Here is a 144,179-nt window from a genome sequence, read left to right on the forward strand (position 1 = left end):
TGAAGTTTTAGTAGCATTAGAATCCAGTCTTTGCTTATGCGTTGATTAAATAAGTCATGCTTTGACACTGATGTGCTGTACTTAAATATGTAGATTGTGTGCAGTACCATTAACTCTTCTAGACTAGTGAATGAGTTTTGGTAAACTCCTAGGACAGTGTTGCTTGTCTAAAATCACACTGTGAGTCTGTGTGCATTTGGGTAAGGATTGTGAGAGAAGCATTTGGTAACATCGTGTATTTGCTGACAGATAACTGTTTTAAAACCGGTCATGTTGTCAAGTTTTAGTAGCATTAGAAGCCAGTCTTTGCTTATGCTTTGATTAAATGAGTCAGGCTTTGACACAAAAGTGCAGTCCTGAAATATGAAGATTGTGTGCAGTTCCCTTACCACTTCCACAGTAGTGAATGATTTTTGGTAAACTCCTAGGTATAGTGGTTGTTGTCTAGAATCACACTGTGAGTCTGTGTGCATTTGGGAACCACTGTGAGAGAAGCATTTGGTAACATTGTGTATTTTTTAGCAGATAACTCTTTTAAAACCTGTCATGTTGTCAAGTTTTAGTAGCATTAGAAGCTAGTCTTTGCTTATGCATTGATAAAATGAGTCAGGGTTTAACACTAAGGTGCAGTACCATGTACTATTCTCTTCACTGTAATCATTTAGTCAGTTAGCATGTAGAGTTTTAGTGAGGTAGGCTTTAGGGCATGAACTGCTTCAAAGTAGTATGCACTATGCATGTAGTGTTTTAACCATCGTCACACTTGTGGTTCAGGGCCATAGTTTCTTAGTCAGTATTTATATAAAATGTGTTTGTACAGTAATGGAATAGTATAATTTTGAAAGTTATTAATATACATTTATTTGTGATTCTTTTTTACAGATACAGAACAGGAGTGTTTCTCATCTGTTTGCACTCTTCTCGTGCAAGATTGTTTGGATGAAGGGTCCTTAGGTGTTTCATCATACTTGCTGTGCCGCATGAGTATTTTTTGTTAGGATCCCCTCGTAACAGAACTCTTTTGAAAATCTTGTGCATGAGAAAGGTGGTATTGGTCTTTGTTTGCCCCTCGAGAAAAGTAGAAAATGTCCACATCACTGAAGGAAAACATTGTGGGAGTGGTGCATCCTCCAAAAATTCAACTTTAGATTTGGTGAATATTTTATAGCGAAATCATTTACCGTTTTTGTAAGTTAAAGTTAAAAAAAATTGTTAGCTGTGTGCATTTTATATTTCTGTGATTTTTATTTTGAGAATGGCATGTTGGTTTTTTTTTAACAATCTTTGAGATTGTTTTTTTTTTGCCCACTGTTAAGTGATGAGTACGATTGAAATCACTATTTTTAGTGAAATGTAATATATTCTGAGAACAGCAAAAAAGGCAAAAAAATTACTTTGTGGAAATTATGCTGTGTTGTAAAAAATGTATTATTACATGTTACAATTTTTTTTCCTTTTCTTTCACAGATCCAAATTTTAAATTAAGCAATTTATATGAATTTATATTTGAATGAAAAACAGAAAAAAATGTATACCATTTTTTATTCCTATTACTGTGAAGGTAAGTTTAACTAAGTCTCAATATGCAGAATGAAGAGGCCTGCAAGAAGCTACAAAGTTAAAACACGTTTCTAAAAACACTCTGTTTATGTAGTTTTGAAATCTGACCATAATCAGATATCATGTGACCTGCAAAAAAAGAGATTTGAGGGGTTCATAATATTTCCCATTTTAGCTGTTGAAGGACCGCAATCATTTCAATCATTCTTCTTTGAACATCTTTGCAGACAAAACTCTGTGCTTACCTTCTATCATTCGCAAGGAAATTTAAAAATGGAAATATGTCACTTTTTGTAACATAGTTATTGTGCAAGATACTCTTTCATATTTACAAAGAGAGGAAAAGGCACTCTGTGCACTTTTTATACTCCATGTAAATATAACCTCATCATGCACACCACTTTGTGTTGAAAGGGTGTTCTATAAGTGTTGTTGTGCATGATTGCACTTAATACTCATAGAACAAGACACGTCTAGATTTATCAGAAATCATAAATCTCGATATGTGTGTGAATGCTGCACCATTCTAAAATTGGTGTAGGAAAGCACAACAAGGAGAATTGTTTTAATTTCTCTACATTTTTATATCTTCAATGCATGCTGAAATGTTCAGCATACATTGAAGAAGAAAAATGCATTTTCTCATTGTTTTTGTGCAGGAAGGTGTGTCTTCCTGCAGAAAAACAAACAGCACATGACACAGATATCTTTGCACTATGGTGCAAGGGTGCCTGTGTCAACACATGGCTGCAGTTTAAGCAGCCGTGCAGAGAGAAGCATAGATTTGCAACATATTTATCTACATATGTTGCATCCCTGTGCTTCGGAAGTACTACAGCACACTGCAGTTAAAGAGGTTACTGTGTGATGCTGCAGCACTTCCTCATAGTTCTGCACTTATACATTCACCATACGCTACTAATGCATTCATTCAGTCAATTACATACTACACATACATTCATCTAAACTAACACTAACAAAGAAATTTAGCTCTTTTTTTTAAACCAGGAAAGTTAGTTCTTACAAGAACTTTTTTTTTTCTTCTTTCTTCTTTTATAATTTTTTTTGGGTTTTCTGAACAATTTTTAAATTTTGGGGGTTTTTCTGCAAAAACAAAACAAAAAACAAAACAGGAGAAACCAAATAATGAACTTCAGGGAACAATAAAAAAATAAAAAAAACTAGCAAATGTGACTTTCTTGCCTGCGGCAGATCAGATCGATCGACTGTTCACCATAGCACAAATTCTTATTGCACTTAGTGCAGAGCACTTTTAAAAATTGAAATTGAGGACGGAAGTCCAAGGTTTGGGCTGATGGATGCACTCTTGATGTGCTCGGCTGCGATGAGGTGGATGGCGCAGGAGTGTTTCTCATCCGTCGGCACTTCTTGTGCAAGATTGTTCGGATGAAGGGTCCTCATGTGCTTCATCATACTTGCCGTGCCGCAAGAGTATTTCTTGTTAGGATCCCCTCTCAATAGGACTCTTTTGCAAATCTTGCACGTGACCAAGGTGGCATTGGTCTTATTCTGCCCCTCAGGAAAAGTAAAAAATGTCCACACTACTGAAGAAAAACGTTTTTTGTGTGGTGCCTCCGGCAAAAATTAATCCTCAGAAGTATGAGGTGATGCAGGTGATGCCTGCTGCCCTGAAGCCATTTTTGGTTGAAAAAAGTTAGAGCTAAGTGTAAACTTAGTCTAAAAAATCTTCTTCTCTCCAAAGAGATGGTGCTCTAAAGAAGGTCAAAGAAGAATGATTGAAATGGGTGGGGTCTTTCAATAGTTAGAAGAGGAAGTGTAATGAACCAATCAAATCTCTTTTTTTGCAGGTCACATGGGATCCGCGCACCCTGCGCATAAGCAGCACGTACCCAGCGCGCATCCGCGAAATTGAATTAAAAAGAAATATAGGATTAGATGTAAAAATATATTACTTTTAAGACTAGTTTAGAGTTTGTCTTCAATTAATATTCACATGAAATACATATATATATGTTTTTTTAAATGTTAAATATTTCGCGGGATCCGCGCACCTACCGCATCATAGACGCACATGACGCATCGCGGAAGCGCGTAAACGTCGAGTTACGTACATCGAACGTGTCGCGTATAGGCTGGGAGTCGCGTACCTGTCGCATTGCGATCGCGCACTAAACACGTACCCAACTCGTACCATGCGCGGATGCTATCGCGTAGGGATCGAGAACGGTGCGCATAGAGTGCGCGGATCCAAAAACATTGAAAAAATATATAAAATACAGTTTTGAACCTATAGTTAAAAAAATATTTTGAAAAATATAAAAAAAATGTTTGAAAAACCCATTAAGTTCAAATAACATTTTTTAATTTTTAAAAGAATTAATTGAAAAAATAAGTTTAAAAAATGGTGATAAAAAAGTATTTTAAAAAAAAGATAATTAATGAAATTGACACACTGAATTTGAAAAAGATAGAAATCCAATCAAAATCATTAAACATGATATCTTCAGAGATAAGTTATAGATAGGAATTAGCATTTAAAAAACCTTTGAAATTCACTGAAAAAACCATAGGTTTCATGCACGTTAAAGTTAGGAATTGGCATTTAAAAAACCTTTGAAATTCACTGAAAAAACCAAAGGTTTCAGGGGCGTTATAGTTAGGAATTGGCATTTAAAAAACCTTAGAAATTCACTAACAAACACACAGGTTTCAGGGGCGTTATAGTTAGCTGGACATTTCCCTCGTACAAAACCCTAGAAATTCCCCCGTTATAGTTAGTTCAGCTAACTATAACTCGCGCCCCCGCAATACACTGCTGATGATGTCACATATTACATCACTCATGACATGATCAGTGACATTACTGATGACATCACTGATGACATCTCAAATGACATCACTGATGACATCACTGATGACGTCATCCATGTGATAAATTAGTGTATCTCCTCACACCCTAATATAACCTTTGATACACCGACTCAAAAATTTCAGATCGCCATTTTAAAAACCATAGATTCTCCAATACCAATAACTACATACCCACTCATTGACTCTTAGGTCTACATACATCTACACTCACTCACCTGTACAGTCACTCATACTTACAGTCACTCCGTACAGGACTATCATATGCATTTATACACCTATATAGACACTCACACACCGCCAATTATCCGTTGAGGTACTGACACACCTAGTCAGACATGCAAATAATTAATCACAGTCCAATTTACTCACCTATACAGTTAAAAACACTCAAGTTCACTTACTCATAAAAATACTAACAAATTCTGACACTCCTATACAATTACTAATACAAGCACACACTCATCCATACAGGCACTCCCTCAATCACACACTCTCACATATAGATAGTTATATACCTTTACACACATATACACTGCGTTTCACATATGTAGTTACTGACACATGTACAATTGAGATATACATTCAATCACTAACACACTCATACATACACTCACCCAACCATACAGTCCATCACAGTTGCACTCTTAAAACCATGCACCATAGAATCACCCACTCACACATCTATGCACAGAGTCACACACACCTTACCCACACAAACACTCAGGCACCCATACAGATACTGAGACAACCAATCAATAACCCATATAGACACTCATATAGGTATTCACAAAACCATGCAGCCACTTATACACCAACACACAGACACATACAGACATTCACACAGTTTAGTCACTAGTCTGCAGTAAGATACATTTAATGACTCACTTATAGAGTCAGTTACGCACCTAGAAAATCATCCATTCACACACTTGTACACCCACTCATTCTTCAACAGGCCTTTCAATATACATATTAAACATATTAAAACTTTACAGAAACACAGACTCACTGGATGACGTCATCAGTGATGTCATCAGTGATGTCATTTGAGATGTCATCAGAGATGTCATCAGTGATGTCACTGACCATGTCATGAGTGATGTAATATGTGACGTCATCAGCAGTGCATTGCGGGGGCGCGAGTTATAGTTAGCTGAACTAACTATAACGGGGAAATTTCTAGGGTTTTGTACGATGGAAATGTCCAGCTAACTATGACGCCCCTGAAACCTATGTTTTCTTTAGTGAATATATAAATATTCACACATATATATATATATTACAATTGAGAAAGGGTTACTTCCGAGATCGAGCCCATCGTCAGGTGGTGCGCGGTGCCGGTGGAACCACAGCGGGACCTTGTATTCCGAAATTTGTTGAGAATAAAGCACACATTCGAAAGTCCTTTGCTTGTGCAAATTTAACCTTTTATTCCTCAGTCGCTACGCAGTTTGGCAAATGAATGCCTTGATCACACGCTGAGCCGATGAAACAAACAAGCATATATCAACAAAGAACATGGATAAAGGACTGTGTTTCTCACTACTAACAATTAGCAGTGGTATAGCGTGGGCCATTTTGTGATGGTTAGATTATAATGTAACGCTTATTGCAAGTGCAATTGATAGCATTGGTTTTGGCACAGGTGATCTTTTAGACGTGAAAAAAGTTTTCGGCAAAAGTAATAATACATCATAGATAATCTACATTGTATAAACACTGTATAACGCCTGATTGACAGTGCAAACAGGATTTTGTCTGACATCTTTAAACGTATACTGCCGTCAGAAAACCCAAGAGCATGCTTGAAGGTCATTGCAAGATTTAAAATAACCTTAGCAAAATGAAATTCAATTGAATAAATACATTCGTCTAGTGACTGAATCGTCATAACAGTGCAGACCAGGATTTTGAAACACCAAATTCAGTTGCGTAAATACACTCGAAACACCTAAGGATGACACAAGTAAGACAAACACCAGAGTCATCATGACATTCAATAGACACTCCCAAAAAGTACACAAAATACTGGCAGATAATTGGAATATCCTTAAAAAACAGCACAGCAGTATACATAACCATCACAAAATGGCCACCGCTATACTACTGCTAAATGTTAGTAGTGTGAAACACAGTCCTTTATCCATGTTCTTTGTTGATATATTCTCTTTTGTTTCATCGGCTCAGCATGTGATCAAGGCTTTCATTTGCCGAAATGCATAGCGACTGAGGAATAAAAGGTTTCATTCGCACAAGCAAAGGACTTTTGAGTGTGCGCTTTATCTTCACCAAATTTCGGAATATATATATATATATATATATATATATAGAAAGAGAGAGAGAGTCAGTCTCTGAGTGGATCTCTGAGTGGGTGTGTGTGTCTATGTGGGTCTCTGAGTGGGTGTATGAGTATGTAACTGGGTGTATAAGTGTCCGTCTGGGTCTGTGAATGGGTGTGTGAGTTGTTTTGTGGGTGTGGGAGTTTATATGCGGCTCTGTGAGTGGGTCTGTTAGTGTCTGCATAGCTTTGTGGGTGGGTGGGTGTGCGATTATATGTGTAGGCCTATAAGTAGGTATGGGAGTGCTTGTGTGGGTCTTTAAGTGAGTGAGTGTGTTAGTGATTGTGTGGGTCTGTAAGTGGGTGTGTGAGTGCGACCACCAGCAGGTAATATATATCTATCTATATTAGCAGTCCCCAGAAAGTAGTTATAGTTAGGACCTGAGGTAATTCAGTTTTAACTCCATTCTGTATTCTGTCGCCATTTTGTTGCCCTCACTCAGGCAGCTTGGTAAACCGAGTGTTTTTGCCCTTTGTACTGCCACGTGTCAAATAACCTTCCCTTGCTTGTTGTGAAGCCAATTCCAGGAACTAGCCAGACTGACTAAATCCCTGCCTATACTTACTAATCCTTGTCCCAACTATTTGTTGGCCTTCAGTATTCTTTCTCCGCATTATCCTATTTTGCAAGTTGTCCTTTGAAGCACACAAACATGTCCTGCCGTTACTGATTGACCTATAGGTGCTGTCATTGATTGACTTATGGGGTTGGGCAAAAACACGCCTCAAGGGGGACATTCTGGTTACATTATGCCTTGTTTTGAATGTTTTCCTATTGGCTAATATTTGGCAGATCTTGTATGTCCATATTGGCATTTTGCATGCTTGCATGAGCCAGGACTGCCCCTTTCTTTTATGCTGAGTATGTAACCCTCACATATATAAGGCCCCAGTGTTCTGCTCTCTTTGGACTGCCTCATTCAGTTGCTGCGGCTTCTGGGTGACGTAGTCACACTCATTTTGAGTTTAATAAAGATGTTCTTTTATATTTCAGTTTCTGTGCCAACTTCTTTTTTTTGTTAGTTTAACCCTGAGAAGGAGTTTTGAATTTCTTCAGACCTAATTCCCCTAGACGAAACATTTTTTATTTTGGAAATAACTTTGGCGCTGTTTGACGAGTCCTCTTGAAAATTTCAAAACTAGTTTGCCACTCACTTCAGCTGCTGTGTGGAAAGCTTAGGGGTGATTCTTAAAGCGGGGGCATAGAAAAAGAGGGTCCCAAATGTATTTTCCCCATGTATAGGGATTCTGAACTCGACTACAACCCGAAGTGCTGAACCGAATTGCACCAACTTTGGCAGAAAGCTAGATTTTGGTCCAGAAAGAGTGCTTTTTCCTAATTTGGTGCAACTCCATTCAGTAGTTTTGGAGTTATTATAGGGAACAGAAATATAGATATCTAAGGACGTAAACCCTCAGTGGATTTACTGTGGATTTTCCACGGATTCACGCATCAACAGCAATGCTGTGATTGGCTGGCCGCAACCTGACAGACAAGTGGCCATTTAATTGATCTGGGCATGGTCCTGAGGCTTAAAAATAAAAGTGTAAACTGATTGATGGGGTCAGGATAGAGATACTCTGATTCCATGGGACTGAAAGAGGGGTCCCTGGGGGACCCCTGAAGGGCAAGAAATTGCCCAAAAATGTTTTGTTTTCTGCTGTGTGAATCCATGGATCCTCCATGGCACTCACAGACCCACACAAGTACTCACACACTCATAGAACTATTCACACATCTATACACACACTCACATACCAACATACACAACCACACAGCTTCTCACACACCTATACAAACACTCATGCACCCATACAACCACTCATACATCTGCTCACACACCCATACAACCACTCACATACCTACACAACCACTCACACACCCATAGAACCTCTCACACAACCCATAGAACCCCTCACACATCCCCTCACACCCAAACAACCACTCACATGTCTGCACACATACCCATACCACTCACACACCCACTCACACCCAACAACTACTCACACACCCATTGGCACACTCAGTCACACACTAATCCAGTCTCTGATAGATCCACTCACAGATCCAGACAGTTACTCAAACACCCACTCACACACCCAGTCACACACTGACACACCCAGTTAGCGACCAATATTACCACCCAGTTAGTGACCCATATAGCCTCTTACACACCCACTCACACAACCTCACAACCACTTACACACCCACTTACAGACCCATACAGCTGCTCCCACACATGCATCCAATTACTTTTTGTTGAGGAAAACCTGTTGCTATTTTGTGTCGAATGTGTGCTTTTTGGTTTAGGATCCGCAATGGATCCTTGAACCTGACTGAGAGAATGAAAAAAACTGTTTAAAAAGGAAATAAACTAGTGTTTGAGAATAGTGTTGGCTCTGAAAAGTCATAGCGTTTAATGTGTTTAGATGATAACTAACATACAGAATGCAGTCTTTCAAGTTGTTGACGAACACCCTGTTGCCTTTGTCTGTAAAATGGACTTCATTCTTTTTTATATATTCTAGGCGCGGGCGGAAAACTCCTCTCCAACCGCGGAGTGTGCGGAGATTTGCCTACTCCGCGTTCCACGGAAAATGAGGGGTAGGCAAATATCCACGCACTCTGCAGCAGAGAGGAGTTGGCCAGCCCCAGCCTCCACCCCCTCTATTAACACTTAATTAGACGTTAATTAAAACTAAAACAAAAAACACTTACCTGTGCTGCGGCGTCCTCGGGCTGCCCTCCTCCTCTTCCTCGCCGTCTCGGGGTGATCATTGCGAAAACTGAGCATGTAAAGCAGAATTTAGTACGAAAGATGCAGGACAGTAAGAGAAAAAGGGCATTATTGAAGCAAAAACAACATATTGAGAGTGTAGTTGATAAAGCATTTGTCCTGAGGTGGAAAACTATTTATCTTAATACTGAACAGAATGAGAACACTGGATAAAACAGTGTTGTCTATGAAGAGAAAAAGCACAAAAAAGACTCATTAATAAAAGTACATTTTACAAACATTTTAAAGGAGAATGGAAGCATACGTCTAGTACTGAGCCTTTCTTTAATCAAGCAAGCTACTTCTAAGACAATGAATTAGTACATGCAGTTGAAACAACTGGCTGATGCTATGAGGTATAAGATGGTACCCCCATTACAAAAGAGGCAATGGTTCCTAGAAATGTAGAAGAGGAAATAGCTGAAGAGGTACAAGAATGGCATAGACATGCCCCTTTATATAAATGGTATTGCAGTAGTGTTTGTAGTGTTCACCACAAATCAATTGATGTATTAACCCCTTCGGTGCTCATGACGGAACGGTTCCGTCATGAGCCACGGTTGAGCTGTGCTCATGACGGAACCGTTCCGTCATGACCACGCCCGCGCAAGATTCCGTCAGCACAGCGGCGGAATTTGCGCAGCATGGAAGGGGTTAAGAATTGTATTACGTCAATTTCCAGATAGAAGTGTGAAGCACAAAATTGCAATATTGCAAGCATTAAATCCAAGCAAAGTGAGGAAATAAGGACACTTATTGGCATATATATCTAGGTAAGTGTGTACAAGCACCCTTCATCATTTTCAAATGTTGGCGGTTCATCATTCAAGAATGCGAAATTTAGTTAGAAGACATTACTTTGTAAAAAGCCCTGCATTCTGTTAAGGAGAAATGAACAAAGCACTTTTGTATGGTACAGTGTCAGAGGTTGAAAATCTTTGGGAAGATATTCAGTTACATTTCTTTGGTCCTGAAGAACAGTCTGGACAATGTGAGGAGTTGGTTTGTTCAGGTGTAGTGGAACAGAACACAGATATTAGTACTGATAGGTTTGTACGAGAAGTAGCAAAGTTTACTGCAGTTTCTACAGTGAAACCAAACTATGTTCTTATTTGTTGTCAGCGCACTCACTACATTTGTCAACATGCCAGATCATCTGCAAGTATTGCTATGATAAATTAAAGGGCAACCAAATGCCTGCCAGAGCAATACATAAGTTAGAGTTGGTTCAAATTCCAGAGGAACTTCGCCATTTAAATCTTTATGAAACAATACTGATACAATCTATACACCCTTTTCAAGCAATAGTTCGTATGGAACCAAAGACTGGGAAACTAACACCGACTGAGCTACCGAAAGGTCATAAAGGCAGAGTGGTGTACTTACCCTTAAGATTTTAAATGCAACATTGAAACTCTGGGTGTTATTTGGTAGAACCACTTGTGATTCTAGTAAATGGTGTACCCACAAAAACAAAATAATCTGACCAGAACTAGTGGCTGTGAATACGGTGAAGCTACTTTCTGAGAGAGAATAATGTGTACTACAAATATGCAGATGTTGTCGCAAATGGAAGTTGTATGGAGGAAGAAATGTTGCCTTCAAGTGGATACAAGGAGATCTAAAGAAATATTTGAGCACTACATTATCCATCCACTGCATTCAAAAGAGGCTATGGAGGATGCTAATGAATATATTCAGAGGACCATAGATTTCGACAAAGCATTCCAGATGTATTTTGTCTGTTATTTCAAAGTGAACTGTCTGGACTTTCATATGCTTTTAACCATATTCTCTAGACAGAAATGAATCTACAAAACATGTCTGCAAAAGACTTTGTTGACAAAAGTCATGGAAAAAAAGAGAAGCTGGAGTCAATTTGATAAATTTGATGGCATGCCAACATGGGACTAATGAGTATTGGTATCGTTGTCATGGTGAGCTGAAGTGCATGTTGCAAAATTTAGGTGCACCAACTTGGTTTATAAACCTGATTTGTGCAGAATATGCATGGGATGACTTTTTGAGACAAGCAAACTCTAATATTAAAAGTGTTGAACTGAAGACACCAGGGGAACTTTGCTCTTTGGATCCTGCAAATGTTTGTAGGTTTTTCAACCACAGATTTCAAGCCATGCTGGTGTTCATCTGCAACAAAAGAAATCCACCTCTTGGAGGAGTTACTGATTTCCTTTGGCGAAAAGAATACAAAGCTAGAGATACTCCTCATATTCACAGGCTGTTGTGAGTGAAAGAGGCACCTAAATTAGAAACAGACACTGATGAGTCTGTATTTCCTTTCACAGAGGAGTATGCTACTTGTAGTATTCCAAAGGATACAAGGGAAAAAGGCCTAAAGCAACAAGGACTATGTTTTCAATCACATAGATGTGGAAAGTACTGTTGGCGAAAGTACAAAGCAAAAAGAAACTTTTATACAAAATGTCGTTTTGGATTTTCAGGACCTGTTATACCGAAAGGAAGTGTAAACAGATTTATGTCTGCAGTGAGATGTACATTTACTCGGAAATCATCAAAAAACACGTACAACCTCAGGAAAACAGAGGCTTCTAAATATATTAATGACTATAACCCTGTGATTTTGAAAATATGGAATGCCAATATGGATATTACATTTGTGGCAGACAATTCTATAGCTATTGCTCATTACGTTACTCCATTCATAAAAGAAATAAGAGAAGACGGAGATTAATGATGTGTGGGAAGACATTTCTGCAAAAAAGTTTCTAACAAAAACATTGTACAGCTTCTGTTTGAAGATGCTTTCGCACAGGGAATTTGGTTCTTATGAATGCTGTGATCAGTTGAGTTCAGCTAATTTATATTCTTAACCAAAAGGAATTGTTTGAGTGAGTCTAGGCCTAGCATCAAGTCGAAACCATGTTTTAAAATCGTTACCAGAAATTGAATATCTTGCAGAGTTTGAGCCAGAGAGTAGAGACATTGTGAAATATGTACTATCCAAATTAGAGTGTACATCTATAAGATCTTTGTCTATATGAAGTACTCCAGGAAATGTTGCAGAAGCTGGTTGCAATGGGTGGTTAGTGCGACATGGCAAGGCCAGTCTAATTAACCATAGAAACCTGAGTTGCCAGAATGATGAAAAAATAGAATTTTTGTATTTTGCACTTTTGCAACTGTTTAAACCTTGGTGTTCTGAAACAGAATTACTGGGAAACTTTGACTGCTATGAAGACTGTTTCAATTATGCAAAGGATACCATTGAGTGATCGGTATTTCGAAACTACTTGCAAATGTTGAATGATGCAATTCAACAGGAAGACACAATTGCTGATGAGGTAGCTAAGGAGAGTTCACAAAGCAGCCATAGTTCAGGTCCACAAAGTCAAGATCCACTTGGAGAACCAGTCATTTAAAATAAGGCTGCTATTGCAATGAATGAGGTGGAGACTGCTATGGAGCAAGCAAGACAATGAACAATTGATTTATCACATTTAGTTGTACAACTAACTGATGAGCAAATGGACATATATATGGAAGTGAAAGCTTCAGTTGAGCATGGATTGCTTCATGACAAGAAAGAGTATGCATGTTCATCTTTAAAGCCCATTCTGTTGTAAGCTGTCAAGCGGGTAATGGTAAATGTTTTAATACAAGTTCTTATTGCTTTTGTACAGAAGACTACAGACCTTAATTTATCATGTGTGTTGCAGCACCTATTGGACTAGCAGAACACAACATCAAAGGTATTACTTTACATTGTCTTCTGATGCTGCCTGTGGAACATGACAACAAACTTACCAAATGTTATCCGGTGAAGCTTGTCATGAAGTGTAAAGAGTGTTAAAAAAGTTTAAACTTTAAATCATTGATGAGGTGAGCATGGTCTCAAATGTAATGCTTGTTTTATGCATTTGAGGATGCATGAGGTTTTGAGAATGAATTATGATGTGCCATTTGGAAGAAAACATCTGATTGTTTTTAGAGATCTACTGCAACTTACGCCTGTGAAGGGTCTACCTGTGTTTAAAAAAGTGCTACGTGATGAAAGTAGAAGTTGTTTGGGAAGCATTAGAAATGTGAATAGTTGGTTACGTTGCTAATACAGAGAATTCATTAGGTATATACTACAAGCATCTGACATGGAATCTGGAAATATTATGAAGGATATTAAAGTATGTGTTCTTTCAAAAGAGGGTAGGAGTCTTCTAAGAAGTTGTTCTTATTAAAAACTTTATCCAACAACAAATAAAGCAGCAGAACTAATGTTCAGTTTTATACAAGAAGGTAAACATATTGTGTGTCCAATGGCTACTCTGGTGAAATGTGCATCTTTCAACAATGAATTGCTGGAATTTGAGAAATAAGAACATTTGCAACAGAAGGCGGTAGATAAAATGGAACAACAGGGTGCTAAATGAAAAGTTACATGGAAAACTGGATTCATTAGAGAAATTTGCTTCATGGACTGCAGGATTGGAGAAATGTTTAAGCTTATGCAAAAGGTGTAGAGTGATTTGCCCGAAATTGAAATGTTGAAGAAGGTTTGGGAATTTGGTTCTTATGAATGCTGTGATCAGTTGAGTTCAGCTAATTTATATTCTTAACCAAAAGGAATTGTTTGAGTGAGTCTAGGCCTAGCATCAAGTCGAAACCATGTTTTAAAATCGTTACCAGAAATTGAATATCTTGCAGAGTTTGAGCCAGAGAGTAGAGACATTGTGAAATACGTACTATCCAAATTAGAGTGTACATCTATAAGATCTTTGTCTATATGAAGTACTCCAGGAAATTTTGCAGAAACTGGTTGCAATGGGTGGTTAGTGCGACATGGCAAGGCCAGTCTAATTAACCATAGAAACCTGAGCTGCCAGAATGATGAAAAAATAGAATTTTTGTATTTTGCACTTTTGCAACTGTTTAAACCTTGGTGTTCTGAAACAGAATTACTGGGAAACTTTGACTGCTATGAAGACTGTTTCAATTATGCAAAGGATACCATTGAGTGATCGGTATTTCGAAACTACTTGCAAATGTTGAATGATGCAATTCAACAGGAAGACACAATTGCTGATGAGGTAGCTAAGGAGAGTTCACAAAGCAGCCAAAGTTCAGGTCCACAAAGTCAAGATCCACTTGGAGAACCAGTCATTTAAAATAAGGCTGCTATTGCAATGAATGAGGTGGAGACTGCTATGGAGCAAGCAAGACAATGAACAATTGATTTATCACATTTAGTTGTACAACTAACTGATGAGCAAATGGACATATATGGACCATAGTAATGGTGCTATGGGTAAAGTTGTTGATTTTTTATACATTTTCCTAACAGGAATGAGGTGGAAGACCTTTTGATTACATTTTATCAGATTTACAACGCAAAGCAAATTGGACAATCTACTGCGCGTTTTTTGCTTGTGAAAGATTTATATGTTCGACTGAAACAGTTTCCGGTTTCTCTAATATATGCAGTTCATTCAGAAGTCACATGGTTTAAGTGTAGATGCTGAATTTATTAATATTGATTAATATTGGTACTACAGTGTTCAAGTAAGGTATGTCATATGTAGCCTTGGCTCGAATTAGGATATTGTCTGGTTTGTATCTGATTGGCTTTGATGATAGCAGAGTAAATGCAGATCCAAGTTGTGTAAAGGAATATAACTGATTAAAAAGTCTTTATGCCCCTCATTTAGGAAAATTTCCAGTTTACGAAAAACGCTTCATCTGTCCTAAGAGGAAACTTTCAAAGCAGAATAGTGATGTTGTTCCAAAAAAGGTAGTGAAAGAGAAGAAGGAAGTTGTTAAGAAACAAAAACATGATAATGAAGAAGACATTGTTGGTTACCAGCTGCTATGCCAATGTTGTGTTAAATGTGCTGTTTGCATTACCCCATGTTCTAGATGCAACTGAAGAGAAACAACAGAAGGCATAGTGTTCTGCACTATGGGGCTGATTACGATCCGCCCGTCATCATAGCGGTATTTGGGACCGCACGCCAGACATGCGGCGGTCCTACCACTGCGATTAGGATGCACCCACCAGTATGGGCTTTTAACATTGCGGGTGGTGCTGCTGGCTGCAGCACTGTACGCAATGTTAAAAGTGCTTGCACTGCATTTCCCTGCACTACGTGGCAGGCACCATGGGGTGCATGCCACTTGGTGCATGGAAATGCAGGGGGGTACCATGGGTACCCCCCAGTGGAGCGACATCCCCCCAAACAAGGAGGGCCAGCAACGGTCCCCAAACCCAATCCCTGCCAGCCTTTCCATGATGGCATCGCCACCATGGAAAGGCCTCTCCATACCCACATCCTAATTTGGTGGATGGTGCCACAACTTTAAGGGGCCCTGCACCGTCCGCCAGGCAATCGGTGCAATTGCCTTTGGCGGTGAAGCGGCAGGCGGACTTTGCATCTGCCGGGGTACCCACCGCCATCCTGATTTAGCGGTGATGGCGAAGGACCGCCACCGCCGGCCCGGCGGTGGCGGTCCTTCCGCCATCATAATGACCCCCTATATGGTTTGTTGCAACATCTGCATAGTACAAGAACTAAAACACATTGCGTGTCACATATTTGAGACCTTGTAGATATATGTAGTAGATCTATACAGTTTACTCCGATTGCTCAGGAGGATGCACAGAAGTTTTTAATAATGATGTTTGCTGTTTTAGAAGAAGAGGAAATACCTATTGATGACTTATTTGGACTTACTTATTCTTGGAGACATGAATGTGAATATTGCTCATACAGATCAACAACACAAATAGATTCAGAGTGTTTCATTTATTTAGCCGTACCAGACTGAAAAAGTGTGCGTTTTGACAGATTGGTGAGACAAGCTACACAAAACAATATATACCCAAATTGTGGAACAAATCTTGTGTCAATTGTACGTGTTACAAGAAGTGGCAAGTATGTTATTATAATGCTACAACGATGCAGAGGAGATGGAGCTAAATTAGGAACTGAGATTACTCACTTTAAAGCAGGACAAATATCTGTTCCTGGAAAACCATATAGTACTATTGCTATAATGTTTCATGAAGGAGTTACTATGAGATCTGGTCATTACACTGTCTATCTAAAAAGTAGAAGTGGATGGACAGATTGTAATGATTGGAACCTAAAATTCAGCAAAGATTACCTTCTAAGTTATTAAATTCATATCTGTTATTTCTGGAACCAAAGTTCTAAGGAGGATTGCAGTTGTAAAAGTAGAAGTCTCATTATTATAGGCCCTTTATAGGATCTATGACATTATGCGGCCACATGTGTGACGTCTTTATAAGGTTTCAGTATTCTTTTTTTTTTTTTTATTAGACCATGATGTCAGCGTTAGACATTAATTAATATCATTAACAATATGGCTTACACATAAAGCAGAATGCAATTAATTATTTACATACATACATACTTTTACATATTCATATTACTTATATAAAGACTAGAGAGCCCCCAACTGCTTTATTTTGTAAGCAGAGCAGTACACTAGTACAAAGAAAGAAAAAAAGAGGAAAAAAGAGAGAAGGAAGAAAAAAAGGGAAAGGTTATAACTGAGTAGATAGTACAATCAAAAGGAAGCAAGTGTGATAGATATACATATATTACTACCCAAACATCAAATGCATAAATCAATATTTTTCCCCTTTCTTCATTCACATAGTCCGCTACAGCTCCCCAAACCTTTAACCCCAAATTTCTTCTCCGAGAACTCTTAAGAGAATATAAATTGTGCTCTAAACTAAAATAGGCTAATAACCTCGCCTTCCACATTTCGAAAGAAGGTGATTCTTTCTGCAGCCATGCTGAAGTAATACAAAGCTGTGCTGCCGTCATAGCCATAATGATAATATATCCAACCTTTGGTGTGCCACTGCTAGCCATTGGTTCTTCTGCCAAGCCAAACAGCATGGATATCGGGGTTAGCTTGATTTCTACCCCAGTTACGGAGGTTAAGAAATTCTCTTTCTCCAAAAGAAGGGGGTTAATTTGGTAAATGTATAGAAAACATGAAGACTGCCAGCTGCATCGGCTCCACACAGGAAGCATTTACCATCATTAACACCACCCCACTTTAGCATCTTCAGGGGGGTATGATACAGATTAAAAATGGTTTTATAATGCTGGGACCTGAGACTTGATGAGATCAATATTTCCTCTACCATACTAATCGATCTCTGTATCAGACCCTCACCCTGCCCCAACCTCTAATTCCATTTCTAATCCTGCTCTTCCAGATCATCCCCTTACAGTTCAATCAAATTCCCATAGAGACATCCTATTTTCTGTCTAGTTTTAATAACTTCGATCATATCCTTTTTCTCTATATCAGCCGGCTGCATTTTCTTTTTATCTAAATAATCCCGTAGCTGAAGATACTTAAACAAATCTCTATTTGATAGCCCATACCTTTCCCTCAGCTGTGCAAAAGAGCAAAGGTTATCTTTGTCATAAAGATCTCCAATAATCGATATCCCATTTAATTTCCACCTACTCATAATCCTATCCCAGAAAATAGGAGGTAACAGCAGTGTCGCATTAGTAGGAGTATAAGAATTGATTTTCAAGATATTCAAGTACTTGCGAACCTGCTTCTAGATTTTAAAAGCTGCTCCTCATACCTTGAACCAAGTCTTTTTGTAATAGCTTGGCTTGATTACCCTTAGAAAACAGCTTTCAGCTTCAGCCCTTAACAACATATGAGATGGGGCATCAGCTGATTTGTTCCCCTTTTCTCCCATTATTATAATGTTCATGTGCTGAAGAAGGGAGGCATGGTAATATAACATAAAGTTAGGGACCGCCCACCATCCTCGAGATCGGGGAAGGATCATGTACTTCATCGCTCTCCGAGCTTGTTTCTGACCCCCATATAAGCCTCCCACAGATGGATTGTAAATTCTACAACTGTATTCTAGTAAGCTCTAACGGAACTGATCTAAAAAAGTACAGTACTTTAGGTAGAATATTCATCTTCAGTACATTGCAGCACCCTACGAGTGAGAGATGTAAACACTCTATTCTCCCAATTTTCTTTCTCAATTTCAGTTAGTAATGGGTTCCAGTTAGCAATGACTAAATCATCAAGTGATGATTTAATGTTGATACCTAAATAGACTGCCTCCTGGACAACTCTTGGGTCATTAAAAACAGCCTCATTTGTACATATAATCTGCGTTTTTCCGCTGTTCAATTTGTACCCTGACATTGCTCCAAATGAGGCTGCCAGCCTTTCTATCTCCGGCATGGCTCTAGCAGGTGTTGGGGTGACAATTGCTACATCGTCCGCATACGCAGGACTTTATACGTTTCATGCTGGATCTGTACAGGTTGTATAACCATATTCTGTTCTATTAAAACCAGTAAAGGATTAATATAAAGTAAAAATAATGAAGGTGAGCATGGACAGCCTTGCAGAGTTCCACGGGTTATAAGTACAGGTTCAGAATCCATTCCCATCACTAATATCCGAGTGACCGGGAGTCTGTACATCGTTTTAATAGCATTAATAAACCCACATCCAAACCCTAGACGGCCCATGACTGCCCATAAAAACTCCCAAGAGACAAGGTGAATCGCCTTCTCGGCATCAAGAAGTTTCAGTACAAGTGGAGACTGATGTACTTTTGCTATATCAAACAAAGTCACCACCCGACTGATATGATTGACCGTGCCTCTTCCTGGGATAAAGCCATGCTGGCGTATGGATACCAAAGGGGTTATTACCCGAGATAACCGAGCTGCAAGTACTTTGGCATAAATCTTGCCATCACAATTTAAAAGAGAGTTAGGCCTATAAGAGCCAGGAAGAGTTGATGGTTTGTCGTTCCTTTTTAAAAACAATAATGTTAGCAATATCCCATGATGCTGGGGCCTGTCCTTGTTGCACGGCTTTAAAGACTGTCAACATTTCTGTTTTAATTTCAGGGAAAAAGACCTTATATAATTCTAATGGCAGCACATCTGGGCCAGCTGTTTTGACCATTGCTAATGCATAAATTGCACTTTCAATCTCCTCCTGAGTTATAGGCATCTCTCATTCTGCTCTATCTTCCCCACTGAGTACCTGATTAAATCCATGTTGTGGTAAGCGTAGAGCTGCATTTCCTTCTGGTCTATCCTCCCCTGCATATAACTCTTGATAAAAAGATCTTATGGCCGCTACTATCTCTGTGGGACTGTTAACTAATTTCCCAGTTGGATCTTCTATTTCCACAATGCCACGTTCAATCTCCCTGTTTCTAATTCGTTTAGCTAGGCATCTCCCAGCCGTCTCCCCAAATTCATAGCATTCTCTCCTATAGGTTACATATTTAGCCTCGATGTCTTTGGACCACAATAGGTTAATCTTCGCCTTGCAGTGAGCTACATTGGCCACTGGGCTTACTATCTTATCAATTACACATTGTGTCAAACTATATTCGGCCTGTTTAAGCTCATCATAAAGGCCCTGAAATAGGATATTTTGCTGTTTTTGCTTATATATACAAAAGCTCAGTATTTCCCCCCTGAGGCTGGCTTTCAGTGTGTCCCACACTACCGCAGGTGAAGACGTATTCCTGTTTATCTCAAGAAAATTCCTAATCCAATCCCTGATAAGAAGTACAAAAATTTCATCTGCCAATAATTTCCGATCAAACGTGAAGCACCTCTGTGGCCGGAATAAGCTTTGTATTGATAAGTCCATCACCACCAGACTGTGATCTGATGTGAGTCTAGGAAATATTTGAATTCTAGCCGTGGCAGCCTGCCCTCTGGAAATAAATAAATAATTGAGTCCTACCCATTTATTATGGGGGCAGGAGAAATACGTAAATCCTGGATCAGGATATCTGTTTATAAACCATAAATCTTCTAGCCTGTGCTCTAATACTAACTGCTGTAAGGCCTTAATAACTTTAGGTTTCCTCCCCTGATAAACTGCATTATAAGTTTGTAGTTCTGGTCCGGCTAGGTGTATATTAAAAATCTCCACAAAGTATTATTGGAGTTGCCCATGATGCTAGCTCAATATTAAGCACTTCTAAAATCTGTGCCTCATCCATATTTGACCCATACACTGAGCAAATAACAAATTTCCATTCTCTTGCAAAACACACAGCTATAGCCCATCGGCCATATTTATCTGCCAGTACCCTTCCCACCAGCCGTATGTAAGATTTGGCCAATATAGCCACACCCCTAGTTGTAGTGCTATGTTGCATGCATGCTACTACCGTATATCCCAGCTCAGCCAGAGCTCTTCGGTTCTCCCATGGGATGCGTGTCTCCTGTAAGCATACTACATCAGGGGAGAAACAGCTCAATTCACGCGCTACTCGGTGTCTCTTACCCCTATTGTTTAAGCCTGACACATTAAATGTACAAACCCGTAACCTCCCTGTCATCATTCTACCCTCCATATTCTCACCATGTACTATTTCTGATTAAACACGTCCTTTGCTATTCTCAGTAAGCCTTGCTTCTCACGTCTCCACCATGGTCTCCTTTTACCTTTTCCCCCCAAACTCACCCACTCCCCCATCCTGCAATCCCCACTCTCCTCCACCCAACCCCAACCGCAAGACCCCCCACCCTTCAACTCCCCCATCCCCCACCCCCTCAAAAATAAGGCATAAGGACTCAGGGTCCCTAGTGATGGAGAGCTGAGAGGCCCGCCCCTCATTGCTACTCTCCCCCACCATTGTATCCAAGATCAGACTACATATCTACTAATATACACCAAAAGAATATATACCATGTTATTACATGCTCTGTCCTGATGTATCTGTATTCTGTATTCTATATTGAATTTAAATACTCTTTGGCAAGAATTTCAGAAGTGAAAAATGGTGTTTGCCCTTCACATCTTACTTTTTTCTGGCAGGATTAAGCAGATAAATCTGTGCTGCTTTGGCTTGAAACATTGGCATTAATTGCCGCAAGTGCCACCTCTTCTCTACTGTCGCTTGACAAAAATCAAGCCTAACAAAGAATTTGCTCCCCTTTCCACTCCTTTTTCTATCTTATCGTGCTACGTCATACATAGCTTCACGTTCCAAGAAATTATTCAAACTGATTAATATAGCTCTTGGTCTAGTTACAGATTGTCCAGTTCTGACTTGCTGCTTGAAAGGAAATCTGTGTGCCCTTTGCACCTCAGCGTTCCAGTTCCATTGTGTGAGCTCAGGGAATGCCTCTGTAAAAAGATCCACAACACATTTTCGCATGTCCGCTCCTTCTGCCCCCTCGGGAATATCTAGGACTCTCAAATTGTTCCTTCTTAGTCGATTTTCCATGTCCATTAATTTCGAGGCGATGTCATCTTTCTGTGATTTTAAGGAATCCGTAAGAGTTCTCTGAGAGATGAGTTCATCTTCCAGTGTGAAGATCCTGGTTTCTGCTTCCCCAATTCTTGTTGCGAATTCTGTGCACGATTTGGCCACTCTCCGAATACTATTGCTATAATGTTTCATGAAGGAGTTACTATGAGATCTGGTCATTACACTGTCTATCTAAAAAGTAGAAGTGGATAGACAGATTGTAATGATTGGAACCTATAATTCAGCAAAGATTACCTTCTAAATTACTAAATTCATATCTGTTATTTCTGGAACCAAAGTTCTAAGGAGGATTGCAGTTGTAAAAGTAGAATAGTCTCATTATTATAGGCCCATTATAGGATCTATGACATTATACGGCCACAAAGTGTGATGTCTTTATAAGATTTCTGTATTCTAGTGCGCTTTATATACATATTCTAGTACTTCTAATCAAAATGTCCTTCTGCTCAGCTTATCCTTGCTTGGATAAGTAGAGGAAGTATAGATGAAATGAGCATTTAAAAAAATATAGTAAGTGCAAAGTGCAGTGTTGATTGTTTGCACTGACATACTGAGCACTTTTTTTTTAATATAGTCTAAATGATCTTTTCCCCACTGTTCAAGGACGATTTCTCATACAGTGCATCATTTATAGTGTATAAGTGTAAAACAGTAAAAAAAGAAAATAATTTTTTTTTAAATTATAAAAGCATTATATGATGAGAAATGTGTTGTGATTTGTTCCTATTAGAAAGTTGTGCATTATTGAAATTTTGTAAGTTTAATTTATAATTTTATAAACTGTGGGCCTCATTTACAAGAAAGTGCAGCAGCGCAGCACCGCAAGTTACTTGGCTGTGCCATACTGCAGCACTTTCAAAGCACAGGGCTGCAATGATAATATATCGCATGCCTGTGCTTTCCCCTGCACTGGCGCACAATTGGCTGCCATGTGCCAATGCAGGCACCCTTGCACCATGGTGCTAGGATGCCTGCGTCATGGGGATGATTGTTTATGTGCAGGAAGGTGTTCCTTCCTGCACATAAACAATCTGAAATGCCGTTTGTCAGCTTCTATAAATTAAATTTTTTAAATGATTGTCTATGTGCAGGAAGGCACACCTTCCGGCACATAAACAATCATAAGAGGTGATTTCCTCATTTTATGCGTGCTGCAAATTGCAGCATGCATAGAAAGAGGAAAGAAAAATGAGATGACCCCACGCCTCCCCTGGGGAGGCGTAGCATTCAGATGCATTTCTAGGTTTACGATTTCTGGTAAATCTGGAAATGTGTCAGGTTCCATGGGTGTGCGTGGGAACACCCACAGCAACACCCATGGAACGCCCCTTTCACTCAAATTGATGTGTGTAAAGGGGCTGTATTTACAAGAAGAAACAGGATAAACCACTCAGGGTGGCTTTGCCTGTCCTTGTAAATAGGGGGCAGAAAAATACGTCGCAGGGGCGTCACAAAAAGTGATGCACCAGCGACACAAGGAGCTTGTAAATAAAAAAATTTATATACAGGTAAATAGCACTGTTTCTTGTAGTAATATGATTTACAATTTGTATTACTTTACATTATGAGGGTGTTCCAGAGTCCAAGTAAAAAAACACATACATCCATTTATGCAGTCAGACAACCACTTACACTGCTATACAGCCACTTAAAGACTCAATCACACACTGATATAGCCACTTACACACCCAGGCACATACTAATACAGACACTGGCACACCCAGCCCCAATCCGATGCAGCCATTCAGACACCCAGAAACATACCAATACAGCCACTCACACACTGATTTTTTTTTGTTAAAACATTTTTTATTATTTTCGTACCAACATCCCAATACAATTCTACAACAGCTCCAGCCCGCCACCGGAGAGTGATACACATGACATTGGAAATAATTGTGCAGAAGAAAAGTCACCCTTCCCGCCTGGGCTCCCTCCACCCTCTCCCTCCCTCAACCCATGTCAGTGTGCCCCCATCTACCTATCCTCCCCCTGATGTGACCCCCCCTTACTATGATTCGTGTATGGGTACTCAAACCTAACTCTGACAACTTGGGCCATCCCCCATGTCCAGCCGCGTCTCATGTGTTCACCCATCATCATGGCCCCCCTCCTACTCCCCACTTGTCGCTTCCTCCTGTCGATCGGGTATGCTCCCTTCTCCTCCCGTGTCAGACACCAGCCCCTGAAGTTCCACCACCAATGCCTCCCATGCACGGGCCGTCGCTAGTGCCTTTTCGTCATTCCTCCTATGCGCTAATTGCAACCGAAGTGTGCCCTCTGCGCCTGCCCATATCGCAAACGCCGTCCTCCACCTCAGAAAGCTAGGCCCCACCCATGATTTCCAATGCATGGTTAGCTCCCTCTTAGCCATAATCAATCCTAAGTCATAGAACTTACTGGTAACCTTCGTTCGGCGGGTGTGGGGGAACCAAAGCAACAGGCAGGCCCCCATTTCTGAAGCAATGGTGCGGTCTGTCACCTGATTAAGGCAGTCTATGACGTCTTCCCAGTAGTTACCCAACTCCGCGCATGACCAAAACATATGTCGAAAATCGGCCCCATCCCCCCCACAGCACGGGCACTGAGAGTGTGCACCCCCAAAATATTGCAATATCTTAACTGGCGTCAGGTGAGCCCTGTGTAGTGTAAAAAACTGAACCAGCTGAAACCGGGCATTACGCGTTCCCTTCCAGGCCCTCCGCACCAGCGTTGACCATGTCGACTCAGGGATGGGCTTCCCCAGGTCCGCTTCCCACAGATCCCTCAACTTGTCTAGGGGCAGCAAGCATGCCGTCGACAGCCTTCGATAGAGGCAGGTAATAGCCTTGGACGTCCCCGCCGCCATAACCACGTATTGGCAACCCGCGGCAACCGGCGGCTCCGAGAGCCCCACATTCAAATGCCTCTGGAGGCCCGCTACGAGGGCAGCGTGAAGTAAATAGTCTCCCCGTGGGAGCCCATAAGAGTCCTGCAGGTCCTGGAAGGGCAACAGCACCCCCTCCCTAAATAAATCGCCCACTACTTGTATGCCCAGCTCCTCCCAAACAGCTAGTCCCGACCAATCACCCCATGCGGGAGCGCCGTGCACATACCCAGGGGGATCTCCGGGGCATAAGGGTGGACTATGGCGGCCCTCTTCTGACACCGGTTCCAGCACAGCCTGAGTGAGCTGGGTGAGGTCCAGCCGTTGCTGGAGGACTATGAAAGCGAGCACATGACGGGAAATCAACCTGCCCTGTGGGCCCTCCGGGCCTCTATACTCCCTAGCCACCGCCTGTGTGAGCCATTGGAGTTGTGCTGCCAGATAGTACCACTCGAAGTCCGGGACCGCCAGGCCCCCCTCTGCTCTTGGCCGCCGCAGTGTGGTCAAAGCCGTCCCAAACCCCATATGAAGCCCGTAGACAGCGCACGAAGCCGCTCAAAGAACGATGCCGGTATCCATAAGGGCAATGTACAAAAAAAGTACAGGAGGCGTGGCAGTGCCACCATCTTCAGCAGCGCTACCCTCCCAGCACAGGAAAGTGGGAGCGTACTCCAAAAACCTATGCTGCCACACAGGCCCCCACTCACACTGATACAGACACTTACACAGCCGCTCACACACCGATATAGCCACTTACACACTGAGCCACACACCAATACAAGCACTCACACTAATACAGCCACTCACACACTGACTCACATATGATACAGCTACCTACACACCCACTCACTCACTGATACAGCCACTGACACACTGACAGCCACTCCCAGGCACACACTGATACAGTCATTGACACACCTAGCCACACACCGATACAGCCACTCACACACCCAGCCATACACTGTTACAGGCACTCACACACTGATACAACCACTTAGACACCCAATCACACACTGGTACAGCCCCTCACACAACCACTGACACACCTAGCCACAAGCCGATACAGCAACTCACACAGCAAGCCACACACAGATACAGACACTCACACACCCACTCACACACCAATAGAGCTACTCACACACTGACACAGCCACTCAAACACCCAGCCACACAACGATACAAGCACTCACACACGCATTCATACACTAATACAGCCACTTCTACACTGATACAGCCACTCACACACCCTTTTACATAACGATACAGATAGCTGCACATCCAGTCACACACCAATACAACCACTGACACACCTAGCCACACATTAATACAGGCACTCAAACACTGAGGTGCACACAAATACATCCATTCACACAGCCAGCAACACACTCAGACACTTATGCTGACAGAAGCCCTCAGACAACCATTAAGCCAATAATATACTCACTGACACATACATGCAGTCACTTGCATATTCATACCATTTTAGTATTATAGATGACATTGCAAAATATCTGCTACTGTCTTCTTTAATACTTTATAGGTTCATTACCCTTGGTGAATATTAAAGTAGTCATACTTACGATTATAATTTTGCTTATGTGGGGTGTAGCACATATACATATACAAAAACGAACAAACACTTAAACAGAGGAATATATAAAAAAGTAAAACAAGTAGTTAGCTCTTTCTTTGACCAGATGGAATGGTTCTGAAAAGAACCATTTTTTTGTAGAACTTTTTTATAACAGTTTTATATATTTTCTTTAAGAAAACAATAAACAAGTTAGTAAAAGGGGTACGGAAGGGAATTGGGAAGAAGCAACCAGCTTCAGTCTCTGAAAAACAGGAAGGTTTAACTTGGAGCAGAAAAGAAATGAACAACAATCATTCTTCACTGCATCGAGGTATGCAGCCACCAACGTCATTTTCAAACCCACGGGCATGTGGCATTTGTCACTGTGAGTAGTCATGTCATGTAAATTGTGACAGACAGCTAGAATTGTGATTACTTCAGCTGCTGATGATTGTGACAATGCTGATGGTTGTGGCACTGCTCCTAAAGATGTTGAAGGTCCTGCTTCACCTGCCTTCTCCCACATCATTCTGTAGTATTTGATTTAGTTGGTGGTCTTCAAGTGCTTCCATGTGCAACTCGTCCCATGGAATTTTTTTTTTTACAGTGACTCTGGATAGTTGTTTTCCACAGATGTTGCACTAGCCTTCTTATCCTCAGAAGGTAGGCTGAAGTGTTTCCACACATCACTTTCCTTTTTAGCAGGTCACATCTCTGCCTCCTCTTCAGCAACAGGTTCAGGATCATCTTGCTCGGTGGAAGAGATAGCTGCAGCCATCCTATGTTGTTTTTCAACAAAACAGGAAAACAATACAGCCCCTTTTCTTCTCTATCCTCTCTGTACATAGCTGAAAGAGAAATAGCTGATTTAGGGTGTGGTTTTCTTTCAACATCGATGGACCCCTAATGTACCCATCAGATGTTAAGGTTTTGGTGTAGCATGGAGCGAGTATGCAGATTCGGTCCATAGAGTTGTCGTGAAACTCTTAATAAAAGTAAGTATCTTTAAAAGCACACATAGGGTTGCATATATGTACAAATTAATATGTTCCCATTCATATCATTACTAAAATCTAAGGGACGTATATATGTTAATTTCATTTTTACAGGTTTTGTTGAATTTGCAAATCGGAGTTTGCAGATATGTTCTGATAACTTGTCTGTACTTAGAAAATATGGAGTACTTGCAGTTGATTCTTTTTTTTGAGTGGTACCACGGATGCACAGCGAAACCATAAAATATTTTTTTGTTTGTAAAGAAATTTGTTTTATTACATTTACAAAAAAACTGTAAATAATTCACATTAACTTGAATGCTGTTTCTTAATTTTACAATGTATATGGACTATATTTATAAATGAATTAAAAAAAATTAAAAATTGTGTTGCTAAATTAAACTTGTAAATGAAATTGTAGTACAATTTATTTTAAAAAAAACTAGAAATTCACTGAGTAAAACTCAAGGTTACAGGGACGTTATAGTTAGGTAATATAATTTAAAAAAGCATAGAAAGTCACTGAAAAAACAGAGGTTACAGGGACATTATAGTTAGGAAATAGAATTTTAAAAAAAACTAGAAATTAACTGAAAAAAACAAAGGTTACAGGGACTTAATAGTTTTACTCAGATTTCGCATGCACAAAACCATAGAAATTCAGCAGTTATAGTTACCTGAGCTAGCTATACCTTACGCCCCTGCAATGCACTGCTTATGACCTTACATATTACATCATTCATGACATGGTTAGTGACATCACTGACTATATCACTGATGACATTTAACAATTTCTTTTTGCCAAAATTCTTGCTAATTTGCAACGTTTTTACATTATCTTTCCTAAAACAAAAATTCTGTTTCAGTGTAAATCTATGGCCAAATAATATCATTCCTCTTTCTGCTGCAAGTAAATGTATTCAAATTCCAGGTGACAATACAAACAAATTGCTTACCTTTGCTCATCAGACTGCAACTGAATGTATGCAGCTATAGTTAATCACAAACAAAATAGGTCTTATATTTTTTTCATCTCTGAGCACAGTTGGTCAAACTTCCTCATTTGTATTGGTGGTTAGTTGTGTGAGTGTGTGTGAGAGAGGGAGAGAGAAAGAGAGAGAGAGAGGGAAAGCACGTGATTAAGTGTCTTTCTACATTCCAACTCCTCCTCTTCAAGAGAACGTTTTTCAGCAAATATTTTAATAAGTTTCTACAATGTTGCTTACTTTGAAAATATCCATCAAAATTATGATGCCGGGATATCTTTCAGGGTTGCTGTTCACGCTTTATAAATGGCTATTCACTGATTCATTCGAGCCCATACGCAAATGGATGAGAATCTAACATTACATGCGGTTATTGTTTATTCATTCATATAAGAGGATGCACAAACACAAATGGAGTTTGTAAATAACTTAGAATTATACATTTGCATTCAGGTGTCAGATGTTGTGTAAATGAGAGTTGTAACGAAGAACTGTAATGCTTACTTTCAGCTTGGTTTAAGCAATAAATACATGCAGTGTCGAAAATATGGAAAATTAGCGACTCCTATTGATCGGGTGATAAAAAAGCAACAAAAGGGTGCACTCCCGATAACAGTGGGTACTAAACTGGTGTATAATTTACTATCATACAAAAACAAATCAAACTTGTCTGCAGCACACAACAATGCTGTATAGACAGTATATCACTTAAAGTTCAGAAGTTACAAAATGTATTCGCAAACAATTTAAAAAATACAATAGACCACAGAAATGTGTGTACAATCCCCATATATAAAAATGAAGTCAAATATGCAATGCAGTTAGTTCAACAGCGAAAGAACAATATGCATTCCTATATGTAAACAGATCATCCTAAATATAATGGTCTTTCAAAGTCTTTGGTGTAGATTCAACTTTATCAAACAACAGTTTCTTAGGCATAGTAGGTACAACTATACAATACTGTTGTGTGCTCCAGACAAGTTTATTTTTTTCATATTGGGAATTGCCTTAGCAATTTCCCTATATATACTCTGTGGTAGCAGGAGTGCAGTCAGTTGTGGCAGTAGTCCTAACTTGACTTAATTCCAAAACTGACCATATTCATTTGGGGATTGTGTGAGAATCTGCTACCATTGAGATAGTCTTACTATCATACTTTGTTTATAGAGACAAACAACAAATAAAAAGATAATTGATAAAATCCTCAATGACAAACCGTCTTCATTATTCACATTAGTATTAGTACTACATAGTTACGCTCAAGCCATATGAGTTTTACAGTTACGTAATTCCCTTTCTAGCGGATCAAATATGACATCTCACTCTAAAAGAATTTTAGCATCTTCAGTTGGAGAATAAATGTCCATTGATCACACACACAAGTAGAACCACCAATACTTTCAGAGTGTGACGATTACATAAAATTACATACCCCCGACGTAAGTCTCAAAGCAGTTGCTCTTATAGAAATAATCCATCTAAAATTCCTAAGTGATTGTCCACTATTCAAAATGTTTACCGTAGTCATTCACCATTTCAAGATCCCCAAATATCTTCACAGTTGTTTGAAAAGTTGAATAATTCTTGTACGTCACATGGTATCAGATACTGGCTTCAAATATCCAGTCATAGTCACTTGTTATGTCAATAATGTTACACTGAAGGGCAAGTGAGGAACTTCGCCTGGTGCTGATATATTGCCATATTATCGCTGTAATCATGAAAAGTTGCATAAAAAACAATGAATTGCTTAGAGGAGTGCTGTTTTCCATTTTTAAAACAAATGCTAAATATAGGACTGCAATGAAATTCAGCTGAACAAGGGGGCAGAAGCAGAGCTCTTCCTGATAAAAGCATTTATGGAAATGCTGCCAAATATGGAGGAAGCAGTTCATTTTTTTTTTAAATATATTCAGAATTTTAACAACAACCTTAGTTTTTCCCCAGCTCCCCCCAAACCTCCACCTCCCCCCGGACAGACAGGAATACATACAGTTGTAAATCATAAATTTTGATCAACAAAGACAAGAAAAACAAAAATATATATATTAAGGTATCCACATCTGATTACCTGTTAAACCTACAATTCATTCCAGAAAGCCAAGAGTCTGTCGCCATAAAATTAAAGGGGACCACATTTTTAACCCTTTTTTACGTCGCCTATTGCCCTTACGTTTATAAATTGCAATTTCGGTGTTTGCGACGGCCAGAAATCTGGCCAACCATTGTAGGAAGGAGGGGGCAGAATTATCTCGCCACGCTGAGGCAATACATAGCCTGAAAACAGCCATGGAGATAAAGATAAGTTCGTGGCCTACCCTGGTGTTTCCGGGGTCTACTGCCCCCAGTAAAATAACCCCACTGGCTAGAACAGTAGTGTTATGCAAAATTGTAGATAAAAATTTCCCTATCTCTTGTTTGACAGATTTTAGTCCTACACAGGTAGAAAAGATATGTATACAGTCAGCCTTATATAGCATACATCTAGGGCAGCAAGAGCTCGGACCACTGCCCCATTTTGCAATTCTATCCGTTAAAAAATTGTGCTTGGAGTTTGGTTGACATTAAAGTTGTTTGTGACATTTCATAAGCGAATTAAACTCTTCGTTGGCAATTTCAGCCTTCTCTAACCATTTCTGTGCAACTTTCTCCATATCATCAGGAAACATAGCATTGATGTGAGAATAGATGCCCCCAATCGTGTTTCTTGTGTCAGATAACAATGTGTCTACTAGCTTACTTTTATATTTAACCACCCCCGCCGTCTGGCTTATTTTCTGTAACAAAAAGTCTCTAATTTGCAAGTACTTAAAAAAATTCCCGCCAATCGAAGCCAAATGTATTTTTTAATTCTTCAAAAGAGTATACCCCGGCAGAGGAGAAGAAGCAACCTAAATGGCTGAATCCTGTATTATGCCATTTGTGCATATATTTGTCATTAAAAATTTCGGGCAGATCTGGATTGTTTTTTATGGGTGTATAGAACGAGAGTCTTCCAATCCCGAGCAATTTCCTGACGGTCTTCAAAATCTTGAATCCACTAAGTAATGTTTTATGCTTAACTTTTTTGTGGTAGCTGTCGTGAAGATGTCTCCACCAGTACCCTTTGCTCTCGCTACCCAGTAGTAGTTGAAAAGTAGAAGGCGTATAGTCCTCCCCCACCCGACCTTCCGAGTCACTATGCAGTAATTCCTTACTATATAATAACACGGTTGCCCAGTAGTACGCCTGTAAGTTTGGGAGAGCTAACCCGCCACGATCCTTCTGGAGAGTAAGGAATTTATAGGCCCACCGTGGTTGTGAATAAGCCCATATAAAGCTAGAGAATATCCGTTCTATCGACTTAAGCCAAGGTATGGAAAATTCTAAGCAGATTGCTCTAAATAAATATAGAATTTTGGGGAATAATACCATTTTAATCACATTTACTCTACCAATGATAGAGAGATGTAGATTATCCAATGGTGGAGGAAGCAGTTCAAAAGAATTTGAATGATGTAAATGAAATCAGATGATAGTGGTCTTTAATATTGCCTTTGCTTTCTCGCTTTGTCGCACAAACAAATATTTGATGAAAAAAGTACCCATGGTGGCAAGTGATTTTAACATTGATTTATTGTGCCTTTCGGCATAAACATATTATAAAAAGTGAAAGCTTATTCAGCAACCACCAGGCCCAGTGGATCTGTCTTGGCACACCTACTATTCTACACCTCCTCCTTGGGTGCGTTATTTCTTCCTTCTGCTTCCCTCTCTATTTACTAACAACATCAAAATCTACTTCACTTACTATTCAACTGCAAGACCAAATCTCTAACTGTTGTAAATCCATCTGTCATTGGATCACCCTGCAAGCCCCTCATTTTTAATTCATTTGAAACAGAAATCCTCTACTTCCCAGCATCCCCAAGCCTCCCTCTCTCAACTTGACCCCTGGCCCCCTAGAGGCATCTTTACTCCCTCCTCCACAGCCAGAAACCTTGGGGAGCCTTTTAATTCCGGATTGAAGCTTAAATTGTTTGTGTCAACTACAGCAAGACCCGCACAGCAACCGCTTATCAACACACCTCATTCCATTCAATCCTGAAATACCCCTCAAAAAACATTTTTCATGATCAATTTGGTCAACTGCTTGCTCATGGAGCTCTCAAAGTATGCACTGCCACCAACGAAGTATAAACTTAACAACCCAAGTACTTGTCGGTCTCCAGCACCATGATCCCACTTCTTTCAACCACAATTTGCAGTCACTACTCAGCCAGCTGACAATCTCTGTTAAAAGCTCCTTAACCTAGTCTTCATAGCAATCAATGGACTGGCCATGCAGACCACATCTCAACCCCCTCCTGCAACATCTTCATCTGTAGCTCTATGATCCTCCAAGTTTCAACTGTTTTCCGCTTCGTCCACGTGGCCGTCTTCACCGGCTCATGCTCACCGTAACGCTCAGACTGTTGCTAACCTACTGCCCCTCAAATCACCTTAAAAATCACCTTATAAATCAGTAATCCAAACATCATGGCCAAATGGGCATAACTCCTTCACCCCTGTGCCCGCTCTTATCTCATGGCAAACCACAGTATAAATATTTTAGTTGTAAAAATGACCACCTTTCTTCATCATTCATCCTTCCAAACAGCGGTGCCCACAAGGGGTCCATATTTCAATCTCACAGCTATTGGTTTATTTTAACTACCAAGACAGATTACTGTCTCCTGTAGCAAAATTGTTCTTCTGTACAGTGTTTTGTGCAAAATACTATGACGCCTACATAAATAAATCAACAAATAAATATATAGATTACAGCCACAGGCCAAATCAAACAATATCACACCATGACAGCAATACTAACTCATGGAGGTTGAATCAGGCAGGCAGCAAAAGCAGCAACTCATAGTGGAATAACCACCTATCTCCCACCAGGCAGCAGCAATATCGATACACACACAGACCTCATCAAACACTATCATTCTCTGAAAGAAACAGTGACACTGACTAAGTTCATAATTATAAAACACGGAATAACAGCCCTGACAGGTCGATTCAAACACTAAAAAAACCACACTGGCAAAAATTGGTAATAGTGATAAACACAAAACTTCAAGTGCTGTCATACACTGACAACATGAATAATGGTACGTATTAGACAAATCAAATACTGTCAACAACAACAATGGCAACATCAAGGGCACACCCACAATAGAACTAACTGAAATTCCTAGTTAGCAAAAGTAACACGAAAATACTCAATCCGACAGTACTGCACACTGACAACTAAAATGAAACAAATAAGGTCAAGTCCACTTCTATCTCACTGACAACAACAATCTGAATTGAACCATGGGATGAGCCATCCAGTTACAATGTGGTAGAAGCCCCACGCGTCACATGCACCCCAGAGGGTAAATAAAGGGAACATGGACGTTTTAGGGCGATGTTCAGCAGTACTGCAAACTGTATAGGCCCCTTGCCATGGTCGCCAAATTGGTGAGGATGGGTCAATACAATAGCTCCCATACAGAAAGACACCTAGGCATGTGGTGCCAGAAACCCACTAGTGTTTTCTGGCGCCTCAGCATTACCAGAAGGCTGCCACCCCCACCATTCTCTGTTCCCAGAGACACCCACTTACCAGTAATGCTGTGTGCCCACCACTACCAACATGTAGCCACGGCACGTGAAAATATAGCTTGCCAGTCGTGGCATGCTTCATGAGTGAGACACCCACTAGATCAGTGAATAGGAAGTGTGCTGACCCACACCATTCTCATCCACCCCTGCGGTTTCTATTACCGGTTTGAGTGAAAGTACAACAGCACTACAAAGAGCATGGAAGCATTTCTATCCAACGGCAAGATGTATGAGTATGAGCATCACAGCCGCAACACCCTCTCACAGCTGTGGCAAGCCCAGTCTGAACTGAGCTCGACTGCAGAAGGTCTGGTCCTGAGGTGAATATTGGTTAGTGGTTCCTTAGACTCACCAATAAGAATAGAACTTCAATAGCCACCAAAGGCATTAAGAGAGTGCTGAGACCAGGCTTTGCGAGAGGCTGTGGTTCCCAGGATTGAACGGAATGGTTGAAGAAGCAATATTGAAATTCTCATGATGGTCGCTCACTAGTGGAGCTGAGTGACCTCCTCCAAACATCACAGAAGAACAATGCACCTCACCATGGATGAAGGCTAGCACAAATGTTGATGCATTCCCTGACAGAAGACAAGCAGTTGTCATTATTGAATCATGAACCAAGGGCCAGGTGTATCATTATTTGATGCAGCGCAACGCAGCAAGGTAGCTTGCTGCGCTGCGTAAAATGGGGAGAGCAGGAATGTGCCATATTTACTAACATATGCTGCATTCCAGCTCTCTGTCTGCACTGGAGTACTCAGTACAGCCTAGTGCCTACGCAGGCTACCTTGCGTTATGGTGCACCTTCCTGCACAAAAGCAATCCTTAGAGCCGTTGTCCTCTTTCTAAGTGTGCTGCAGAATGTAGTGGTAGAGTGGAGTACATTGTAGTGAGGTAGACTGTAGTGCAGTTGAGGGGGCAGATTGAACTAGGACAGAGTGGTGTAGAGTGGAGTGGGGTAGATTGGAGTAGAGTGGGGTCGGGTGAAGTGGACGGGTAGATTGGAGAGGTGGAGTGGTGTAGATTGGAGTGGGGTAGATTGGAGTGGAGTGTGGTAGATTGGGGTAGATTGCAATGGAGTATATTGGGGTAAAGTAGAGTGGAGGGGGTAGACTGGTATACATAAGGATACACTGTAGCGCAGTGAGGTAGATTGGGGTAGACTGGAGTTGGGTGGAGTGAAGTGGGGTAGATTTGGGTAGAGTGGGATAGAGTGGGGTAGATTGGGGTAGAATTGAGTGGGGTAGTTTGGACTAGAGTGGGATAGAATGGAGTGGGGTAGGTTGGGGTAAAGTGGAGTGGATGGTATTTGGGGTAGATTGTAGTGGAGTGCAGTGGGGTATATTGGAGTGGAGTATATTTGAGTTGAGTTGGGTAGACTGGGCTAGATTGGAATGGTTTGGGGTGGAGTGAGGTAAATTGGAGTGGGGTAGATTGGTATGGAATAGATTGGAGTGGGGTTTGGTAGATTGGAGTGGAGTGGGGTAGGCTGGAGTGCAATGAGGTAGGTTGGAGTGGGGAAGCCAGGGCTGGAGTGGAGACTGGTAGACTGGGGTGGAGTGGGGTAGAATGGAGTGGAGTGGCGTGGGGTAGGTTGGGGTATAGTGGGGTAGATTGGGGTGAAGTGAGGTAGACTCAAGTGGGGTAGATTGGAGTGCAGTGGGGTAGATGGGTGGAGTGAGGTCGGTTGGAGTAGGATAGATCAAAGTAGGTTGGAGTGGAGTGGGGTAGATTGGAGTGGGTGGGGTAGATTGGAGTGGTAAACTTGAGTGGGATAGAGTAGGGTGGGTTAGATTGGAGTGGGGTAGAGTGGCATGCGGTAGATTGGTGTGGGGTCAAGTGGGATGGCTTGTCCGGGAGTGATGTAGATTGGGGTAGAGTGGAATAGAATAGAGTGGAGTGAGGAAGACTGGAGTGGAGTGGGGTAGACTAGAGTGGAATGGAGGGGGTAGATTGGAGTGGAGCGGGGTATATTGGAGGAGAGCAGGGTAGATTGGAAGCGGGTAGATTGGGGTAGAGTGGATTAGGGTTGCATGTGGCATAGTGGAGTGGGGTAGATTGGTGTAGGTTGGGATAGTTGGGGTAGATTGGATTGGAGAATGGTAGCTTGGAATAGCGTGGCGTGGATTGGAGTGGGGTTGATTGGCATGGGGTAGATTGGAGTGGGGTAGATTGGACAGGGATAGATTGGCATGGGGTATATTGGAGTAGGGAAGATTGGATTAGGGTGTGGTAGATTGCGAATGGGTGGGGTAGATTGGAGAGGGGCAGAGTGGGGTACATTGGGGTATAGTGGGGTACACTGGAGCGGAGTGGGGTAGATTGGAGTGAAGTGGGGTAGATAGGAGTGGTAGACTGGAGTGGGGTAGGTAGAGTGGGGTGAGTTAGATTAGAGTGGGGTAGAGTGGGATGGGGTAGAGTGGCACGGGTTAGATTGAGGGGGTCGATTGGGGTGGTTTGGGCTGGAGTGGGGTAGATTGGGGTAGAGTGGAATAGAATGGAGTGTAGTGAGGTAGACTGTAGTGGAATGCAGGAGACAGATTGGAGTTGAGCATGGTAGATTGGAGCAAAGAGAAGTGGGGTAGAGTGTGGTAGAGTGTATTGGGGTTGCATGTGGCATAGTGGAGTGGGGTAGATTGGGATAGTTGGGGTGGAATGGATTGGAGGATGGTAGATTGGAATAGCGTGGCATGGATTGGAGTGGGGTAGATTGGCATGGGGTAGATTAGGCTTGGGCAGGTTAGACTGGGGTGGGGTAGATTGGAGAGGGACAGATTGGCATGGGTAGGTTGGAGTGGGGTGTGGTAGATTGCAATAGGGTGGGGTACATTGGAGTGGGGTAGATTGGAGCAGAGTGGAGTAGATTGGGGTGGAGTGGGGTAAATTCGGGTAAAGTGTGGTAGTTTGTGGTAGATCGAAATGGAGTGAGGTAGATTACAGAAGGGTAGATTGGGGTAGAATGGAGTAGATGATAGTTGGGGTAGATTGTAGTGGAGTGGAGTGGGCTAGATTGGAGTGGTGTGGTGTGGGGTGGAGTGAGGTAGATTGGAGTGATGTACATTGGAGTAGGGCAGATTGAAATTCGGAAGATTGGAGTGGGGTAGATTGAAGTGCAGTGTGTTAGATTGGAGTAAATTGGAGTGTAGTGGGTAGGTTGGGGTAGAGTTGTGCGGAGTTGGGCAGATTGGGGTGCATTAGAGTGGAGTGAGGTAGATTGGAGTGGAGTTGGGTAGATTGGAGTGCAGTTGGGTAGGTTGGAATGGAGTGGGGTAGACTGGAGTGGAGACGGGTAGACTGGGGTGGAGTGGGGTAGATTAGAGCAGAGTTGCATGGGGTAGATTTGGGTAGAGTGGGGTAGATTGAGGTGGAACAAGGTAGACTTGTGTGGGGTAGAATGGGGTAGATTGGGGTGCAGTGGAGTGGGTTAGATTGTAGTGAAGTGGAGAAGGGTAGATTGGGGACGAGTGGAGTGGGATAGATTGGAGTGGCGTGGGTTAAATCAGGGCAGAGTAGGATAGATTGGAGTGGGATAGACTGGAGTGGGGTAAAGTGGGGTGGGTTAGATTGGAGTGGGTAGAGTGGCACAGGATAGATTGGAGTGGGGTGGATTGGATTGGGGTAAAGTGGTATGAAGTGGGGTATATTGGGGATGAGTGGGGTAGATTGAGGTAGAGTGGAATATAATTGATTGTAGTGGGTTAGACTTGAGTGGAATGGAGCAGGATAGATTGAGTGGAGGGGATAGATTGGAGCAAAGTCGAGTAGGGTTTGCTTGGGTAGTGTGGAGTGGGGTAGATTTGAAAAGGGTGGAGTAGATTGTCATGTGGAAGATTGGAGTGTGGAAGGTTGAATTGGAATGGGGTAGATATGAGTAGATTGGGGCGGAGTGGGGTAGATTGGAGTGATGTGCAGTAGATTGGAATGGAGAGGGGTAGATTGAGGTGAAGTGGACTGTAGTAGATTAGAATAGGGAATAGGGTTGGGTAATTGGAATACGGTGTGGCAGATTGGCATGAGGTTGACTGCAGTGGGGCGGGGTAGACTAGAGAGGGTTAGTGTGGGTAGACGGGGTGATGTGGTAAATTGTGATAGAGTCTAACGGAGTGGAGTAGATTGGAATGGGGTGGAGAGGAGTGAAGTGGGGTAGATTGGAGTAGAGTGGGGTAGACTGGAGTGGAGTGCAGTGGGATAGAATGAGGTAGAGTGGAGTGAGGTGGATTGGAATGGAGTGAGATAGTTTGGGGTGGAGAGGGGTAAATGGGAATAGAATGAAGTGGGTTGGATTGTGGTAGACTGGACGGGATAGATTGGGGTAAATAGGAGTGGAGTGGGTAGATTGGAGTGGAATATTTTGGAGTTGAGGGGAGAGGAGTGTTATACATTGGAGCGGAATAGAGATTGGAGTGGAGTGAAGTGGTGTAGATTGGAGTGAAGTGGGATAGATTGGGGTGAAATGGGATAGCTTGGGTCAAGTTGTTCAACAGCGTACGGGTAACACCATTAGCGTCACTATGGCGATCTAACTGCCCCTGCAAAGGGTCAGCCCGAAATGCATTGGGTTTGTACAACTTGACCCATCGGGTTTGAACAACTTGATCCATCCATGTCTTTGATGACACTATTCTTTTTTAAAAATTGAATTTCATTTCTACTATGATGTAGAATAAGCACTATTTGACCTAAACCTATTGTTTATCTGTCGAATAACATTGGATCAATCTCCTTTGGCAGTTTGGCTGTGCAACCGGGGGACGTTAACCGGTGGGATAACGCTTCTTCGGTTCTTTTAGAGATAGCCCTGAAGTAGTGTTTTGTGCAAAGGCACAAACCCCAAATGTGGGCCACTTTTTTTTAGGGTACCCAGGCCAATTGTTCAGCCCAATCCAACCCTGTACAACTTTAATATACAGGCACAGACCATAGCAAATACTATCACCCAGGGCTTTAAGTGGGCCGGGTCTGTCCGGGTCTGAGCACCGGCAGTTTTTTTTTGGGGCCCTCGAATCGGGTCTCTATCGGGCTCTATTTTCGTGGCTACTAAAGGTAGTCCGTTCTTTATTTTTATTTTTTTCGGACACGTTTTGAGGGCCCAAAAAAAAACTGCTGGTGCTCAGACTCTGCCCACTGTTGCTGCACTGTTAGGCAGTGCTTTAAATGGAAAAAAGAGAAGTGCCGGTACTCACCAAATTGATAGGGGTGAGCCTGGGAGGTGCGTGTCTGGGGGCGTGGCTTCAAGGCAGCCTTGTACACTATCAGCATTCTCTTCTTCAATGTTCAAAGTGCCTTTGGCCAAGTTCTGCCCATAGCTGCAGGGTGTAATTAGCGTTTGTTGTAACTATATATAGCGTGAACTTAGCCCGAGGGCATTAACATGAGAAGCAGAAGTTTTACGCGAAAGCAGACTTTTTTTTTTTTTTCAAGGCACTCTGACAGGCAACGGATCTGCAAACTTTCCCAATAACTCACAGCGCGACAGTTCCAATGTCGAGACCTCTAGCTTGGAAAAACACAGGTGTCTTCCTGTCCTGTTGCGCTGTCAGGGTGTGAGCAGGGCCGGCCTGTTTTAACACCTCATTGTCCCTTTCTTCGCGCTCCTTTCACCGTCTCACCCCTGCTGATACACACACCAACAGACCCATCACCGTGAGGCAGCTAAACTATCGGTGATTTAGGTGAGTGTGAGAAGTTGGCCTGGTATATGATGCTCACTAGTTAAAGTGATCACCTTGTACCATGCCAAGCAACCCTTATGGTGTGGTTGTAAGTCAACCTTTTCGGACTAGCTGCTCTAGTGGTAGCGTAGGCTAAGCAGTCTTTGAGGCTAAACTCGTGAAGCGTGTTAAGCCAGCTGTTTTACCAAATGCAACCCCCTTTTATACCAATGAAAGGACACCACACAGATATATATTCAAAATATATATGTATTTATTTCTCAAAGTAACCCCTAGTCTCTTTATGAGCACAGGAGCACAAATCGTCAAACAAGATTACAGTAGAATACACAGAAGTTGCACTTTATATGGATAGGCCCTGGTGGCCGCTAGAACCATATACTAAAATAGTGGTATAAGTACCATGAACAGAAAAGGGAAAAGGCCTAGGGCCTCTAGAATCGCTGGGCCTACAAGGAGCTAACTTCAGTTAGTGACCAGGAGGTCCACGGGTGGCGTGTGCAGAGCAAATAGTCACACGCGTGCTCCCATAGGTTTCAATGGGTGCGTAAAAAGTACAAAGTTACTGCAAAGAGGATCTTCCGGATGGACTAGGAACTCAAGATTTGGAACACAGGCACTAGAGATGTAATACTACACTTGGGCACAGGAGTGCCAGCTTTACCTCACCCACAGGAAGCGGGTGCATAGGCCTCGAAGTGCGTCCTGTTTCTTCTATCTGTTCCGTGGAGCCTGAAGACAAAGATGCTGCAGGCGGCGGTCCGGGAGAGATGCGGTGGATCCAAGAGTGGTTCGGAGATGTTGAAGACCTGTAAGCAGAGGGGACAGTGTTCACAGTCACTAGCCAGGTGGGTACCAGGCAATGTCGGGTGCAAACAGGAAGAAAGGTGTAGCTTGTCTCTGCAGCCACGTGGTCCCTGGAGGTCGACGACGCCCAGGAGTCGGTTCACGAGCTGTCCCACGCAGGCTCTCGCTGTCGGCGGTGTCGGTGACTTGATCGAAGCAAACAAGCCTTGGCAAAAGCAATTGTTGTAGGAGATGAGATAAGCTGATGGCTCTGACCAGCAAGGCCAGAGGGACTGCTCCTTTGGAGGGGAGCAAGGGCCAGTCTGGAGCAATCAGACCAGCGGTGTAGTTCTTGAAGTTCGTCGCCAAGATGGCTACTTGCCAGCGGGCCAGCAACCGGTTAGGCGCGTCGAGCGGCAAAATGCAGAAGGGCCCCACGCAGATCGTGGAGATGCTGGAGGGCTCACCTTTGGTGCAGATGCTGCTCGAGGGTTGGGCTTCTCAGATCCCAAAGCACAACTTGGAGGGAGCCTCGGTTGTTGCACTTGCAGCTTGTCGTGGTCGTTTCAAGATGGCTGGCTCCACGTGTCTCGTTGCCTCCACGGGTCTCTCTTTTTCAGGGACTGTGGATCGGGCGGTGAGAGGTCTGGAGGTCCAGGTCTTGTCAGTCTCTGGGCTCGGGCTCCGGCGGGAGGCGGCGGCAAAGCAGACGTTGATTCGCTGGATGGTGCTTGCGTTAGCAAGGTGGTCACTCCCTGACCACAGGGGAGATTTCCTTCAGTCTTCTGTGCAGCAGAATGTCGAAGTTCCCGTCTTCTTCTTAGTTTCAAGTTGATTCCAGGATGTCTGAAGTCTTAGGACACAGCTCCTACCTTTAAGCGGATTCTAGGGGCCGGACTACCTGCTAGGTCCCTCCCTATGGGTGGGACCAGGAAGGGGGGTGGTTACACCCCCAATCCTTTGTCCAGCTCGCCCCAGGCCCGGGACTGGTGTGCCCCAGGACCGGTTTGAACTGGCATATGCACCGAGGCTCCTTGTGAGCCATAGGCACGTCTGGTTTCTTTCAAGCCCTACCTGACCAACACACAAAATCCTGTCTGGGGTGGTGCATGCACCTCCCCTGGCAGGAAACCCTTTGTCCACACCTCCCAAGCTGGAAGGACTCCCAGCAGCAGGAGGGCAGACTTGTGTCTGTGGTGGCAGCATCCATTTTGTGGAGCTGAGGCTATGTCTGATTTTACCCGGGTTTCAGGTACTGTACATGTCGTGCCCCTCTAGAAGGGTGGAATGCTAACCCCGTCGCCAGAATTGGCAAGGGGTTAGTATTCCAATTCGTATGACACCTTACTCGACATGTTTTGATAAAGCCAAACCAAAGATAGCATTTAACCGCGAGGTTCATAATGCACTTAAGAGTATATGGTATGACGATATCTGGAAACAGTAGAAGGAAGTTGTTCCGACCACTGCAGACAGGCTCAGCTCAGCTCATGCCAGAGCACCATCTCACATGGAACCAAGCACTCTGCCTTCAGGATTGTTAAGGCCTGCCATAGGAGTGACTTATAGGTTAACATGTGTCCCATTTAAGGTTAGGTATAGGTAGACTACACCTAAGTAAGAGGTGATTACACCAACTTACCCCAGCTGAGTGAACAGCCAGTTGTGTCAAATTGTTAGGCCAGGCCAGGGGTGGCACAATACATGCTTCAGCCCCTGGCAGGCCTTGGGTACACCAATGCCCTGGGTACCTAGTGTACACTGGTACAGGGGCTGACAGGGTGGTCCACTTCCAATTGGTTATGCACCTAGGGTGCATAGTTTTAATTTAGTAGAGAGAACAGCAGGCTGGGGGTCTGATTGGCAGGCCCACAGCCTCAATATGTCAAAAACCAGTGAAGCAAAAAGCAAAAATTTGGGGTGACCATAGGATAGCAGACCCTACTCTCCTACACAACCCCCCCCCCCCAAACGCTGGGACATTAAACTAGCCTTGACCAGTCTCGTCTTCATGTCCTAAGTGGAAGTACCTGGAGAGACCATCTGCATTCCCATGGTCAGTACCTGGCCGGTGCTCCACTGTAAAGTCCATACCCTGTAGGGAAATGGACCACCTAAGCAGTTTGGGGTTTTCACCCTTCATCTGATTTAGCCACAAGAGGGGCTTATGGTCGGTATGAATCTTGAAGTGAGTGCCAAACAAGTATGGCCTCAGCTTCTTCAGGGCCCACACCACAGCAAAGGCCTCCCTCTCAATAGCTGACCAATTCTTCTCTCTGGGGGTCAACCTTCTGCTAATAAAAGCAATGGGTTGGTCTTGACCATCTACTTTAAGTTGTGACAGCACAGCTCCCACACCCAACTCAGAAGCATCTGTTTGGACAATAAACTCTCTGGAGTAGTCAGGACTTTTCAGGATAGGTGCAGAGCACATGGCCTCCTTCAGGTCATCAAATGCCTTTTGACAGCTTACTGTCCACTGAACCTTTTTGGGCATCTTCTTGGATGTCAGATCATTAAGAGGAGTCACAATGGACCCATAGTTCTTAACAAACTTCCTGTAGTACCCAGTCAAGCCCAAGAAAGCTCGAACTTGAGTCTGGGTGGTTGGAGGAGACCAGTCCTTGATGGATTGTATCTTACTCTCCAGTGGTTGAACTTGGCCTCCACCTACAAGGTGGCCCAAATATACAACCTTACTCTGCCCTATCTGGCACTTAGTAGCCTTGATAGTGAGGCCTGCCCTTTGCAGAGCCTCAAGAGCCTTCTTCAGGTGGATCAGGTGATCCTCCCAGGTGGAGCTAAAGACAGCAATGTCATCAAGATATGCTGCGCAAAAGTCATCCAACCCAGTAAGGACTTGGTTCACCAGCCTTTGGAAGGTGGCAGGTGCATTCTTCAGACCAAAGGGCATCACCAAAAATTGATAATGCCCACCTGGGGTTGAGAATGCTGTTTTGGCCTTGGACTCCTCAGCTAACCTGATTTGCCAATAACCAGCTGTCAAGTCAAATGTGCTCAAAAACTTAGCAGAAGCTAGTTTATCTATGAGCTCATCTGCCCTTGGAATAGGATGTGCATCTGTCCTAGTGACAGCATTGAGTCCTCTGTAATCCACACAGAACCTCATCTCTCTCTTGCCATCTTTGGTGTGAGGTTTGGGGACCAGAACCACTGGGCTAGCCCAGGGGCTCTCTGAGGGTTCAATGACACCTAATTCCAGCATTTTATGTACCTCAGCCTTTATACAGTCCCTGACGTGGTCAGGTTGTCTGTAAAGCTTGTTCTTTACAGGCAGACTGTCACCAGTGTCCACCACATGGGTACACCAGTCAGTTTGACTAGGTATCAAGGAAAACATATGTGAAAATGATTGTAGAACTTGTCTACATTCAGTCTGCTGATGGGCAGTGAGGTTGCCTCCAAGGGTCACTCCTTCAACTGAGCCATCTTCAGGGTTCTGAGACAACAGGTCTGGGAGAGGGTCACTCTCTTCCTCCTGTCCCTCATCTGTAGCCATGAGCAAGCCCATGTCTGCCCTGTCAACATATGCTTTAAGCCTGTTAACATGGAGTACCCTGTGGGGACTCCTGGGAGTTCCTAGGTCTACCAAGTAGGTGACCTCTCCCTTCTTTTCCAGGATTGTATGGGGTCCAGACCATTTGTCTTGGAGTGCTGCTGGGGCCACTGGCTCCAACACCCATACCTTCTGTCCTGGCTGAAACTCAACCAAGACAGCCTTTTGGTCATGCCAAGCTTTCTGTAAGGCCTGGCTTGCCTCAAGGTTTTTGGATGCCTTCTCCATATACTCAGCCATCCTGGAGCGGAGACCAAGTACATAGTCCACTATGTCTTGCTTAGGCTTTTTGAGAGGTAACTCCCATCCTTCCTTCACCAAACACAGTGGGCCTCTTACAGGGTGCCCAAACAACAATTCAAAGGGGCTGTAGCCAACTCCTTTTTGTGGGACCTCTCTGTAAGCAAACAGAAGGCAGGGTAGAAGGATGTCCCATCTTCGCCTGAGCTTTTCAGGTAATCCTTTGATCATACCCTTTAGGGTCTTGTTGAATCTCTCAACAAGCCCATTGCATTGTGGGTGATAAGGAGTGGTGAACTTGTAGTTGACACCACATTCCTTCCACATAGCTGTCAAGTATCCTGACATGAAGTTGGTACCTCTGTCAGAAACTACCTCCTTAGGAAACCCCACTCTGGAGAATACTCCCAGCAGGGCCCTGGCCACAACAGGTGCTGTGGTGGTCCTAAGGGGAATTGCCTCTGGATACCTGGTGGCATGATCCACTACCACCAGTATAAATCTGTGCCCAGATGCAGTGGGAGGATCCATGGGACCCACTATATCTATTCCCACTCTTTCAAAGGGGACCCCCACCACAGGTAGTGGTATTAGGGGGGCCTTTGTTGTGCCACCTGATTTGCCACTGGCTTGGCAGGTCACACAGGAGCGACAAAACTCCTTTGTATCTTCATTCATGTGAGGCCAGTGAAAGTGAGGGACAAGCCTGTCCCAAGTCTTATTCTGGCCTAAGTGTCCTGCTAAAGGAATATCATGGGCCAAGGTAAGAAGGAAGCCCCTAAATTGCAGAGGTATAACCAACCTCCTGGCGGCACCAGGCTTGGGGTCTCTAGCCTCTGAATAAAGGAGCCCTTCATCCCAATACACTTTATGGGTACCATGAGCATTCCCAGCAGCCTCAGCAGCAGCCAGCTGTCTGAGGGGTTCAAGAGAGGGACAGGATAACTGAGCCTGCCTCAAGTCAGCCCTTGAAGGTCCCCCTGTCCCCAGAAACTCAACCTGAACAGGTTCAAGCTCTTCAGGGACAGTTCTTTCAGGGTCCTCTAGATCAGCTTCCTGGGAAGGCTGATCATCACTCTGAGGCAGGGGGGAAGGCACAGCCTTGACCCTCCTGTTCTTCTTCTTGGTAGGTGCTTGGTCCATTGTTCCAGGATCCAAGACCTGAGGTTCAGTGAGGCACTTTTTGGCCTGTGACCTGGTCACAGCAAGGACATGTGATGATATACCTAACATCTCTGCATGAGTCCTGTACTCCACTTCTGACCATAGAGAACTCTCTAGGTCATTGCCCAACAAACATTCTACTGGGAGGTCTGCACTAACCACAACCCTTTTGAGGCCAGTTACCCCTCCCCATGAGAAGTTAACAACTGCCACACTATGTGAAGTAGTGGCATTGCTGGCATTGGTCACCAGGTAGTTCTCACCTGGTATGTACTGTCCAGGGTCCACAAAGCCTGGTGTCACCATAGTGACACTGGCACATGTGTCCCTGTAGTCTTGAGCCACTTTTTCATTTATTAAAGGAGTCTGTCTGTACTTGCCCAGGTTACTGGGGCTCACAGTCAGGGACAAATCAATGTCCCCATCACAGATCAAGACTGCCTGTGTCAGGGTTCTGTCTAAGTCAGAATCTCCTTCAGTTCCCATAGTGATTCCCACTACACCCTTTGTCTGGGGACCAACACTGCTAACAGTAGTACTGGGAGCAGGTGCCTTAGGGGCAACAGTGTTGGGGGCTCCACCATTCTTACAATCACTAGTCCAGTGAGTTGTATTCTTGCAATGATTGCACCAGGGTTTCTTTTGACCTTCTTTCTTCTTTCCCTTGGATTGTTGTTGGGACCCACCCTCCTTAGCAGTAGTTTGGGGCCCTGTTGAAGACTTCTGGTCTTTAGATTTCTGATCTCCACCCTTTTGGTCTGTTTTCTTCTGATCACCCCCTTGGCCCTGGTTCTGGTTCTTTTGCTTAACCCTGGTTCTGACCCATTTGTCTGCCTTCTTTCCCAATTCTTGGGGAGAGGTCAGATCAGAGTCAACCAAGTGTTGATGCAGTTGCTGGTTTTGACAGTTATTTAAAATCTGTTCTCTCATCATCAAATTATACAATCCTGTAAAATCAGATACCTTACTTCCCAGCAACCAACCCTCCAAAGCCTTAGTGGCACATTCAGTGTATTCAGACCAGTCCTGAGTCTGTGTCTTTTGGGTGTCTCTGAACATTAACCTGTACTGTTCAGTGGTTAAGCCTAACCCATTAACTAGGACACTCTTCAGGACTCTGTAATTTCTGACATCCTCTTCTCTAACAGTGAGGAGTCTGTCTCTGCCTCTTCCTTCAAAGGAGAGCCAGAGGATTGCTGCCCACTGGTCTTCAGGAACCTGCTGTACTTTGCAGGCTCTCTCAAGAGCAGTTATCCATTTGTGGATATCATCCCCACTTTTGTAGGGGGGCACAACCTTAGACAGGTTCCTATTATCAAAGACCCTATCTTTGTCCTTAGGGACAATGCTGCCACCAGTGGGTATAGACCCACTCTCTCTAGGTTGCCTAGTCTTGTTCAGTTTCTCTTCCATCAGGGCTACTTCTAGCTCCTGTTTCCTGATCCTCAGCTGGGCTTCCTGCATTCTGGCCTCATGTTCCCTCCTCTGAGGGGTGGTCATCCTTTTCCTGGAGTGACCTTGAGAGCCTCTAGAGGCATGAGAAGCATTAGAGTCACCTGAGCGATTCCTTTGCCTCCCAAGCCCCTGGTTAAGTCCACTGGGGAGATCCAATGGGATGATCCCATTGTCAGTCCCCAATAGCCTTAGTTTAGCTGGGCCAAGTATAACACTTGGCACTGGGCTAGTTCTCCCTTCATCATCACTACTCTCTGTATCCTCTCCACTTTCCTCCTCTGTAGTATGGTTCTCATCTAAGGGATGGCTATTGGAAAGGGGTACTTCTGTAGCATCTTCAGAAGGGGGGCCTCCTGTTCCTGACCCTAAGGGGGCTAACTGGGAAGCTTTCTTGAGCTCTCTCTGATTTTCATCATTTTGCAAGAGTTCTCTGAGCTCAGCAGAGGTAGGGTTCTTGGGCTGTTTAAGGCCTCTAAGAGTTGCCAAATGCCTGAGCTCATTCTGGTTAAGGGTAGCAAAGATGGATGGTGCCCTCTGGGGGTCACTCTCAACAGAGATAGGTACAGTGGACCCCTCTGCCCCAGCCATTGCTCTTAAGTGTGGGTGGATGTGTTGCAATCTACCTACACTTGGGTTTACCTACTAAACCTATCTAGTAGTTGTAGTCAGGGTGTGCTACTCCCTTTGCTCTACAACAACTAAGTTCAGTAGAACTTATGTATATCTAATCTTGTTTTATATGTACCTACAGGTACCTATGTGATCTTTCAATTGGTAACCAAGAGATTACAATGGTAAAACACAGCAAGCTCAAATCCAACCGCTGCTCACCAATGTGAGAAGTTGGCCTGGTATATGATGCTCACTAGTTAAAGTGATCACCTTGTACCATGCCAAGCAACCCTTATGGTGTGGTTGTAAGTCAACCTTTTCGGACTAGCTGCCCTAGTGGTAGCGTAGGCTAAGCAGTCTTTGAGGCTAAACTCGTGAAGCGTGTTAAGCCAGCTGTTTTACCAAATGCAACCCCCTTTTATACCAATGAAAGGACACCACACAGATATATATTCAAAATATATATGTATTTATTTCTCAAAGTAACCCCTAGTCTCTTTATGAGCACAGGAGCACAAATCGTCAAACAAGATTACAGTAGAATACACAGAAGTTGCACTTTATATGGATAGGCCCTGGTGGCCGCTAGAACCATATACTAAAATAGTGGTATAAGTACCACGAACAGAAAAGGGAAAAGGCCTAGGGCCTCTAGAATCGCTGGGCCTACAAGGAGCTAACTTCAGTTAGTGACCAGGAGGTCCACGGGTGGCGTGTGCAGAGCAAATAGTCACACGCGTGCTCCCATAGGTTTCAATGGGTGCGTAAAAAGTACAAAGTTACTGCAAAGAGGATTTTTCGGATGGACTAGGAACTCAAGATTTGGAACACAGGCACTAGAGATGTAATACTACACTTGGGCACAGGAGTGCCAGCTTTACCTCACCCACAGGAAGCGGGTGCATAGGCCTCGAAGTGCGTCGGGTTTCTTCTATCTGTTCCGTGGAGCCTGAAGACAAAGATGCTACAGGCGGTCGGTCCGGGAGAGATGCGGTGGATCCAAGAGTGGATCGGAGATGTTGAAGACCTGTAAGCAGAGGGGACAGTGTTCACAGTCACTAGCCAGTGACCAGCGTGGCACCAGGTGGGTACCAGGCAATGTCGGGTGCAAACAGGAAGAAAGGTGTAGCTTGTCTCTGCAGCCACGTGGTCCCTGGAGGTCGACGACGCCCAGGAGTCGGTTCACCAGCTGTCCCACGCAGGCTCTCGCTGTCGGCGGTGTCGGCGACTTGATCAAAGCAAACAAGCCTTGGCAAAAGCAATTGTTGTAGGAGATGAGATAAGCTGATGGTTCTGACCAGCAAGGCCAGAGGGACTGCTCCTTTGGAGGGGAGCAAGGGCCAGTCTGGAGCAACCAGACCAGCGGTGTAGTTCTTGAAGTTCGTCGCCAAGATGGCTACTTGCCAGCGGGCCAGCAACCGGTTAGGCGCGTCGAGCGGCAAAATGCAGAAGGGCCCCACGCAGATCGTGGAGATGCTGGAGGGCTCACCTTTGGTGCAGATGCTGCTCGAGGGTTGGGCTTCTCAGATCCCAAAGCACAACTTGGAGGGAGCCTCGGTTGTTGCACTTGCAGCTTGTCGTGGTCGTTTCAAGATGGCTGGCTCCACGTGTCTCGTTGCCTCCACGGGTCTCTCTTTTTCAGGGACTGTGGATCGGGCGGTGAGAGGTCTGGAGGTCCAGGTCTTGTTAGTCTCTGGGCTCGGGCTCCGGCGGGAGGCGGCGGCAAAGCAGACGTTGATTCGCTGGATGGTGCTTGCGTTAGCAAGGTGGTCACTCACTGACCACAGGGGAGATTTCCTTCAGTCTTCTGTGCAGCAGAATGTCGAAGTTCCCGTCTTCTTCTTAGTTTCAAGTTGATTCCAGGATGTCTGAAGTCTTAGCACACAGCTCCTACCTTTAAGCGGATTCTAGGGGCCGGACTACCTGCTAGGTCCCTCCCTATGGGTGGGACCAGGAAGGGGGGTGGTTACACCCCCAATCCTTTGTCCAGCTCACCCCAGGCCCGGGACTGGTGTGCCCCAGGACCGGTTTGAACTGGCATATGCACCGAGGCTCCTTGTGAGCCACAGGCACGTCTGGTTTCTTTCAAGCCCTACCTGACCAATACACAAAATCCTGTCTGGGGTGGTGCATGCACCTTCCCTGGCAGGAAACCCTTTGTCCACACCTCCCAAGCTGGAAGGACTCCCAGCAGCAGGAGGGCAGACTTGTGTCTGTGGTGGCAGCATCCATTTTGTGGAGCTGAGGCTATGTCTGATTTTACCCGGGTTTCAGGTACTGTACATGTCGTGCCCCTCTAGAAGGGTGGAATGCTAACCCCGTCGCCAGAATTGGCGAGGGGTTAGTATTCCAATTCGTATGACACCTTACTCGACATGTTTTGAAAAAGCCAAACCAAAGATAGCATTTAACCGCGAGGTTCATAATGCACTTAAGAGTATATGGTATGACGATATCTGGAAACAGTAGAAGGAAGTTGTTCCGACCACTGCAGACAGGCTCAGCTCATGCCAGAGCACCATCTCACATGGAACCAAGCACTCTGCCTTCAGGATTGTTAAGGCCTGCCATAGGAGTGACTTATAGGTTAACATGTGTCCCATTTAAGGTTAGGTATAGGTAGACTACACCTAAGTAAGAGGTGATTACACCAACTTACCCCAGCTGAGTGAACAGCCAGTTGTGTCAAATTGTTAGGCCAGGCCAGGGGTGGCACAATACATGCTTCAGCCCCTGGCAGGCCTTGGGTACACCTATGCCCTGGGTACCTAGTGTACACTGGTACAGGGGCTGACAGGGTGGTCCACTTCCAATTGGTTATGCACCTAGGGTGCATAGTTTTAATTTAGTAGAGAGAACAGCAGGCTGGGGGTCTGATTGGCAGGCGCACAGCCTCAATATGTCAAAAACCAGTGAAGCAAAAAGCAAAAATTTGGGGTGACCATAGGATAGCAGACCCTACTCTCCTACAGTGAGCTGGGGAGGTCCCAAGGCGTTTGGGTTCAGGGGGCAGTCACTGCTTAGCTCAACTCAAAAAGGACCCCCTGCTGCCGCATTTCAGTCTCTATTAGCAAGGGCGCCAAATTTCTCTCCGCCTAAGGCGCTATCTTATCAAATGCCGGCTCGGAGTGTAGGGCTGCAGCCGCAACCTAGCGCCGGAATCCACTCGACATTAACTGTCAAGCACCCATAACCTAGAGACTGACCACAGCATGCCACTAGGAGTACCGGTACTCTCTTAACACAAGGAGAAGTCCCGGTACTCAATGGGAGAACACGGAGAAGTGCCGGTACTCATGATTTTCTTAAGCACACAGTGCTAGTTATTTTGATTTAGACCACGCCCCTACTCGGATATGCCACGCCCCTTCAAGACATTGCCACGCCCCTTTTAGAGCACCCCCAGTTTTTTTTCCCACTTAAAGCACTGCTATCACCTACTGAAAGCGATTGAGAATGGCACGCAATAATACACAGAGAGTGATTAAATCACATTCACATACAGGCTGCAACAGCAATACTAGATTTTGCAAAATCTACAACCACAGATGCATATTGCAGACAATGATGTCCATTCATTATTCCTTCCCTTAAGCACACACGCACGCTCACAGCGACACACACGCATGTTCTAAAACAAATAGGGCACAGACAAGGTTGGTGTATCTGTTAATGCAAAGGATGCTTTAAAGATTTTTTCTTTCATGCCTGGTGCCGCCATCTTGAGCTATTGTGCCTGCGTGCCGCCCCTTTGCCTCGTGCTTCCGTCTTACAGCGGGTGTTGCTAGGCTGCAGGCTCGGGGGCGATGCTGTGCGAGGAATGCATTGCTAAGACCACCGTTTCCACCTCCAGGTGCGCGTTCAGGATTCCTTTAATTAGGCCGCGCTTGTCCCGTTATCGATCGCTCTTTTACTGGTGGATTTAGTAGGGGAGTGGGGACTTACTCCCCACCTCGGAGACCTTTGATATATAGCGGATGTTACGCATGATTAGCCCTATAGATTGTTTACTCTCATCAGAAATAGTTTGAGCAATAATATGACAGGCCGCGCTGGCATTTATCAAAGCCCTCCGCTGCCCGTAATATCCCTCTTGGTAGGAGGAAATCTCTAGAGAAATCTTCGGATACTTCCCCCGCCCTCACACCCTCCCAGAATCCCCATTAAATTGATAAAAGGCCTGTCCCTGGCTCATTATTCAAGAGAGAAGTGGGGGAGACAAGGGCGCGAGGTGGGGGTGCAGAGAGCTCCGAAGCCGGGAAATGAGGAATAAGAGGGGTTTTGAAATAAATGTCAGACCGTGAAAGAGCGCTTCTTGGAATTTTACTTGTGTAAATGCAGAGTACATTACTCCATATTACAGTAACCTTTTTATATAGTGCTCAATGGTGCAATTCTGAGGGCTCATTGTGCTATAAGTAAAACACAATTCTATCGCCACCCCATCTATAGACAACAAAACGTCTCACTTGCCTCTAGAAAAGCAAATGTTCTTCTATAAAATTCCCAATTTTAGCCTTCTTTTTATCCATAATCTCCCCAAAATATTAAGTGAACCAAGAGGGCATCTACAAGGGCCTTCATTCTTAGGGGATCAATGATAGGTGGTCCCTCAGGAACAGATAGAGGGGGGTATACCTGGGTGCACGTGGCTACAGTTTGTCAAAGAGCAGAGTTCTCATTCCGTGTGGTGTAAGTCTCAGCATTCTGCTGCCCAACACCACACAACCACCCTTGGATTTATCTCACAAGATGATAGGGACCAGGAGCTCTCAGGAGTCAGAACCTGAAAAGGCTGGAAGCAGAGGTTGATCCATGACCTTAAAGAGGCCCCTTCCTGAAGCCACAGTATCCGTTCCAACAGTATCAAGGGTTAGAGATGGATAACCACTAAAGAAGGGGCCAATAGCACTGGTGGGAATTTGTCACATAAGTGAATATTTACAGCGAAGTGGTGGAGCGCGGCGTTAGCCTCCCTGGCTTAATGCCACTCTCCGCCACTTCAGAAACACATGGCTGCATCACATTTACGGTACAAAAGGGGGTGGTGATGGACGGAGCATCAGAACCAATCAAACACTCACATCAAGTCAACAGATCCGGGTTTGATCCATCACCGTTCTTTAGCCCACTCTGCCACCCCAGTTCAGACATGGCCATATGCAAATCAGTCTGACCCTGTGCCTCATGGGAACAGTCCAGCCCGAACTGCCAAGCCATGCCTTCCCTGGACCGGAAACAAGCTTCCTAGGACCGGTTTCTGGCATTTCAGCCGTCTTCAGCCAGGCTTGCTTGAATCCAGTGGCAAAGTGAGCAAGGGACTCACGTCTGAGAATACCCTGCCAACTTATGGCGAACAAAGCGGTATAAAAGGGGGTGGTGATGGACGGAGCATCAGAACCAATCAAACACTCACACACAGTCAACAGATCTGGGTTTGATCCATCACCGTTCTTTAGCCCACTCTGCCACCCCAGTTCAGACATGGCCATATGCAAATCAGTCTGACCCTGTGCCTCATGGGAACAGTCCAGCCCGAACTGCCAAGCCATGCCTTCCCTGGACCGGAAACAAGCTTCCTAGGACCGGTTTCTGGCCTTTCAGCCGTCTTCAGCCAGGCTTGCTTGAATCCAGTGGCAAAGTGAGCAAGGGACTCACGTCTGAGCATACCCTGCCAACTTATGGCGAACAAAGCGGTACAAAAGGGGGTGGTGATGGACGGAGCATCAGAACCAATCAAACACTCACACCCAGTCAACAGATCTGGGTTTGATCCATCATTGTTCTTTAGCCCACTCTGCCACGCCAGTTCAGACATGGCCATATGCAAATCAGTCTGACCCTGTGCCTCATGGGAACAGTCCAGCCCGAACTGCCAAGCCATGCCTTCACTGGACCGGAAACAAGCTTCCGAGGACCGGTTTCTGGCATTTCAGCCGTCTTCAGCCAGGCTTGCTTGAATCCAGTGGCAAAGTGAGCAAGGGACTCACGTCTGAGCATACCCTGTCAACTTACGGCGAACAAAGCGGTACAAAAGGGGGTGGTGATGGACGGAGCATCAGAACCAATCAAACACTCACACCCAGTCAACAGATCTGGGTTTGATCCATCACCGTTCTTTAGCCCACTCTGCCACCCCAGTTCAGACATGGCCATATGCAAATCAGTCTGACCCTGTGCCTCATGGGAACAGTCCAGCCCGAACTGCCAAGCCATGCCTTCACTGGACCGGAAACAAGCTTGGGAGGACCGGTTTCTGGCATTTCAGCCGTCTTCAGCCAGGCTTGCTTGAATCCAGTGGCAAAGTGAGCAAGGGACTCACGTCTGAGCATACCCTGCCAAACGTATGGCGAACAAAGCGGTACAAAAGGGGGTGGTGATGGACGGAGCATCAGAACCAATCAAACACTCACACCCAGTCAACAGATCTGGGTTTGATCCATCACCGTTCTTTAGCCCACTCTGCCACCCCAGTTCAGACATGGCCATATGCAAATCAGTCTGACCCTGTGCCTCATGGGAACAGTCCAGCCCGAACTGCCAAGCCATGCCTTCCCTGGACCGGAAACAAGCTTCCGAGGACCGGTTTCTGGCATTTCAGCCGTCTTCAGCCAGGCTTGCTTGAATCCAGTGGCAAAGTGAGCAAGGGACTCACGTCTGAGCATACCCTGCCAACTTATGGCGAACAAAGCGGTACAAAAGGGGGTGGTGATGGACGGAGCATCAGAACCAATCAAACACTCACACCCAGTCAACAGATCTGGGTTTGATCCATCACCGTTCTTTAGCCCACTCTGCCACCCTAGTTCAGACATGGCCATATGCAAATCAGTCTGACCCTGTGCCTCATGGGAACAGTCCAGCCCGAACTGCCAAGCCATGCCTTCCCTGGACCGGAAACAAGCTTCCTAGGACCGGTTTCTGGCATTTCAGCCGTCTTCAGCCAGGCTTGCTTGAATCCAGTGGCAAAGTGAGCAAGGGACTCACGTCTGAGCATACCCTGCCAACTTATGGCGAACAAAGCGGTACAAAAGGGGGTGGTGATGGATGGAGCATCAGAACCAATCAAACACTCACACCCAGTCAACAGATCTGGGTTTGATCCATCATTGTTCTTTAGCCCACTCTGCCACGCCAGTTCAGACATGGCCATATGCAAATCAGTCTGACCCTGTGCCTCATGGGAACAGTCCAGCCCGAACTGCCAAGCCATGCCTTCACTGGACCGGAAACAAGCTTCCGAGGACCGGTTTCTGGCATTTCAGCCGTCTTCAGCCAGGCTTGCTTGAATCCAGTGGCAAAGTGAGCAAGGGACTCACGTCTGAGCATACCCTGTCAACTTACGGCGAACAAAGCGGTACAAAAGGGGGTGGTGATGGACGGAGCATCAGAACCAATCAAACACTCACACCCAGTCAACAGATCTGGGTTTGATCCATCACCGTTCTTTAGCCCACTCTGCCACCCCAGTTCAGACATGGCCATATGCAAATCAGTCTGACCCTGTGCCTCATGGGAACAGTCCAGCCCGAACTGCCAAGCCATGCCTTCCCTGGACCGGAAACAAGCTTCCGAGGACCGGTTTCTGGCATTTCAGCCGTCTTCAGCCAGGCTTGCTTGAATCCAGTGGCAAAGTGAGCAAGGGACTCACGTCTGAGCATACCCTGCCAACTTATGGCGAACAAAGCGGTACAAAAGGGGGTGGTGATGGACGGAGCATCAGAACCAATCAAACACTCACACCCAGTCAACAGATCTGGGTTTGATCCATCACCGTTCTTTAGCCCACTCTGCCACCCTAGTTCAGACATGGCCATATGCAAATCAGTCTGACCCTGTGCCTCATGGGAACAGTCCAGCCCGAACTGCCAAGCCATGCCTTCCCTGGACCGGAAACAAGCTTCCGAGGACCGGTTTCTGGCATTTCAGCCGTCTTCAGCCAGGCTTGCTTGAATCCAGTGGCAAAGTGAGCAAGGGACTCACGTCTGAGCATACCCTGCCAACTTATGGCGAACAAAGCGGTACAAAAGGGGGTGGTGATGGACGGAGCATCAGAACCAATCAAACACTCACACCCAGTCAACAGATCTGGGTTTGATCCATCACCGTTCTTTAGCCCACTCTGCCACCCTAGTTCAGACATGGCCATATGCAAATCAGTCTGACCCTGTGCCTCATGGGAACAGTCCAGCCCGAACTGCCAAGCCATGCCTTCCCTGGACCGGAAACAAGCTTCCGAGGACCGGTTTCTGGCATTTCAGCTGTCTTCAGCCAGGCTTGCTTGAATCCAGTGGCAAAGTGAGCAAGGGACTCACGTCTGAGCATACCCTGCCAACTTATGGCGAACAAAGTGGTACAAAAGGGGTGGTGATGGACGGAGCATCAGAACCAATAAAAACATTCACACCCAGTCAACAGATTTGGGTTTGATCTATCACCGTTCTTTAGCCCACTCTGCCACCCCAGTTCAGACCTGGCCATGGTGAGCAAAAAAACAATGGATTTAGGCCCAGATCTCTGTACTGGGGTGAATGTGTGACATTGTTCTGTATTCTGTCCATCAACTGTTGTTTTTGCATGTGTCACCCTGAGTGGGGCGGGTATGCTCAGACCTGAGTCCCGTGCTCTCCGTGCCACTGGAATAAAGCTATCCTGGCTAAAGTGGGGTGAAACCCCGAAACCGGTCCTAGAATGCTAGTTTCCAGTCCAGGGAGAACCTGGCTTGGTAGTTCGGGCTGGACTGTTCACATGAGGCACAGGGTCAAGACTGATTTGCATATGGCTGGGTTCAAACTGGAATGGCATGGTGAGCAAAAAAACGATGGATTTAGGCCCAGATCTCTGTACTGGGGTGAATGCGTGACATTGTTCTGCATTCTGTCCATCAACTGTTGTTTTTGCATTTGTCACCCTGAGTGGGGCGGGTATGCTCAGACGTGAGTCCCGTGCTCTCCATGCCACTGGAATAAAGCTATCCTGGCTGAAGAGGGGTGAAACCCCAAAACCTGTCCTAGGATGCTAGTTTCTAGTCCAGGGAGAACCTGGCTTGGCAGTTCGGGCTGGACTGTTCCCATGAGGCACAGGGTGAAGACTGATTTGCATATGGCTGGGTTCAAACTGGAATGGCATGGTTAGCAAAAAAACGATGGATTTAGGCCCAGATCTCTGTACTGGGGTGAATGTGTGACATTGTTCTGCATGCTGTCCATCAACTGTTGTTTTTGCATCACATTTACAACAATATTGGGTAGCCCTGCACTTCCTCCTGCACTGGTGCCTAATTTAGCAGCCGAGCACCAATGCAGGTACCCTTGCATGATAGTGCAAGGGTGTCTGCATTGAGGGTAAGATTGTTTATGTGCAGGAAGGTCTGCCTTCTTGCACATAACCAACCCTTAAATGGTGTTTTGTAACTTTTATGTGTGCTGCTTAATGAAGCACACATAGAAGTTGAAAAACTTTTTTTTTTTATTGTTTATGTGCAGGAAGGCACACCTTTCTGCACATAAACAATCAATGGCGTTTTCTGTTTCTATGTGTGCTGCACAAATAAAGCATTTCTCCTTGTTTTGCCTGTTTAAGACCGTGTTTTCCCTGGTCTTAATTTTAGCGCGGCCTCCTATTTACACCACCCTTGTAAATAGGGGGCGGTGTCACAATCAATGGGTGGTGCGGTGGAACGCCCACAGCAAAACACCCATTGCCCTCCCCTTTCACGCTAAGTACAGTGTGAAAGGGGGCCATATTTGCAAGGCAGCGTTAAGCCACGTTAAGTGTCGTAGCGCTGCCTTGTAAATAAGGCGAAGCTCCTATCGCCAACACAACGTCGCTAAAAGTGACGTTGTGGTGGGGATGGGGGCTTGTAAATATGCCCCATAGGCATTACAACATTGTGGGGCCGATTCTGATCCTGGAAAAATTTCCCCCGTACGAATTGTATCCGGATTTTTAACCGTATGAATCGTACAAGTAGCGTACAAACTGCCAAGTACGATTCGCATGGGAAAAAGTCCATACGAATCGCAGTGGGAAAATTTCCCCACACGTCCTCGGGTCGGAAAATGTGTCCGACACATCCCCGGACGATTTACCGTACGAATCGGAAAAATGAAGTCCGACGGCGCAAGTACGATCAGTCCCGTCCTTTAGATTTCACAACCGTATGGAAAAAACACCGTACGGACCGAACTCCTATAGCAACCATGGAGACATGTGCCCGCATACGCGCAGAACACCCCACCCCAGACCCCGTATGTACGCGCAGAACACCCCCCCAGCCCTCGTATGTACGCGCCGAACCCCCCCCCAGCCCCCGCATGTACGCTCCAAATGCCCCCCGGCAGCGGATGTAGGTGCTGAACCCCCACCAGTGTCTGTATGGAGCGTACCCCCACCCGTGTATGAATGGAGCGTACCAACACCCCACCAGTGTATGTACGGAGCGTACCCCCACCCGTGTATGTATGGAGCGTACCCACACCCCACCAGTGTATGTACGGAGCGTACCCCCACCCGTGTATGTATGGAGCGTACCCACACCCCACCAGTGTATGTACGGAGCGTACCCCCATCCGTGTATGAATGGAGCGTACCCCCACCCGTGTATGAATGGAGCGTACCAACACCCCACCAGTGTATGTACGGAGCGTACCCCCACCCGTGTATGTATGGAGCGTACCCACACCCCACCAGTGTATGTACGGAGCGTACCCCCACCCGTGTATGTACGGAGCGTACCCTCACCAGTGTATGTATGGAGCGTACCCCCACCCGTGTATGAATGGAGCGTACCAACACCCCACCTGTGCATGTACGCAGCGTACCTCCACCCGTGTATGTATGGAGCGTACCCACACCCCACCAGTGTATGTATGGAGCGTACCCCCACCCGTGTATGAATGGAGCGTACCAACACCCCACCAGTGTATGTACGGAGCGTACCCCCACCTGTGTATGTACAGAGCGTACCCACACCCCACCAGTGTATGTACGGAGCATACCCCCACCCGTGTATGTACGGAGCGTACCCCCACCCATGTATGTACGGTGCGTACCCCCACCCGTGTATGAGTGGAGCGTACCAACACCCCACCAGTGTATGTACGGAGCGTACCCCCACCCGTGTATGTACGGAGCGTACACCCAGCCCCCCCTGTATGTACAGTGCAAAACACCACCACCGATGGACGGTGCGGAGCAACACCCTGCCCGTGTCTGTACGCACCCTACCCCAGGCCCCTACACCAGCACCCTCACCCAACATCGCGCATGTACGAGTCATACTAAGCCATAGCAAAGGACAGCACTGTACAACAACATGGCCCATGTACGCACCGTACAGACGCACACTCGTACTGAACCAGGACAAACCAAAACAACACAAGGAGAGTCAATTCGATGCACACAACACCACAAAACATGTCCAACAAGCCCAAATACATCCTATACACTGACCTGCAACTGCCAAACAGCTAAACTGAGGCCCAAAACACAACCACTCCTTATAACACACCCACCCAAAGTTCAAACACAGCCACACCCACAAATGGACCAATAAAAAGGGCCCACACACACAAACCATGATCCTTTGCAACAGATCCACTACTGCCAGACCACAGAGACAACGCACTGCAGCATACTACATCCATCAATACACCTTACACTTGCACTCCTACACACAACCACCATCACAAACACCCCCTCATCACATTCACACACACACACCTTCACAACCACACTCACACCCCCACAACCATCCACATCCACACCCCCACAACCATCCACACCCACACCCCACACCATGCCCACTAACAAGAATCCAAAGTTCACAAAGGAGGAGCTGGAGGTCCTTGTCGACGAAATCGTCAGAGTCGAGCCACAGCTCTTTGGAACATTGGTCAGACGGACCAGCATATCCGAAAAATCAGCCATGTGGGAGAGGATTGTCAATTCTGTGAATGCTGTTGGGTCCACCAGAAGGACCAGGCATGAGTGCCAAGCCAGGTGGTACGATCTGCGGAGGACGGTCCGCCGCAAAATGACGGACGATCACAACCAGGGTAACATCACTGGAGGAGGGCCGCCCCACAGACCGGTACACTACCATCCCTGGGAGGAGAAGGTGATGGCCACGCTGCCGCCGGTGGGAGTAGACGGAGTAGAAGGAGTCTGAGAGCCTGGTGAGTACACAAACAACTCACCTCACATGGGGGGAACGCCATACACAACCAAAATATCAATCATGCACGCAACCCCCCCAAAGCCAGCACCGGACACAACCACACTCCAAAAACACACACATGCCACTAGCGCCTCCATGCCCCATGCCCCAATCAAGGCCATGCCAAGTCACAGGCCACACAAAACACCAACACAAGACAGGATGTCCCCGATGCCGGGAGGGTGGGCCTCAAAACGAACATAGATCAACTCTGAAGCACACAACAATGCCCTCAGCCCATATGGCCTAGGGCACAGCCAGACAAACAGTGTGTCCCCACACAGTACTGTGTTGCCTGCAAATGTTGGCCGCGTTGCAGGATGACATGGGTATGAAGGCACAATTTGCACATAACAGCAGCTAATGAAGATGCATCACTCTGAAAGAGTGTCAGCACACACCGCCACAGCAGCAGCGCAGACTCAGACACTCCGCCCGATGGGTGCCCGGAGATAAGAAACAAACCCACATGAACAAGCCAATGGCCTTTGAAAGACCTGCAAACTGTGTGTGCCCAGGAAGTTGGGCTGAGGTGACAGAGGGTGACACACAGAGGGAGGGAGAGGGGGAGAGAGAGGGAGGGAGACAGAGGTGGACACAGGGAGACAGACAGAGGGAGGGAGGAGGGTGACAGAGGGATGGAGAAAGGGAAACAGAGGGAGACGGACAGAGGGAGGAGGTTGACAGAGGGAGGGAGAAAGGGAGACAGAGGGAGACGGACAGAGGGAGGATGCTGACAGAGGGAGGGAGAAAGGGAGACAGAGGGAGACGGACAGAGGGAGGAGGTTGACAGAGGGAGACGGACAGAGGGAGGAGGCTGACAGAGGGAGGGAGAAAGGGAGACAGAGGGAGACGGACAGAGGGAGGAGGTTGACAGAGGGAGGGAGAAAGGGAGACAGAGGGAGACGGACAGAGGGAGGAGGTTGACAGAGGGAGGGAGAAAGGGAGACGGACAGAGGGAGGAGGCTGACAGAGGGAGGGAGAAAGGGAGATAGAGGGAGACGGACAGAGGGAGGAGGTTGACAGAGGGAGACGGACAGAGGGAGGAGGCTGACAGAGGGAGGGAGAAAGGGAGACGGACAGAGGGAGGAGGTTGACAGAGGGAGGGAGAAAGGGAGACAGAGGGAGACGGACAGAGGGAGGAGGTTGACAGAGGGAGGGAGAAAGGGAGACAGAGGGAGACGGACAGAGGGAGGAGGCTGACAGAGGGAGAGAGAAAGGCAGACAGAGGGAGACCAAATCACCCTTGGGTGTTGTGGCCATGTCCGCTCATCAGCAGGTGGACTGTGTGCATGTAGACAAGGTTTGGCAGTGCGTGAACCCCCCCTTCAACCTTTGATAAACACTGGGCCATGTGTCAATCTGTGCACGAGTACATCCGTGCTGCAGGCACAAACCTAACCTTACACCCAGTATACCCACCCACTGTGTTTGTCAGAACCCTGTCACAAATGCTTAAGTTACCTACCTGCATTCTCAAATGGCATGAAAAAAACACCATTTGGCCACGTACAGTGCAATACGTAAGGTGGCTCTGCATGGCTTGCTACGCCCGCTCACTACACTGCTGACTGCGTTCCAAAAAGATGCATCAACTAAGATTGTGTCACACATAGGTCAAGTGTCGAAAGCTGTGGCCATGGGACATACCCATGCACGAGTGCACTGTGAGAGGAATGCAAGCCAAATCCAACCACCCAGAGGAACTGTGCCAACTCAAAAATGAATGAAACATGGATGTCGCTTGTAACACAATTAACATTGTCTCTCTCACACACAGGTCAACGCCGTCGATCTCCCCCCAACACTAGGGGGGAAGATTCACAGGACCAGGCTCTGCGTGAAGAGGACCCCACCGGCAGCGACGACTCTCACCACTCTGTGGATGACCCAGACCAACCTGGCCCCTCTGGTGTCCAACCACCTGCAGCACCTGCCTCAGGTACAACCGTGCCAACCACCACCCCCATTCCTGCCACATCCCAGGAGACACCCAGGAGCCCTGCCCGCACACAACAACACAGCCAGTCTGTCCAGGAGGAACAAAGTTCTCCGGGCACCCAGGAGGAGGCAGGCGACACCGCAAATGCCATCCCTCAGGGGTCCCGGAGACCCGATGTGCCCACAACGGCAGGCCAGGCGCAAGTGGGCAGGGGTGGTGGGAGTGGAGGACGGCGGAGGCGCGAACCTGACCAGTTGGCTCAGGAACCGGTACTGTCACACGTCAGCAACATCCTGGACACATACCGGCGTGATGCCAGGGGCATGGTCCAGATTGCGTCCACCCTCACAGACATCAAGGGGACCCTCGAGGAGATGAAGACCCTGCAGGCCGAGCAACATGCCTGTCAACAGCGACACCAAGGACGGATGGAGGCAAGACAGGCTGAGCTTGTGGCGGTGCAAACGGACATGACCCGTGTACTCCGTCAGATTGCCGAAAACATGGGCAACCCTCCCTGTGCCACCAGGCGAAGAACATCACCACCCACAGGGAGGGATCAGGAGGAGGAGGATTCATCCGACGGAGCATCACAAGCATCGTCACGGTCTGCTTCTGAGGGTCCCCGCAGGAAGGTGGGTCATCCACGCAAAAGACTGTGAGAGTCAGCGGAACATCACCATCTCCCAGGTCACCTGGCCTGGCACCTGGCCCTCTGGCCCAACAGCAGCACATCAGCAAAGGACATTCTCTGCCACATGGCCTTGCTGGTCACTGTCTGACCAATGTTGACAAAGACTGTGGCATAGACTCTGATGACTTTCAATGGCAAGGATACCAACTCCCCCTGTGAACTTTGGATTCTACACTCCCGCCAAGCACCTCTTGTCATCCCCCCAAACACGTACCCCATCACAAATAAAAATCATCACAATCACAAGATGATGCCATCATTTTGCATTATTCCACTACATGTGTGTGTTGTAAAGTCAAACCATGCCTGATTTCAGAAGTAACTCCAACCATCCATACCCTGGGGTCTGAGTCTGGCACAGGACACACATGGGTCACAATGTATCATCCAATACAGAAATGGAGCACCATACTCACCCGTGATGGGCCCAACCAGCTGAGGGGGTGCCCGCACAACTGTGCCTACAGACCTATTTAGAAGAGCAACAGTCATGCGCAGAGGTCAGGGATCATGTGGAGTGTCCTGGGGTGCTACTCCTAGGTATGTGTAGACACGTGGCAGAACCATGTCCTGCATGCTTGAGTCAGGTGGATGTGGAGAATGGTGGGCCAGCCAAGGTTGGATGCATGGAGATGGCACAATGGGGTGTTGGATCACAGTGCCACAAGGTTGTGTTGTGGTTGTGGGCTGCATCCTGAGTGTGTGCATGGATTGAGAAGGTCATCCTGCAGCTGGCAGTGATCCATTCCCCCATCTCTGTTGGACGTTGATGTGGCCTGGTCGCCGGATGTAGAAGCAGAGCTGTGCAGATGCACCCTGGATGTGGACAAGTATCATGGGAGTTGTAACGCACATGTCCGTAGAGTGCAGGGTAGGATTAGACACAGATGTCGTAGTTGACCTGGGGGATGGTCTCTCTTGCCTTGAGGTGGATGGAGCTGGGGATCTTGTGCATAATGCAGAGTGTGCTGCAGCATAAGGCACAGATGCTGCTGATCTGCATAGCACATGTCAGCAAGCAATCCATGATGAACACCAGCTCGTTTGCGTGGACACTGGGTGCCCTTGCTGCAGGGCCTGCAGCAGCATGCGCCATGTCAAGAAAACAATGCCACAAGTAGCACACAAAGACAAGGATCTCAGGAAGGAACCATGCAAAAGGTGTATGTCAAGGAAGGAATGTCTGGTTCAACATGGCACACACACACACAATGGATGCACATGCAGCACAGTGGCCGTCGTGGAGACTGACATGCCACAATACCTACACAGCCATGGACATCATGCACAATACAGATTCTAATCCCTGACAAACAGCTTGCATCTTGCTACTCTACACATAGACTCATATGCACCATCTCTGAGAACTATGCCAGACATGCCGCATGCACAGTGGCAAAAGACCACCATTGACAGAGATGAGGCACCTTGGAGGCAGAGGGACACCTTTATTAGTCATTTGTGTCGGAATGCTAATGCAACTCTGTCAACACATACACAGGTCATGTGGATGAACACGTGGGACCAACACTGGCACCTCCCTTTGCACCACAGATGCTGGAAATCCATAGAACTGGCACACAAGTGACGGGTTACAGCTAAACACCCCCTGCTGCTCACGGAGAGGCTGCTATACACCATTGAGCCTCTAATGGGGAATTCACACACCATGTCAACCCGGTGCAACCCGTATGTTTCCGAGGGCAGTGTTACACACATTGATGGCTTCATCACAATCCACAATCCCATTACAGATGACTGTCACCAAGTCTGACCATCAATTCAGGTGAATTCAGCTCCATGTCAAGTGCCCCATGGTGATTCTACATGTATGTAAAGTATCCAAACATGAACAGGAGCAGTGCACACACATTCCAAACAAATACCACTCCCAAAAAGCCGTGCTGCATCCCTTACCCTAAGGAGATTTTCAAACTTGTCCGTGCATGTAACGCTGATTCAGCACATGTTGCTGTGTTCATGAGGAATAGCAGGAGCACAACAATGCCACCAGCAGACAGCATGCGCAAGTACCTGTGGATGAGAGACACACCAGAAGTCAGCCAAAAGAAGCACATCCGCATGCATGTGCATGTACTCGACACGTATAAGGTTGTCAACATGCTAGGTGACAATGATGACTCTGGAAAAACATTCTTCTATTGCACCATCACTCGAGTGACACATCCAAACACGCCTCTGACTCACTTGGCAGACATGCAGATGGACACACACATTGCAACACATGCCACACACGGCCCGATGCGTGCACACTCAGACACTGGAACTAACCACTAAGCAAAGAAGTTGCGTATGAGCCGACTCCGCATGTCCTCTACCGCCTCCTCCTCCTCCACATCACTTGCCTCGTGACCAAGCCCTTCATCCTCCACGGGTGGATGGTCCTGCTCATCCGGATCCAGGATGAGTGGCACAGCTTTCTCCACTGCCATGTTGTGCAGCATGCAGCACACGAGGAAGATCTTGTAGACCTTCACCGGTGCATATGGGAGTGCGCCACCGGTCTTGTGGAGGCAACGGAATCGGCTCTTCAGGAGGCCAAACGTCCTCTCTATCACTCGCCTGGTCCGCCCATGGGCGTTGTTGTAGCGGTGCTGGGCAGCCGTGCTGGGGTTGCGGAGAGGCGTGATCAGCCATGGCATGTTGGGATAGCCAGCGTCCCCTACATGGAAACATCATGGACTAAAGTGGGTCAGGAGAAGCAGTAAGACAGGTAGATGACGTTAAATACAGGACTGCCAGAGTATACCCACCAACAATACATGCTCATTCGTTGCGCAGCTGCAGCATCATTTCAGGCACCCTGCTACGCCTCATGATGTAGGCATCGTGTGCTGATCCTGGAAAACGAGCACAGACATGTGAAATCACCATGTTGGCAAGACACACCACAAGGGCATTAATGGAGTGGTAATGCTTGCGGTTCCTATACGCTACCTCCTGTGCCTGTGGTGGTACCAAAGCCACATGTGTTCCATCTATGGACCCAATGACATGGGGCATCCCTCCCAGGGCATAGAACTCACGCTTGACACCTGTCAACTGCTCAGGAGTTGGGAATTTAATGAACTCATCCAGGTGATCCAACATGGCCTCTAAAAATCATGCAGAACATGGCTGAACATGGTTAGGGACATGCCACCAACATGAGCAATGGTATATTGAAAGGTACCCGTGGCAAAGAAATGTAGGGCTGCCATCACCTTCATCTTGGGTGTCAGTGCAGTAGGATACCTGTGTAGCGGTTGGAGGTGTGTTGCCAGCCGTGTCGTCAAGTCCTCAATCAACTGTTGGGGGAAGCGGTAGCGGCGTATACAGTCATGTTCCCTCAGGTCAGCCAAGTCCGGAATTGGTCGATGGAGAGGCGGTGAATTTGAAGGGACAACGAAGAGTGAGTACAGTACACCACCAATGTCAATGTACTGAGCACATGTTCAACAGGCAATACACATATACTACATACAGAGTCAGGTCTGTGCAATATGCCCTGGACACGTATGCCAGGCAGGTGACACTCCTACCAAGAGCCAGCCACAAACGTAGATTCTCAAGCTCAACATGACATGGCATGAAACTAGCAGTGGGCCAGTGTGAGTGAACAGGCAGACGCATCACAGGAGTGCCAGACATCCGCATATGTGCAGAATAAGTATGTTAATCATACAGACAGGTTGCGGAACACTAGAGGCACAGGTCACATGTCATATAAAAAGGACAGACCACACACCTTGCCATGAAGGGGTACATGTCAAGACTGATCACACATACATTGAGGGTATGCAGATATGTCCTTGTTTTGAAACTCCGTGTCGATGCATGCATACACACCTTACGTCAGATTACACATGTGGGCTGGTGTGCGTAACAGTGTGCCATGCCCATCTACACACAGACACATGTTGGTTGCCGCAACTGCAGATGCATTTGACCAAACACCTACAGCAAACCCATGGGAACACATGACACACACATGACATAGTTACAGCGTGCAACGCGGGCATTCACATCTCATCTTTTTTATTTTTTATTTTTATTGATGTTCCACAGACATCCACAAAGAGATAGTAATACAATTGACTGTACGAAAACAAGTTAATAAAAAAAAAAGAGAGAAAAGAAGAAAAGAAAAAAAAAAAAAAGAAGAAAAAACCCAAAAAAGAGTTAATCAGTGAAGTAATCAATTAACGGTTGCCAAATAGCAATACCAAATTTCCTCTTACGTGATTTTTTCATATATACATGCTAATTTCCAGATTATAAACATTAAATAATTTGGCTCGCCATAGATCAAAACTCGGAGCCTCAGGTTGTAACCAAGCAGTTGCAATAGTAAGTCGTGTTACAGCAGCAATAATAAACAGAAAATAGCGATAGTTACATAAAGATTGTCCCTCCGATAAATCTCCTCCAATCCCTAATAAGATCAAACTTGAAGAAACAGAGACAGGTTTGCCGAAGATATAAGACAAAAAACTTTCAATTTGATTAAAAAAAAAACGCAAAGAGGGACAGGAATAAAAAACATGAACAATATCAGCATTGCCGGGGAGGAGCCTGGCGCGCAACCAAGATGGCCGCGTAGGCTTGTGGCTCCCGAGGGCCTCCGAAACCTCCCATGTCTATCCTGTCATAATCCTGGTTTTCTAGACGGGCTTTTGTGTATGATCTTGCGCCAAGGTGCCACTCGTTTTCCAAATCGAAATCGGACTCCGGGAACCGGACTGGTGGTGATCCGAAGTTTGCGGCCTTCCCCGGCCTTGGTCCCGAACTCGAGTTGGTGAGGTGCCCGGGTGCGAAGTGAAAAACAGCGGCATGCCAGTCTGGGCCTGCCCCGTACCCCGTACTTTCACTTTCGGTTTCGAGTTGATCTGCGGAAACTGACGTCGGGACTTCGGGTAAGCAGCGCCGAGGACGGAGTGCATGGCCTGATTCTCGAACTGTAAACAGGCCTATTTCAGTTGGTGGCCCGGATCTCCTGCATTGGTCGCCTGGCCTTCCTCCGGGAGCTGGAGGGTGCTGACCTTGGTGGTCGCTGATGATGGCGGCGAGAGTGGACGGCGACAAGCTGAAACCCAAGTCTACCCGGAGGGGAGCTTATACCCAGGCCAACAACATGGACCGCTACGCGCAGTCAAAGGGATCCCCTAGTGGATCACATAAATCGCCTGAGCGGCCCAAGGAGGCCTCGGGCGCATCGTCCGAATTGACTCTGCTGGATGTCATGGGGGCTATTGAGGAGATGAAGGCGACTGTGAACCAGCAATTTGATACCCTGGCTAATAAATTGGACTCGGTGTTGATTGATGTGAATTTGGTCAGAGCGGAACTGTCCAAAACAAATGACCGGGTCGACTCATTGACTCAAGCGGCGTCGAGCCTAACTGTGGATGTGGCCGCTTTGCAGACGGAGGTACGGAGGTTGCGGCTCGCCAGTGACCTGACTGATCGTCGCCTTGAGGATTCCAAAAGTAGGGCCAGGCGGAATAATGTCCGTATTATTGGGGTGCCCGAACGATCGGAGGAGTCTGCTGCGGATCTTTTTGTGGAGGATCTAGTGGTGACTCATCTAGCACCCAAGGGACTGAGCAAGTTCTTCGCTGTGGAACGGGCCCACAGGATTCCGGGTGGTGCGCCCAAGGTGGGTGCTCCCCCGCGGCCTATCATTGCCCGACTTTTTAACTTTCGGGATAGAGATGCTATCCTTCAGGCATCGAGGGTGGCTGGGCCATTGAAGTTTGAGAACTCTAAGGTTAGCTTTTACCCAGACTTCACGCAAGTGGTTCAAAAGCAGCGGCTGGGATTTTTGGCCATCAAACGGCGCTTGAGGGACATGGAGCTGAAATATGCGATGCTATTCCCGGCTAGGCTGCGGGTTGAGTTAGAGGGTCGCTCGCATTTCTTCGACCGGCCGGAGGCGGTTGGAGATTGGCTGGATGCCCTACCTAGGGGTCGAGGTCGGGAAGGTCGGATGGCGGAGAGCGGAGAGTGCTCGGCGGAGTAGGAATAGAACTGGGATCCTGGCTATGGACCGGACTGGTAACGTTTTGCACCTGTGGCTGCACTGGACTCCAGTTTGTAACACTTTGCCCTTTGGTATTTGGAGGTTGCGGGGGGCCTGCTGGGGCCCTTTCCTCCTTCTGGGGTTTTCTTGTCTTCTTTGTAGTGAGTTTCATATTGGGGCGACAGGCACACTGCACGTTGGGGGGACTGTTTGGGCTCATGCAGGGGTGCAGGGAGGGGGGAGTTTTGTTGGGGTTGATGGGGTGGGGTTGGGGTTTGTTTGTTTGCATCACAAGGCGGGGAATGTTTTCTGTTGGGTTATTATGATTGTGCTCTCCGGGAGGGGGATATTTTGTGCGGGGGGTCATGGGGGGTAAGGGGTTGAGACTTCTTTCATGGAATGTGAATGGGCTGGGGGACAGGATAAAGCGGGGGGTGGTCCTGCAGTTCTTGAAACGTAATTCGCCGGACATTGTGTTTCTGCAGGAGACACACCTAATAGGGAACTCTTTCCATGCCATGAACAGGCGGGGATATCGCCTTCTGGCCCATTCTGGTTTCACCTCTGGCTCGAGGGGAGTGGGCATTTTAGTTCTCTCCCGTTGGAGGTGGATGAGGTGCTCCACGACGACAGAGGGCGCTACACTGCGCTGGTGGGGAGATGGGAGGGTAAGTTGATTTCGCTGGTTACTGTCTACGTGCCGCCGGGCCTGCAGACGGCCACCTTTGCTGATTTGGGGCGCCTGCTACTTGGGCTTCCGGGGGGGGGTTTTGGTCTTGGGGGGGGATTTTAACGCAGTGGTTTCCGGAGTTGAAGATCGACACCCCCCTAGGGACCTCCCTCGGGCCCAGAACTGGCTGGGGGGCTTTCTGAATACCCTGGGACTGATAGATTGTTGGCGGTTGAAACACCCTGGACAAGCACAATATACCTTCCACTCCGGGGCCCACGGTAGTCTTTCGAGGCTTGACTATATGCTAGTGCCTGCGGCCCAAGCTGGGATGATTGAGGAGGTGCGACACTTGGCCCGCGGTATATCTGATCACTCCCCTCTTTTGCTACACTTAGATATAGCCTTGGGGACGGTGGGGAGGGTGGCGCCGATCAACCCCTGGTACCTACGAAACCCCAAGATCCGTGCGGACCTGATTAGGTCCCTGGAACACTATTTTAACGACAACGTGGGGTCGGTGTCTTCCGCCGTCTCCCTTTGGGAGGCCTTTAAGACGGTGCTCCGGGGCCAGGCCCTGTCTCTCATCTTCCATACCAAAAAATGCGAGGCGAAAGAGGTGGTTCGACTAGAAAATGAGATCACTGAGTTAGAGAGCGATTTGGAGCAAGGTGTTACGAATGACAGACTGCATGTGCTGGGGCTTAAACAGGCTGACTACAAGGCACTGGTTACTGAATCTGCTAAGAGTATGAGCAGGGAGCAACAGGGGCGTTTGTATGATATGGGTGATAAGGCGGGGAAGTTGATTGCCTGGTTGGATAAGAAGGAGAGAGCGAGTCGAGTGGTGCCGGTTGTTGAGAGGGTGGATGGTGTGTGTGTGACGGACCCCGGTGATATTGTTGATTGCTTTGCGGAGTATTTTCACGGGGTTTACTCTCCGGTCTCTGAGCGATCGGAGGAAGACTCTCGCCTGCTGCTTAAAGACATTGCTTTGCCGTCTCTATCTGATGAAGATAAATTATTGATGGACGCGGCCCCGTCGCCGGATGAGATTGCTTTGGCCATTCGCTCTATTGCTTCTGGCAAGGCCATGGGTCCTAATGGCCTTCCCATCGAATTATATAAGTTGCGCCCAGATAAGATTGCGCCGTATCTCCGGGACATGTTCCTTGAGGCACAGGCGGCGGGCTCCCTCCCCCCTGACCAACGTCTTGCTACTATTGTTGTTATCCATAAGGAAGGGAAGCCGCGGGATCGGTGTACTTCTTACAGGCCTATCTCTTTGTTGAACACGAAGCCCAAAATCCTTGCCAAGGTACTGGCCAATCGCCTGATCCGGGTCGTGGGCGACCTGATTCATCAGGATCAATCCGGTTTTATACCCCATCGCAATACCGCTTTGAACCTGCGGCGACTGCATGGCGTCCTCGCTAGAGCGCCATTCATGCGTGAGCCGGCCATTTTGGCGTCCCTGGACGCTACCATGGCGTTTGACACCTTGGAATGGCCGTATATTTGGGCAGCATTGGCGAAGTTTGGGTTCGGCCCGGGGTTCATCGGTTGGGTGAAATTGCTTTATGATAACCCACTGGCACAGGTGGTGGTCAACGGACGGGTGTCGGCTCCTTTTGTTTTGGGTAGGGGCACGCGACAGGGATGTCCGTTGTCGCCTCTTCTCTTTGCGCTTTGTTTGGAGCCCCTTGCGGAGTGGCTGCGGTGGCACCCTTTGATGCGTGGCCTTAGATGGACGCCGGAGTACAAGGATCGTGTCTCCCTATATGCGGACGATATCCTCTTGTATCTTGCATCTCCGCGCAAATCGCTCATTGTATTGGTGGATGTGTTGAGCTCCTTTGGTCGCAACTCCGGATTGGTCATTAACTGGGCTAAGTCTTGTGTGTACGTTCTCTCAGGGGAGGCCCCCCCCTTCTACGGGGGTGCCCTATCCAGGTTGCGCAGTCGGGGTTTAAGTATTTGGGAATCTTTATAACCCTAGACCCGGTGGCCCGGTATGAGCGGAATCTTCTCCCCCACTTCAGCGCCTAAGGGCGGATGTGGCGGGTTGGCGGCGGCTGCCGCTCTCGCCGCTCGGCCGGGCGGCGTTGTTCAAAATGATGTCGCTGCCACGCTTTTTGTACGCCCTACAGAACACTATGGACGTAGTGCCGGCCCGCTATTTTCGGGAGGTGGAGTGTCTTCAGCGTCGATTGTTTTGGGATGGGCGGCCGCGGATTGCTCTTGCCAAACTAACCCTACCGTGGTACAATGGGGGGGTCGCTCTCCCTGATATTAAACGATATTATTGGGCCTCCCAGTTGGCTGCTGTCAATCACGGGATGTATGGGCCTGCTTTGAACCCGGCTTTTGAGATGGACAAATTGTTAGCGCAAAGCGGGGATTATAATCGAGCACTATACTCGGGGTCCCTTGATGCGCCATTGACAGGCCCGACACGGGTCGCGGTGCAGGTGTGGCATGCAGCCAATGCGGCGATGGGGTGGAGGGATCGCTTGACTCGGGCAACGCCATTGTACGCTTCCCGGCGTTTGGGTTATCTGTGGACTACGAAAGGCTTTGAGAAATGGGATATGATTGGTATCAGCAAGGTAGGGGATCTCTGGACGAAAGGGAAATTTAAGACGTTCGACATGCTGAAAACCGAATATCAGTTGAACGATAGAGAATACTTTCGGTACGCTCAGGTTCATCACGCCTTGTGTTCCGTATTCCCGGACGTTGCGGCTATTCCGGAGTCCTCCCCGTTGGAAGATAGAGTATTGGACGGCTATGTGCCGGATAGCACCATTTCGCTGATTTATAAGAAGCTTATCAATGATCGACTGGGTTTGCTGACCTCATTGCGGGAGACATGGATTGCCGACAGTTTGGAACTTGACGACGAGGATTGGGTGTCAGCGGTGGCCTCCCCGAAAGAGGTGGCTATCCCGGCCCGCTTGCGTTTCGTCCAGCTTAAGATACTTCATAGAGTGTACGTCACGGGGCCTGGTTTGATGCGTATGGGGTATTCGGTGGATGGTCTGTGTAAGCGTGGCTGTGGACTACTGGGGACTTTCCTCCATATCCTGTGGGAGTGTCCGGAGGTGACTCGGTTTTGGTGTAGAGTGCATGCGGTATTAGAAGAAGTCACGCATGTTGCCTTGTTGCCGGAGGCGAGGAGATGTTTGCTGAATGTCTGGGAGCCGACTGACTACAATGTGATGCAGACGCAGTGGGTGACTCTGGGCTATATGGTAGCGAAGCATGACATTGCACAACTGTGGGGCTCCCAGAGGCCACCAACGGTCTCAGCGTGGAAGGAACACATGGACTGGTGTATGTTCAGAGAGAAAACGGTGTATGTGGCGAGAGGCAAGCCTGGGAAGTGGATTAAGGTGTGGGGTCCTTGGAACTCCTATCGTGGAGGTATTTGCGCCCCGCCCCAGACGCGAGAGATGGATGCTGCTCTGTCTCCCTAGCCCGCGCATTCCTCTATGCTCCTGCGACATGTGCATTTGGTTTCTTCTGCCTGCCCCCCCCCCCTCTTTCTCCCTGGGTTTGTTTACCCCTTCGATACGGGGAGCACATGTTACTACTATTGACCTCCTCTGCCTTGTGTGTGTGATGTTTTTCGTTTTCTTTAAAAATATGAAACCTTTTTTTGTTTGTCTATGGACTGCGGCTGGCTGAGTTGATTAGCACTCCAGTAGCTCTCTTATTGCTTCACCGATGTGGTTGTTAAGATGTGTCTATGCTTATAGTGTGCATTAGCGGCCGGCCTGTTGGTTGTAGGCCCATACTTGTATGTCTCTGAAACTGTAATAAAGGTTTTTAAAAAAAAAAATATATATCAGCATTGCCAGCTTGGCAACGAAAACATTCCCCAGATTTAGGGAATTGAGAGGAGTTGCCCCATTTCATGATGACCGCTGGAGTGCGGTATAAATTAAACATAGTTTTAAAGTGCTGAGCTTTTAACGAGGCAGAATGCAAAGTCTTATGAGCAATCCTGATAGAGTCTTCGACATGGATAGAAGGAGATGCTAACCGAGTTCTCCACTTCGCATTGGTTTTATCCAAATCATCTGCTCTGGAATCCAGTAATATATGGTAGATGGAACCTATTCGTAATTGAGAGCTTATAGCATCAATAATGCGAATGGAGACAAGATGAGAAGTGTGTTTATGGAGGAAGTCCCGGATCTGAAGATATTTAAAAAATTGATTATTAGCTAAATCAAATTTCTTTTTAAGCTCATCAAAAGAAAGACAAACACCCCCTGCGGAAACGAAATCTAACCGGTAATTGGGCATGTTCTTCCTATGTTTATCACTATGGCGTACGCATACGCCAGCACTCCCATAGTGATAGGGACCCTACACACGCCTGTACGGTCCGTATTACTGTGGCGTACGCATACGCCAGCACTCCCATAGTGATAGGGACCGTACACGCGTGTGTACGGTCCGTATTACCATGGCGTACGCATACGCCAGCACTCCCATAGTGATAGAGACCCTACACACGCCTGTACGGTCCGTTTCACTGCATTTGGGGTGCCCTAGGGCTGTGGAACGCACCGTACCTGTGTGTAATTATTGAAATAACATAGGGGACACATGAGGGACAAGTATAAGGGCCAAAATGCATGCTGGTTGTCATGGAGACTGAGTTTAAAGTTTGCATTTTTGCATCAGGTGGCCAGCAAAAGTCGGTTGGAAACAATATACTTTGTTGCAAAGTGGTTGTTGACTTCATGCTCAATTTTTAAACCATGCAAAGCCACTCACTGTGGTAGGTTTAAAGGGATTGGAGGAAACGTAGGACGCTAATGTGACTGACCAATCACTCTGTACTACTGTAAATGAAACAGCCCAGCAAGGCAGATGTAAGGCAGCCAGGTCCCATGAGAGAGCACTTGCCTGCACATCCTTTCATTCCACAACACTGCTGCTGCTCGTGATTCCTCTGGCACCATGTCCAGGTCTGTGGAGAGGGCCCAGCCATTCACCATGGAGGAGAATTTGGCGTTGGTGGATGTGATCCTCCCACAGTACACCATGCTGTATGGTCGACCAGGGGAGCAGGTGGGTGCTGACTCCACTAGCTTAGACTGTGCCCCTTTTTTGTGACTGTGGCTTCTGGCATTGTGTCCATGTGTGACAGACATGCAATGTTGTTTAGAGTGGGTCCTAGGGTGGGGAATTCCTCATGTCTCCCATGCAGAGCATGCTGTCTGCACTCCTCACTTGCATAGTGCTTACTGTGACAATGAATGCATGGTGCATGCCTCATTCAGCCTGGCTACTCCTCCTGGGAGTGTTGTTTCTACAGTCCTGATGTGATTCTGTGGTCCCCCCAGTGTGACAGGTGACAGTACCCATAGATGTGTGTTTGTTTAGTGTACCTGTGCTGAGAGTGTCCAAATGATGTGTTCGTCCCCTGGACATTGGTGTGTGTGTGTGAGTCCCCTGTCATGTGGGTGATTGCATATGTGGAGTGTTGCACGCCAGCTGCATGAGGGATGGATATACCCTGCCCATCTGATGTGAGCAGGGAGCAGTGCTGTGTGACTGCTGTGCAGAGCCAGCCCCACACCTGTGACACCCCCCATTCTAGTGGCACATGGGCAGAGTGAGGTTTGTACCCTCAGTTGGCAATGGCAGGTGATTGTCCTGTGCCTGTGTGTGTCTGTGTACTCTGCTGAGGTTGCGTCAGTGGGCTGGGGCATGTGACTGCTTTGAGGTGCTGTCCATAATCCTGGTGTCGCTTGTGATGCACAGTGTGATCCAGGATCATTGGTTGTGTGGCACCCCTCATGCCACCTGTGTACTTTCAATGCCACGTAGTGCATTTCGCCTTCCCCAGAATATAATGTCCCTATGATAAACGTGCAATGAGTTGCCTGCATACCATGGCCTGTTCAAACAAGACAAATTATTAATATGTGTGTCTCTGTGTCATTGCTCAGGTGTATTAAAGTATTCTCACTTTTGCATCCTCACAGGTAGGCGTCCATGCCAAGGGGGAGATATGGAAGCAATCCGTCAGTGCCGTGAGGAAGACGGAGGGTCGGAAGCGGCGCCTAGCCCAGGTGAGGAAACGCTGGCAGGATATCCGGTGCTGGACGAGGAGGATCGCACGGGTCCTGCTGGGGGACTCACCTGAGAGCCACAAGAACCGTGGGCGCCGGCGTCTGACCCACATCCATAAGCATGTGCTGGCGGTGGTCTTCCCCGACTTGGATAGGCGCTTACAGGAGAAGCAGCAGCAGGAAGGGGGTAGCTACATGTGTGTTTGTTGTGTGTCACCAGCTTTTGGAAGTGCGCTGTTGCATGGATACACTGCCAGGGTTTAAATGTGAAGTGCATGACCTGTTCCCCAAAGTACACCGGTGCTGTTCTTCCTCCCTTCCCCTCCTTGCCATGTGTTCCCTGGTCTGTGTGTAGTCACTCTTGCACAAGGTTATCTAGGCTGCCAGTTAATCCAAGTGCCCAATGCTTGCAGCATCATGTGTGGGGGTGGTGTGTAACAGGTTTTGGGACCTTGCCTGTGCCCTGGCCAGTTCAGTCATTGTGGGGTCCATGTCAGTTGGCACTGATGGTGAGTCCCGACATAGGAGTGTGTCTTAAAAGTGTACTGCCTTACAGCATGCATGTCCAATGTTGTGCCCTCTGACATGATGTGCATGAGTAGGAGTAATGCATAGTGCAGTGACGGTTGCTTCAGTTGCAGTCATGTCCATCCAGGACCATGGAGGAGTGTGGCCACTACCGTGCCCTGGGGCACCTTTTCCTAGGTATCATGTGTGTCATCCAACAATGTGGACATTCTCTGTGTCTTCGGCATAGGTTGGGCTCTGTGGCATTGTACCCTGGCCTCATCTGTATTTACGTAAACTGTGCTACATGTGTCCACTGTACAGTGTGACCCAATTTTGCTTGTGCATACTCACAGTGGGCAGTGCCTGTGTGCCTTGGTACGACAATCTGATGATGGTTGATTGTCAATGATATATGTGGACAGGCGCACCAGGGGTAGTTTGTGTACAATCAGGATTTAGTGCAGGCCATGTGTTTTTATCCCAGAGTAAGAGGTGTAAGTACTTCCTCTGTCTCAATCACATTGTCTCAGGTAGGGGGAGGTTTGTGCGGGCAAGGCCTACATGTAAAAATCTGAAGTCTCCTTGCTTGGTCTGGGCTGTGTGTGATGTTTGTCTGGACATACACTCAAGGTGCAGTGACCCAGTCATGTTGGCCATGGTTTAATGTATTAGCTTTGCAGCATGTGCAAAAAGTTAATAGACATGGTTCCTGCTCATCCCTTTTTTGGCAACGCTGTGTGGTGCTGATGCTCTGCACGATTGTCCCCAGAGCCTGGCTCTTCTGTCCAATTTGATATCAAGTAATTTGCTGTTGTGTCATGCTCTCCATTGTTTCTCAGTGGCATGGTGGGTCAACCACCTGTGTGTTGCAGGGCCTACATATGTACCTTGTATTGTAGATGTTACTCATGTTGCTGTTCAGGCGATGCACTGTGACCTATGTAGATTTGACTCATGTGACATATGTATACAGGTGTCTGATTATTTCCTGTCTCTTCACCTTGCCCACAGCATCGTCGGGGGACTCCGAGGGAGACACTGGCACGGACCGTGAGGAGGGATCGAGCACCAGTGCTGTCTTGTCTGGCGCATCGAGTGGCACGGAGGCTGAGGGGAGTGAGGCGGAGGACCTGTCCAGTCCCACCACCGACTATGACGCTGACGGGTCCGAGGCTGAGCTCCCAGAGGGGGCAGAGGCAGCTCCCACAGCTGAAAGCAGCACTCAATCTCTGCCCGCCCCCTCCATTCCCATCACCGGCCTCCCACTTGCTCGGGTCCCTTCCCGCCGTGCTAGGTCACCACGTGTCTCCTTCTTGCCAGGCACCAAACGGAAGACACGCAGCCACAGTGGGAGTCCACATTCCTCACAACCCACTCCCCCCGAATCCACTCCCCTCAGCTCTCCTGGCCAAGATTCCAACAAAGATTCCTTCATGGCTGCTCTGTCCCTGAGCCCCAAAGTGACACCACCCCGCAAGCGGTCAAAGGAGTCCCCGGTCAGGGTGGTTGAGTCCCCCCCCCCCTGTCCACACCGTCCCCCAGTAGCGCTGCGACCCATTCCTCCGACCCCCCCCCCTCCTTGGGGCCTGTGGTTCCTTCTCGTGCAGGGGAGACGCTGGAGGACCTTGCAACCGTGTGCAGCGCCATTCTCACCACCACCTTTGGCGCTGCCCCACCCCCTGTGGTAGAGTCCTCCGTCCCTGCACCCACAACACCTACCCTTGCCCCTCCTGTCCCCGCGGTGCCTGCTCCTTCCCCCCCACATGATGCCCCCCCCTGTGGAAGCAAAGGAGGTATGAACTGTGCAGGCAAGCTAGGGGACACGCATCCCTATGTGTCCCCCACCAGGAATTGGACTATGGACTGCCCTATGGGCCTTGTACATATTTAACTTTTATGAACAATTTTTTCTTCTCATGTTGAATAAAGCAATGTTTTATTTTTCCTTTGTACACTACTGCTTTTCTGGTATTGCTGTTGGTGGTGCTGCTCCATGATTTGGGGTGGTGATAATGTGTTAGGTGTCTGGGAAATGTTGTGGTGTGCTGCTCATGGGGTGGACCCTGGTATCTGTGTGCCATCACAAGGGCTCTGCAAATAATCTTTGATCATGTGTGTTCTTACTGTATGGTGAAATTGTCCCAAGGTGTGTTCCTTCCTCTGTCGACCCTGACATCTTCCCTGCAGGGTGTTTCCAATATGTTGTGCTGAGCTGTGTCTACATTTCCTTGGTGTGTGACGGATCCGTTCAACTTTGGCCATGCATGCTGGGCAATGTCTCCACCTGCATCATTAGTGGCATCCTTGGTGGTCACTGTACTTGTGTATGGAGTTTATTGACATGACTTCATGTGGACATGTTCCCTTTTACACACTATGCATGTATGTAATCCCAGCCTCGCACACATGTGTTACGTGTTCTGCAGGGTCTTTGGGCACCGGACTGAATTTTGTGGCCATTGTATCTGTGGGTACCCCACCCTTTTCTTTCCATGGGCACTGCTGGGAGGACTCTGCACCCACCCCTCCTGTGTCGGGGCACTGCTGGGAGGACTCTGCACCCACCCCTCCTGTGTCTGGGCACTGCTGGGAGGACTCTGCACCCACCCCTCCTGTGTCTGGGCACTGCTGGGAGTGATAGGCACCCACCCCTCCTATGTCTGGGCACTGCTGGGAGAACTCTGCACCCATCCTTCCTGTGTCGGGGCACTGCTGGGAGGACTCTGCACCCACCCCTCCTGTGTCTGGGCACTGCTGGGAGGGCTCTGCACCCACCCCTCCTGTGTCTGGGCACTGCTGGGTGGACTCTGCACCCACCCCTCCTGTGTCTGGGCATGTACGCTTGGGACATACACGGGTGGGGGTACGCTCCATTCATACACGGGTGGGGGTACGCTCCGTACATACACTGGTGGGGTGTTGGTACGCTCCATTCATACACGGGTGGGGGTACGCTCCATTCATACACGGGTGGGGGTACGCTCCGTACATACACTGGTGGGGTGTGGGTACGCTCCATACATACACGGGTGGGGGTACGCTCCGTACATACACTGGTGGGATGTGGGTACGCTCCATTAATACACGGGTGGGGGTATGCTCCATACATACACGGGTGGGGGTACGCTCCGTACATTCCCGTACCCACGATCTGCAGGCCTGGGTACGGCCCGTACCCATGCCTTTGGAACATGGGTACGGTGCGTACCACCATTGTTGGGGTGCCGTAGGGGTCCGCATCGTACCCAGGCCTTAAGAGCGTGGGTACGGGTCGTACCACGCGTGGCCCTACGTCACTCCAACAATGGCGGAACGGCCCGTACCCACGTTCTAATAGCCTGGGTACGGGCCGTACCAGCATTGTTGGGGTGATGTAGGGGTGGGCGTGGTACGACCCGTACCCACGCTCTGAAGGGCTGGGTATGGTGCGTACCCCTACGGCAGCCCATTGGGGGTCCGCACCGTACCCAGGCCTGAAGAGCGTGGGTACTGGCCGTAACGCCATTGTTGGAGTGACGTAGGGGTACGCCTGGGTACGGTGCAGATCCCCAATGGGGTGCCGTAGGGGTACGCACCGTACCCAGGCCTTCAGAGCGTGGGTACGGGTCATACCACGCGTACCCCTACATCACCCCAACGATGCTGGTACGGCCCGTACCCAGGCCTTTAGAACGTGGGTACGGGCCATACCGCCATTGTTGGGGTGACGTAGGGATGGGCGTGGTACGACCCATACCCACGCTCTTAAGGCGTGGGTACGGTACGTACCGGAATTGTTGTGTTGCCGGTTCGTGTCAACATCCACTTCCGTTGTGGCGGACGCTTGCATTGCTGGACACGCCCCCACCCCCTCGAGGTGACCAGGTCCTGCAGGTCAGGTATGTCCAGGGCATGTCTGATTTGGGACTTGGGTGGGGGTTATGTGTCCTGCCCCTGCCCCCCCCTTTGCCCCTGGGTGTTGTTCTGACCTTCTGCGGCGTCTGCGTCGGTTCCTGTAGAGCAGGTAGACTGCTATGAGGGCCGGGATGACGCGTAGTTTGGGGTCCATGGCTGTCCGTCGCGTACAGGTGCTCCTTGTGCGCGTCGTCCTGATTTCCCGGCAGTTTTTGGCAGCCGGAGAATATAATCCGTGCGGGGTGACGTCGGTGCGGATCGTACCTCCTGGTTCGTGGAACGCAGCCTGAATGCGTCCCGACGTCACGTCGGCGCTTTCCCGGATCACATTTGTATGTATATTTTCGTCGGTCGGTGTTTTGTACGATTCGCACGGAAATAGTGTTTCCATGCGAATCGTACTTGCATTTTTGTAATGTTTGGTGGCTGGGTACGAGTCGGAAGGAGAAAATGCTCCGTCCAACGGTTCGTACCCGGTTTCTCCAGGATCGGAATCGGCACCTGTGTGTTGAAGTTCTTTTCCCAGGGCCAAATTCCGCAGTAGAATCATCAGGCTTGTAAATACTCCACTGAGGTTTCAGGGTATATAGTTTACCTAAAAATGCTGAACTGGAATTGTAGGGTCAAAGTCTTTAGATTAGTATTCATCATGACGGACGCTAGAAGCACTGGACCATCAAAGAACTCAGACCTAAGCAGTAGATGAGGACTGGAATACAAAGCCTTAGAACATGAAGGAAATCTTGGTGAGAAGAACCCAGTCCTCAAAAGTTCAGCCTTGATAAAGTGTGATGCAATGAAGTGCAGTTCAAAGAGTGCTTTTATTTCCCTAATACATAAAACACTGAAGAGTAAGAGGTATGCTGGAAAGCAGCCATATTGGATTGGTCTTGCCGCTAACTCACCCAGCCCTTACATCTCACCCATAGAGATAAAAGCATTGCATGATCCACCCGCTAAACCCGTGCCCACCATTGTTCTTGGGACTTTTCTCCAGACACGATTATTGCTGTGGTGGCCATCATGCCTGCAAGCATGGTTATGGGACTAGGAGCCCTTTTCAGTTAATTCTTGACGGCTTAAATGTCAGAACAGATTCTGTCTTTATTTTGAATATGTTTCTTCTTCCCAAAGAATAATATGTGGTTGTGTTACAGGTACTTTGTATAGTGCAAATGTTCACTGGCAAGCTATGTGTAATGGTGAAGACTGATCAGAAGACAAACAAAAGCACAGACTAAATGCCCTAGGCAGTGTTGCTGGATGTTAGAAATGGGGGACTCCAGTTGGCAGCGGATGGCGCCGGTGTCAAATAGTGACCCTTCTTCCTAAGTCAGAGTAAGGGGGCTACACCCTTTGATAACCCCTGCTCAACCCTGTGGTAACGTAGCACGAGCAGACAGGCCTATCTCAGAGGCAATGTGTGAAGCATTTATGACCATACACAATAACGCTGGAGAGACGCTACAAAACAGACACCACAAGCAAGTATAGTAAAATAGTTATCTTTATATAGGTTAAGCAAGAACCTGAGAAATGCTCAAAGAACCACAATGCACATAATTACAGATTCATTCAGAGCGATGGAAGCACTCGTGCGTGCGGGTGGAACGGGCTTAGTTCGAGAGCGGGGCCTAGGCGACCCGGTTATGCACAATGTACCTGGGATATAAAGGGGGGCACAGCGCACAGCTTCAAGGGGAAGGTGCGGGATGACAGGCGGATTCTCAGCTGCCACAGCTCCTCGGCTGCAGCAGTCCGCGGCGTGCTCTCACGCTAATCCTAGGACGGGGTTAGAAGGCGGTGCCCAGCGGCACACACAGAAGATGGCAAGGTTCATGATGTAGGGGCTAGCGTGGGCGCTCAGCAGGACAGCTCTTCAGCTACAGTGGCCCACGATAGCAATAGCGATGGTTTCTGTAGTGAAACAAGGGTGGGCACTCAGCAGCACAACTACTCAACAGCGGCGGCCCAAAATAGCGATAGTACTGATTCTCGTAGTATCCTCGTGGTAGGACCAATGCGGGCACTCGGCAGCACAACTGTTCAGCGGCAGCGGCCCTCACTAGCGACAGCAATAGTTTTCGTTACAACAAACAAATGATGGACGGAATGCTGACAATGCAGACATTCTCCCCCAGTCAAGAGATCAGGGTTAAATCCATCGTTCTTTTGCCCACTGTTGTTTTTGCAATTGTTGTTTTTGCAATTGTTTTAGCAATAGTTTTTGTGGCAAGGCCAAGGAGGGTACTCAGCGGCACAGCTTCTCAGCTGCAGCGACCCACAATGGCGATAGCAATGGTTTTCGTAGCAAGGCAGATGCGGGCACTCAGCGGCACAGCTCCTCAGCTGCAGCGGCCCACAACGAGGACAACAATGGATTCCGTACCAAGGCAATGGTTGGCACTCAGCGGCACAGCTCTTCTGCTGTAGCGGCCCACAATGGCGATAGCAATAGTTTCCGTAACAAGTCAAATGCGGGCACTCAGCAGCACAGCTCCTCAGCTGCAGCGGCCCACAATGGCAATAGCAATAGTTTTCGTAGCAAGTCAAATGCAGGCACTCAGCGGCACAGCTCCTCAGCTGCAGCGACCCACAATGGCGATAGCAATAGTTTCTGTAGCAAGACAGATGCGGGCCCTCAGCGGCACAGCTCCTCAGCTGCAGCGGCCCACAAAGGCGATAGCAATAGTTTCCGTAGCAAGTCAAATGCGGCGTTCGCCACAGTAGAACTAGAGACCCTGGATTTCTCGACAGAGGCCTCACCTGCAAGTAGGATTCCCTTCAAGAGGAATTCGGGCTGCTGACGAATGAAGTCTAATGTCCCTGATACTTCGGCAGGAGGCAAGCTCAAATCAGGCCCGTGGGTAGTTGCTTCAGTAGATGGATGAAAGTTTCAAAGTCCTTTCCCTCTTGTTACGCGGACAGAGGTTCGTCTTCACATCCCGAAGTTACACACCTCGAAGGGGTTTCAGCTCAGATCTTTATGCCCCAAAATCTTTGTTCTTGAGAAAGTCACAAATCACTCGACCCGGCCAGAACCAGTTTGGTGTCGACTTGGGTCACTTTATTTACGAGGCGGCATCCTCCCTTTCAGGGAGAGGAGGACCATCATCAGACACCCAGTGGGAGGTGGAGCCATCATTTACCTTGCCAGGCACAGCCCTACTCAGATCAAAGGGGTCACCCCTCCCCATACTTCAACAACAGATTCCTCCATTCGACCCAGGTCGGCCTCAGCCTGCCCTGGCCCTCTAAACCTGACATACCACATACCAAGAAAACACACAGGAAGGTTTAGACAAAAAGATACCTGCTTTCCAAAAGCGGTAGTTGCACACTCAGAGTATAAAGACAATCACCACTACCAGATGCACGTTAATATTTGAAGCTCAAGCATACCAAATTCGACTTTCCTAACATGTTCCTTGGCACTACTAAGACTATACTAGTTCATACAGTTAATTTATAATAAGGAGCATTTGCGCTGTGACAATGAATGGCAGTGGCACAGCACCCAGAGCGTCTAACGCCAGCAACCACGAAGGAGACAAAAAGTGACAAAAAATAGAAGGCAGATCTACGCCAATGGTGCCAGGTCTAACACACGTCCCCTCCAGCTGAAATGTGGGGCGAACTACCCACCCCCTGGGAGTTCTCATCACTGAGGCGGAAAAATCTGGACAGACCGTAGGCATTGGCGTGTTCTGTACCAGGGCGGTGTTCCACCGTATAGTCCATACCCTGTAGAGAAATGGACCACCTCAACAACTTTGGATTCTTCCCCCTCATCTGCATCAACCACCTGAGGGGCCCGTGGTCTGTCTGAACCCGAAAGTGAGTACCAAACAGGTATGGTCTCAGCTTCTTCAGTGCCCAGACCACAGCAAATGCCTCACGCTCAATTGCACTCCACCTCTGTTCCTGTGGGAGCAACCTTCTGCTAATGAAGGCCACAGGTTGGTCTAGGCCTTCCTCATTGACCTGTGACAGAACGGCCCCCACACCATGCTCAGAAGCGTCTGTCTGGACAACAAATTCCTTTGAAAAGTTGGGTGCCCGAAGTACGGGTGCGGTGCACATGGCAGTCTTCAGGGCATCAAAAGCTTTCTGATAGGTGTCAGTCCAGTTCACAATCTTTGGCTGCTTTTTAGAAGTCAGCTCAGTCAAGGGTGCAACAATGATGCCATACCCCTTGATACACCTCCTGTAATAACCTGTGAGTCCTAAAAAGGCTCTTACCCGTGTCTGGGTCCTTGGGGGCTCCGAAGCCACGATGGTTTCAATCTTGAGTGGTAAGGGCGCCACCTGGCCGCTCCCCACCTGGTGTTTTAAGTACATCACAGAACCCTACCCAATCTGGCACTTGCTTGCCTTGATTGTGAGGCCTGCCTTTTCGCAGTGCATCATCGCTTCCCAGAGGTGGCACAGGTGGTCCTCCCATGAGGAAATAAACACTGCAATGTCATCCAGGTAGGCGGCACTGAAACCTTCCAGCCCAACCAACACTCTGTTGACCAACCTCCGAAAGGTGGCAGGGGCATTCTTCATCCCAAAGGGCATCACCCGGAACTGGTCGTGCCCGTCAGGTGTGGCGAATGCTGACCTCTCCTTTGCCCCATTGGTCAAGGCAATCTGCTAGAACCCAGACCTCAAATCAAACGTGCTGAGGTACCGTGCAGCCCCTAGCCAATCTATGAGCTCATCAACTCTGGGGATGGGGTGCGCGTCGGTCTTTGTGACCAAATTGAGATCTTGGTAGACCGCGCAGAACCGAAGTTCTGGGGTGGCACCAGGCGCCACAGCCTTTGGTACCAGGACCACAGGCCTGGACCAAGGGCTGCTAGAGGACTCAGTCACCCCTAAAGCAAACATTTTGGAGACCTCCAGGGAGAACAGATCACTGAATTGCCCCAACAGTTGGCGACATTCACTTTGCTGCTCGGGGTCAGTGTGGTGGAGAGGACCACACCCTCCACTGACCCATCTTTCTTCCCTGCCCACAGGAGGTCAGGAAGAGGCTCACTCTCCTCTTCCGTTCCAGCATCTGTAGCCAGAAGCATGCCCACTTCAGACCTGGGGCTTCAGGCGGTTAACATGCAGGACCCGCAGGGGTTTCCTGGGAGACTGCAAGTCCACCATGTAGGTAACAGGACTCTTGCGCTCCACCACCTCGAAGGGGCCGGTCCACTTATTCTGGAGTGTACAGGGCTCCACTGGGGCCATGACCCAAACCTTCTGATCAGGCTGAAACTCGATCAGAGTGGCATTCTGATTGTGCCAGCGTTTCATCTCTTCCTGGCTGGCTTCCAGATTTGCTCCAGCAAGATTGCTCCCAGCCTTCCTTGACCATACTCAGAGGCCCTCTTACCGGGTGACCATAGAGCAGTTCAAAGGGACTGAGCCCTAAGGACTTCTGTGGCACCTCACGGTAAGCAAACAGCAAGTATGGCAAGAGGACGTCCCACTTACGCCTCATGGGCTCCTCTAGGCCCATAATCATGCCCTTAAGGGTCCGGTTGAATCTCTCAACCAGCCCATTACCTTGGTGGTGGTAATGAGTCGTGAACTTGTAAGTTACCCCACACTCCTCCCACAGAGACTTCATGTATTTGGAAATGAAGTTAGTACCCCTATCGGACACCTCCTCTCTAAGGGAATCCCACATGGGAGAAAATCCCCATCAGTGCACGTCCCACCACAGGGGCCGTCACTGTCCTGAGGGGGATGGCTCCAGGGTACCGAGTGGCATGGTCCACCAAGACCAGGATGAACCTTTTGCCCATGGCTGTCTTGCGTCCAAAGGCCCCACAATGTCAATGCTCACTCGCTCGAATGGGGTACTGATAACCGGGAAGGGCTTAAGCGGGGCCTTGATCTTCCCCCGCTCTTTCCACTTGCCTGGCAAGTCTCACATGTCCTGCAGTGAGCATCTGAGCTCCTGCGCATCTGGGGCCAATAAAAGTGGGTGACCAGCCTCTCAAAGGTCTTGGTCTGCCCCAGATGTCTGGCCAATGGCACATCGTGAGCCAACCCGAGTAGGAAGGCTCTGAAGCGCTGGGGTACCACCAGCACACGGGCTGACCCAGGCTCAGCAACCTTAGGCTCGCTGTAAAGAAGTTCATTCTCCCAGTAGATCAGGTGTGACCCTGACTGATCACCTGCTGCCTGGGCTGTGGCCTGTCGCCGCAGTCCCTAAAGAGAAGGGCGCGTTCTCTGCTGTTCACAAAATTCCTGCCTGTTGGGCCCTCCTTCTTGCTGCCATTTGGTCAGCTCAGGCAGGTCCCCCAGTTCAGCTACTTGTTCCCCTGTAGGTTCGAGGGCATCCCTCTCAAGGTCTGCTCCTTCCTGGACCGTGGGAACCATGATGGCCGGTTTCCCGCACCCCCTACCCCTTCTCTTCAAGGCAGGGGCCTGGGCCGTACTTTCAGGTTTCAGGTCCTTCTGAACATCCTTACTGGTTGCCATGGAACGAGTGGTCACGCACGCCCACTCAGGCAGGTCCAACATTTCCAAATGAGACTTCCTCTCCACTGCAGCCCTCGGGGAGTTCTCTAACTCGTTGCCCAACAGACAGTCTACCGGCATGGCGGGCCTCACAGCTACTTGAAGAGTTCCTGAGATCCCCCCCACTCGAAGGGAACTTGAGCCACCTTACACTGGCTCTCAGAGTTGTCTGCTGACACTACTGGGCAGAATGCATGGGGGACAGTCTGCTCTTTGGATACCAACCGGGAGCTGACAGCCGTCACACTAGCTCCTGTGTCCCTCAGAGTCTCCACACTATGGCCATTGATGGTCACCCACTGCCTGTACTTCTTAGTGTTAGAAGGCAGTGCAGGGTTAGGGACCTTCTCGAAGTCCCCTAGCGAGACAAGGGTCAATTCTACGGGCTCCCACCCACTTTGTACGTCCACCTCCTCCCCTCCCTGGGCTCACTGGCAATCTGGCGGGGGGTGCACGGGGTGGTGCATTGGTATCCCTCAGGGGACACTGGGGATCATAATACCGGTGGCCCACTTGACCACACTTAAAGCAAGTAAGAGGCCCCCTTTGAACAGGCCTACCTGTCGGGGGCACCGGCTTCTTCTCAGGGGGAGGCTGGGAGACCACTCCTTGGTTCCCAGGGGAATTACTTTGGGGCCCTCTCTGGAACTCTCTCTGTTTACCCCTATCCCCCCCACTTCTCTGCGGGGGACCCTGCCCACCTTTGACGAAGTCTCCCATAGGACCCTTGTGAACCCAGGTGCTCACCCAGCGGTCTGCCTCCTCAGCAAGCTTCCTAGGGTTAGTGAGCTTGCTATCAACAAGGTGCTGGCGTAGCTCTGGAAAACAGTTACTAGATAAATGCTCCCACGCGAACAAATCATACAGTTGCTCAAAGGTTTCCACTTTGCTACCCTTTACCCAGCGATCCATTGCTCTGCAAAAAAAAAGACACATATTCAACCCAAGTGGTACCCTCTAACTTCTTACAGGTTCTAAATCTCACCTGTACATTTCTGTGGGTAAAACCATAACACATCATCAAGGCCTCTTTCATATGGGCATACACCATCCTGCTCTGTTCAGGCAGATCCAACAGGGTATTGCTCCCATCACTCACAAAGCGTCCCCACAACACCGCTCCCCAATCCTTCTGAGGGACCCGATGGGACACCATGGCTATCTCATATGCGGCAAACCATTGCCCGATATCCTCACTCTTATGGAAATCCATGATGACATCTTTGGGTATGTACACTCTACTCTCGGTAGGTACTAAAGGTATGCTGCCACCAGAGGGGGAGATCCACAAACTCATAGCCTTGATCTCCCTCAATACTCTCTGATGCTCGAGTTTCATTTTTTCAAGCTCAAATGTCAACCTGTTATTCTCAATATCCAACTTGTTACTCTCTAGGTCCTTCTGACCTTCCAATTTTGCCATCTCCAAACTATGCCTCCTATCGCTCTCTTTTTGCTCCATCTCGTCGGCAGACAGACCCTTTGAGGATACACTAGTACCTGGGTTGGAAAGTGCTTTACCTCCCACTAAACCCACTTCCTCATCCTGCGGCCGTCCAGCATCCTCTTCCTCATTCCCGGCAGACTCCCTCACGTCCATCCAGGCCTTAAGGGCCTTCTGATATTCCTCCTTCCTAGAGAGACCCGCTACAGGGACGGTGAATCATTCGCAAAAAGACTTTAGCTATTTGGCAGTGTAGGTTTCTAACCTGTCTTTCTCAAAGAGGAGATCCTCCGAAGCCTTGAATGTCGGCCTACCTCGTGTAGACATGACTGGCAACTACAGTCAATCAATAGAACACAAAATACCTGGCTCGCAATCACAGTAAGCAAATAAAACAAAAATAACTGGTAACCACAGTCAAAAACCTAATAGAACTGAAAAACACCTGGCTGGCAATCACATTCAGCAATAGAACAAAATCCAACCGTATGCGGTTTACTCTCGCCAGTAGCACACCTGGCTGGCAATCACAGTCAACATACTAATAGAACCGAAAAACTCCTGGCTGGCAATCACAGTCAGCAACAGAACGAAATCAAACCGTACGCGGTTTATTCTCGCCAGTAGCACACCTGGCTGGCAATCACAGTCAACAATCTTAATAGAACCGAAAAACACCTGGCTGGCAATCACAGTCAGCAATAGAACAAAGTAAAACCGCACGCTGTTAACTCTCGCCAGTAGCGCACACGGGTTATTGTGTGTGGATCACAAATGCAAGTCCTGATCCCACCGCTGCCACCAATGTTAGAAATGGGGGCCTCCAGTTGGCAGCGGCTGGCGCCGGTGTCAAATAGTGACACTTCTTCCTAAGTCAGAGTAAGGGGGCTACACCCTTTGATAACCCCTGCTCAACCCTGTGGTAACGTAGCACAAGCAGACAGGCCTATCTCAGAGGCAGTGTGTGAGGCATTTATGACCATACACAATAACGCTGGAGAGACGCTAAAAACAGACACCAGAAGCAAGTATAGAAAAATAGTTATCTTTATATAGGTTAAGCAAGAAATGGAGAAATGCTCAAAGAACCACAATGCACATAATTACAGATTCATTCAGGGCGATGGAAGCACTCGTGCGTTCGGGTGGAACGGGCTTAGTTCGAGATCGGGGCCTAGGCGGCCCGGTTGTGCACAATGTACCTGGGATATAAGGCAGGCACAGCGCACAGCTTCACGGGAAAGGTGCGGGATGCAGGCGGACTCTCAGCGGCCACAGCTCCTCGGCTGCAGCAGTCCGCGGCGTGCACTCACGCTAATCCTAGGACGGGGTTAGAAGGTGGCACCCAGCGACACACACAGAAGATGGCAAGGTTCGTGACGTAGGGGCTAGCATGGGCGCTCAGTGGCACAGCTCTTCAGCTGCAGCAGCCCGCGATAGCAATAGCGATGGTTTCTGTAGTAAAACAAGGGTGGGCACTCAGCGGCACAGCTCCTCAGCAGCGGCGGCCCAAAATAGCGATAGTACTGATTCTAGTAGCGAACCACAATGGCGATAGCAATGGTTTTCATAGCAAGGCAGATGCGAGCACTCAGCGGCACAGCTCCTCAGCTGCAGCGGCCCACAACGGCGACAACAATGGATTCCGTAGCAAGGCAAAGGCAGACACTCAGCGGCACAGCTCTTCTGCTGTAGCGGGCCACAATGGTGATAGCAATAGTTTCCGTAACAAGTCAAATGCGGGCACTCAGCGGCACAGCTCCTTAGCTGCAGCGGCCCACAATAGCGATAGCAATAGTTTCCGTAGCAAGTCAAATGCGGCGTTCCCCACAGTAGAACTAGAGACCCTGGATGTCTCGACAGAGGGCTCACCTGCAAGTAGGATTCCCTTCAAGAGGAATCCGGGCTGCTGATGAATGAAGTCTAATGTCCCTGAGACTTCGGCAGGAGGCAAGCTCAAATCAGGCCCTTGGATAGTTGCTTCAGTAGATGGATGAAAGTTTCAAAGTCCTTTCCCTCTTGTTACGCGGACAGAGGTTCGTCTTCACATCCCGAAGTTACACACCTCGAAGGGGTTTGAGCTCAGATCTTTATACCCAAAAGTCTTTGTTCTTGAGAAAGTCACAAATCACTCGACCCGGCCAGAACCAGTTTGGTGTCGACTTCGGTCACTTTATTTACAAGGCGGCATCCTCCCTTTCAGGGAGAGGGGGCCCACCATCAGACGCCCAGTGGGAGGTGGGGCCATCATTCACCTTGCCAGGCACAGCCCTGCTCAGATCAAAGGGGTCACCCCTCCCCATACTTCAACGACAGATTCCTCCATTCGCCCCAGGTCGGCCTCAGCCTGCCCTGGCCCTCTAAACCAGACGGCCAATACACATACCAAGAAAACACACAGGAAGGTTTAGACAAAAAGATACCTGCTTTCCAAAAGCGGTAGTTGCACACTCAGAAAATAAAGACAATCTCCACTACCAGATGCACGTTAATATTTGAAGCTCAAGCATACCAAATTCGACTTTCCTAACATGTTCCTTGGCACTACTAAGACTATACTAGTTCATACAGTTAATTTATAATAAGGAGCATTCGCGCTGTGACAATGAATGGCAGTGGCACAGCGCCCAGAGTGTCTAACGTCAGCAACCACGAAGGAGACAAAAAGTGACAAAAAATAGAAGGGAGATCTACGCCAATGGTGCCAGGTCTAACACTGGAAATATAAGTGTTTTCAGAGATTTCAGAGATTTTCTGAGCGCTAGTAGGCTGTAAACTTTTCATTAACTTTGGAAGAGAAGCTAAATACCCTCTCCTGTGATCTTCAACCTATACATGGAGCACCTTAGAGCCCTTCTGGTCAACTAGGATATCAACATTCATGAATATGTGGACTGTACCTGAAAAAATCCGTACACGGTGTTGGCCATTTACAGATCTGCCTTGACTCTATCTGAGCATGGATATCACAAACTTATCTCAAACTCTACCCAGAGAAAAGTGAATTCATCCCAACTGCATCTGAGACTTGAAAAAAAAACTTGTTCAAAACTGGCTTTAATGATTGAATCTAGCTTCAGACCCCAACTGTCCAGCAGGGTCAAGTCACTTGGCTTCAACATTGACATCCTCAAAAACCATATTGTTAATAAGAAAGAAACTGCACAGAACCAACCGTTGTCGCTTCATAAATTTCTATTTTCTGGAAGAAGATCCCAAGAACTGCTGTCAAGACTGATCCTCTCGCACCTTTTTGGGACAGAAAAGTCACTTGCATGATGTTTGACATGCACCCCTGCCCTGAGTGCTCCAACTGTAATGATGTCTGGATCCATATTGCTGATTTTTCTTGTCATAGGCAAACATGGATCATGCGTGTGGACCATGACATAGGCCTATCTCTCAGATTGCAGTCTTGTTGGACCAGGCGAGGTGCCCAAAGTGCTGCCCTCATGTTGGTGAAAGGCTACTGCCTTTACCAGAAGTTAAGCAGCACAAGTGCAGTGGTGGCAGTATTCCATGTAGTGATCAGTAGGAGTGAACAAGTAGTTTTTTTTTTAGCTGTATCACTGTTAGAACAGTTAGTACAGATAGACCACAGCACTTATTACAAAACTAACCTGACATACCTGGCCGGTGGGGGCCATGGTGAGAAGACAGTCCGACCACTCTCTTTGGAGTTCTACCCAGAGAACACATGTTACTACTCCCCCAAGAAGCGCACTAAGGGGAATGAGTGAGTAGATAAAATAATAAACAACAGCCTATGAATGAGGAGCCTCCCTCGCTGTCTCTTCTGGATTTTGTCCTAGAAACAGCATATGAAAAGAGCCAACACCAAAGGGGGCAGCTTTCAGTTGGTATAAAGAAGAGATATGAGACAATATTAATTAAGCACTTAACATCCAGCCAATCACACCACTCTCAAACATACACTCAATCACCTCCAGGAATCACTCACATGCACAGATAGGCTGAATAGCAAAACTGCAGAGTTAGGAAGGAGTTAACAATCATCACTCCTTACTCCTGTCATATAAAAATGATGATACCTCTCACCAGATCAATGTAATCAGAACATGTCTTCTAAAGCATATGCAATACAGAAAAGATGCTGAAAAAATAGTCTCTTTCTGTTTTTGGAAAGTCAATGAATAGCTATGAAATTGTTTTGCTATGCACGCGCATGCATGCTGAAGGTACACTTAGCTCCTGTAGATGGTGTAGTTCAGAAGCCCTCTCCCTCTGCTGGCAGTGAGTGGTAATTGACTGCTGAATGCTGCGTTGTGCAGGAGTGCAGCCGGCATCCAGGAGGAACAAACGTTGTGCTGGGACACTCGCAATCAGCTTCATGTGAGTGAAAATGGCCACATTGGGTCCTGGGAATGAGCACACATTCCGAAGCCTGCCGCTGGCACCACAGAATCCCAGAGGCGGTTCCGCCGACAGGAGCAGCACACTCCTCACACTGACCAGCGAGGTGGATTGCTGAGTGTTCGGAAATCACCGGGCAGAAACCCGCATGAACACGCCAAGTGCAAGGAGTGGCTAGCGCGTAGAATGAACAGAAGAAACCCAGCAAGGTCCAGGTGCTGGAACTCTCATGACCATCTTCCTGGAATCAAAAAGTTTGGAAAGTGGGGACGGGATCGAGGAGCGTGACATAATTACCCTCGGGACCAAGGTGGCCACCGGGGTCTTCTGCCACACCTGATCACCATCCCTTCTCCTGCAGGGTCTTCTGGTTTATGCAGTTCGGAACAGCGGCATCGATGCACATTCTTTCCTGCCGCTATATCAGTCCCTGCAGAGATGAGTGACTCATTCATGTTCACATTTATTCCCTTATACATGAGGATTTGTTTGTAGCACTGCAAATAGGATGTATTACACTGGGAGTGACACCTATGTTTGTACAGGTGGGAGTGACGCCTTCTTTTGTACAGCGGCATGACAATCACTGGAATGAGGCATGCAGGCTCACTCAATTAAAGTTCCGCTGCTGTGTGCTTAACTAACCCTTGATTTACATCAGTTTGGTGTGTAGTGCTGTGCAGTGCATGTGTATGTGCGCCAATACAGGGATAATGCAGTTCTGTGCAGCGCTGTACGTGTGCCTGTGAGTCTGTGAGTGGTAGAATACATAGAGGATGTAGTGCTGTGCAGTGCATGTATGCTATATACATGTGCTGCGTGTATTGAATGTGAACAATACAATACAAGGAAAACTTCCGGGAGATCCAGGGATGGGTGGAGAAACATGAGGAGAGGAGGTGAGGAATCTCCCTGACAGATTTGTGTATTGCTGCATACCTGTAAGCTGGGTGGGACACACTGGGGGAGGGGATTGCCAGGATCTCCAGTACACTTCAAAATGGCTCTTTGATTCAATGAGAGGTCTCAAGGAACTGGTCTGGGAACTGGTCTGGTCTGGGAACTGGTCAGGAAGGAGATGGGGCTGATAAGAGAATCATTTAGAGTAGGACTGAGGCCCTGGGGTAACGTTTTGCTACACATAACACTGTGGGTGACATCCAGGTGTGAACCTCTAGTCACTCCCAGGGCCTATGTTGCGGGTCTATCAGATTTGGAGTCACTCCTTCTGTGACAGACAGCTTTCTGGAGGAAGAGAGGTCAGATGAGTGGGCACTTCTAAAGGAAGCAGACTCCCAACATGAACTTCAAAGAATCACACTCTAAATCACATTTGGTGTCTGGAAATAGACAATAGGAAGGGGAGCTTGAGACCCCCAAAATTGTCAACTATCAAGCAGCCAGTCGAACTGTGGGAGGAAGAGAAGGTCTGCAAGACTCCTGCCTGTGACCAAGACTGGGGGGCAAGGACTGATAGTCTCCCAGCTGGGTGAGGGAACATCACCCAGGGAATGAAGACCATCTGGCCTGGAGCGCCAGAGCCTGCCTGCTTGCCAATACCAGTGTGCCCTTTGAGGAAAAGGAGAACGCTGGAGGGAGCGAGGTCCAGTGAGGAATCCTGGCGGGTCGATTCCCATAGTGAGGTGTGAGGAGATGGCTGCAGCACCAATCGGGTCGTTGGGCTTGTGGCTACTATTGGCTTATGGACTACCAGGTCCCCTCCTGCCTAGTGACGATTTCCTGTGAAGTTGCATCTTGCTACCCCAAAGTGCACTCTTCCACCCACTCCCAAGATGACAGAACCCTTCTCTTGGTATGTGGAGCTCCCTAGTCCACCCGAGAGGTGTAGCTACCTGGGGCTATAAACCCACAGGAAAACTGGTTGAACAATGGCTTTGCCCTCTCTGCCTCAGCGCCAACCTGTCTGCATGAACAAAAGAGCAGCCCCTCTCATCTGTGTCCACCATTTGCCATTCAAATGCAACTTCTCCTTTGAAACTAGCCTTTTGAGCTCATACCCTACTCGGCCTTCATGCCAGGGAGAAGTCACACTTCTTTCAACTGCAGGCCCTTTGTGTTCCTTCCTGAGAGTCATTCACACCTCCCCCTCAGGAGGGTAGAAAGCTGTCTCATGGTCAGCAACCATAAACGGTCAATGAACAACTTTAGGCGACAATGTGGCTACTTACTAAAGTTAATGATCAAGAGTAGCACATTCAAATTTGAGTGTGTCCCCCTGGGCACTCAGGAAGAAGAAAAACGTTTACAATTGTTCATATGTTTTGGCAATTTTATTCATTGCTTTGCTTAAATCAATAAAGTTTTCAACGTTGTCAATTCATTGTTTTTCTTTAAAGTATATACATCTTTTCATGACATCAAATAACAATGCAGGGTGTCTACTGTCAGGACATGTAAAGTTAAGAACTACATCTCCAAATTTTTAATACAATCCACCATGCCTTTAGGGCTCAGTAGTAGGCCTGCCTTAGGAGTGACTTATAGACATTAAAAAGGGAGGTTTGGGCCTTCCTATTACTGTAAATGGCAAAGTTAAGTTAGCAGTTGAAAACTGTTCTGCCAGCCGGCAATGGCGGGCTGGGAGTCAGACTTTGATTTGTCACACTTCTGGTGGCACAATAAGTGCTGCAGTCCATGACAGAAACTTTAACTTACATGCCCTGGGTACCCCTAGCACCATGTGCTAGGAACTTATAAGTTAGTTTAATTATGTCAATTGTAGGTGAACCAATCAGACATAAACCTTTTAAGGGTCAGAGCAATGACCATGATTTCTGGTTACCGGGCCTCAGTATACTTTCAAAGTTAAATAACGACCATCATCAGTCCAAAACCTGCAAAAAGATGCATTTCCTTACATGCCCTCACCAGCTGAAAGGTAATAGACAACTAACCTACAGCCCGGTAGTTCTCATCATTTAAGTGGAAGGACCTGGAAAGGCTATCTGTAGTGGCATGGGCAGTCCCTGTAAAGTCCATGACCTGCAGGAAAATGGATTACCTCAACCGTTTAGTGGTTCTCTCCTCTCATCTGCATAAGCCACCTGAGAAGTCTGTGGTCAGTTAGAACTCTGATGTGAGTCCCAAACAAGTAGGGTCTCAGCTTTGTCAGGGAGCAGACCCCAGCAAAGGCTTCCCACTCAAGGCACTCCAGCAACGCTCTCTCAGGAGGAGTCATCTACTAATAAATGTAACTGGTTGATCCTGGCCCTCTTCGTTTACCTGTGCCCCAATCCCCTGTTCAGAAGTATCTGTCTAGAGTAGACAATTGAAACCATGTGCCTTTAGGACAGGTGCTAAGCATAAATCTTTTTTTAGGGTGTCAAAGACCTTTTGACACTCTTCAATCTAGATAACGATTCTGGACTGTTTAGTGGAAGTGAGTTCTGTCAGTGGTTCCACAATTGGTACCATAACTCCATCTGTAACACCCAGTCAGACCAAGAAAAGCTTTGACCTGAGTCTGAGTCTTAAGAGCCTCCCAAGCCAGGATGGTCTGAATCCTGGGCTGGAGAAGTTGTACATGGCCTCCACCCACATGATGGCCCAAGTGCACCATTGAACCTATTTGGCACTTACTCGCCTTAATAGGCAGGTCTGCCTTCTGCAGGGCCTGAAGCACTTCCTTAAGGTGGGCCAGGCGATCCTCTCAGGTGGAACTGAATACAGCAATATCATTAAGATAAGCTTCACTGTAATATTCCAAGCCTGAAATAACTGTACACCACCTCGGGGGGGCGGCAATTTTTAACTCAATGGGAATCACTTTAAATTGAAAGGAGTTAAGACAGACTTAAGTTAGGATTTTGTCTTAAGTTTGTCTTAAGTCTGTCTTAAGTCTGTATTAAGTCTGTCTTAAGTCTGTCTTAAGTCTGTCTTAAGTTTGTCTTAAGACAAACTTAAGACAAAATCCTAACTTCTGTGAATACCAAAAGTAGTAAGTTTAGGATTTTGTCTTAAGTTAGTTCTGTGAATCGGCCCCACAGTGTATAGGCACACCCTGCAGTTACCTCAGACTCTCTGGGGCATATCAACAAGGGCTTTATCTCTGCTTTTTTGGCTTTAAAAGCCAAAAAAGCAGAGATAAATCTAGCACCCTATCAACAACAGGGTGCTAACATGCAAATTTGCATGTTAGCACCCTTTTACTCTACGCTTCCCCTTGCATCTCTAATGAGATGCAAAGGGGGCGTTCCAGAGTAAAATAATAGGAGAAATGTCGCTAAGCCACATTTCTCCTATTATCAAGAATATCGCTAACCCTGTTAGAGACAAAACAAGCAGCGCTAACCGCGGTTAACGCTGCTTTTTTACGTCTGGTATTTTTCTGACTTAGCCATGATATCCTATGGAAGGAGGATATCATGGCTAAGTTTGTCTGTCCCTATCAACAAGCTGACATGAGATTATCGCTGGGTTTCCAGCGATAATCTCACGGTTAGCCACTTAGCGTGAGGATTTTTATCGCTATTGAGATAAGCGTTGCTAATAGCACGCTATCTCAGCGATAAAAATCAACGCTAGCTGGTGATAATTATCCTAGCGCTAAGTGCGCTTAGCGACAATTATCACCGGTTGCTGTTGATATGCCCCTCTGTTTCTCACACCATCCTCTTGGGACTTCAAGTCCAGCTTGACCCTACTCTCCTCAAAGGTCAATGTCATTTCCTCCAGGGCCAATCTTCGCTCCCCCAGGTCTAGGAGGCTTACTTGGGCCTCAAAGTCGTTTGACCCCCTCTCTGATGTTGTGCTCCTCTCACTGACAGACATTGAAGGAAGCCTTGGGAGGATGTTAGGGGTCAGGGTGTCCTCGCCCCACTCATCCTCGTTGTACTGTCATCTACCTCTTCCCCACTGTTTGGGATAATCTCTTCTCCAAAAGTGCTTGGACTTTGCAGGCCTCTTCTTAGGCCCTGAGGGCTCTCTTGAGAGCCTCTTTCTTTGATGAGGCGCCCAAGCTGATCTTTCTCTCCTTGCACAATACTCTCAAATTGTTGATCCTGAGAGTGGACAGTGTGGCCTAGTCGATATTTATGTTTCCTGATTTTTTTTATGACTTCTAGAAACTTTGCAAAAATTATGGCAAGCTTTTTCAAAACTTTCAAACAATTTGCAAACTCTCGGAAACAGTACTTAAGAGACTTCAAAACTTGGCAATTTGATTGAAAATCACAAGAACTTACTTCTAGGTGTTAGCTTGGCAGATAATTAACATTTCAAACTTATTAACCAAATGGTACTACAAAGCACAAGTTCTGAATCTCAACGCTAAGCACCAATGTGAGGAAAGTGGTTTATTATAGTGTGTGGTCCTGATGCAAGGGATACAGGTTGCTGAAAATGCTGAAGGGTACTGAGGATGCTGATACAGTGACGAGGTATTCCTGGGGCTCCTCCTCGGTCCGAGAAAATGGTGGGGCGACGTTGGCCACAGGGACCAATGTCCCTCGAGAGCCAGTTGAAGTCCGGACAAAAAACAGTGACAACTGGTCTACTGGCCAGAGGTTCTCTTTAACAGGTGATAACTTCCGACTTGGGTGACCAAATGGCTCTCTGACTACTCTTCTGCGTCCACCAGACTTGGGAGGAACATTTGAGGGTGGCATCTCAGTCTCCCATGCTGTTTATAGGAGATCAGTGGTGGTCAGGCGTTTTTGGCTACCAACACGCCATGGCAGGCTTCCTAATCTTTTGTGGCCCTGTAGCTATAACAGGAAGTCAGCAAACTGACACTTCTTTCTGAGGCTTAGGGACAACTTCTCCTTGATAAGGGCACCACAGGCAAAGTTCTCTCTTTGGAAGCCCAATGAGCAGCAAGTGCACTCTGGTCTTCATGCAGCCTCTCTTAGCTGGGTCCAGAGAACAGCAGGGCAGTCCTTCTTCGGTCAGTACAGATGTAATCTGAGGTCTGGGTGTCAGGGGTGCCAATTTTATACTCAGTTTGTGTCCTTGGGTAATGTGGAGACTTTTAGCCAACGGCCCACCAGATCCCCTCTCATCTAGTGATGACTTCCTGTGAAGTGTGACATCTCGCTATCCCAGATTGCACTATTCTGCTCACTCCCAATATGGCAGACTCTTCTCTTGATGTGTAGAGCTCACTTGCCCACCCCAGAGGTGTGGCTACCTAGGGGCTACACACCCATGGGAAAACCGGTTGGAAAATGGCTTTCGCCTCTCTATCCTTGACGCAAACTTGTCTGCATGAACAGAAGAGCTCCCCCTTTTATATGTGTCTGCCAACTGCCCTTCAAAGGCAGCTTTTCCTTTGAGGCTTGTCTTTTGGGCTTACACCCGGTTTAGCCTACTGCCAAGGAGAGGGGAGAGGTCACTTCTCTTCCATCACATGTGTGTAGAGAAGTGTGGCTCAATGATTAGAGCGGCAGACCCTGATGCAGAGGTCTAGCCCGGGACCAGGGTTCAATTCCCCGCCTCGGCGGGTCTTGGGCTCAAAAATTCCACGGACCTGATAATTTTCGCCTCGGTGCCTATTCCAATCATGGAGTCCCACTCTGCAACTCTGGGCAATAGCTTGCTTAATCTCCACAACAGCCCCCACAACACTAAGGATGCCTGGCCTCCACCTTGGGGGTGCCCAGGAGTGGACGCCTCACAGGGAAAGCCAGGATGGGTTCCACAGGGGTATTCGTACAAGCGCCTTGAGACCCTTGCGGGTGAGTAGTGCGCTATACAAGTATCAATTTACATTTACAGGCCCTTTGTGTTCCTTCCTGAAAGTCATTCACACCTCCCCCCAAGAGGGCAGAAATCTGTATTGTGGTCAACAACTGTAACCGGTCACTGAAAAGCATTGGGCAACAAAGTGGCTACTTTCTAAAGTTGCCACTGGTGCAACAGTTACATTAATTTGACTTCAGCATCAAGCCGGGTTTAATGCAGGATTCGTTTGATACCTTGAAGTATCCTATTTAGTAGTCCCTTTCAAAATAAGCACCACTGAGTTGTCAGCGTGTAACCCTTTACTCGCCAATGGGACTACTAGCCTTTACACAGTAAAAACAACAATGCAGGGTTTTAGTCAGGGCATATAAAGTTAAGCACTACAGATCCAAATTTTTAATATAATGCACCCTGCTTTTAGGGCTGACAAGGCCTCTCTTAGGCAGTGGTGTAACGAAACTTGAGGGGGCCCCCCTGCAAGGTATGTGGAGGGCCCCCCCTACAGACTCAATCAGGAGCTCTCCAGCCGGAATACAATGCTGAGGGAGCCCCCTGGAGCTTGGGGGACCCCCACCCCACAGGGTTGCGGGGGCCTGTGTTGCACCACTGCTCTTAGGGCCGACTTATAGATATTAAATAGGAAGGTTTTGACTTTCCTATTACTTTAACTGTCAAACTCAAGTTAGCAGTTGAAAACTCTTCTGCCAGCTAGCAATGGTGGGCTGTGAGTTACACTTTTGCTTCTTCACACTGATCGTGGCAGAATAAGTGCTGAATCCATGAGAGATACTTTAACTTACAGGCCCTGGGTAACCCTGGTACATATACTAGGGACTTATAAGTAAGTTTAATAATGCCAATTGTAGGTGAACCAATCAGACATACACCTTTTTCAGGGTCACAGGAATGTTTTATCAGAGTTGAAAAACCAGCAACCTCAGTCCCAAAACATTGGGGTGATCATGCTAAAAAAAAGTAATTTGCTTACACCATACGTGGGTCCTGTGCTCACTGTGCCATAGGACTCAAGCTGTACCTCCCTGAAACCAGTCTAGGGTTGTGTGTGTTCCCTTCTGTAGGAGGTTTTGTCTGGCAGTTCAGGATGGACTGTTCCTATGAGGAGCATGGTCAATACTGATTTACTTAACATAGGTCTTTACTTAGAGTGGCATGGTGGGTGAAAAATGATGGGCTGTAATGTGGCCCTCAGCGATCGGCAGTGATTGAGACTAATTTAAGCATTCCTTCCATCACCTTATTGTGTTGACGTCCCAAGTGTGACGGGCATGCCCAGACATATGTCCCATGCTAGCTGTCCCTTGCGGCTCAATATAAACCATGTTCAAGAAGCCCAAATAGGCCAAAATCTGTCTAGGGTTGCTTGTGTTCCCTTCTGGAGGGGGCCTCGCCTGGCAGTTTGGGATGCAATGTTCCCATGAGGAGCAGGGTCAGTACGGATTTGTATTAAGCAGGCCTCTGTCTAGAGTGACATGGTGTGTGAAAAACGATATACTGGAATTCAGCCATGCACAATTTCCACTGGCTCAGATTAATTTAAGTAGTCCATCTAGCACCTTGTTTTAGCATCATTACTATAGTACATCACATGAAGGCCCCTCTTTGGTCAGACTTTGAGATCAGAATCTTCACCTACTGAAGCTGCAAAATTGCGGGATTGCTTTTTGTACAAGCACATGATGACACTTCTCTTTGCACAGCATCTCATCATACCTTCAATGACCACCCCTTCATAGTCCCTCTAGAATTCCTTTCTTCTGTGTCGACCTTCTCTAATGAGGGTCACCTATTTTGTAACTGGACACTGCACCATTTTTCTGCTGTTCTCGGGTTCTTTGCAGCTAAGTTCCCTAAACCGTGTATTTAGATATACATTTTAGAGCCACTGGAGTCCTTTTATGAATACTATGGTCTAGATAATTCCACTAGAGAATGTATTTTTGCCCCTAAAATTGGAGGATTTTTTATTAACACCCAACTGTGAATCAGGACCTAAGTGTGGCAAATATGTGGAGCAAATATCCCAAACACTCAGTGATTGAAGGGGGCTTAAAGAAAGGGTTGTCTCGACATGAAAAAAAAATCTTCTAGATGAATAAAGTTAGATGTGTTATTTCACATCTGTAAACCTTTCTCCTGCATTTTGCCCATCCCGTAGAGATTCTGCAATAATGAGAAGCACAAGTAGGCATGGAAATATATGTTTTCTGTGGATTCCGTTTTGGTGCTTTGGAGAGGATGTGTGGGTTTTGTCATATACTTGCTTTATGCTACTTGCCTCCCAGGTTGGAACCTTGAATATATGGTCCATCTGTTACTGAACATTTGAATAGTGGTTACATTATGTAACATAAAACTCGGTGCATCCTCTTTGGAGTGGGCGATGGAGTTTGATTATGTTGGAATTAGGATTTCTGACCCTCAATCATGGCCTGCACAAATTTCAAAAAGCACAAATGTTGCTGAAACATAGAGCATCCACAATTGTAAGGTTTACAGGGTGCTCAGCAACGTATCCGGATTCCCTGGGTCTTTGAACTCTAGAGAGCAGAGGTTGCTAGTTCTGCCCTGTATGGTTCGCAATTATGGAGGCATAGTGCAGCGGAGTTGCTCGGAATCGTCAAAGATGATTTTGTGAGGTCCTTGTTGAGGCTTCCCCAGAGCACTCCGCTATTGCCAATAAAACTTGACCTGGCCCTGAAACCAATAGTGGTGTGTGATAAATTAAGACCAATCTTATACTGGTCAATCAGAGAACTGGAATCATACAGGGAGGGATTAAGTGATGTCATTGTAAAACCACAAGTGCTCAAGATTCCTTGGTTGAAGTACATAAATAATACCTTAGAAAATCTTGGACTTGGTGAATACCGGCTCAATACTTCATCTGTTTCTTCCAGAGCCTATAACACTGTGAAAGAGAGGTTTGGTACTTGGCCCTGGACAGACAACAAACCTCACAATTCCTAGGCAGATTGTCTAATTGTATACATTTGAGGAAAACCTACATTATATCAATACTCCCTCAACTAGATCTTTGTTTATAAAGTTCAGATTAGATATCTTTCCATTAGAATCTTTTATGAGTTGAGTATGTGGCAGTCCTTGTGATTGCTCAAACTCCTTACTGCATCCAATGTGCCCTCAGATTAGAAATTGCATGTCCCTTGTGGAAAGCACAAATTATTATATGTGAAATGCTTGTAGGGTAATGTACCTCAATGCCTAACATTTTACCAGGCTTAGAAAGATGCCCCAGTTAAGCTCAAGTGACCATAAGATCAATGAGAAACCTGACTGCTGAATTTTGATAAATGATAAGAGGAGAGAGGTAAAGTAATGACTTGAGGCTCAGGCATCTAAATTCTAAACCTTCTGAAGGAGATGTCAAATAGACATGAGTGAGAAAAGAGAGAGCTCAGAGGAATGGATTACCAGGCATAGTGTTCTTGGGACAGTGACATTAATATCAGCAATAGGTTCCACCTCATATAAGTCTACCTCTGAGGCACAAGAAAAACCTGATAACTCCCCTTCCAGATTTTTGGCAGTACCTCTGTAAGGGAGGGAAGTCACAAAGAAGACCAATGAGTCTCTAGAACACATGCATCCACACGAAAACTGCCTCTCATCTGTTGTCTCCTGTCTTTGTGTGTATGAGGCCGCTAGTGGTCCCCAGCAGGCACCTTACAGGTATTACGTAATCTGGTGGGTGTGACTGGGTGTGGTTAATAACGTTTGTGATACAGTACATTCAGTTAATGGTTACATGCTGGAGAATAAAGACGTGCATACCAGAACTCCTTGTGTGGCATGGTCTGTTACATGCTCCCAGGCTGGGGAGGACGCTACACCATTGAGCACTAAAGTAGAAGTGTAGCCATGAAGATATGAACCACTTGCACATATCTTGATATATCTGGAGACAGACAAGGAAATCTTACAGTAATTAACAAATTCAATTGAGTCTGTTCAGTGCACAAATTTGAAATATGTACAGTATAGTGGAAAGAAAGTTGCTCTTGAGCAAGTTGCAACTTATTGATTCATTTGTGCATTTGCTGTTGTGCTGTGTGGAAATTGAGCTATACAGGAAACCGATGGCTCGGAATTCTTTATTGTCCTATGAGAGTTACCACCCAAAAGCATTCAGGGATAATCTGCCCGAGGGGCAATTTTTCCACATCAGACGGAACTTCACCCAAATTGCCAAATTCAAGTAACACTCTTGGGATTTACACAAATGATACAGAGACAATATTCTGCACACCTGGTAATTACTGCAGCTCAAAGGGCAAGGAACAATAATCATGCCGCCTTACTAGAGACAAGACTCCCTGAGTCCTCAATTTACAAGCTAGTGTGTGTGAACACTTTCAGTAGTCTCTCTACCATCATCACACGAGTGGTGGGTAAAAACTGGCAAATCCTGAACATAGACATAGGCAATCAAATGATTCAACAACCACTCTTTGCCTATAAGCGTGACCAGAATCTCAAGGATAAGCTGGTACACACGAGACCACTCTCCCCCTCTACTAATCCCAGACAGGAAACATTATGGGATTTACCATTTGTGACGGGGCATTTTTCCTGTGGGTCATGTGGGGTTTGTGCGTACACTGAACACACAACTCATGTAACCATAGGATCCCACACCCTGTGGGAACTCCTGCAACACACTAACTGTAATAGTGATAAACTTACTTATCTCATTACTTGTCCGTGTGTTCTCTGGTATGTGGAGATTATGAACCCCAAGATCAGAATACGAATTAAAGAACACCATAGCACTATTAAATACAAAAAGATCTCAACCAAATTGACCAAACATTTCTTAGAGAAAGGGCATACAGTGAATGATCTTCACTGGACAGTGCTTGACAAACCAACAGTATCTACAACTGTTCTAGATATAACACTGTTCTTATTTGTAAAGGAACAATGCTGGGTGTTCAGGCTGGAGTCACGAAAGAGGTTTGAATGAAGAGATTTCCTGGACTTCTTTACTTTATGAGAGCTTGATGGTCCTTTCATATGAAGATAGGATTTGGGACAATTTTACTTTACAGGAATACGACCATGATTCTGTGATGCCTAATTACTCTGTCAGTTGAGATTATGAGTCCCCCCGCTGTTTGGTTATCACACATTATATTACTGACACAATATGTAAATCACACAGTACACCAAAGGCCCTACTAACATACCTTTGCAATGACTGATTAGTCTTTGCAACTGGTTTCAAAGCTTATGTCATGCCTAGTATGAGAAGTAAGGTCCTTCTTTTTAATTTATGCGTTGGTGACATTGGAATTGCTAAAGCGCTAGGCTGTTTTCTCATGTGGGAGAACAAAGGACGGGTTGGACAGTGGTGGAGGTGCACTACATTCTCATCCTCCCCACACTGATGCATATTACCCATTATAATGCCCACCCACCCACTTTCTCAGATAGAGCGCATATAACTTGCTTATTGGGGTTATACCAGTCTTAAAATATCACCCATGTTAGACACTGTGGGGCAGATTTACAACAAACTAACACAGCTCGGTGCCGCAAGTCATTTAGCTGCGCCATGCAGCGTTAATTTGAAGAACAGGGATGCGACATATTTACAACAATATGTTGCATCTCTGTGCCTTCCCTGCGTGGCGCACGAACTGCTGCCATGCGCGGACGCAAGCACCCTTGCACCATGGTGCAAGGATGCCTGTGTCACGGGGATGATTGTTTACATGCACGAAGGGTTGCCTTCGTGCACATAAACAATCAGAAATGGTGTTTTACAACTTTTATGTGTGCTGCATTAGCACACATGAAACTTGTAAAACGTCTTTATTTAAAGGATTGTTTATGTGCAGGAAGGGAGACCTTCCTGTACATAAACAATCACCAGAGGTGATTTCCTCTTTCTATGGGTACTGCAGTATGCAGCACGCAAAGAAAGAGGAAAACAACGAGAAGATTCCTCGTAAATCTGGATATGTGTCTGGTTCCATGGGTGTTGCGTGGGTACACCCACAGCAACACCCATTGAACGCCCCTTTGATGCAAAGTGCTGCATGTAAAGGGGCTGTATTTACAAGGACAGGAAAAGACACGCAGGGTGGCTTTTCCTGTCCTTGTAAATAAGGGGCAGAAAAAGCCCTGCCGGTGCGTCACAAAAAGTGGCGCACTGGCAGCGCAAGGAGCTTGTAAATCTGCCCCTCAGTATCTGCGTTCAAACCTGGTTCGCTTTCATGCACTTGAACCAGCCATGTGCAGGTTTCTTGTTCAGAAACACCCCGTGCCTTTATATCAGTGGACGGGGCTGTGGTCAGCGTCCTCGATACTGGGGAGACATGGACTCGGACAGGGGCCATAATACAGGTAAGCAGCATGCCGGGGACAAGTGCCCCCTTGTCCTTGTTGTTAAAGCCCATGATTTTTCAAACAAGACCTTCCTGTTATGAAATTCTCTAAACGGTACCGGTAGTTATCAAATATACACCACTGCATTACAGGTCAGATACGACGGGCCTGTCCTGGGCACGCACTCTGAATTGTGCACGACTTAGCTCTGCTCTGTTTGGTAGTTTGTGTATTCTACTGTAACAAAGCGGATGATAGTCATTGATAGTGGTTCAGATCACGTTCCTTGTTTTTGAGGTGTAACTGAGAGTATTCTGTAAAGTTATTTCTCTATATAACATTACAAATACTGTGTCTTTATTCCTGTGATAGTGTGCACCCTGAGACTCTCTCCGGGGCCACTTTGAGTTGAGACGTGAGACCCAAGTTTTGCGGATACGCTTGTCTGTTTTTGTTTAAGGGTGATCGCTGGATAGCATGCTGACACCTCACTAGAGGTCCATTGGTTGATGGTAGCACTAATAAATTTAATGCTTTGCTAGCAATACATTTTTCTGAAACCTAGATGTCGGTTTGACTGTCTTCGATCATATCTCGTTGTAGGTCTAGGAGAAGTTGTTCTCATGGTGAGTTTTTGGTGACCACTTTTTTGTGTTTTTGTTTTGTGTGCACTATTTGGCATCTCCTATGAGATTAGAAAAAGTGATATAATAGAGGTCCTGATAAATGCCCCTACATCTTAGTTTAGGTTCTCTTGTGAGAGCAGAAATATTTTGACCATTCTGAAGAACGCCGTCAGGGTTAGATGCCTGTTTCCCTGCATATTCATTCATGCGTAACCTTTGATCCTGACCCAGACAGACAAAAATAAAGCGTAACATCTATCTTGCAGTCAGTTTTAATCACACAGTTTGTTTATTGTTTTGCACTTCAGCGCTTACCACCCTCTGCAACTCTCACCGCACGGCTGACGCCATGGGGTTATATTATAACATACTAAAACATTTGAGGAGCTCCTCCCATTTAGTGTGGGAGCTGTAGCCCACATCATGACTTGATGTTGCTGTATGAGGAGAAACCATACGATGAAGCATGCCACATCTGGTGGGTGAGGGGTTTTGTCCTGTTATAGGAGTACTTCTTGACATCGAAGGTTTTGAGTAATCTCCTTTTTTCCCCTAGACCCGGGCATTTTGTTGGGTTGATCAAAGTGGGCAGTTGACCGTAGCCCCTACTTTCCTAAAGTGATCTTTCTACCGATCTATCACTGCTTTGTTGATCTCTCTATCAGAACCTTTCTCCACCTATCTGTACCTCTGACTTTCACTTCCCAGTGTCGTTCTTAGGAATTTTAGGGTCTTAGGAAAGACAAGCAGCTGTTTTTGTGTGAAAGCTAAAGTATAATTCAATATTGCTTGGCATTACATAGGCTTGCAGAAAATAGGTAATAAAATTCAGATTTGTTTTCAACAGCAGATCCTAAATAATTCTTGCCCAGGCCCTCAAAAATGCTTAAGATGACACTGCATGAACTGAATACTTTTTCTGGCAGCCCAACGACGTAGAGGCTGATGGAGGAAGGACACCCTATTTAGGGTGGACAGCGCAATGCCTTTTCCCCCCATCCATCTGTGGCAGGAAAAACCTGGCGGTGAGAGACAGGAAAGAAACAAATATGACGCCCCACACCCTTGGTGAAAGCTCCAGGTTGTGGGGGGGTCATAAGTTTATTTTTTTCAGGAACTAACTCCTGCTTTGGGAGCTTGTTTCTAAAAAATGAAAGAATGTTAAAAGTTTGATGGACGGCTGTCAAAAAACGACTACGGCCATCCACCAAACGTTTAGTGCATTGAAAGGATCCACCATGATGACAGTTCTATTCAATGTACAGAGATGACTGCAACTGCTGTGTTCATCTCTGAATTTGCCCGGCGGAATACCCCAGAGAGGGCTGTTCACTGCCATTCCAACGGACACTAGTCCATCCGCCAAACTCTAAATAAGGCCCTAAGTTACTTTGGCACAAACACATGTATCGTACACTGCATTCAGTATTTTTTCTTTTAATCGTCTCCAATCTGAGGCTGAATCCATGCAGGGTTTCTCATCCTTAGCGATTTCCATGCCTGCGGCGGAACATTCCCAAGAGCAGGCCTGCGACTACACGCAAGCTTCCCTGGAGTTTGAGCACCATGGGTGGAAAGCTGCAGATGTGAGGATGAGTGCGTGAATGGTGCCAGTCCCTCTGCCGTGATGAAGCCTCTTGCGAGGGCTGGTCCTGCCAATTCAAGGTTGCCGCTCATCTCACAGGGTCATTGATTCACCAGATCCCAGACATCAGGCAACCTTGACTACCATGTGACCATCGGAGGATTGTCCCTGGGCCCATACATAGCCCGCCAGCAGCCTCTTCGAGAAGGCAATGAAGAGGCCAACAATGGTACTAGACAAATGTTTGCCTTCTAATCTTGCAGTCGTCTTCGTTAGCCATCCTAAGTCAGCATTGATAGATAAATGTGAATCCAACTGAGCAGAAAATGCTGTGTACTGTTTGTCGTCTAGTAACTCTCGTCAGACAACCACCACAAAAACACTGCTAAGCAAGTCACAACACATGCTGTGCTGATCGGTGTGTTATGTTAGGCTGCTTATCTGTATAGCACGCCACATACTGTCAGCTCAAGGCACTATACAGCATGCACAAAACAGGTGGAAACTCCTAAGCCCTTCTTCTACACGACGCTGCTGGAGACTGTTGCAGTGGCTGAGGATAATTGCAGCTAAACACTTTCCTACAAACCCAACCGACATAAGAGCGCTGTGAAAATAGAGTAATTATGCATATTTATGCAGACACGAAAGAAAGCCTCTTGGCGAGCACTCCAGGCCCTGCCAGTGCCACCGATTATTCTCCCATCCTGTCCTGTGTCATTTCATCATTTCCATGTACCGGCAAGTGCTTTGGCACGAGGCTCGGCGCTGACGCGTTTCACACACGCAGTTATGGATTCGCCGCCGCGGGGTCAGGAATCGGGAACCCTTGGGTTAGTTAAATGGCTCCTAAACGCGATCATGCAATTAAACCGCCTCGCTGTCGATGAACCCTGCCCGGCGCAGGATTCTCCGCGGCCCCTGCTCACAGGCCGCCATTACTAAATCAATGCTGCTGCGCGTGCAGGCGAGAGGCCGTCAGCGCTGTAATGATGAAGATACACCGCCGCGACGTGTACTTGCGGGATTATATTTCAGAAATCATCTCTATTCTTGGATGCCGAGGCGGGCACAATTGTGGGTTACATATACTAAAAATGTCATTAACCCCCTGGCACCAGCAGAGCACAGAACCTCCAACTGCTCTGCGAGCTTCTGAAAATTAGATTTTTGTTTTTATTTCATACATGTGCTCATTTATTAATTCCTCCCCTGCATCGTCATTCTTTGCAACAACCATTTCCTGGCCTCCAAATGCCTCCTGGCCACCATCAGAGGAATTTTAGCCTTGATCCTTTTTGAGGTCAACTCCTGAGTTGTGTTTCCCCATGGTCATCACTGTGCCATCTCTGGGGTGTCCCAGTCACCTGTGAGCCGAGCTCCTTGAGTGACTTGATCACATCTGTTGCCCTCATTGGATGACCTTATTCACTGACCTGGGTGGGTGGGCATACCACCTCTGCATCCATATCTCCTGTGGGCGCCCTCATCTCCCTGCACCGACCCCACTGGATGTCCCGTTGCCTCTGCACTCACTCTGTTGGCTGCGCCCATTGCTTCTTCACACACATCATTGGTATCCACATCATTTTTGCATTGATATCCCTTGCTAGATGTCCCATCTACCCTTGTGGCAAGCTCCATCCGTGGCTTCAGATCTTGGATGTCCCTATGCCCTATGCACTCACCTCCTCGGGCGTCCCTTTCTCCATTGCACACACCCCACTGGGTACACCTTTGCCTCTGCACCTGCTTCATTGGGTGTCCCTGTTGCCCTTTTCACCCAGGTTGTTCAGTATATTTCCCCCCCTACACCAACCTGCTCTTTGATTACGAGTGGTATATTAATTATGAATGGCCCAGTCTAGAAGTTACTGGGCCCAGCCAAATGATGAGTTATGGTGTTTCACAGCAGCTGAAATCTCTGGGTGAAGCTCTAAAGGAAATCATGATACCAATAACATGGAGAAATACCGATCTCCATGTTATTCCCCAAATACTGGTGATCATGTATTTCCTGTATTCCCTCGGACCAAGATTTAAATGGACTCCCAATACACTTGCAATGGAGACGTTGGTTGTGCTTAGCAATTGATTCTACACCCATCGGGTTAGGTGTACATACAGGAAACTTGTGGGACGTTCCAATCACTTCAGCATCAACCTTACTATGTACCTTATACATAAGGTTATACATATTGTGTCTCCAGACCCATTTCCCCCACCATATTGCATTCCTCTATTTCCTCTAATCCCACCTGTTTAGATGTGCCTAGTGCATCCAGCTCATTGTGTAGCGCATCCTACTACGGAGGGAAAGAAGATAGCCTTCTCAGAGCGCCACGGTATCTACCTGCGAGGGAAGGCCTTCATGGTTGACTACTCCAATCAATCTACATCCAGTTATGGGGATCCAACTGGTGGCTCCACCAGATTGGATGATGTTGTTGTGGCGGAAAGCACATAAGTCCAGTCAGATTTAGCCAGACTGTTCATTTCCTTCATCTCCTTTCCATTGAGACCCTTCATTATCCCTGTCTCTTCCCTTAAGCAATCAAAACTATTAGTCCCTTGTGTCTGACCTATATGTGTTTAAATCCATTGTACAAGAAATACTTGGACGTTCTAAGCCTTCACTATCTTCCTCTTGTTGCCTCTATAGAAAAAACTGTTTAATTTACAGTGTAGGACAGTAGTCTCCAATTAGTTAAAGTGTTTTTCTATAGGTAGGCACTCCTCTGAACAGTGACCCTTTGGCCAGGCATGGGTACTGGCGCAATGTGCGACCCTATGAGAGATCACTTGGCCAAGCAGTTCAGGCCAGACTACATATTTTATGGAAGTGCAAAGCTGATATAAGTATGGCTGACATCCTTATGGTAGGGTCATAAAAAAGTTCAACATTAAATGCTAGCTACATCCTGTGACCTAAAAGTATTAGACCCATAAGTTAAGACATAATGGGGCATATTTACAAGAAAGTGGTGAAGCTTGTCGTTCAGCCAAGAAGGCTGATGACATGCTTCGTCACTTTAGAAACGCAGGGCTGCACCATATTTACTAGATTATCGCGCAGCCATGCATTTCCCCCTGCGCTGGCGCTAAATTTAACTGCCTAGTGCCAATGCAGGCACCCTTGCTCCATAGGACATGGTGCCTGTGTTGAAGGGAAGATTGTTTATGTGTAGGAAGGTCCGCCTTCCAGCACATAAACAATCTTAAAATGCTGTTTTGTAACTTCTATGTGTGCTGCTTAATGCAAAACACATAGAAGTTGCAAAACAGCATTTTTTGTAATTGATTGTTTATGTGCAGGAAGGAGGACCTTCCTGCACATAAACAATCATTGGCATTTTGCTGTTTCTATGTGTGCTGCACAACGCAGCACACATGGAAACAGCAAAAAAATGAGGAGAAATAAAGCATTTCTCCTTCTTTCACCTGTTTAAGACAAGGTTTTCCCTGGTCTTAATTTTGGCGCTGCCTCCTATTTATGCTGCTCCTGTAAATAGGGGATAGCGTAAAAATCAATGGGTGTTGCGGTGGAACACCCACCACAACACCCATTGCCCGCCCCTTTCACGCTAAGTGTAGCGTGAAAGGGTGCCATATTTACAAGGCAGCGTTAAGCCATGTTAAGTGGCTTAGCGCTGACTTATAAATTGGACGAAAAGCTCCTATCGGCTACACAACGTCACTAAAAGTGTTGTTGTGGTGGCGATGTGGGCTTGTAAATATGCCCCTATGACTTTAGAATATCTTTCACATGTTCTGTTCTCTCCACTGATGGTATAAAGGAGCAAAATGGGAGATGTCTGCTCTAAGTTGACTACAAAACACTGTAACAAAAAAGATTGGGGTATATCAACAACAACCGGCGATAATTATCTCTAAGCGCACTTAGCGCTAGGATAATTATCGCCGGCTAGCGTGAATTTTTATCGCTGAGATAGCGTGCTATTAGCAACGCTTATCTCAATAGCGATAAAAATTCTCACGCTAACAGGCTAACGTGAGATTATCGCTGGAAACCCAGCGATAATCTCACGTTACCTTGTTGATAGGGACAGACAAACTTAGCCATAATATCCTCCTTCCATAGGATATCATGGCTAAGTCAGAAAAATACCAGACGTAAAAAAGCAGTGTCAACCGCGGTTAGCGCTGCTTTTTTTGTCTCTAACAGGGTTAGCGACATTCTTGATAATAGGAGAAATGTCGCTTAACGACATTTCTCCTATTATTTTACTCTGGAACGCCCCCTCTGCATCTCATTAGAGATGCAAGGGGAAGCGTAGAGTAAAAGGGTGCTAACATGCAAATTTGCATGTTAGCACCCTGTTGTTGATAGGGCGCTAGTTTTATCTCTCCTTTTTTGGCTTTTAAAGCCAAAAAAGCAGAGATAAAGCCCTTGTTGATATGCCCCATTCTTAGTTATTTCATACTCTATGTCATGTATATTTAATGAACTCTTAAGGTTTGAGTTTTAGCTTCCCTCCACATCTCTTGTGGGCATCCGAAATCCCCACCTGCCATCTGCTTAAATGAGTTCCCCACTCTCACCCTAGTATTCAGTAAAACGAGAGAAATAAGGCACTCACAATTTCAAGGTGCCACTCAATGTATCTGCATTTTAGCCACATGCCACTGTCCACAGGAAATCCCTGTATGTTTTTTCTAGTTCCAGGTCCAATGTGGAGAGAATGAGTCCATGATTCAAAATGAAGAACATGCACTAAGGCAGACTGGAATCCTCCAAAATTCCCAAATCCAGTAATGAAGACGGACACAAGCAACTTATAACTGTTAACTGTCCCCAGCAACATAGGTGATGGAAAGTTGCTCAAATTAGGAACACAAACGTTTTAGAAGAGCTTGTAAGTACTCTTGTGTTGGCTGGAATCGAGCTCCCAGTTTTAGAGCAGTTTTTCATCTCACCGACCATATGACCGAGATTTATAAAGCACACAACGACCCGTAGGCGTCTAGGTGCTGCAGTACTGCAAACCACATAGTGAACTGTGAGCATCCAGACAATACTGTGCCTATTTATAAAGTGAACAGCCAAGTTTTTAAGGCTTTCCTAAAAGGAAGATGCATTTTCAGGGATGTAAGATAATGGGTAAGGTGTTCCAGAGCTTTGCCATTGAGAAGGTGCTACCTCCCCATTTCTTCTTCCGGATTCTGGGAACCATTACCCAATTTTGGTGTGCTGAGCAGAGATTTCTATGGGGCACATACCATTTAAACGTGGCTTTGATGTCAACTGGACTTACCTTATAGAGAGCTTTATGTACCGTTCATAAGGTCTTATACCATACACATTCGTTTCTCTACCACAAGCCAGTGCAATTCTCGTAGTCCTTTCGACAAGGAATTCCCCCTAGGAATGTCCAACGTAAGCTATGCCAGTGCGTTCTGCATGCATTTCAGCTTTGCTAGAATTGTCTTGTTGGTCTCCTGGTAGATCGCATTTCAGTAGTCTCTCCTTGAGGAGACCAGAGCAAGAGCGATGCGCTTACGTGCTGGAAAGACCATAAACGGAAATATCTTCCTCAGCATTTTAATCGTCCAGAAACACATTGATACTCTACGATTAACCTGAAGGTCTAGAGACAGCTCACTGTCCAGAAGGATGCCAAGAAGGCCATAGAATCAATCTCTGTCAATGCAAACCGAAGGAAGGCACAGCCAGGAGCATTTTGTCAAGTCACTTGAAAATCAACCACTTCTAGTGCCCCTGGCTTCAGTCTCGCTTTGTTTTCCTAGGGAAGGTGACGTTGATGACGTTGATGTAAAAGGCAAGAATATTGCTTGCCTAGAAACCATGTAGACTTCTGTATGGCTGCAAAACAAGTTTTGTGTATCATGAAATTGCTGACATATTTTGAGTTTGTAGAATAGCAGAAAGGAAGGACATAGAAGATAGTGTGCTAGAAATGAGAGGTGAGGAGCTAAAATGGTTATGTCAGAAATCATTAACTGTGTGATATGTAGCTGTGGAATTGCGAGCTCCGAGGGTCAGCCCCACCTGTGCAAATGGAAAATATCTGTTTGAGAATTAAAGTTAGTTAGAAGTTGGCTTCTGTTTTGGTGCTACCTTTCTTCTGGTCCTCCTATTGCTTAATGGACATCTTCAAAAACGTTTTCATTTACCATGTGTAGGAGACACACATTTATTTTCGATCACTACACATTGCCTCGAAATGATCTTAGATCTAAAAGTAGGCAGAGATTGGTGATGAGATACCTGGAAGACAGTAAAGCCCACGTATTAATACTACAAGAAATGCACCTAACGGTGAGTGAAAGAAGAGCCCTCTTCACTAAATTCAGATGGGTTGAAAATTACGTAGCCTCGCATCAAGTAGAATATTGTAAAGGAGTTTGGATCCTGATTAAGAGGGGAGTGGGGATTGACCTAATTCCTCAAAAACTGATAATTCAGGTAGGTGGATCCTAGCAACTCTTAAATGCTCTGGCATTGAATTTGTTTGTGCCTGCATTTACGGTCCAAATGTAGACGACCCCCAGCACACAGTGAACTTGGAGTGGAACCTAGTAGGGGTAACCACCCCTATAATTATTGGGGATGACTTAAATATTCTTTTGGGCCCAATTTTGGATAGGTCCACTAACAGGAGTGGAGCCCAAGCTCAAGCCTCGAGGACAAGGCAGGCTTTCAAGCATATGTTGCATGATATTGGCTTAGTAGATGCATGGAGGTATCTAAAGGAGGAAAAGCGTGGTAACACCTTCCACGGCAAAAAAGATGGTAATTTCTCAAGGTAAGATTATATACTGGTGGATAGAGCTTTGGCTGGGAAAATAAAAGCGGTTACACTATTTACCTGGCATATCTCAGACCATGCTGCAGTTTGCGTCTCATTAATGGGGGTTGGGTCAAATCATAACACAAGAAGATCATTAAAAAGGTCTATCCTTCTAGATTCTGATGTTGTTATCTTTCTTTAAAGAATGAGTATGGAATTTTTCCAGAAAAATGCCCATTCGGTCTCCAAAGAAGTAATCTGGGACACCTTTAATGCATACATCCGTGGGGTACTCCAAAGTCAGGTGTCCTTTAAGAACAAGACCAACAAAGCAGAGCTGAGAGGACTGAAGGAAAGAGTTAGGATGTTGGAGGCTAAGTTGCAGCAAAATGTAAGGAGCAATTTGGACAGAAGGAGAATATCGAACCAGCTGGAGGAGGCTAGAATGAACTATAAGATCAAACTCGAGGCAAAGTGTTGAGAGCGTTGGTCAACGGGGTGTATGCAACAGGTTGAGTATGGAGAAAAAGCAGGAGCATTGTTAGCTTGGAAGTCGAGGGTTGAGAGGTCCTGAAATTATATTAGGGAGATGATTATTAGCCCTCAGGGTGATATCTCGAATAAAGAGTAGGAAATGCAGGCCCTGTTGCTCTCCCAATTCTCTGAATTAAATACTGAAGAGGTCCCCCAAGATGAGGGGAGATTAAAGGAATGGCTAATTAGTTTAGGACTCCCAAAGATCACAATGAAGGGTATGGATTGTATGGATGCTGTTATTATTTAACTCAATTTATAAGGGGAAGGACGGATCCCAAGTTTGTTGAAGGAGGCCACAATTGTTCTGATCTTAAATCCAGTGAAGGATCCGAAGAAGGCTGACACATATTGGCCAATCTCACTGCTAAATGTTGATTATAAAATCTTCACAAGGATTTTGGCAGGGAGATTGGCAAAGTTAGGTCCTCAGCTGGTACATGCAGATCAGAAAGGATTTGTCCAGAAGAGGCAAATCCAAGAACTTACGTTGTCACTAATAGGCACTATTGATCTCGCCACCACGCGCTCGATCCCCTTGGCAGTGGTCACAATTGATGTTCCCAAGGCAATTGATCGGGTGTGTTGGGCATTTCTGTGGGCAGTATTAGATTCAATAGGATTTAGCGCTGGCTTAATCTGGACACTCCGAAAGCTCTATGAAAACCCCTTGACCAAAATTCTCTTTAGCGGCTCTTTAACAAGGAACTTTAAAATCCAAAGAGGTACGAGGCAGGGGTGTCCTTTGTCGCCCCTCCTTTTTGACTTTTACATTGAACCATTAGCACACCTATTACAAAAAGACGACCATAATTCCTCTTTATACAATCCCTCTTAGCAGCAAGATAGCGTTATACACTGACAATTTGATAATATACACATCTGACCCCGCCCGAACTATACCTAGGGTGGAGTACTTGACAAAAGAACATGGGACTAAATCTGTAAATTTAGTGAATATCTCTAAGACAGACGTAATGTGCTGGAACATGGATGATTGGGGAGGGAGAGTGTGTGCAGAGATAAAGTATTTAGGGATCGTTATAGTTAACCAAATCGATGAGATCCCACTGTGTAATCTGAAGAGGGTGTCCAAAGAAGTGGACAGGTTATCATCTAGATGGAAGAATTTGCCTCTGACATTTATGGGAGAGTGAACCTTGTTAATATGTTGATCCTTCCCAAGTTGACATTTATGTAACTGCATCCCACTCAAGTTTCCCAAGGGAGTTATCGATAAGATCCAGGGAAAAATAACCAGACTTGCATGGAAAAGTTTAGGCGTCATTTGAAGAAGGGCGGGTTGGCCTTTCCCGATCTAAATCTATATTGCATGGCATTTCAATTAAAAAAAATTCAAATGCTTTTGGGGAAGCCTGACTCTACAACCTGGGGAACACTCTTGGGGAAGATGATTAATGAGTTCGGACCAACAGCATTTCTCAACAAGTTTGGAGCGCCAAAGTTCTTCAAAAAAGTATGGTTCAAGGTTTTAAAGATAGCATTAAAACTCTGGTATGGGGTGAGAAAGATGCTTAACATCAGGTATCACTCAGAATTTGCACCGATCTGGGACTCCTCAGGTACACCAGAGTGCATGAAGGATAGGCTGAGTCTTCCTCTAAGGCAGGCAGGAGTATCTACGTGGGGGATCTGATGTCAGTGGAGGTTAGCCAGGCAGGAGATATGTAAACGGTGGACTGATACATCCCCCCTCCACACTATGGAGTGGCTTAAAGAAGCTAAGTGGACGAGTCATACAGAGGTGGAATCTAAACCAGGTAGATCAGCTGAGGTATAGGCTGATTTCATCAGGTGGATTTCATAGGTGGCCAGGTACCGAGTGGCACTGAGGGGAGATTCACCACATAACATCACTGTCCAATGATTACACCAGGTCGTTGTACTTGGGGTTGGCTCTTGTGGTGTGATCAGAGCGATGAAGGCTCGAAGCGAGCGAGTGCAACGTGCCACGAGACGGTTAGAGTGTGTTAAGATGGTCCAAGATTTGCAGACGTTATGGTGATATGAGGGTACAAAACTACACATTGTCTACTAAATTATTCAATCTAGAACCTCACACAATGGGCCTCAATTACGAGAAGTGGCGCATCGCTGCATGAAAGCAGCGATGCGTCACTTCTCAGTGCGCCCTCCTTGCGACACCAATGATGCATCATATTTGCAATATGACGCATCATTTCGTAAGGAAGGACAGATACGTCAGTATAACTGACGTATCTGTCAGCGCAAAAAGTGGTGCATTGCTGGAGTTGTGTCGGAAGCCCGACACAACTCCAGCAATGTTCCTTTCACATGGGGCAAGCCCTATGTGAAAGTGCCTGTGTCACTCTTACGCCTACCATGAGGCAGGCATACGGTTGTGACGCATTGGCGTCCTAGAAGTGGCGCAGCGAAATCTCATAGATTTTGTTGCGCCACTCCTACGACCCTTTCTTGCGGGGGAACACCCACCCTGCATACATTATACCTGACGCAGGTATAATGTAGCGCAGGGGCTTACCAAGTGACACATCTGCCTAGATGCGTCACTTCATAAATATGGCACAACATGGCGCATTATTTACGCCACCGCTGCGTCACTAAAAGTGATGCAACGGCGGCGCAAAACGGGTGCATGGGGCTCAGTTAAATAAGCTCCAATGTTTGTAAATCTGACTGCGAGGCAGGCAACTGCTAAGGGCACCACCGCCATGGGGCATGCCAGAGCACTCCTAAATGCATCATAATGTCACTTCATAAAATCTTTCACTCGCCCTTTTGTGAGGCATTGCTCATCCTCAACGAGGACTCATTTGTGGGATGCACCAGTTACTTAACACTTCATGGACACCGAGGGCCTGATTCACAAAGGGCAAACGCACTTGTGACGGTGGACCAGCAGTTGTGAGGGAGACTTGCATTTAGGGCCGAATCTCCACAATGAGGTTGTCGGGGAGTCTCCCCACTTGCGGCGGAATCTCTGCAATGAGAATTCTCAGTGGGAAGATTCTACCCCAAGTGTGGAGACTCCCCCACGACTGCGGGGCTCTACCATGAGTGTGGAGGCCCTATGTGAATCAAGGCCAGCAAGACTTCAGGCTAGGTAGAAGAGGCGTGCCTTACTGAGACCATTTTCCACCAACAGCTGTGTTACCACCAGCCTAATCCAACCTGCGAGCATTCCATTCCAAGAAAATCCCAGAAATGTGCCCTACATTGCAGGCTTCGATTGGCTTCAACTATCTGCATAGTTGCCCACTGAACCGATGGGACATTTTAGTTTCCAAGCAGTAGGTCTAACAGTGACTAGTAGTTTCCCTTTTCCAAGCCATGGTCCTACAGGTCCCAGCATGCTTTGTACTGCTGGCTGTAAAACCTAAAAATCACTTTTATCATCTAGGGCCAACTGTCAGCTGTGCATGTATTTATTCCTTAATGGTATGTATAATGCGTGGTCCAAGCATGAGAGCAAACAAGCACTTTAAATAAAATTAGAATAATACATTAGAAGCTTTAAAAAAAAGGGTGAATGTGAATGAGAGAGAAGCAGGTTTTACCTTAAGGTACATTATGAAAAGAAACACCATAAGCAGATGCAATAGATTTAAGGACCCATGAAATATACCTAGACACGAATAAATAATACCTGCCGCATGATATAGTTAAAGTGCTAGACAAAGCTGCACTTATTGAGAACCAGAACAATTTTGTACAGTTAATAGACCATTTATTTATAAATATTTAGGATTAATGTAAATTATTCACAATGTGTCAGACCTGTAAAGTATGGTATGGAATAGTAAACAAAAATGCTTTGGAAGACATTAATTGCATTACATGAAAAACCAATAAAGAACAAGTAAAAAGGTACCATTCTGAGCAGACATGTATTGTTGTCTTTCTAAAATGATGGCTTCAGTATTAGATCACATAGAAGACTGTTCCATAGTTCACGCGGAGACTGGTTCACTGTATTGATTTTTTATTTATTTTGGGAGTCTCCAGGGTTGGGTGGGTTTCCTTCTACTGTATGTTTGCCCTACAGTTATATTTAATTTTTCATGTAACTGGACAGCTAAGATTCAGGGTTTCCTGGATCACACATGCCTTTATCAAGTGAGATCCAGCTTCCAATGGAAGCTAGTGACAGGCCTGTCAGAAACAAGAATCTTTCACAGCGGAGCCTTTCAGCATCAAAGAAGCTTGAAAAGAGAAACCATGGGGCAGATCTATATTGGAGATGCGCCACTTTTACGCCGCCATTGCGTCACTTTTTTGACGCAGCGGCGGTGTAAACCCTGCGCCACGTTACGCCATATTTACATCGTGACGCATCTATGGAGATGCGTCACGATGTAAAGCCCTGCGCCACGTAAAACCTGCGTCAGGTTTCACGTGGGCGTGTCGACAGAGGGGGGGGGCGTTCCGTCGCAGGAATGCCCCTGAAAAGTGACTCAGTCAAATCTATAAGATTTGACTGAGTCACTTTCCCAATGCTGATGCGCCAAAACCCTGCGCCTGCTTGAAGCAGGTGTAAGGCTTGACGCACCATGTTAGGGATAGGGTAGGTTGGAACAGTGCTGGAGTTGCGTCGCGCTTGCGACGCAACTGAAGCACTGCGCCAACCTTATGCCATCGGATGCGTCACGCATCTGTTTATTCCTGCGCCATGATGCGCCGCATTGTAAATGCGGCACATCATGTGTGGCGCAAGGGTAAACTTGCGTGACGCATCTTTCCTGGCGCATCCTTGCTGATTTGCAGGGATGCGCCAGGAAACATAAATCTGCCCCATAATATGGAAATCTAAGAGAACTGCAAACAACACTGGTATTTATGTAGACATTAGACAGCTTGTGAAACCTAAACCCATATAGTCTTGCGTTCCTGTGACCCTAAAGGATGATTTACTTTGCACATTATTTGCCCAGTTTGGCTACAGCATGTTTGAAGGCTATTGCAGCAGTCACCAAGTCCAAATGTAGGTGACAAATGGCCCTTGGGGATGATGTGGAAACGGCTGCTTTATTTGGAAGGAGGTAGAGCTGACAATACCACCTTAGGCTAAACCGCACACACTGAAAGCCCCTAACATTGTACTAAGACATGAAATCTAATCCATAGTACGTTGGTCAATAGAAAGATGTAACCATATTAATTGTATATTCACATTAATAATGATTGTTTGATTTCCACTGATTTCTAATATTGTAACATGCGTCCATTTTGATTGTCGAGGTAGCTTACCTTGACATCAGGCTTTAGTCGAAAATGTTTGCTTTAACACTGCCAGTATGCTGTTTTCTCTCCTCTGCAGATGCAATATCGCACTTCTCCTTAGATAGAGAAAGACTTATTGTTATGTATTAGACTGCTGATATTGAAGCCGGGGAGAGCAAAATTGGCAACGAACATGGAGCAATGATGGCTAAAGAAAGCCTTATGTTTATGGTGTACCACGATGATGCAACACTCAAGGACAGCAGATGTGTACCTCAGTGTGTGGAGATGGGAACATAGGAGGTATGCGCACTGCCCTTAAATGCAGCTATGGGACTGTCTCCCAGTGGTGGTCACACAATATGGATGCTCTGAAAACTACTAGGAGTACTTTTAATTGGTGTTTCATAGTTGGTTAGGCAGACTTCATCCTGACTTTGAGAGGGAGCAGATCTCACTCTGTTGGGTTTTCCTGAGAATAAAGCTTCATGCTGAATACTCTTTCTTTTCCTTCGAACTTCTACTGAAGAATGAAACCATGCTGATAACTTCTATGCTTCTCCTTTAGAAACCCCCTTTAGAGTTTTTCCATCCTACCTCATGTTCAGAATAGAAAGGGAACATTTATTTATGGAACACATGATCACATCAATCTATTTCCTCTGTGTTGTGTGCATGAAGGCGTCCCTCCATGCACATAAACAATCATAACTTGCAATTTGTAACTTCTGTATGTGCTGCTAATGCAGCACACATAGAAGTAGCAACTCATCATTTTTATAAGGATTGTTTATGTGCAGGAAGGGATACCTTTCTGCACATAAACAATCATAAATGGCGTTTTGCTGTTTCTATGTGTGCTACACAATGCAGCACACATAGAAACAGACAAGATAAGGAAAAAATAAGCATTTCTCCTCATTTCGCCTGTTTAAGACCCGGTCTTAATTTTGGGCCATGCCCCATGGCGCTGTCCCATACTTACGCCACCCTTGTAAATATGGGGAGGTGTCAAAATCATTGGGTTTTGCCATGGAACGCCCACCGCAACATCCACTGCCCACCTCTTTCCCGCTAAGTATAGCGTGAAAGGGGGCTTTATTTACAAAACAGCGATAAGCCAAGTTAAGTGGCTTAACGCCGCCTTGTGAATAAGGCAAAGACCCTATTTCCACAGGAACTTCCATAAAAGTGATGTTCCCATGGCGATAGGGGCTTGTAAATATGCCCCTGAATATTCACTCAGGTCGATATAGTCATTTATGTACTTGCACTCTGGCCAAGATGGATGCTGAGTGAATCTGAATTGTCCTTTTGCTTTTTTAGGGGCCACACTCAATGGAGATATGATAAGCTCCTGCATCAGTATTTCCCCAAACTGGTCATGTGAAGTTCCTTCTTCAGTTTTGTTTGAACTTCCTCTTGAATGTCCTTTACCAGTCATAACTTCCCATGGTCTGTGCTACAGCCCAAAGGATGGTATCCTAAACTCACTAGTGAACCCTTCCCTCAACTTCTGTGCCACCTTACCTTCCTCTTTAGAGCCACGGTTCCGTGTTAACTGGAGTATTAGCTCTTTCTTATAGCCTCTCTGCTCTCCCATTACCTCTTCCCCCCAAAAGTCCTCCCATTCCCTGTCCTCGGAAACACAGCACCAAGGGAGTTTTTCATTACATTTGAAGCATTTGTTTCAGTCCCATACCAATCTTTTGGCCTGCCATGTAGTGGCAATGGCTGTCCGCTTGCTGTGTGAACTGCTGGAGTGGACCTAGCCGATGTCATCGAATGAAGCCTTTCCCCAAGATTTAGATAGGTCTAGCACCCTCCTCATACTTTTCCCAGCCAATCCTCACAGCTGATGCTGGCCATTGAAATCACGTTCACATATCTGAAGCGAGCCATACTATTCTGCTGAGTTTTTCGCAGAAAATGTTGACGTAAATAGAAAATGCTGCTGTCCATGTATCTTAATTGCCACCCTTACTGTGGTGTTCCTATGTTGAAATGTAGTATCAGAATGTTATTTGCATTCTGTTCCAGGGAGGTTCCACATGGGTGGTTAGGCATTATGAAAGGGTTTCTGCCAGCTGTGGTTGTTTGAGCTGTCTTCTCCTAATAAACCTATTTCTACAGTTAAAACCGTGTCCAAGAAGTTACTTCACAATTTGGTGATGACTGAGAACAAGGAAGAAGACAGCGCTCACATGCTTGTTGGTAAATCAATCTACAGGTATTTCATTTTAATTATCTTTCTCATGTGTTGATTGCACCAGCGGCTGTTTTGACCTTAACAGTGCTATTTATATTTTTGTTTGAAGTATAAGGGTGTACCTGAACTCGTCGGAAACAAGGATTGTATTTCACAAGTGTTTTGATTGCACCAGCGGCTGTTGTTTGGTTGCTGTGTACTGATTGTGTACTGATTGCACCTGCGGCTGTTCAGCGCATCTATTTGGCACATATTTTCCCATGTTGATGAAGTCGGGAGTTGAGTGCAACTGTTAAGATTGGAATTCTGTTCATCAGCGCTAACACCTACATTGTTGTTTTTTTAAAGTTAACTCACTGTGGAGTGCTCGAGCTTCCTTTTGTTGTGCGCGCCATCTGAGTTCTTCAAGAGATCACAGAATCTGCCACACGTCACAAGTGCAATGCAGCTTGGGAATCGCAACGCGTTGTGACGTGCAACGTGACTGTGCAGGCATGATTAGCATCTAATTACCATAGCAACGCACCCACACAGATAAAAGCGGATCTTTAACCACGGTTTTGGCGAAACTTGTAAAAGAATTTATGCGAGTTAAAAGATTCGGGTGATCTAGTGCAACCATGAAACGCTTCTGACCACTGTATAAGATGGTGAGGACTGTTGCGGTTTGCTATACTACGTAGACCACGGTGACTACTTCGATTATTTTAGAATTTTTTTTATTAACTTGTTTCATTTTCAGATATCTCGACCTAGACCAGTGACTATTTATAAATACCTATAACATTACCATTATTATATTTGTGTGAACTTCTACTTGCCTGTGGGATTAAACGCTGACAGGCACAGCTTAGTATTTATTCATTGTTTGATCACTTTAGCCATGTCTAACATTTCTGCACCTCCACATTTTTTACCAGTAGCTGGTGAACCTAAGATGGAATGAGAGTTATGGTATCCCATGTTCCTAGCTTATGTTGAGGTTTTAGAAGAAGATGGTTGTTCTCCTAAGAGGAAGCGTGCACTTTTAAAGCATTGCTTAGGCGGTGCAGGTCTGAAGGAATTTGCAAATTTACCACCTATTGATGGCTCTGGTGATGCTAATGTTTTTGATATTGTTATTAAACAAATGAACATTAGGTTTGGTAGGAAAATCAACATTGTTATGGAAAGGTTTACATTTTATTCACATGCTCAAAAAGAAGATGAATCTATTGAAGACTATGTCTCTGTTTTACGTACTTTGGCAGGATCTTGTGCTTTCAAAACTATTAGCTATGAGCAAGTATTAAGGGATCAGATTATGATGAAAACCAAAAGTAAGAAAATTCAAGAAAGACTATGGATGGGTACTGAATCTTCTTTATCACTAAAGGTATTGAACAATCTGAAAAATGCGTTAGTGAAATAAGAGGCCAAGCTATTAAAATTAATGACGCTGTGTCTGAAGTTTTTTTAGTAAAGGATCAGACAGCTTCCAAAAAGTTTCCTCCTTTTCCTCCTAAGAAAGATATTGTGTCAAAGGATAACAAATCTGTTGGGAAAAGAACCCAAATAATTTGTTACAGATGTGGTAGTTTTGACCATGTTGGAAGTTACAAGGGGTGTCCAGCGTGGAACACAATTTGCATTAAATGTAAGAAAACAGGTCATTTTGGAAAAGTTTGCAAGTCAACCCAGAAAGTTAATTACATGACACATGAGGAAAATGAATCTCCTGCAGGGATCCATTCCTTATTGTGTGCTCCTGCAGAGATCAATTCTTAATTTTGTGTGGGCAATACCAATTGCAAGGGTTTTCCTACGGTTAAAGTGTTAATTGATGGTAAAGAGGTTTCAATGTTGGTGGATTCATGTGCTTGGTACAGTATCATTGGTAGAAGTGTATTTAATGAATTATGGGAGGCGAAAGAGTTACTACCACCTGATATTCAACCTGGTGGTTACTCAGGTCATAAAAGTGATCTTGAGGGTTTCATGTGGGCGAATTTAGAATTTAAGAGTAGAAGAACCAGAGGCAAAGTGTATGTAGCTACCAAAGGTGTGTCTATACTAGGGTGGCCTCATCAACAGGAGATGGGTATAAAGTTAGATCCGAATGCATCTCCACCTGTTTATGTGGTAGCGTCTAATAATGAGGATTTAATGATGGAAATTAAAAACAAGTTCCCTAAACTTTTCAATGATTCTTTTGGGAAATTTGTGGATTTCAAACATAGAATCATCCTCAAAGAGGGTGCAGTTCCAGTTAGACACAGAGTAAGAAATGTACCTTTGGTATATCGTGATAAACTTAAGGAGATATTAACAGATTTGGTTGCTAAGAACATCATTGAACCCATAGAATCTTTTCTGTGGGTTTCTCCAGTCATTTTATCTCTTAAGAGCAATGGGGATCTTCGTTTGTGTGTTGATCTTCGTAGCCTGAATAAAGAAATTTGGATTGACAGACATCCTTTATGAAACATACATGAGTTGATTTCTGCACTTTCGGGTGCTTGTGTTTTCTCTACTCTAGATCTAGCCAGCGCCTATCATCAGGTGGTTCTAAATGAAGAATCCAAACGTTTGACAGCATTGGTAATGCCTGAGGGTATGTTTCAATTTTCTCGTATGCCGCTGCTTTTGTTTTTCACAGACTCATGAAGGAGGTTCTGGAAGGATGTTCTGGAGCGATTGCCTTCCAAGACAACATTTTAATTTATGGAAAAGACTGCGAGGAACATGATAAGAAAATTGGAAAATGTGCTAAAATGTCTACAAAATAAAGGTTTAACTTTGAAATTTTTTAAATGCAAGTTTAGGCAAAGTAAGGTGGAATATTTGGGACATGAGATCTCCAACGAAGGCATAAAACCTAAATTCAATCATGTTCAAGGTATTTCTAATGCTCCTGCACCTACAACCAAAGAACAATTGTCTTCTTTCTTAGGTTTAACAGAATTCTATAGCAAATTTGTACAAGATTATTCCTCTAAGGTACACTCTTTAAGAATATTATTGAAAAAGAATGCAAAGTTTAATTGGGACAAGGATCAACAATTGGCCTTTGATACATTAAAAAAAGAAATTTTTGGAGCACCATTTTTGAGATCTTTTGAAATTGTCAAAGAATGTATTGTAGCTGTAGACGCTAGCAGTGTAGGTGTGGGTGCTGTGCTAATGCAAAGGAACAATGGTGAAGAATATGTTGTGTCTTATGCCTCTAGGATGTTACGTGGGCTGAATGTAATTATTCCACCATTGAAAAAGAACTATTAGCATATACCTGGGCAGTGCAACATTTTTGTCAATTTCTGGGGGGTACTAAATTTCGCTTAAGAACAGATCATAAGCCTTTGATTAATATGTTAGCAGCTGGTGGTGGCAGAACATTAACAGCTCGTCTAGCAAGGTTGGCTGCTAAATTACAAGAGTATCAATGTATTGTTGAGTTTGTTCCAGGACGTTTAAATGTTCATGCAGATTGCATGTCACGGTTACCTTTGTCAGGTGTTTCTGAATCTCACAACAATAGTGTAGATTGTGATGTGGCTTACACTATTGACGACGTTAATTGTGGGTGTACAGATGTATTTTCATTGGAAGCCATTGCTGAAAAAGTTTGGAAGGATGCAATGTGTGAGGACAACATCTTAACTAATGTGGTGACGTTTTTGCAGAAAGGTTGGCTAGAAGAAAGGAAATTAAGTGGTGAATTGAGTTCATTTTTAAAAATTAAGGATGAACTTATGTTTTCTCAAGGTATCAATACAAGGGGGGGATAAAATTGTTCCTCCATGTAAACTTAGAGAGAGAATTTTGACTATGGCTCATGAGGGCCATTTGCGTATGTCTAGCACTAAAAGACGGATAAGAGAATTTTAGGGGTTGATAGTATGGTTGACAAATGGGTCAGACAGTGTCTTCCTTGTTCCAAAAGTGATGAGTCGGTTAAACCACTGTCTGTGGTAGTAACTCCTATTGAGTTTGCTCAAGGACCTTGGAGAAAACTTGGAATTGATATCATTGGCCCACTAGGTTTATCTTCTAACAAAGATGCCTTAGTTTTAATAGATTATTTTTCAAAATGGCCAGAGTTGAAGATTGTGGATAAGGTTACTTCAACCCAAGTAATTGAGTTTTTGGATGAAATTTTCTGTCGTGAAGGGTTGCCTGCGGAACTTATTTCTGACAATGGTCTGCAATTTATTAGCAAGGAGTTTGATTTATTTCTTGAAAGATGTGGTGTTTTGCACAAAAGAGTGTACCATTATAATCCTCAAGCCAATGGCCAGGTAGAACGCTTTAATAGAGTCATTAAAGAATCTATTCAGCTTGCCAATAAAAGTGGTATTGAGTGGAGAAAAGCGTTACGTGCTACTTTGTTGTCATATCGCACATCTCCTAATTCTGTTACTGGGTTATCTCTGTTCTAGATGCTACAAGCTAGAACACCTGGTTCCAAGCTTATGCCTTGGTGGTTGAAAGTGAAAAACTCTTATGATTTACCATGGATCTATCTCAAGTCATGGAGCTTGTCCAGAAATATCAGGAAAAGATGAAGGATAATTTCTCGAAGCATCAGTTCTCAGAATCTAAAATTAAAGTGGGAGATTTTGTCCATGTCAAGTTTGGTGGCTTATCCAATAGGAACTGGGCTAAGTGGTCAGATCCTGTTAAAGTGGTGGAAGTTTTCAGCCAGGCAGTGAGAGTAGATGGGGTAAAATCTGGAATTTCAGACGCATTTCCCTGTGTAGATATTTGAGTTCTCAAACAGTTTCTCAACCCTTTGTCTCCAAATTCAATGAAGAGTATGATAGTTTTCCAAGTTTTTTAGACACACATGATAATCTTAATTCTAGTTTGAATGTTTCTGATTTGTGTTCCAGTAGTACTGATGTTGTTCAGAGAGCAGTTCCAATTATCACCCATGATAATATAACTGAACCATGTGATGGTACTCCAGATTCTGAGCGTCACATGATTGAATTAAGGAAAAGTTCTTTTGTTAAGCATGTTCCTGTTAAAATGAAAGATTGTGTTCAATTTTAATTGTTGCATACATTCTTCGTTTTTCTGTATCATTGTTTTTTGTTTTTTTCCTTTTAAGGGGGAAGGTGTGTGGTGTTCCTATGTTGGAATGTAGTATCAGAATGTTATTTGCATTCTGTTCCAGGGAGGTTCCACACGGGCAGTTAGGCATTATGAAAGGGTTTCTGCCAGCTGTGGTTGTTTAAGCTGCCTTCTCCTAATAAACCTATTTCTACAGTTAAAACCGTGTCCAAGAAGTTACTTCGCTTACATACAGCACTTTTTATTTGTACAGCAGCTTGAATATGTCCACATTCTTGCTAGACCATGTCTTTTCTTTAATGTTCACTAAATGCTGTCCTGCCAACTGTGCCGCTATGCCTGTATAAGGCAGCTTCACCACTGTGTTAACAGAAACCCCTATTTACTACCTCCCGTGTCCTTCGTACCCTTGTCCTATCCTATGTGAAGCCCCCTTCTCCTTCTCCCCATCCTTTTTCCATGTCTTTGCCTCCTTTCAGTGTCCTCAATCCCTGCACAGGATCAGACCCTTTTTTCATAGTCTGGTTGACTCTGTTGTCAAACATGAAACTGCCACTCTCATTTTCCCTGTCTCGCCTGCGGTGGGCTCCCCCCTCACTGCTCTCTTCTCCCTCTTTTACCCATACAACCAACCAATCTACTTTACAGTCAGGCTCTGCTAGCACCCTCTGAGTGCTCCTTCTTCCAGCCCATTGTGAGCTCTTCCTTTGTCCTTTCCATTTTTGGTGTCTTTCCGAGTGTCCGCTGTCTCTTTTTTCTCCTAGGCAACTTTTTTGTCTGCTTAGGCTGTGGCACAAACTTTGCCCCCCGCTGAAATATCCTACTCTCTCACTAGCACTTCTCATTCAGTCCTCTCTTGTCCACTGGGACATTACCACCATTAATGCCACTGATGATCTCTCCCCCATCCCGTTCCTTTCCTGCACTGCTCCCTCATCATCCGTCTGGTTCTGGTCCTCTGATGAGGACCCACACATCTCCTCTATGCCACCATTAATATCAACCACCATGCAGCACCTTGGCTGTCTCATTGTTGGTCCACCAGGAATGGGCTCAATACTCTTTATCAATCTATGTCCTTTTGCCTCACTCTACTGTGCTTCCACTACCACCTCCTTTCTGACCTCCAGCCTCCTACCCCTTCGTTCTCCTTCACTTAACTGCCTTCTTGAGATGAGTGGCACTCTACTCACCTCCATCCAGTTTCTACTGCTCTAGGTGGCTGTGCCCTGCCTCTCCTCTGTTCCCATTGTGTTAGGGTGAACACTCCTGTAACTATGCCCCATTTGACAGGAACGCGGACTTACACAGGAAGTACTGCTTAATGGAGTGCATTTTCACATCTCTTTCACTTGTTCTAGAACACTGGATTGGAGCGGTTTTGTGGCTGTCCTTATTGTTGTTGCTCTTCCTGTGCCCCTAGCTTAGCTACCAGTTAACTCACTCACTCCTGTCCTCTCTGCACTGAAGTCCATGTGCCTGGGTCCATACCTGTCACACCTCCAGTATGCTATATCCACGTCGCATTGCTACTGCTTTGGGGACCCATCACTAGGGCCCTCACCTGTGTTTCCTTCTTCTGTAGTGGGGGTTAACTCTTCAAGATCTGATCCTCTCTGCACTTCAATGTGTTCTGTGTTGGCTTGTCGGTCTAGGTGTATTTAGGGACCCTCCCCTACACTGGCTACGAGGAAGGTGAAGTTGCAACGCTGCCGGTGAGCGCCGCGTCCTGTCACCACAGCAGTGAGCAGCCCACCCACCCGCCGTCTTTGCTTGGGGCAGTAAAGCCTGAGCACAGCTGCAAGTGTGGCGGGGCCTATGCTTGTTAGCAGCTGCACCCAGAGAGGTTCCTGCTGATGGAGGAGCACAGCGAGGAGCAAAGAAACCCTGCGACGCACATGCTCTCCCGACGGAGAGCAGCTCTATCGTGCGGCAGCATAGCGATGTCTAAGGGAGGTTACCCAGGCACGTGCAGGCGAACAACCTGGCAGGGGCTATAACCTAGGCTAGTGGACCAGGCACTGCGGGTGCTCCCTATCTAAACTGCAATACCCTGCTGGTGAAGGGGGCGCAGGAGAGTAGTCACTCACCATGTGGCTATGGGGCAGGTGGAGGCCCTAGACACGCCCAGCGAGTGGAAGGAGCACATTTGGTGTCCTCTTTGCATACTCCAGTTGGAACCAGTTAAGGGAGCCGTTGGCGTCTGCTCTGGCGCAAATCTGGACAAAGGACATGGGATTATCCTCCCCACTGTCCAGCACCACGTGTTGGAGGGACCCTTGAATCGTCCACACCCTTTCCTTAGGGTACTAAAGGGCTTACCTGTGGGTGGTTCCTTGGATTTGTCATGGGACAAGATTCAGATCTGCAACCACTTCATCTTCAACTGTCTGGGCACTTTGGACTTCGTTGACCTTCGCTTTGGGAATCGAGACTGCAACTGGGAAGACTCCTGCTGCTCCTGGTCTCGCCGTCATGCCAGTCTTCTGCGTTGTCTGTGTCTGTGCTCCATACAGGTTCTTCTCCAGGCCTGTGGACATCCAAGACACCCAAAGGAATCTCCCTTGGAGTGAAAGAGTCACTCCCCTGCATCTACAGGCACCACAATGAAGCTGATTGGTCTGCTGTTCCTGTGCTCCCAAGGACTCCAAACGGCTTCAGCAACACAGGTGGTGGTTCTGCATCTCCCTCAAGGCCTGCACAGTCTTCATTGCAAGTTTGAAGCCAGTATCCTTCGCCGGAACCGCTGGAGCAGTACCTCTGTGCACCGCATCGACTTGCCGTTGCAAAGGCTTGTTGACTCTCTTCTCCAGAGATCTTCAGGCTTTAAGAAGCTCTAGCCTCAAGCATCTCTTGCAACCAAGATCTTCCTCCTCACCGCATCCCTCCACCATGGCCTTTCATCATTGGTGAGCTGATTGAGGTCATCTTGCGACTCCTGTCCCTTCGGCCTGTGGATCCTCTCAAGGGTCTTTCTTTGGCTCCAGTGGGCTTCTCTGCTTGCTCGGGCCTGCTCTGACTTACCTGCTCGTGGTGAGTCATTTGAACCTTGCTGGTGCGGACACTGCACCTTTTTCGTCTGCTACGTTTGTTGCCGTTCCCAAAGCTTTTTGGTGCTCCTGACAGACACAGATACCCTGGCTCTTGACATTCGATGTGGGACAGCTCGTGAATGGCTCCTGGTCTTCCACAGCTGCAACATCAAGGTCACCATCAACTCTCCTGCATCTCCAACATCGGTGGCCATACATCTGCCGTGCCTCCTGGCCACTCCTGAGTGGCATAGACTCTGTCCCCTTAGCTTGCAGGTACCTCTTATTTTGAATCCACCTTTGGGTTCCACCGGACTCTTCCACCTTCTTCGCCAGCAGCATCTTCACTGAAGTCCTCCACTGTGGTCTACTGCAGTTTCTGACTTCACATCGCACCTATGCACCCGGATTCCCTGGTGTAGTTATCCTGGTTCCCAAAGGTATCCAAGGGTAACGTGACTCTCCAACCTTTCATCTTTCACGGGGTTTCTTCAGGGTCCTATTGGAAGAGTCCGTCTTCTTGAAAACTGTAACCGCGACTAACTAATTGACTTGTATTGAGCATGCAGTCGTGTTCTCACTCTCTCCTGGGTACTTACCATGGGTGGTTCCTTGGATCCCCGGCTCTTTTACATCTTCTGAGTCCAATCTCGGCTTAGGTCGTAGTTCGCATTCCACTTTATTAGAATATGGTTTGGTCTCCCCCTGGAGACCATTGTGTATTTGTGCTACTTACGTGTTCTGTTACTAAAGTATTGTGTGTATTGTGGTTATTTCTACAGGTAGGAGATATTGAAATGTGTTAGTGAGTGTTTATAATAAATACATATTTTTATAACTACACTGTGTGGTTCTTCTTCACTTAACCTACACTATATTATTAGTACTGGTAAACCAAGCTGCTGTACACTACTTCTGGACTAAGCCTGAAGGCTGCTCTCCCCAGCTACAACTTAGAGAGCTTTCTAAGGTTGTCTCAGACCACCAAAACCATAAGGGTAGTCTGGATTAGTTCTAAGCCATCCTCCAACATATGTGCAACGTAGGAACCTTTCCCTTCTTGCACTCATTGTTAAACTTGACAATTACCTAGTTGGCAAGGTATTTATTAGTTCTTGTTGTTTTGGTCTATGCTATGTGCAAAATATTTACTGTATTTTTATGTGAGTCTGTGTGGAGTCTCTTTTGTGGTGTATTTATTGTGTCACTGATGTGAGTGTGTTGCACAAATGCTTTACGCATTGCCTCCAGGGCCGGACTGGCCGTAGCGGGCACCTGGCAATCCCCCGGTGCGCCGCACGGTTGGGGGCAGGTTTTGGGCCCCTGGGGGCCGTTTTTGTTACAGGGCTGTTTTTGCAGCACAGCTGCAAAATCGGCCCTGTAACAAAATCGGCCGAAAATCGGCCCTGGCAAAGAGCTTGGCGGCACCCCCAACTCCCCCATCCCCCGCGAGGGTGTGGGGGGGCGGCCGAGCACTTTGCCAGGGCCGGTTTTGGTTCCCAGTCCGGCCCTGATTGCCTCTGGGATAAGCCTGACTGGTCTTGCAAAGCTATCAAGGGGGAGAGGACAGGTAGAGTAGAAGAGGCTTTTTGCAACAATTCTTGGAAACCCTTACTCCACAATGCCAATAAGTGGCACCCTGAAGAAATGACAAGACTCCTGCATATGTGCAGGATGTGCGATTTGCTAAGCTCTGTGGCAGAAAGAATAGTAATGCAGGGTCGCCAGATTGTAATCCCCAAATCTTTGGAGAGCCGAGTGATCGATCTGGCGCATGAAGGATACCAGGGCACATCAAAGACAAAAGCGAGGATGAGGGGAAAAGCATGGTTCCTGGAAAAAGATGCCAGGGTCCAAGAAGGTGTATGACTCTACCAGATCATGGGGAGTCCAGCAGTGCCTTCCCTAGTGATCACTGAAGGTATCCCCACCACTATGTGGGAGAAGGTGAGTTTGGATTTTGGGAGCTTCCCAGATGGGAGGCTGACCATGGTCATAGTTGATGACCATTCTAAATACCCAGTAGTGGAGCTGGTTGCGACCACGGTGTTTGCTCATGTCAAGCCGCTTCCGGAAAAAACATTCACGGCATATGGCGTACCAGAGACGATCAGGACTGGCAATGGCTCTCACTTTCAGGGATCTGAACTCTGAGAGTACCTAGCGTCATTGAAAATCCAACCCCAGAAGATAACATTGCAGTAGTCCCAGGCAAACAGCACAGTACAGCGGTTCATGTAGAAGCTGAACAAAGTTCTCCGCGTGGCAGTAGACCAGAACATTGACAACGAATTGAAGTTGCATCATTTCCTAAGAGCCTATAGAAACACCCCTTACTGCATGGCAATGTGAACCCCAATGCACCTGATGTTCCAAAGGCCTGTCAAAGACAGCATTCTGACTCGGCCCCGCTGGCAGCCAAACGTGACTGATGAAGCACAAGCCCTTCTGAGGAGACAGAAGATGAACGAGAGAGACAGCCAAGCTCGGCTAGGTGTGCCAAGATGGTTGGTGGTGGAGGATTGTGTCCTCGTGAAAGATTGCCACCCAGGCCGGGAATTCCACACAACTTTTTAGAGAGGCACCTGGACAGAGACTGCAGTGAGAGTGACTATGATCACCGCTCACTCATAGAGGGTGGGAGGTGACAACGAGAAACATTTCATGGTTCCGACCCACTGTAGCACTGGACAGGGTAGAGAAAGTGAATGATGACAGGCTGGAATCCTATGATGTGATAACATCAGAGGATGAGAACGTAAGGAGGAGGCCGGTGGCCCAGAGCCCACACCACCACGAGATCTGTGAGAACCGTCAGCCCCCAACTACGAAGTCAAGCCCGAGGCTGGTGTGGTGAAGGAGTCCACAGCCCTTTTAAGTGGGAGAAGCTAGCGATACGGAGTGAGACCCAACCTTGCACCCAGCCAGAGACAGAGGGGCTTTGTGTGTGCCAAAGTAAGAGCATCTCCAGCCTTCTAACATTGAATGAGATGTAGTGAGCCACCTGCGCTCACCATGTAGATAACGATGAAGACCCGCAACTCCTCCGCTGGGCGCGAATGAGGTGATAAATAAAAGGGGGCTAGCCACTCATGGCTCAGTCCTGACTAGAATGACCAGAGAGTTGTCTCATTGTGTTCTGTGTCAGCCCGTCGGGCCTAGGTTTATTTTGGGCTGCCCCCCAACCTACAGATCCCTACTTGCTCATCCCAGTCTTATCCAGGGAGCCCTTGCCTGTTCTCCAGAGGGCCTTCACTCGTTCCTCTACTGGGTAGACTGGACTGCACACCATGAATGCTGTTGAGACCCCCACCTTTTTCAACCTTTTAAAGCTTTTTGGTGCTGTTATTTCAGTTGCTAGTGGCAACCGACCTTACCCTACAGCAGTGCAATCCCGGCCTCTACCTCCGTCCGGAATGAGTCTGGTCTTCGTCTGTCAGATGCCTTCTGACAGTGATGAGTTTTTGGATACCGAGGCAGTAGCCTCAGTACTCCACATTCATTTTGAGTTTTTTAGTCGCTGTTTCGGTTTTCTTATTGATGTGTGACACTTTGTCACAGTTGAAGTTGGATCACAACGTCAGCGCTGTGATGGGCCACAGGTAGCGGTCATTTGTGTTTGCAAAAATGTCAGCAAGTTGTATCGCAGAGTCTTGTTTTTGCCTGTCAAATGTCTTCTGGCAGTGATGAGCTTTGGATGTCTACCGAGGCTGTAGCCTTATGACAGTGATGAGTTTTGGGTGCCTGCCGAGGCAGTAGCCTTCTGACAGTGATGAGTTTTGGGTGCCTGCCGAGACTGTAGCCTTCTGACAGTGATGAGTTTTGGGTGCCTGCCGAGGCGGTAGCCTTCTGGCAGAGATGAGTTTTGGATGCTGAGTCGCTGTTCTAGTTTTACAAGGTCAACGTTGTGATGGGACCCGTGTGGCGGTCAAATGGGTTTCCAGAAATGTCAGCAAGTTTCCTGATCAGTGTTTTCTTTTGGATCCAATCCTTTGTAGAATGTCTTGTTGAGTTTGCTGAGATGGTTGCACAACATCTCAATGCCTAGGTCTCTGTGGAGGTCTGCTATTCTTGTGAATTTAGGAGCACCTGCTGCAATCCGTAAGGCCTTGCTCTGTAGTATCTGTAGGTCCTTCCGATACTGCGGGTGGCAGCCACTCCAAACTGGTGAAGCATACGTCATTGTTGGTCGAATTATTGCGGTGATTGCCCGCACCTTGCTCTGCATAGGCATTGACTTGGTCTTCAGGAGTGGGCACAATGCGACCAGTTTTGTTGTTGCTTTCTGGCAGGTCTTCTCTATGTGGTTTCTCCAGCTGAGTTTCGAGTCCAGAGTCACCTCTAGGTAGGAGCTGCTGTTTTCCCATTTGAGTAGGATCTGGGGATGCTTCCTGTTTCTGGTGAATAATGTTGCTTGTGTTCAGGGTTATCTGCCAGTCGCTGTACCATCCGGAGAGTTTGCTAAGCGATGTCTCAAGGTTCTTAGCCACTTCCTTGTCGCTGAAGGATTGAGAGATGACTGCAACATCATCGGCGTAAAGAGCAAGATCAGTCTTCTTTAAGTTCGTGGGGATATCATTTGTCAATATGTATTACAGAGGAATGGTCCAAGAATTGATACCTGAGGTACTCCAGCAAGAATATGGGGTGATGTTGAACATTCTTCTCGTACTGCCACGTGAAAGGTCTGTTCTGATAAATAGCTAGATAGCAGCTTGACCAGGGAGCTTGGAAACTTGAGCTTGAAAAGCTTGTAAAGCAGTCCCTTGTGCCATACTCGGTCGAATGCTTTGGCTACATCCAGGAAGACTACTACAGTAGACTTGCTGATGTTGAATCCATGGCTAATGTTGTCCACAACTCTGAGAAGTTGGTGATTGGTTGAGTGGGCTTTCCGGAACCCAAACTGTTCTTTGGCGAGGAGGTTTTCGCTTGTCGCAAAGTCCATGAGACGGGCGAGGATAACGTTTTCAAAGAGCTTCAATAGGCCAGATAGCAGTCTTATGGGGCAGTAATTTGCAGGATCTCGTAGTGGTTTCCCAGCCTTAGGGAAAACTGCGGCATCTGGGAGCATCTTGATGGCTTGGTTGGCTATTCTGTCCTTACCTGGTGCCTTGCTGTTTTCAGTGTCTTTGCCAGGGCCAGTACTTCGTCCGTAGAGCATTTCCCAATGGTTGCAGCTTCTGTTTCTGGTGGGTGCTCCAGGTGGTGCTTATCGACCTCTTGCTCGACTTCTGCTGCCAGTTTGCTGGCCTGGTTAGGCCTGAAGGATGCTTCCAGCGTGTCAGCGAAGGCCTCAGCCTTGTCCCTATTGCTGCATGCCAGGTGATTCTTTCCTTGTATTGGTGGGCTTGGCTCCTTCTTCCCAGTCAATCGTCGGGTCATTCTCCAGAGAGAGTTGTCAGAGTCCTTCAAGTTAGCCGTAGCTGCTTCCTATTTTTCACCTCTGTGCTGGCATATTTGCATCTTCAGCTGTCTTGTCAGCTTGTTGTACTTCTTCAGCAGGTCAGGGGTGCGATTCCTTTGCCACTCTCTCCGGGCTCTGTTCTTGTCAGCTATCGACCCCATGATGCCGTTCGGGAGGTCATAGATGGAGCAGCGTTGGAGTTTCTGCTGAGGGATGCTGCATTCAATAGCAGTGTGGACTGCAGCTGTGAAGTTATGAACCGCCTGGTCAATGTCTTCAATGCAGCGTAAGGGGCCAGAGACCAGTGTCTCCTCCAGGCTTCTCTTGTACAGGCTCCAGCCTGCTTTCTTGTAGTTGTGCCTGGGGCCCTGCTGCTGGTTTTCAAGCACGTCTCCAACTGTAATCAACACTGGGTTGTGGTCAGACGTCAGCGCTGTTAAGGTTTCCAGCTCCATAGATTGGGAGAGATTCTTCGTGACAACTATGTCCAGAACGTCCGGTTTATGCAGTGCAGAACCTGGATAGTGTGTTGGTTGAGTAGGGCCGGCCACTACAAAGTCCTCCTTCTTTGAGTGGGCAAGTAGAGCATGTCCTTTGCTGTTTGCAGTGCGAGAGTTCCAGCACTGGTGCTTGGCATTAAGGTCACCTCCAATTAATGTTGGAATGCTGGGGTCCAGTAAAGCATCCAGGTCCTTTGGGCATAGCTTGCCTGGGGGTGAGTAGGCGGCAATCAGCCGTAGCGGGCCTGCTGATGTCTAGATCTGTATGCCAGTTGCTTAAATGCTCCCCACGGGTTGCAGTGCGATCTTGTGGTGCTTCACTTTTGTGCCGGTGATCACCGCTGTCCCTCCGCCCTTGGCTCCAGTGGCATGATCTGTGCGGTACACCTGGTGGTTTGCTAGGTAAAGCTTCTGGCTTCCTTGGAGATGGGTCTCGGAGATAAGCGCTATACTCACATCCATGGTTTCCATCAGGTGCAGGAGTTCTGCAGTTTTCTTCTGAATGCTGTGGGAATTCCACATCAAAAGGAGGGAGTTTCTTTTAGATTTTGCTGCCATTGTGGGTGTTTTCTTCACCGTGGAAAAGTCCGGCGATGAGATTCGCCACCATTGTCACCACAGGGTGGATGTTCATATCTGCGACTACTTTCGCAACCTTCACGATGAGTTCCTGCCAGTTAATGGCTATGCCTATTTCACAGGATGGTACAGTTGTTGGTGGTGGGCTGTTTTGTTTAGGTCCTGTAACTACTGCGTATGTCCTTCCATCCACACGTGCTTCACTACGGCTGTTTGTTGAGTTGGGGGTTGGGATACTGTGTGCCAATGCGGGTTTATGGTTGTAAGTATTCCTTTGACACTGGCCTGTTGCTGTTGATGATCGAGAAGCCCTTCATGGTTGGGGGAGTTGCTTGTGTTGTTCATCCTTCTTTGCCTTCTTCAGCTAGGAACAGCCGCAATAGCTTGCTGGGTGGTTTCCTATGCAATTTGCACATATCGCTGGTTTGGTTTCTCGGTTCCTGGTGCTTTGGTTGGAGGTGTGCTCGCCTGCACAGCGTACGCACCTTGGCTTCTGGTGGCAGAATGCAGAGGTATGCCCCAAGCGCTGGCAGTTGTAGCACATGACCGTGCCCCGTTTCCCCCTAGGCGCTTCTGTGGTGATGGTGCAGCTGCAGAGCTGTATGACTGCTGAGAGGTCTGCTGGCTTCCCTTCCTTGCTTGCCGACAGGTACGACAAACAGGGAAAATTTCTTGTTCTTGTCTGCTGGTGCGGCAATCTGTGTTGTATTTATAACTGGAAGTCCAAGCTCCGCTTTGTCCTCAGTGATGTGTCAAAGGGATGCGTTTACCAGGAGTCCCCGTATTACGAAGCGCTGGGCTTTTGCAGTGGTCAAAGTGAAGGTGTGGTATTCCATTTTCTGTTCTGTGAGTGATGCCACGGAGTTTACCAGCTCTACACATTCATACACACAACACTCATTTGGGCCAATGTACATTCATACACTTAATGAGCTAGTAAATATCCACTGGTCAGCAATTTTTTTTACCCTAGGAAACCTTTACATCAGTATTCTTACCATTCCTGTTTCCTGAGTAAATGCACTGTCGAAAAGATCTAGTAGTAGATTAGAATAGGGAGGAAATACAATAATGCATTTAACTTCTATTTAAAGAACCACAGACTCAGAAGGAGTTTTAAAAGTTTATCTGAATTAATAATTTTGTGAGTCGAATCAAACACACATGGATATACCAGAACTCTCCATCAGGAAAAATAGTACAGTTAGCTTATAATCAACTTGCATTAATAAGTTCTTTTGCAATGACAGCACCTGAGGAGAGAAAGGGCAGAGAGCAAGTGTGGAGCATTTACCCAACAATTATATTTACCTAGAAATGGTGTGAGGACCCCGACATCAGAGTGTCAAAGATTCAGGATCAGCTCAGGACAGGGAAGGTGACCGCTTCTAGTGTAACGCCAGCATTACACCCCTCTCTGGTGCTACTCTCCCCGGCTCGGGCGCGTCCGGACCCCTTCCTAGATGTGCCTCCTCAGTTGTTCCGCAAATTTTCCCTAGTGTTGGATTCTTCAGTCAGATTGCAGCAAAATTGGCCAGCATCTCAGCATAGCATCAGCATCTCAGCATCAAGTGTGTCTAACTAACTAGAACTTACCTCTGTTATACCAATTCAAATGTATGATCCACCCCCAAATGTTTCAATTCTATGTTCACCCGCAATTTGATTGGGCCAAGCGGTGGGGTGAGGACATCACACCATACTAAATGCAATAATTGTCTTTAGTCTATTGTCTATTTCTCCGCCCCTTAATTCCCACAAGCATTTCATATGTGGATCGATAGTCTTTTATACATTGTTGCTTCTTCATCCTCTCGTAGGGTCAAGAGTTGGGTTTCTCATGTCCTTGCTGGCTTAGGGTTTGGCAGTCAGTCAATTTACATCACTTGTTCCAGGACACGCAGTCGTTTACGCATATGTAGAAACCACAAGGGAACTGAGACGTGGTCACCCTCCAAAGCCTAAATACGAACTATTAATACAGTCAGAGAAAACATGTTAGAATGCAAATATAAATGAATTCACTGTATACCACTTACTTCTACTCTAACCCCATTTACTTAATAAATCTTTTGCATTAATAGCCTAGTGGTACGTGCATAGGTTAGTTTCAGCACAGCATGTGCATTAGTGCGTTACTTTAAAGTGGCTATATTAGAAGCTATTGCGCAGCTGCAGAGTTTTCCCCCAAGCGACAGAAAACGTCATACTACGTAGATGTAGTAGACGCATGCACAGTAGAATTCCCGCGTTTTCGGCAGCCATTTTAGGACACTTGGGTTATTTAATAGTGAAGCACATAAGAAAGCTTTCCATAGATACAAATGTAAAATGTGGTGCACTGTTAGTACTCACAGACGGGTTGATTATAATGTTACAGGTTATTAGTGAGGATTGCATACAAGCAAGTTTCTCTTTATGCGAAAACTTGCTCCATCAGTGATCATGTTGGTCACACTGCTGTAGTCCTCTGGTATGGTGAGCATGATCTTGCCGTGGTCCTGCCGGGGCTTGATTGTGAACGTGGAGGTGCAGTGTTTGTCCAGTAGCTCCATGAGGTCCTTGTGGGTGGCTAAATATTTCAAGATGATGGGAGGGATCCGCAGTCGCTTTGTCGGACTTGAAGAGTTCTCAGTTTCAGCAGTCTCATGGTCCCAGTCCTGGGCAGTTCAAGAACCTGGAAGCGGTTTGAGGTTGCAATTGTGGCGCCTCTAGGAGGTCCGCGGGCAAGCTTTGGGGCTTTTTCCGGTGAATTCTGGCACGAGTTCCATCTTCTCTTTGACTGTGTGTGCCATTCCATGTTGCCTTCAGAGTTGCTGGGGTGAGTCATGGCGTCAGCTTCCATCGTTGATGGTGCGTGGTGGGGGTGCAGTGGAGCACCTTGGGTTGATATTTTAGCTCAGGTGCTTTTACAGATATTTTAGACCAGAAGCTGCTGCTACGGTCGCTGTCCCTTTAGCCGGTCTAGTCCTATAGCTGGCCGTAGCGTCTTTTGGAGGCACTTCCCCTTAGGTTCCTTCCCCCGCAGCGCAGCCTTGCTCCGGGCATACAAGAGGATGAAGGCCCAGCCTTGGGGTTCAGTCACACATGGTATGGACTTTCAGCCCTTCTCCACTGAGGTGCGGGAGCCGCAGGCCCAGCACCTAGGTAGATCTGGGGAGAACCTTCAGAAAATTCAGCCTTGCCCTTCCCTGGTGTGCAGCCTGGCCTCTACCTCCGTGGATTTTGAAGCTCCTTTAGTAGGCACCATCCTATCTTTCCACATGACAGGGGACTGGCTAGTCTCTGGTGTGCAAGCACGCGGTGTGTGGTGACACAACTCCCACACAGTCGCCAATGAAAAGCACCCTGGAACTTCCCTGCAAGGATTGTCCCCCACATCATACAATTAGACTTTTGTTATCAGACTGCTGTGCGATGGTTGCAGACAGTGCAAAACAATAGCAGGGAAGCAATACTAGCTGTTAAACAGGTAACAAATCCCATGCTGTATGCTGTGGTCAATGAATAAACCAGGTTAGCAAGGCCCATTCCCAGCACAACCCCCCCCCCCCCACCCTCCGTGTCCCTCAGCCCATACTCGGCCAGCCGCTGTTGTTTACGGCCTACTTCACGGCAGCAAGGATGCGCGCCTTGCAGAATAATTTATTGAGATGTCAGATGTGAGCCTGTAATGTCGTGAGCAGGCGGTCGTGTAAACGGACGGTAATAATAAAAGGACTTTTATGTAAGGTTATCGCAGTCCTGTCCTCTCAGCGTCGGATATGAATCACTGGCTCTAAGCGAGGCAAATGCACAGGCCATAAGCTACTCGTCACCGCTCATCAACCATGGCGCGCTCACGTGAGGCAGGCCCTGGTCACGTGATCTTGTTGCCAAGGAATGGATTCGTACACTCAGAGATCAAGAGTCTGGATACTTTTGATAACAACAATTGTAATACAAATAGTAGCAATAACCGTGTTATTAACCGGCCAATTACAGCAAACACGTCAAAACAATCTAAATCCAATCTAAGAAGCACTGAGAAAAGTGCGTACATCAGAATTGTTTCAATTACTAAGCTCTAATCTGAGAAACATTAAGGAAGGTGCTTACATTAGGAGGGTCAGCTTTGCTATTCTGACCCAGTCTAATAAACATTGGTGTAAGTGCATACATTTGCGAGGGAGTCAGATTTGAAACTTGAACTTTAGTCTAACAAACATTTGGAAACCAGTCTAAGTAGCCAGAAAAGTAAAATAGCCCCCACACTGAAGCAAGGCTTTGATGGTATCAAGCAAGTGAGCCGCAACCACCCTAGAAGACCTTTCCTGTCTCTTCTATCCAATTAACTATCCATTCATCCTTTCACCCTTCCATCCACCCGCTGATATCAACTATTTACATTCTGTCATTCATTCTTTCATCCTTTCACCATTCCATCCATCGCTTCACCATTTCATCAATCCATCCTTACTTCCAGACACACATCCATCCATACAGTCATCCACCTATACACCCATCATTTGACATAACCAATCATCAATGAAGTTTTACATCCATCAATTAATCCTTTTACCCCTCTATTAATTTACCTATCATCCACCCATCCTCTCAGATTTCCATTTACTATGCCATCCAGTCATCTTCTAAGGTTTCCATTTACTCAGCTATCTTGTCCACCTATCCACCCATTTTCTTGCTCACTCATTCACCCATCAGTTTACCCACTCATCCACCCATTCTTTTAACTACTCATTCATTAATTCTTTCTCCTATCCATACTTTCACCCACTCATCCATCTTTTCATCCATCTATCCTTTCTACCATGCATCAATCCATCTTTTAACCCACCAATACATTCACCCACTCATCCATCCACCCTTTTACCCATCCATTCTTACCCATCCACCCATCCTTTTACTCACCCATCCATCTTTCTGCCCGCCCATCCTTTTACCCACTCATCCATCCATCCATCCTTTCACCCACTCATCCATCCATCCTTTCACTCACCCATTATTTCAGTTAGTCCTCCAGCCATCCTTTCACCTACCCATCCTTTCACCAACTCATCCATCCATCCACCTACCCATCCTTTCATCCACTCATCCATCCATCCCCCTTCATCCATCCACCATCATCCATCACACGCATTCATCCACCCAACATTTCACCCAATCATCAATTCATCCTTTCACCCACTCATGCATCCACTCATCCATCCTTCACTGCTTTTGCTATCCACCCATATTTCTTCCATTCTCCATTAATTATGAACATATATCTGTCAAGTTACACATTAAAGAAGCCCATAATGAACCTCACCCTGTTGTAGCTGCTAAAGCGGGTCTTTCACAATGCCCCTGACTAAAACAAAACACTGGGGAAATTGCATACATCAGTAGGTTAATATTTACTATACGACCTCTGATGAAACTAACAGTGGGGCAAGTGCATAGATTGGGGGGTCAGATTTACTAATCTAACTCCAATCTAAGAAACGTGTGGAAAGTGTGCATGCATTGGTAGGTTGAAATATATTATGCTAACATCTAACACACATTGGAGAGTGTGCTTAAATTGGGAGGGACGATTTTATATACTGCTCCAGACTACTAACAAACATTGGGGGAAGTGCAACCATTGAGAATGGGGTCAGATTTACTATGTTAACTCTAATCTAGCAAACAATAGGCAGGTAATTATATTGGGTGGTCAGGTGTAATATTCTAACCCCAGTCTAACACACATTAGACAAGCATTTGCAATGCAATAGGTCTCGCATTTATAAGAGTTTGAGCTATTGGCATTATAAAATTACAATGCCTTTTATTTATGTTTTGGTTTTAAAACAAATAAAAGGCATTGTCATTTACAATGTCAGTAGCATAAACTCTCATAAAAGCAGTGTGTGGAGTGCAGCAGTGTACGGCGTGCAGCAGTGTGTGGCGTGCAGCAGTGTGAGGCGTGCAGCAGTGTGAGGCATGCAGCAGTTTGTGGCGTGCAGCAGTGTGCCGCGTGCAGCAGTGTGTGGTGTGCAGCAGTGTTTCGTGTAGCAGTGTGAGGCATGCAGCACTGTGTGGCATGCAGCAGCGTGCAGCAGTGTGCGGCATGCAGCATGCAGCAGTGAGTAATGCAGCAGTGTGTGGCGTGCAGCAGTGTGCGGCGTGCAGCAGTGTGTGCCGTGCAGCAGTGTGTGCCGTGCAGCAGTGTTTCATGTCGCATTGTGAGGCGTGCAGCAGTGTGTGGCGTGCAGCAGTGTGTGGCGTGCAGCAGTGTGTGGCGTGCAGCAGTGTGTGTCGTGCAGCAGTGTTTCGTGTAGCAGTGTGCGGCGTGCAGCAGTGTGCGGCGTGCAGCAGTGTGCTGCGTGCAGCAGTGTGTGGCGTGCAGCAGCGTGTGGCATGCAGCGGCATGCAGCAGTGTGTTGCGTGCAGCAGTGTGCGGCGTGCAGCAGTGTGCGGCGTGCAGCAGTGTGAGGCGTGCAGCAGTGTGCAGCGTGCAGCAGTGTGAGGCGAGCAGCAGTGTGAGGCGTGCAGCAGTGTGTGGCGTGCAGCAGTGTGTGGCGTACAGCAGTGTGTGGCATGCAGCAGTGTGAGGCGTGCAGCAGTGTGAGGCGTGCAGCAGTGTTTCGTGTAGCAGTGTGAGGCGTGCAGCAGTGTGCGGCGTGCAGCAGTGTGCGGCGTGCAGCAGTGTGTAATGCAGCAGTGTACAATGCAGCAGTGTGCGCAGCAGTGTGCGGCGTGCAGCAGTGTGCGGCGTGCAGCAGTGTGTGGCGTGCAGCAGTGTGTGGCGTGGTTTGTAAACAACAAGAAAAGCGGGAGGACCTGCTGGCCAAGGGGCGGATTAAGTCGTTTGACGAACTACGGACGGAATATGCGCTGGAGGGCACGGAATATTTCCGGTACGCGCAGGTGCGCCAGGCGCTGCGGTCGGTGCTCGTTGAGGGGGAAAGGGTGCCCGAGTCCTCTCCCTTGGAGGACCGGGTCCTGGACGGCCATATGCCGGAGAGCACAATCTCCCTAATTTACAAAAAGCTTGTGAATGTCCGGACCGACCTCCTCATGGGGGTTCGGGATCAGTGGACTAGGGACGGCCTTGAGCTGGACGATGAAGATTGGCAATACGCAGTCTCCTCTCCTAAGGAGGTCACGATCCCCGCCAGACTACGGCTGGTCCAGCTTAAGATACTGCACAGAGTCTACGTCACTGGGCCCCGGCTGGTTCATATGGGCTTTTCCGAGGATGGGTTATGCAAGAGGGGCTGCGGGATGGTGGGCACTTTTCTACATATCATATGGGAGTGTGGTGTGATTGCGGCGCTGTCTTTTGAATGTGTGGGGTCCTACGGACTATGACGCAGCGCAGACTCAATGGGTGACACTAGGCAATATGGTGGCTAAGCGAGATATAGCACGACTGTGGGGATCCCATAACCCGCCCACCCTGGATGCATGGAAGGACAACATGGACTGGAGCATGTTTAGGGAGAAAACGGTGTATAGTGCACGGGGGAGGCCTAAGAAATGGCATAAGGTATGGGGAAGTTGGAACCAATATAGGGGAGGCATATGTCTGCCTCCTGCCATTGAACCGCCAGAGGAGCAACTCTCCCCCTAGCCTCACTTCCGACTTGGGTTCTTCTGCTGCACCTCCGTTAGAATGTTAGTGCCTCTGCTCTCCCTCATCCTCCCGACCGGTGGCTTTGATTTGATGTTTGGAAATGGGGCCGCGCCCCCGCTGGAAACTGGCACGAATTTGTAGTGTATACTGCCTTGCTTGTTGTGTTTATTGTAGGTAGTTTTCAAAAATGAGACCTTTGT

Source organism: Triturus cristatus, chromosome 3_1 (assembly GCF_964204655.1).
Source record: "Triturus cristatus chromosome 3_1, aTriCri1.1, whole genome shotgun sequence".
Classification (NCBI taxonomy): Eukaryota; Metazoa; Chordata; class Amphibia; order Caudata; family Salamandridae; genus Triturus; species Triturus cristatus.